The sequence below is a fragment of the Oscarella lobularis genome, chromosome 19, assembly GCF_947507565.1.
Source record: "Oscarella lobularis chromosome 19, ooOscLobu1.1, whole genome shotgun sequence".
Taxonomy (NCBI): Eukaryota; Metazoa; Porifera; class Homoscleromorpha; order Homosclerophorida; family Oscarellidae; genus Oscarella; species Oscarella lobularis.
The window spans coordinates 899,700-1,029,487 of record NC_089193.1 but is presented as its reverse complement, the minus strand read 5'-3'; the positions used below and the strand labels follow the sequence as shown (position 1 = coordinate 1,029,487).

At 45.9% G+C, this 129,788-nt stretch overlaps 19 protein-coding genes and 5 long non-coding RNA genes across 33 annotated transcripts in view; 13 read left to right on the top strand and 11 right to left on the bottom strand.

The window, feature by feature from the left end:
- The window catches only part of LOC136198476 (uncharacterized), a 16,026-nt gene extending 2,665 nt beyond the window's left edge, over positions 1-13,361 (bottom strand). Inside the window, exons 1-4 of the mRNA XM_065988419.1 lie at positions 13,274-13,361; positions 5,638-12,992; positions 5,426-5,584; positions 1-5,373 (exon numbers count right to left, since the gene is read on the bottom strand). The exon at positions 1-5,373 is cut by the window's left edge and continues 1,803 nt beyond it. Coding sequence (XP_065844491.1) covers positions 1-5,373; positions 5,426-5,584; positions 5,638-12,985 — 12,880 coding nt within the window. The 5' untranslated portion in view covers positions 12,986-12,992; positions 13,274-13,361. The remainder of the gene's footprint in view (positions 5,374-5,425; positions 5,585-5,637; positions 12,993-13,273) is intronic.
- On the top strand, positions 12,659-22,926 carry LOC136198477 (teneurin-3-like). Its single transcript, XM_065988420.1, has 28 exons — positions 12,659-12,730; positions 12,789-13,003; positions 13,117-13,158; positions 13,220-13,903; positions 13,959-14,132; positions 14,195-14,678; positions 14,732-14,850; positions 14,897-14,998; positions 15,051-15,146; positions 15,209-15,304; positions 15,359-15,463; positions 15,525-15,617; positions 15,677-15,769; positions 15,828-15,935; positions 15,988-16,231; positions 16,285-16,549; positions 16,596-16,748; positions 16,802-17,413; positions 17,472-17,790; positions 17,849-18,141; positions 18,188-18,260; positions 18,320-18,449; positions 18,500-18,657; positions 18,716-20,307; positions 20,368-20,447; positions 20,501-20,648; positions 20,723-20,803; positions 20,870-22,926. The coding sequence occupies exons 4-28, from the start codon at positions 13,636-13,638 to the stop codon at positions 22,775-22,777; spliced, it is 7,794 nt and encodes a 2,597-aa protein (XP_065844492.1). The 5' UTR covers positions 12,659-12,730; positions 12,789-13,003; positions 13,117-13,158; positions 13,220-13,635; the 3' UTR covers positions 22,778-22,926.
- A 3,342-nt stretch (positions 22,927-26,268) lies between these two features.
- Positions 26,269-26,556, top strand: LOC136198407 (uncharacterized). The gene is made up of 3 exons (XR_010672799.1): positions 26,269-26,332; positions 26,390-26,471; positions 26,529-26,556. It is a non-coding gene; the product is annotated as an uncharacterized lncRNA (long non-coding RNA).
- Positions 26,557-26,777: 221 nt separating this feature from the next.
- LOC136198321 (uncharacterized) lies at positions 26,778-57,419 on the bottom strand. The gene is made up of 13 exons (XM_065988233.1): positions 57,156-57,419; positions 31,396-54,091; positions 30,998-31,336; positions 30,716-30,946; positions 30,079-30,657; positions 29,895-30,023; positions 29,690-29,842; positions 29,456-29,639; positions 29,035-29,402; positions 28,843-28,986; positions 28,655-28,774; positions 28,431-28,600; positions 26,778-28,377 (listed from the first exon to the last, which is right to left on the bottom strand). The coding sequence occupies exons 1-13, from the start codon at positions 57,416-57,418 to the stop codon at positions 26,997-26,999; spliced, it is 26,757 nt and encodes an 8,918-aa protein (XP_065844305.1). The 5' UTR covers position 57,419; the 3' UTR covers positions 26,778-26,996.
- Positions 57,420-57,657: 238 nt separating this feature from the next.
- LOC136198659 (uncharacterized) lies at positions 57,658-60,078 on the bottom strand. The gene is made up of 3 exons (XM_065988662.1): positions 58,679-60,078; positions 58,189-58,513; positions 57,658-58,035 (listed from the first exon to the last, which is right to left on the bottom strand). Exons 1-3 carry the CDS (start codon positions 60,076-60,078, stop codon positions 57,658-57,660), a joined length of 2,103 nt encoding a protein of 700 aa, XP_065844734.1.
- Positions 60,079-62,797: 2,719 nt separating this feature from the next.
- On the bottom strand, positions 62,798-66,428 carry LOC136198671 (uncharacterized). The gene is made up of 4 exons (XM_065988677.1): positions 66,249-66,428; positions 65,887-66,198; positions 65,510-65,833; positions 62,798-65,457 (listed from the first exon to the last, which is right to left on the bottom strand). Exons 1-4 carry the CDS (start codon positions 66,283-66,285, stop codon positions 62,930-62,932), a joined length of 3,201 nt encoding a protein of 1,066 aa, XP_065844749.1. The 5' UTR covers positions 66,286-66,428; the 3' UTR covers positions 62,798-62,929.
- Positions 66,429-67,937: 1,509 nt separating this feature from the next.
- LOC136198672 (uncharacterized) lies at positions 67,938-72,496 on the bottom strand. Of its 2 annotated transcripts, XM_065988679.1 has the most exons (4): positions 71,377-72,495; positions 71,035-71,328; positions 70,650-70,985; positions 67,938-70,588 (listed from the first exon to the last, which is right to left on the bottom strand). In XM_065988679.1, the coding sequence occupies exons 1-4, from the start codon at positions 71,438-71,440 to the stop codon at positions 68,157-68,159; spliced, it is 3,126 nt and encodes a 1,041-aa protein (XP_065844751.1). In that variant the 5' UTR covers positions 71,441-72,495; the 3' UTR covers positions 67,938-68,156. The 2 variants fall into 2 exon arrangements, with proteins under 2 accessions (XP_065844751.1, XP_065844750.1); XM_065988678.1 differs by having other exon boundaries at positions 71,035-72,496.
- LOC136198675 (transient receptor potential-gamma protein-like) lies at positions 71,060-75,320 on the top strand. The gene is made up of 11 exons (XM_065988681.1): positions 71,060-71,670; positions 71,715-71,821; positions 71,900-72,040; positions 72,094-72,278; positions 72,338-72,574; positions 72,641-73,363; positions 73,447-74,315; positions 74,364-74,565; positions 74,619-74,768; positions 74,843-75,010; positions 75,081-75,320. The coding sequence occupies exons 3-11, from the start codon at positions 71,950-71,952 to the stop codon at positions 75,246-75,248; spliced, it is 2,793 nt and encodes a 930-aa protein (XP_065844753.1). The 5' UTR covers positions 71,060-71,670; positions 71,715-71,821; positions 71,900-71,949; the 3' UTR covers positions 75,249-75,320.
- A 31-nt stretch (positions 75,321-75,351) lies between these two features.
- LOC136198673 (transient receptor potential-gamma protein-like) lies at positions 75,352-79,072 on the top strand. Its single transcript, XM_065988680.1, has 10 exons — positions 75,352-75,451; positions 75,568-75,729; positions 75,790-75,977; positions 76,032-76,274; positions 76,322-77,038; positions 77,134-77,996; positions 78,049-78,250; positions 78,306-78,455; positions 78,505-78,672; positions 78,730-79,072. Exons 2-10 carry the CDS (start codon positions 75,639-75,641, stop codon positions 78,910-78,912), a joined length of 2,805 nt encoding a protein of 934 aa, XP_065844752.1. The 5' UTR covers positions 75,352-75,451; positions 75,568-75,638; the 3' UTR covers positions 78,913-79,072.
- A 179-nt stretch (positions 79,073-79,251) lies between these two features.
- Positions 79,252-82,181, top strand: LOC136198790 (ankyrin repeat domain-containing protein 54-like). Of its 2 annotated transcripts, none has more exons than XR_010672863.1 (7): positions 79,252-79,588; positions 79,649-79,871; positions 79,925-80,649; positions 80,718-80,932; positions 80,992-81,141; positions 81,192-81,377; positions 81,438-82,181. XR_010672863.1 is itself a non-coding variant. In XM_065988834.1 (7 exons), exons 1-4 carry the CDS (start codon positions 79,272-79,274, stop codon positions 79,945-79,947), a joined length of 504 nt encoding a protein of 167 aa, XP_065844906.1. In that variant the 5' UTR covers positions 79,260-79,271; the 3' UTR covers positions 79,948-80,649; positions 80,718-80,932; positions 80,992-81,377; positions 81,438-82,181. The 2 variants fall into 2 exon arrangements, 1 of the variants encoding a protein (XP_065844906.1); XM_065988834.1 differs by having other exon boundaries at positions 79,260-79,344; positions 79,404-79,588; positions 80,992-81,377.
- Positions 82,182-82,895: 714 nt separating this feature from the next.
- Positions 82,896-84,587, bottom strand: LOC136198341 (uncharacterized). The gene is made up of 3 exons (XM_065988254.1): positions 84,527-84,587; positions 84,323-84,466; positions 82,896-84,260 (listed from the first exon to the last, which is right to left on the bottom strand). Exon 3 carries the CDS (start codon positions 83,842-83,844, stop codon positions 83,011-83,013), a length of 834 nt encoding a protein of 277 aa, XP_065844326.1. The 5' UTR covers positions 83,845-84,260; positions 84,323-84,466; positions 84,527-84,587; the 3' UTR covers positions 82,896-83,010.
- A 5-nt stretch (positions 84,588-84,592) lies between these two features.
- LOC136198339 (ankyrin repeat, PH and SEC7 domain containing protein secG-like) lies at positions 84,593-88,218 on the top strand. Its single transcript, XM_065988252.1, has 18 exons — positions 84,593-84,677; positions 84,733-84,824; positions 85,632-85,721; positions 85,770-85,868; positions 85,923-86,021; positions 86,106-86,204; positions 86,260-86,358; positions 86,409-86,507; positions 86,623-86,721; positions 86,782-86,880; positions 86,926-87,027; positions 87,354-87,452; positions 87,508-87,606; positions 87,652-87,739; positions 87,788-87,859; positions 87,978-88,022; positions 88,076-88,108; positions 88,161-88,218. The coding sequence occupies exons 1-15, from the start codon at positions 84,653-84,655 to the stop codon at positions 87,856-87,858; spliced, it is 1,359 nt and encodes a 452-aa protein (XP_065844324.1). The 5' UTR covers positions 84,593-84,652; the 3' UTR covers position 87,859; positions 87,978-88,022; positions 88,076-88,108; positions 88,161-88,218.
- Positions 88,219-88,319: 101 nt separating this feature from the next.
- Positions 88,320-89,415, top strand: LOC136198340 (probable serine/threonine-protein kinase DDB_G0281745). The gene is made up of 2 exons (XM_065988253.1): positions 88,320-88,456; positions 88,525-89,415. The coding sequence occupies exons 1-2, from the start codon at positions 88,420-88,422 to the stop codon at positions 89,304-89,306; spliced, it is 819 nt and encodes a 272-aa protein (XP_065844325.1). The 5' UTR covers positions 88,320-88,419; the 3' UTR covers positions 89,307-89,415.
- Positions 89,416-92,105: 2,690 nt separating this feature from the next.
- On the top strand, positions 92,106-93,180 carry LOC136198309 (uncharacterized). Of its 3 annotated transcripts, XR_010672742.1 has the most exons (4): positions 92,122-92,173; positions 92,230-92,434; positions 92,503-92,683; positions 93,074-93,180. It is a non-coding gene; the product is annotated as an uncharacterized lncRNA (long non-coding RNA). The 3 variants fall into 3 exon arrangements; XR_010672743.1 differs by lacking the exon at positions 93,074-93,180 and having other exon boundaries at positions 92,106-92,173; positions 92,327-92,434; positions 92,503-93,032; XR_010672741.1 differs by lacking the exon at positions 93,074-93,180 and having other exon boundaries at positions 92,503-93,032.
- LOC136198307 (beta-galactosidase-like) lies at positions 92,695-95,631 on the bottom strand. Its single transcript, XM_065988224.1, has 17 exons — positions 95,407-95,631; positions 95,237-95,358; positions 95,155-95,183; positions 95,040-95,100; positions 94,895-94,989; positions 94,654-94,834; positions 94,534-94,592; positions 94,359-94,480; positions 94,254-94,294; positions 94,091-94,197; positions 93,965-94,039; positions 93,824-93,913; positions 93,614-93,742; positions 93,423-93,557; positions 93,255-93,361; positions 93,093-93,192; positions 92,695-93,037 (listed from the first exon to the last, which is right to left on the bottom strand). Exons 1-17 carry the CDS (start codon positions 95,616-95,618, stop codon positions 92,834-92,836), a joined length of 1,869 nt encoding a protein of 622 aa, XP_065844296.1. The 5' UTR covers positions 95,619-95,631; the 3' UTR covers positions 92,695-92,833.
- Positions 95,632-95,653: 22 nt separating this feature from the next.
- LOC136198310 (uncharacterized) lies at positions 95,654-96,091 on the top strand. Its single transcript, XR_010672744.1, has 2 exons — positions 95,654-95,761; positions 95,814-96,091. It is a non-coding gene; the product is annotated as an uncharacterized lncRNA (long non-coding RNA).
- A 240-nt stretch (positions 96,092-96,331) lies between these two features.
- On the bottom strand, positions 96,332-99,180 carry LOC136198308 (beta-galactosidase-like). Its single transcript, XM_065988225.1, has 17 exons — positions 98,961-99,180; positions 98,789-98,910; positions 98,706-98,734; positions 98,591-98,651; positions 98,442-98,536; positions 98,196-98,376; positions 98,084-98,142; positions 97,907-98,028; positions 97,817-97,857; positions 97,660-97,766; positions 97,533-97,607; positions 97,387-97,476; positions 97,208-97,333; positions 97,004-97,138; positions 96,842-96,948; positions 96,693-96,792; positions 96,332-96,640 (listed from the first exon to the last, which is right to left on the bottom strand). Exons 1-17 carry the CDS (start codon positions 99,170-99,172, stop codon positions 96,437-96,439), a joined length of 1,866 nt encoding a protein of 621 aa, XP_065844297.1. The 5' UTR covers positions 99,173-99,180; the 3' UTR covers positions 96,332-96,436.
- Positions 99,181-99,233: 53 nt separating this feature from the next.
- Positions 99,234-102,276, top strand: LOC136198793 (uncharacterized). The gene is made up of 3 exons (XM_065988836.1): positions 99,234-99,531; positions 99,653-99,940; positions 99,997-102,276. The coding sequence occupies exons 1-3, from the start codon at positions 99,271-99,273 to the stop codon at positions 102,040-102,042; spliced, it is 2,595 nt and encodes an 864-aa protein (XP_065844908.1). The 5' UTR covers positions 99,234-99,270; the 3' UTR covers positions 102,043-102,276.
- Positions 102,277-107,300: 5,024 nt separating this feature from the next.
- On the top strand, positions 107,301-110,319 carry LOC136198657 (uncharacterized). Its single transcript, XM_065988661.1, has 3 exons — positions 107,301-107,570; positions 107,686-107,967; positions 108,256-110,319. The coding sequence occupies exons 1-3, from the start codon at positions 107,301-107,303 to the stop codon at positions 110,065-110,067; spliced, it is 2,364 nt and encodes a 787-aa protein (XP_065844733.1). The 3' UTR covers positions 110,068-110,319.
- Positions 110,320-113,356: 3,037 nt separating this feature from the next.
- LOC136198297 (uncharacterized) lies at positions 113,357-114,383 on the top strand. The gene is made up of 5 exons (XM_065988215.1): positions 113,357-113,402; positions 113,461-113,616; positions 113,677-113,829; positions 113,887-113,964; positions 114,043-114,383. Exons 1-5 carry the CDS (start codon positions 113,361-113,363, stop codon positions 114,355-114,357), a joined length of 744 nt encoding a protein of 247 aa, XP_065844287.1. The 5' UTR covers positions 113,357-113,360; the 3' UTR covers positions 114,358-114,383.
- Positions 114,384-115,098: 715 nt separating this feature from the next.
- Positions 115,099-116,135, top strand: LOC136198291 (uncharacterized). The gene is made up of 3 exons (XR_010672732.1): positions 115,099-115,368; positions 115,426-115,488; positions 115,549-116,135. It is a non-coding gene; the product is annotated as an uncharacterized lncRNA (long non-coding RNA).
- Positions 115,997-117,034, bottom strand: LOC136198290 (uncharacterized). Its single transcript, XR_010672731.1, has 3 exons — positions 117,016-117,034; positions 116,604-116,954; positions 115,997-116,545 (listed from the first exon to the last, which is right to left on the bottom strand). It is a non-coding gene; the product is annotated as an uncharacterized lncRNA (long non-coding RNA).
- A 528-nt stretch (positions 117,035-117,562) lies between these two features.
- Positions 117,563-120,062, bottom strand: LOC136198272 (uncharacterized). 3 transcript variants are annotated; one of them, XM_065988192.1, is made up of 6 exons: positions 119,984-120,062; positions 119,658-119,934; positions 119,506-119,601; positions 118,541-119,445; positions 117,986-118,489; positions 117,563-117,929 (listed from the first exon to the last, which is right to left on the bottom strand). In XM_065988192.1, exons 4-6 carry the CDS (start codon positions 119,261-119,263, stop codon positions 117,696-117,698), a joined length of 1,461 nt encoding a protein of 486 aa, XP_065844264.1. In that variant the 5' UTR covers positions 119,264-119,445; positions 119,506-119,601; positions 119,658-119,934; positions 119,984-120,062; the 3' UTR covers positions 117,563-117,695. The 3 variants fall into 3 exon arrangements, with proteins under 3 accessions (XP_065844264.1, XP_065844262.1, XP_065844265.1); XM_065988190.1 differs by having other exon boundaries at positions 118,541-119,601; XM_065988193.1 differs by having other exon boundaries at positions 118,541-119,601; positions 119,658-119,906; positions 119,984-120,057.
- Positions 120,063-123,337: 3,275 nt separating this feature from the next.
- LOC136198271 (cholesterol transporter ABCA5-like) lies at positions 123,338-129,564 on the bottom strand. Of its 4 annotated transcripts, XM_065988188.1 has the most exons (18): positions 127,875-129,560; positions 127,552-127,820; positions 127,272-127,498; positions 127,081-127,219; positions 126,931-127,021; positions 126,731-126,870; positions 125,794-126,683; positions 125,317-125,736; positions 125,171-125,266; positions 125,041-125,123; positions 124,634-124,985; positions 124,407-124,585; positions 124,272-124,347; positions 124,125-124,219; positions 123,955-124,071; positions 123,631-123,890; positions 123,530-123,585; positions 123,338-123,465 (listed from the first exon to the last, which is right to left on the bottom strand). In XM_065988188.1, the coding sequence occupies exons 1-18, from the start codon at positions 129,344-129,346 to the stop codon at positions 123,421-123,423; spliced, it is 5,007 nt and encodes a 1,668-aa protein (XP_065844260.1). In that variant the 5' UTR covers positions 129,347-129,560; the 3' UTR covers positions 123,338-123,420. The 4 variants fall into 4 exon arrangements, with proteins under 4 accessions (XP_065844260.1, XP_065844258.1, XP_065844259.1 ...); XM_065988186.1 differs by having other exon boundaries at positions 126,731-127,021; positions 127,875-129,561; XM_065988187.1 differs by having other exon boundaries at positions 124,634-124,979; positions 126,731-127,021; positions 127,875-129,561.
- Positions 129,565-129,788: the final 224 nt, after the last annotated feature.

Genomic DNA, 129,788 nt, shown 5'->3' with positions numbered 1-129,788 from the left:
GAAGTATGCCTCCGTAAATGCGCATCGTTCCCTTGCCTTGGAAGGTCGAGGGACTGCAAGTGAACGTATTGGATCGTATCAGCATAAGGGCGTCGCTCTCGATGACTATAGCGCCGCTTCCGTTGCACGAACCGCCTCTATAGAAGCTCATCGATCGCGACGAAATGTTGACCATTCCGTCGACCATTACGAAGAAGGCACTCATACTGATGTCTTCAAACGAACCGACCGAAATGTAGCCGTAGTTAACGAGCGATCCGGCCGCTTGCGAAGACGAATAAAACGAACCGTACTTCATAATGAATCTTCCACTCGCTGCGTTGATGAGACGCGATCCTCCGTAGAGACTAAAACTGCTTCGGGAAAACGTGCTCGTCAGCGTTCCGTGATTGTAAATGTCGCACTGGGTAACAGAGTGAACATATTGTCGATACCACCAAGACGTCGAGGAATGATCGCCGACGAGAAACGAGCGTGTCACGTTGATGACGAAATATTTTCCGCTCGTCTCCCACGATTGGATGTACCCGTTCGTGTAGACAAAGTCTCGCACGTGGAGATAGCCGAGCTCTTGAGGCCTTCCTCCGCGAAGGTACGGCGTATTATCCATGAGCAAGGTATCGATTTCTAGATACGGTCCAATGGTCAAATAGCCGCCCCGCAAGTCGAATCGCGTCAATTTCGTTTCGCTCGAATTCATGTAAGCGTAGCCGCCTTGCATTGAGAATAAGTCAATAGCGATGCGAGACTGCTTGTGAAATCGCACCGTTCCTGTGAGAAGTAATTTAGAAAGTTGCATCGACGTCGAGTTCGCGTAGAACTCGACAGTCGAACTGATCTGAAAGGTTCCTCCATCTTCGACGTTGACCTGACTGTCGCCGTAGAATCTGTGGACTCTCGAACTGAAGTGAGCAATGGCGCCAGACGAGACAGCGACGACGCTCTTTCTAAAGTATTCGCCATTGTGACCGAAATAGACTCTTCCTCCTAGAATAGAAATTTTTCCGTAGTTCAAAATTGGCGCCCCAAGCGTCGCCGTGGACCCGTGAACATCGATCGTCAAGACTCCCAAGTTAATGAACCGGCTTTGGACATCGGAAGCTCTTATCAAAGTGCTCTGTTCACCGGACGTCGCGTTTCCCTCATTCCATAGTTTCGCTCCCGTCTGAAGATATAAACTACCCGCATTAATCACCATCGATCCCTTGGTCGTAACACTGCAGCCCTGAATGTAATTGTAACGGTAATATGGCTGTAGAATCGTAAAGAATTTCGATATTTCCACCCAGCTATCCGAGACTTTGGGCGGAGAAGAGGATATATAGCCCGTTGTCCATTCCAGTTCTTCGATTTCCGCCGTTGCATTCAAATTCGTTCTCACCAAATAACCGCTTTTGAAAAGAATTCGACGAGCCACGAGTCGAGAAGCGACTTCGATTCTTCCCGTGAGCGTGAGGTCTCCAACGACGTCGACGCCTTCCGGCGCGGCAATAACGAGCTTACCACTCACCCATAGAGCGCCAAACGTAAGGCCGGACGTATTAGCGTAAAGGTACGTCGTCGAGTATATATACACGTTGGTGTTCTGGAGCAGAAAATGAGCGTCGGGCTGTAGAGTCGTCGTTCCGCGCAGGTACAAGGAGGAACCTGGTTCTCCCCGCAAGTTTCCTCCTAGCGCTGTGCCAGCTTTGGTCTGGAGGTGCAGGACTCCGTCGTTGAGGTCAATAGTTCCACGATTGTCGATTTCTACGCTGATATAGACGGGCTGTCTGGAATTGGAAATAATTCGAATGCGACCGTAATTCGTCAGCGTTCCCGTGTAGGCACGGTAACCCAAAGTGCTAGTATAGACGTTGAGAACGCATCCCTGAGCGACAGTCAACTTCGACTTGTCGTAAAAGTAGAAATAGTTTCCGTACACCGACGTTTCGTTCGCATCGACAAAAAGTTCGGCATTGTCGCGGAGATAATGATACGACCCGTAGACGAAAAGACTTCCGCGGACGACGACTCGAACGTCGCTCTTCAACGAACCTCCGGAACCCCACGCAAACGATCGACGAACGGTGATCGTCTGATGCCCGGTGATCGTTCCAGAATGAGACAACGTGGCATCGCCTATGTCGATCTGGCCAGAATGAGTCGTATCGAGAATTCCGTATGTCTGACGAAGACGGTCGACGTAGCACCCAATGGGACTCGATATTCTGAGCGTCCCCGAGTTGATTTGGACAAACGGAATGACGATCTTTTGCGTTGCCGCTATTTCGACTATACCCGAAATAGCGTACAAACTGCCTCGAAACGAGCTGAAATCGGCGAGAACGAATAGGACGCCGGATTCGACGCGTATCGTGCCGATGCCAGTCAGCGAAGCGGCGCTCGTGATGTTCACGCTTCGGCCGCGGCCTCCTCCGGACACAGCGAACGTCCCGTGCGAAACGGGAAGATCGATCGTGCCGCTTATAATCGAACTCTTCAACGAAGAAACGTATATACGCAGAAAGCCTTCGACGGACGTTCGGCCGTATGCGTAGTAGGGCAAGGAATTGAATTGAAGAGTCGATCCGTAGTTGACGCGAAGGAGACCGCCGTCCCGTTGCGTGACACTTCCATTTCCCTGCACGTAGACCGTTTGCCTCGTCGACTCGATCTTGCCACCGTCTTCGATGATTAGATCGCCTCGAACATAGAAGTACGTCGAAACGTCCAAGTTCAATTCACCTTTGATTGATATCGTGCCTGGACCGAGATAGGCGTACCTTGAGATTCCTTTCGCGGTGCAATTCGGACCGACGATCACGGTGTCGTTACTCGTCATTCCTCGTACGACGCCAGAAACGAGGAACAGGCGACGAGCAATTGTGCAGCTACGTCGACATTGGAAAATGCTTCCGGATTGGTAAACAGTTACAGTATCAAGGGTCAGCAAGCTGGAATCGTACGTCACCGTTCCATAGTAGACGTAGATGTCCTTGAGGTAGCCCATTTGGGACTCGACTGTCAAATGGGATCGACTGTCGCCAAGGTACACGCGGCCTCTGACATCTAACGTCGAATTCGCAGTGAAATAGTGCCTGCTCGAATACATGTAAAAGACACTTTCGTCGGAAAGCATGACGAGTTTGCCGTGAATTGTTACACTCTTGTAAGCGCGAATGTTTTTCTTCAACATGTTTAGCTCCCCATTCACTTTCAATTCCGTCCTGATGTACAGATCATCGGTGTCCACGTTGAAAATCCCGTCAACAATCATTTGACCTGGGCCGGAAAATGTACGCGACGATTCCGCGGATAAATTGACGATCGCTTCTCGCGGTATAACGAGTTGCGCGCTCGCTCCAATGCTTAAGTAGTTAGGGCCGTAGTGCGGCAAAACCCATTCAATGTTTTTAAGAAGATTAATCTTCATTTGGGAAAAGCCAACGGTTTGGCCTCGTTCGAGCAATAGCGTCGTTATGTTGACAGTCGGAACGCGTTTTCTTCCAAGTCGTCCCAACAGGGACCCGAATCTCCACTGAAGCAAACCGATTACGGTGTCCTCGACAGACGATGTCTCAATGATTTCAAGGCTCCCGGAGTACAAGCCCACTCTTTCGATACGAAGACCGTCTCGCAGACGAAGCGTGCCCGACGTCCACGCGTAACCGACTTGAAGGGAGCCTTGTGATGTCGGCTCGAAATTGCATTCGGACGAACTGACGACGATTATGGCATTGATTTTATCCAGAACAGCAAATGACGTCACGTTGACAACCGCCGAGTGCACGTAGAGTCGATTGAAATTGGAAAGGTGTTTGCTATGGATGATGTGCGTTCCTCTGGTGCTGTAAAACCTCAACGTTCCTAGTATCGTAAGATTGCTATTTCTATGAAAAATCGACGGATTTGACGTGGAGACTGTGGCAAGACGAGCCGTTTCGCGAACGATGATCGTAGACCCATTCCACGCAGTAATTCGATTCCCAATTCTGAATTCGGATTGACGGATATCGAGAGTGCCGTATACGTCTACCGCAGCATTGATCTGCGTCTGCAAAGGCCCCGTTGCATACACCAGTGCGCCTCGGACGATGATAGCGGGATTAATGATCACCGAGCGCACGTTCTGTAGAGTCCAAACGGATCCGGAATCGATCGTTATTTTGCTGCTTTGACCTTGATACAGATAGATGTAGTCACTCGAGATGGCTTTGCCTTGCATTATAAGATTCCCGTTCGTAATGGTAATGCTGCTGGAGGAGAATATAACTTCTTTCTGCACTGTCAGAGATTGGGGTCCAATGATTTGCCCACTTCGTAAATTGGCCCTTCCAGTAACGGTCACAGGCGCAAGACAGGTAATAGTGCTTTGCAAGACAAAATTATTTATCTCCAATGCAGAATTTACCGTCGCCTTCCCCTGCACGTGAACCGATTCGACGTCAATTTTGCTTGCGTAAATATTAGTCGAGGATCCGACAAGTCTCAGACTGCCTTCGCCACTGGTCGTCGCCTTCGATTCAATACTGGTGCCTGTCATTTGAACAAAAGACGTCGATTTAATAGACATCGATCCTTCATGTTTCAACCCGTTTTGGAAATAGATTCGGTAATTGTCCATGACTTCGATCTCACCGGCGTTCGTCGTTGCCAATTGAACATAGAACTGTCGTAAGCTGCTTTGGTTTAAAAAGCGAACGACGCCGTTATTAATCAACTTAGCATTGGCGTACCCGTACAGGTAACCCTGCTTCGTCACTTCGAGTTCACCTGATGATGTCACGGTGAAACTCTTTCCCGACTGAACGCGCACGTAGTAGTTACTTCTCGGATACTCCAAGTGGTACTTTCCGTACAAATTGAAATTCGTGTTCATGTACATGTTGTACGATCTCACTCGCGTAAACATCGACCCGTAAACGTTGAGGGTCGTACCGGAGACGGTGCCGCTGTCCCAGACGAGAGTTCCTCGTATGTCAGCGTCGCCAGTCCACGAAAACGAGCCCGTCACTCTCAGCGTAGCGCCTTTCAGTACAACTACCGAGCCTTGCACCTTCATTGAAGAAGAAACGTAGAGCGTTGGTTGACGATCGCCTGTCGACGTTCCGACGGTCAGCGATTTGATCGTTTCACTGGACGGCGATGTTATGGTGACGGACTTTGCAATGCTAACGTAGACGTTGTCAGTGGACGTGGGTCTTCGATTCAAGTTCCAGCTTGACGTTGTACGCCAAGAACCATCGTCGTCGCTAGTCCAGTAGATGGCATTAGCGGCGCCAGCTCCATCGCAAGTTCCGCCGGACGAGAGGCAATTTCCGCTTGAAGTGCACCAGCTGCATTTCGCATCTGCAGCACATGACGCTTTTTCGTCGTAATTTGAGCAGTCGTTGTCTACAAAGATCCGTAACTTACGTCGAGATTTCAACCCGGGTTGACGACTTACTTGCGAGACAGTTTGCTGCCGATGCTATCCACGACTGGCACGACGAAGCGCTGTTACCGCTCATCGAGGAGCGCAGTCGGCAAGCGTTCATATCAGCAAACCACGCGCATCCGGCACGACCAACGCAGTTCGCGCAGGATACAGTAGGACACGACGAATCTGAAACAGAGATACAGGACAAAGTACGCGCAAAGTAAATTTTTTAGGGATACCTGGGCTATTGACTGACAGCGTTCCAGAAACAGTTTTCGAGCCGGAGCAGGTGGCTCCGTTGAAGTTGATCAATCCGGCACCCGATTTACTCATCGATCCACCAGTGAAGCAAGCGTGCCCGTTAGCAGAGAAAACAGCTGAAGCACTAAGACTGCCGCCACTCTGTTCAAACCGATTCACGGCAGTATTCGAGGAAACTTTCATCGTTCCACTCGTAATTTTCACGAACTCGAGACACGCGGTACTTAGTACGTCTACGGTGCCGCCCGAAACAACCAGACTGTCTACAGCCAACGATTTAAATCGAAGCGCCGAAGACCCGGACTGCTGCCTGAATCTTCCGAGAACGTTGATAGCAGCCGCCGAAGTGAACGTGTGCACGGAACTCTGAAAATTCGCTTCCGCCGTCTTATCGACTGTGAGCGAGCCAGACGTCGTCGAACTACCGCTGATCACTAATTTTCCATTAACGGCGTGGAGAAGGCCTTCGTTCGTGAGACTGCTGCTGATCGTTGCCGTAGTCGACGCATCGACGCTGGAAGAAAGGGTGCCTCGTACGACGCATTCACCTTGACCGGAGATGAGCGGCGAAGAGCCGGTCATCACGTTGTTCGATTTGCTGTCCAGAACGAGGCGACCCGACTGCGATATCTGCAAAGTTCCGTAGACAAACCGAGACGAATTAGTGACCGTCAAATCGGCAAAATAAATATTTGACAAACTCGAAGTCGAATCAACTACGAATTTTTTGACGGTGATTACGCTGCGCGGCTCTTTGCTGTCACCAACATTTCCGTAGGCGAGATGAAGTTCGTTTATCGTCGACGAGTTGCCCTGAACGCGACCGCCGTTCGAAACAATCACCAGGGGTAGTGACGTCACCGAATCTAATATGAGGGACCCCCTAGATACAAGAATCTTTTGAAGTACGACGTCTTTGTCTCCGGAGTTCGTCGCGAATTCTACCGTTCCACTGTTAACTTGAAGATAGGGAAAGTTCGTCTGACGCGAAGCGTCCGACTGCAGTTTCAATCTGCTCGCACCGCTAGTTGACAAATGAACGGTGCAAGTAGCACACGAACTCGAGCCTGCACCGACAACGTGATTACTTGATCCCTGCAGCCAGAGTTGAGAGTAAGCTCCGGTCAATTTGATTATTCCTGTTTTGGATGACGGATAGCTCGTGATGTACGCAAGACCGTTCGTTCCGATCATTTCAAAAGTCCCGCGGTTAATAACTATTGCCTGCTGAAAATTCGCATTCACATCGTTATCCGTCTGCAGCGTGCCGTAGTTGATTATTTTACCCATCCACTGCCCGCGATACCGAATGTACTGGCGGATGGACGTTCCACTGATCACCAAACGGCCTTGGGAAGAAATCATTATCGAACCGTTATTATCGAGGTAAAGGTACTGAGCCAAAAACGTGCCCGTTCCCTTGACGAGAAGCTGCCCGCCGTCAATCGTAACGTAACCGGTAGAATAGACGTTGAGACGTCCTTCTGACGTCAACGTCAAGTCTTTGATAGTACCGTAATTGGACTTGTATAAAGTTTTTACCGTCAACGTTGCATTCAAATGAGCGCCTTGGATCGTTCCGCCGTAGTGATAGAGGGTCCTCACGCTCGCGTAAGGCCCAGTAACGATCAACTTCCCACCGTACAACTCGATACGATTCAAATCGAGAGCTCTGTCCGGAAGAAAAACCGTGCCGGAATCGATTCTCATCACGTTGCCCGATACGCTGCAATCGGCCGTGCTCTCGCTCTCGCGAATTCGAAGAAAAGCGTACGGATCGACGGTTATATTCCCGTCGCACGACTGCAACGTGTCCACCATCACGGACGTATACCGGGCAATGCGAATTTCCCTGCTATTAATAATCGGAACGGATAAACGAAATGGACTGGGCGGAAGAACGTCTCCGCTGGGATAGTTCGAAAGCACCGTCAGACCGCGATTGATAAATTTCCCTTTTCCGGACATAACCGTTGCGGCGTTCTGATACGTTATGTTCAGCTGAGCGTCATCATCGACGACGACCTTCGCGTTTTCGTAAAACGTAAACCTACCGCTGTTACCCTCGTTCACTCGCCACGTCGACGACGTTCCTGTCAGTAGAAGAGTCTTCGAGTAGACGTATTTGCTATAACGAGCCGAGTCGACTATGTTAATCCGTTCGACGCTAATCGTACCAGCGCTCGTGCCCTTCACCGTACCGCCCCAGAACTCGTAATGACTTACGGCCAGTGGACTGTTCGCTTCCAGTGTGCCACCGTATTGTCTCAGCGTACCCGTTATATTTCCCTGAACGGAAAGCTTCAGCGTTCCACTTCCCAACAATACGTTCTTTAGCTGGAAGCCGTGCGACGAAGACTGAACTTCGAGACTCGAGCTGCTCGATCGGGTCAGCTGAAGTTGTTCGACGTGTTCCGCGGAATCGTCAGCAACCGTCATCAGAGTCTTGGAACCGCTGATTTCAAAGTGACGAATTCGTAACGACTTCGCGTGGAGATACGACTCCGACTGAATGACGAGTCGGCCTTGAACGTCGATCGTTGACCCTGAAAGACTCGCAAGTGCCTGACAATAAATCAAAGCGCCGTCGGCGCCGCGCAGAACGCCTTCGTTCGTCAACGAGTTCGAAAAGCGAATCGTATCGGAGAGAATCGAAATCAGTCCCGTGGCCGAATTCTCGAAAGTCGGATAAAAGTACGCTTGATTCTGTCGGTCGCCGGTGAACTGAAAAATGCCTCGGTTAACGACTTTTCCCGACCCGGAGAGCTTGTGTCCTTCGGTGAAAATCAATGCCCCGCCTACGTCGATGACAAGCGACGAAGTGCGGGCCATGTTGATAGAGAAGACTCGACCGACTAGACTCGTCGTTCCACTTATTTCCAATATAACGCTTCCGCTTAGATAGTGATAGTAGGAGAAGCTGGACGCGATCGTACCATCGTTTACCGTCACTCGGCCCGAGCCGTCAATCGTGCCGCCGTACCAGAGGAACTCGTCGATGAACGTATCGCCTTGAGACGTTAGCTGACTCTGCGTGAAGTTGACGAACGAGAAATTCGACTGTCCTCGCAAATCGACTATTCCGGCTTCGATAAAGAAATTGTCGCATGACAGTTGCCCGTACGACGTGAATCGAGCGCTAGACGATTTCATTTTTATCGTCGGAATGTATAACTGTCCGTTTCTTTCCGTAAACTGAAGCTGGCCACTGTAGACTTCGATGGCCTCTAAGGTGACTTCTCTTGAACTCTCAAACACAGTGACACCTCCGATCGTTTTGAAAACGCCGCTGCCCGTCAGTTTAGCGCTCTTACGATAAACCATTCGACCGGAGTCGATGCGAAACGTACTGTTCGCATTTCGGACGTCAACCGTCCCGTAGACGTGACAGTCGGCCGACACGAGACGCAGAGCCGTGAAGCCCAGAACGCGAAGCGTCCCGTAGTTGTACGCCGTTCCAGAAATGGCCGGAGTCGCGGGAATAGTCAGGGCGGGATAGAACTCCATTTCGCCGCGAACGACAAGCGAGGAGTACTGCGTGAACCGAAAATATTGATTGTCCTCGACTCGAAAGAGAGCACTCTCGCCGATAACAAACTGAGCTCCCTGTCGAAAATACATATAATATGAATTCGGACTTCCAGGCCATATTCCACTGTCCTCCAAGAAAAGAATACGTTTCTGCACGTACACGTGCGATCTCAGATCGATCGTCATCGTTTTCACGATCACCGACACCGGCGTCGTCGACGTCAGATACCCATAGCGAAAAACGAAATGCGAGACGTTGAACGAGCTCGCGCCTCTCACGTATCCCCCATCGAGTACGAGTTGCCCAACGAACATAGGCCGATTAACCTCTAAATACTGACTCGTGCTCACCGTGACGTTATCTATGATAAGTTCGTTTTTCGCGTGATCGACGTCGGGTGCGATCACCACGTAACCGCTCCCCGTGACGCTGAGAGATCCTATGCGACGTCGAGGGCCCGTGTCCTGAACGGTGAGTCCGCCCGTGACAAGAATCGTACCCGATCCCGGAAGGTGCGTGGCGACGAGACGACTCCGAACGGCGAGCGTCGTCGTGTTACCCATCTTGACGCTGCAACCGAGACCGATCGTGTGAGTGCCGCCCGAAACGGCAAACTGGGAGTAGTCATGAAATATCATGTCGCCATCCGAGCACAAACTCGATTGGGAGAGCGTCAACGTTGCGCCGTAGTTCACTTCGAGACGTCCGGTATTCTCGAACCCTTGGTTAATGGTGACGCTTCGGCCTCTCGCCACCGTCATCGTCCCTCTGTTTGTGATAGTGTTCTCCGAGTAGCACGAATCGGCGCTTCGAAATGTCGTCTGAGCGTCGACGAGAAGACGTCCGCTTAATCCAACCTCCACCTTAGCGCCCGCGTAAAAATAAAAGCTCGACGCCGTTTGATAGACGGCCTCGTCGTCCAAAACGAGAAGACACGATCGCAGCGTCTTCCGCGCGGTTCCCTTAAGCATCGCCGTCCCCGTCACGCCGACGGCGACGTTGCTGTACTCGTGACACGCCAACGTACCGGACGTCCAGAGAAAAGTCCCGTGCACGTAGCTGTCCTCGTTCGCTCGAAACGTACCGCCCAAAATTTCCAAACTATTGATGAGAAACGTGTCGAAGCTTTCGAGCGTTCCGCTTCTCAGAATGACTTTGTTGACTCGTCTTTGAATTCGTTGACCGGCGGAAATGCCGAATGCCTTTTGAACGGTCGCCGTTCCACCGACCACTTCGATCGTCTTAATTTCGTCGGCGCCTAGATAAACGGTGACGGATCCCGACGTGATTTTCAAAGAATTCAACGTCACTCCGTAAAGATTCGACGAGCTTCCGGTTATAGTCACCTGACCTTTTCCCGTTAGCTTCGCACTCGGACTCATGTCGAGTTTCTTGCTCAACGTCACGGTCGAGTTCTCGTTCACGGCTATTTCGCCGGAGCACGTGGAATCTTTTTGAAATGTTACAACGCTATTATTCGCCTGGATTTTGCCGTAGATGAGCCACGCGATGTCGAGCACCGTCTCGGCGTCGAGAAAGAGCACCGAACCGTAATTGACGATTTGCGACGTGTCGTCGCCCGATAGCGTAAAGGAAGAACCGCCGAATTCCGTCTCGACATTGTCTCCGATAACCACTTGACTTCCTTGCTGAACGTAGAACGTGAACGATCGACTCAAAACGAGAAATCGTTGCTGAATCGTCAGAAGAGATTTTTGCAAATAGACGCTGCCCCGACCCTCCAACTGCAACCGACTCGCCGATATCGCATTGAATCCCGTCCCGGTCACGGTCCCACTCGTCCAATAGTAAGTCTCTTTAACAGTCACGTCTCCTTCAGGATAAAGAGACCCGCCCGTCTGCCTAACCGTGCCCATAGTCACGGACGACTTAAAATACGCCTGTCCACTTCTCAATTCGAGATACTCCAAATAGAAGTCCTTCTCGTCGTACACGTCCACCGTGCATCGTCCACTGCGCACGGTTATGTTCGACATGACTGCTTGCCCGTCTCCGGTACTCGGATGCAAGTCCAAGTTACCGCCGTTAACAACGACCGCCTTTATGTCGCTACTTTGCAACGACACCGCGTAGCTCGACGACGTAATGAGTAAATCTCCTTCGCCGGAAACGCTTCCGTCGTCGCCTTCTTCGAGATTCCCGTATCGAGGATCGAAATTCAACGTCGATCCCGAATTCACTATAAATTTCCCGTCGACGATTCCCTTCGTTTGAACGTTGAGCTGCATCGACGCGTTTCGTGCACCGACGGTTACGGTGCCGTAATTATTGAAAGTTCTCGGGTTGATCGTCGCCGTTTCGCGATAGTCCGATCCGAAATCGATGGTGCCGTAATTCTCGAAGACGCTCTCCGTACTGCCGTAGATTTGAAAGCCGGCGGGCAACGTCGCAACGGCCGTCTCCGCGAGCGTGAACGTCTGATAGGACGATAGACGTAAACGTGACGAGGCTGTTGACAGGAAGACATCGCGGAAGTAGCTCTTAGTTACGTAGAGATAGAAATCGACGGCTCTCGTCGAGTTGAGGATGCAGGCGCCCGCTACGTCGAGCGTTCCCGTGCCGCTGATCGTTCCTGTTCGCCACTGAAGCTCTTCGGTCACCGTTAGGGTCCTTTTGATGGCGATTGTTGACGACGTCAAGTCGACTTTCCTTATATGGACAGCCGCGTTGATTTCAATGCGAGCGGAAGTGCAGCGCATGTGGTCGATCCACGTGTTCTCTGTCGAATTGCTACTTTGGAAATTTAGCGTGCCGCTTAGAGCTGTCACGTTCTCGACCGTGGTGTCCTCCGACGTTAGACTCATATATGCACTCGAGCGTTTGAGCAGAGTTCTTACGTATATTGACGATGAGGTGATTTCTGATCGACCTACGCCGTTTTCGTGTAGAGTTCCCGTAATGTTGACAATTGAATCCGGCGTAAAATAGTGTTGAAAAGAGCTAGAGAAGTAAACAGTAGCGTTCGTGTCGACTTTCAAGAGTCCGCTCGTGTATGACGTTTTTTCAAAGAAGAAGATCGCCTCGTCTTTTCCGTACATAGTACCATGATTTTCAAATTTGCTCACACTCATTCGGCACCAGTCGTCCGATCTTCCCTCGCAGGACACGTAGCCGTAATTGATGAGCGTTTGCCCGTACACAGAAGAACGACTGAATAGAAATAGATTTGCTTCTTCTTCTACGGTCATCAACGTATTGCTCGAAAGGGAGACTATAACGTTGGACGACCACGCTTTCGTCAGTGTCATGTTACCGGTAAGAGATATCTCGACATTTTGAAAGTAACTCCTCGAATTGTCGCCTCGAACGACGACGTTTCCTTCCACGTTGAACAGGGGGCGTGTACTAAGCGAAGACCAACCGAGGTATCCGGCTCTCATGACCACCGTCCCGCGCAAATAGCTTTCTCGCTTACACGACAACCTCCCGTATGTTGTCTCGATCGTAAGGTTTCCCCCGACGTCGCACGGACCGTTCACCTGAAGATGACCGCGTATCCAGAGCACGACGTCGTCGCCGTAAGCGTTCGTGACGGTCAGACTCGCGGCGTACGCAGAGTATCGGTCTCGCACGTAGACGGTGTAATTCCCGTACGAGTCGATGACGACGTCGTCGCTGGCCGTCGGCACCTGACCGGGAGACCATTTCGTCTTATCGTCCCAATTGTTGACCGCTCCTTGCGTCGGATTGAACGTCAGGACTTTTCCGTCGGCTCCGTCGAGACGAAGTAGAAGAAGCGCTATCGAGGAGCAGAATGCAAGAGCCAGCATCATCGTTTATCTGCGATAGAGGTATAAGTGGCAGTCAGATAAGATAAGGGAGGCCCCCCCCCCCCCCCCCCATATGTTGCATACTCCCCCTACCCGAGCCAATTTCTTGATATGATCGCTGGGTCGTTTTATAGAGGAATCATGCACTTGTGGATCGTTAATTAAAACTCTCCAAGGTGAGCAGTGCAATAGACTAGTACCTCTACTTCCTATTTCTGCTCGCGTTCGCTAACCTAGATTCTACTTCTTTTTCAAACTGAAACCGTTGGCACTCCTAGACCGTTTTGTTACCTTTTCGCGAGTGCTGCAGCAACGCAGCTCTTCTAACGTGGCCTCAAGGCGCTGGGACTGTTTTTAGTTTGATCCTTCCCGGATCCGGTGGTTTGTTGCGCAAATACCTTCTGGTATGCGGATCACGTGCACTGTTCAAATGCGAAAACGCAAATTAGAACGCGTCGCTCTCGCATGCGTCGTTTCTCTCACTCCCGACACGATTCTATGTTCGAGAGATGTGCTCGTTCGACGTTTTGGAGCCGAGAAACTATATTTTTGTTGTTCCGTTCTGCAAATTGATCACGTGACCTCCCGTCTGAACGAACAATCGGTCCGCCGTCTCATTATCATTCGTGTGCGCTCTATCGTCGGACGGCACGATGGAAGACGACGAACCCGTGGAGACGACGACGGGTTTCAGCAATCCGGGCTTCGGCGCGAAGGCGAGCAGTTATTCGCTGAGCCTGAAGCGTGTCGAAGAGAATCCGATTTACGCTTTCGAGCAATTGGACGAAAAGCCGTCGGCAAAGAAGAAGAAAACGCGCGATGGCATGTTTCCGAACAACGGCACGAAACCGTGGAAAATTCTCACTGCAATCATGGCTCTCGTTTCGTTGGGATGCATTGGAGCTCTCGTTTACGTTATCGGTATACGGATCACGTTACCTCTTGCATTTTGAATGCGATGTCGGTTTCTTTGTAGTTGCCAATGGCTCGGATTCCGCGGGAACTGGCGGCGCCGGTAACGCCAGCGTTGGCGGGCAAGTCGGCAGCGTCAACTGCCCAACGGCTTCTTCGGAGAGACCCACCAGAGCCGGGGCCACGGAGAAACCAAAACCAACGCGGGTTCCTACATCATCAATTCGTCCTAAGCCGCGTAAGCTCTACTTGTGGAGTTGGCTTTGAGACAGAGTCAATGCGAAGCTGTTTTCTCTGCAGAAACGACGATTCCGTCTGTGTCCGACGGACCAATTGCTACCGATGTTTCCACCCAACGACCGGGTGCTACCGATCTTGACACCCTGGAGCCTACAACTGCGAGTGCGAGCCATCAGAGTTCGAAGTCGACGACGACAACGTCGAAGCTTCCTGGTCCAACGATTGCAATGACGTCGAGTCCGTCGACGACGTCGTCGAGTCCGTTGACGGCGTCTAAGAAATCGAGTCCGACGCCTTCCAGCCCAATGCGTGTAACTGCTCTTCCTGTCGTCGCTGCGACGTTCGACGGTCCGCCCGTGACCGTCGACGTGCCCACGCAGTCGTACGCGAGATTGCATCTGCCCGTTTCGAACGCTGCGACGATGAACATGAAGCTGAAGGCTGCGGCTGTTGGGCCCGTGGATTTGGCGGTGTACGGTAGGCAGACGCAGCAGCCGACTCACACGAGGTACAACTTCACGAGCGCTTTTAACCACGACAAAAAGTAAGATTATTTGCTAATTGTATTTTTTGTTTTAATTTACTGATTGTACGCAGAGGTTCGGGGAATGCGGAGTTTGACGTCAGTCAAGCCGTCGATCCGGGCGATTGGTACATTTCCGTTTTTAACGGCGCCAAAGTGACGACGAAAATTGAAGCCAATTTTACAAAATCCGGTACCTATGTAATGTCAGTCTTGAACCTTGCTCATTGTCAAATTAGATCCTCCTCGATCCTGTCCTAATGACTGCAGCAATCACGGCATCTGCTTTAACGGCGTCTGTGCGTGCAATCCGAAGTTCAAGGGGCGAGATTGCTCTGAAGGCAAGACGGGCTTCGTTCAAAATATTCGTTCTGACGTTTCAGTGTGACGTAGCTAATTGCGCTGTCGCCGATTGCAACGGTCACGGAAAATGCGTCAATGGGATATGCCTTTGCGTGGCCGGATGGAAAGGAGTAGAATGCGAAGAAGGTGTGTTGAGTGTAGTCTAAATACTTTGAGTATAGTCACTTTAGTCTAATATTCTGGTATAGTCGACTGCATTCCCTCGGATTGCAATGGCAATGGACAATGCGTGTCTGGAAAGTGCATCTGCAACTTGGGATACAGAGGAGCGACGTGTGATATAGGTAGAAGACTTTCGTTATCTTTAATCGATTGATTAATTGGCAATTTTGCTTCAGCTCCCCGGAAATGTCCTTTGAACTGTGCTGGCCGCGGCAAATGTGATACGATAACGGGGTTGTGTAGCTGCATCGTGGGCTGGACGGGACTTGACTGCAACACGGGTAGACTCCGTTCGAGTGTCACTTCAGTGGCGCGACGTTCTAATCCATCTCTCTCTATAAGCTTTGTGTACCGACAATTGCAATCGTCGTGGACGATGCGACAACGGAACGTGCGTCTGCAACGCCGCGTGGACCGGAGCGACTTGCGACACCCGTAAGTTCAATTAGGACCTTTCTTTAATTAATAATCATCTCTCTAATTGATAAACGCAGTTGCTTGCCCTGCTGGTTGTGACGTACACGGTACGTGCATGAATGGAACTTGTTTGTGTGACAAAGGTTGGCGAGGAGACGACTGCCTCACAGGTAAGATTAGTTAACGTATCATGTGTACATGAAACGTCTAACGTATTTGCCTATTCAGACGCTTGCCCTAAGAACTGCAGCTTTCGAGGCTCTTGCGGACTCGGCCGAGACGGATTCTGGGAATGCCAGTGCATTAGCGGCTTTCGAGGCCTCTCTTGTCAAATAGGCGAGCAGAAAATTTTCGGTTTTTTCTCTGTGTAACTGTTTCTGATCTTTAGGCGTCGAGCTCCGCTGTAACGATGGCATAGACAATGACTTTGATTTGTTTACCGATTGCGACGATCCCGATTGCTGCAACGAGTCGGTTTGCGCTCAGGATCCCTCGTGCGTGTCCGCTCCTGATCCGGCCGATTTCGTCGGAAACGAAACGGCAAACGGAACCCTGTCCTTCTACGAAACAATCGAATTTTTATTCACAAGTGGAATCCAATCGGGCGTGGATCTAGACGCCTTAGACAAATCGTACGATTAACTTCAAAACATTTGAATTTGAAATATTTATTTACTTTATTTAGACGGGTTTCCGTTATCAAGGGAAACGTCACAACCAGAGACACGACTCCCTTAGTGGGGGTTACCGTGGGCGTTCTCGGCCAGCCGCAAATGGGCTACACTCTCACGCGAAGAGACGGATCCTACGACATCGCAGTCATAGGGGGAGGATCGGTTACCCTTCGCTACACTCGAGGCAATCTCATCGGCTCTCAGCGATCCGTATCGGTAGGCTGGAACGAGTACGCCTTACTCGACGACGTTGCTATGGTTCCAGTGGACACAAAAGTGAATTTTCTATTAATTAATTAATTAATTAATTAATTTTTTCCAGGTCACGGAACTGGATTTTTCTAGTAATGAAGACGAGGTCAAAGTCGCCGAGTCGACTCCTGTCGAAGACGACGAGGGATCTCGCAAGGGAGTCATCATGTTTCCGGCTGGAGTAAAGGCAGTCGTTGTCGGTCGCAACGGAAGTGGAAACTCCGTAAGCTGGGTCAGTTTAGTGTGAGACGTTCACTTTTGATTTCGTATGTGCAGAGCGTTGAAAAGCCGAGTATTCGTCTAACGGAATACACCGTCGGTAATCAAGGTCAACAGTCGATGCCCGCTGAACTGCCCGCGTTCACTGGATACACGTACGCTACTGAAATGAGCATGGATCAGGCCGCCGTGAACGGATCGACCGAAGTCGTCTTCTCCAAACCGCTGCACTATTACGTCAATAATTATCTCGGTTTTCCGGTCGGAAGTGCCGTTCCCATCGGCTTCTACAATCGCACGCTCGGCGAATGGGTCGCTTCTCCCAACGGTCGCGTCGTTCAATATATAGGAATTGGGTTGGCCAGCGACAACGTGACGAAGATAGCCCTGCTCGATCTCAACGGAGACGGGCAAGCGGCAACTCCAGCGGAGCTGGAAGAGAATCAAGTGACGGAGAAAGAGCTCGCGAATTTAGTGATCCAATATAACGTTAGCCAGACGTTGTGGCGCGTTCCCGTTGCCCACTTCACGCCGTGGGACTGCAATTGGCCGTACGGGCCGCCGCTCGACGGATGCACGCCGTTTCAGTGCAATCCGGAAAATCCCATAACGCCGCCGATCGTAGAGGCCGTCGATAGTCACGATATCGTCGCGTGGCCTCGACCCACGGTAAAATAGTCTCTTCGCTTTGTGTGCAATAGTCATTGTGTTATATATCCATATGTAGTTTTGGAGGAATCCTTTCTATATCATCGTTTTGACGGGCCCCATGTCGAGAAGCGTTTCGGCGCGCAAGATTATACAGAACTCGATTGTCGATCTGTTCTATCACAGCAATCGTCAGGCGGGAAGTCGCACGGTCATACAGATTCCCCTCACGGCAGCTCGCGTTCCTTCGTCCCTGAGAAAAGTCCATTTGAAAATAAACATCAAAGGAAAAGTGACTCGAGAGGTATTCGGCCCTCAGCCGGGCCAAATTTATCGATTTTTGTGGAACAAGAGAGACGCTTACAATCGCATCATAAAGGGATCCGTAACAGCTGAAAGTAACGAATATTGATTTGACGTCATAAAATCGTAATTATATTTTTCCTTTCCTTTTAGTTGAGATTGGTTACGAGTATCCATTGGTCTACTACTCCGTTCGTTCCCAGTGGCGTCAGAGTTTCAATCGACTTTCGGACGCATCCATTAGCCGGGCCGTTTATCGACGGGGTCGCTCGGCGACGTTCTGGGAAAAGAAGAGTTCCGACATTAAAGACGCCTCGTCGTTTAGTCCCGTAGGAGAAGCCGGTCTAGGCGGATGGTCGATCAGCGTTCATCACACCTACGATCCCGGCTCGGGGTCGTTGGTAATGGGAAATGGAGAGAGCATCAAATTCAGAGACAAGTCAAAAGTAAGGGCACTAACGTTTGTATGCATTATTATATATTGCGTTTCAGATTATTCGAAGTGCTGCTGGTACAGGTAGTCAAGCTCCGGAAAAGTGTCCTAGTTGCGCCGGCTCCAGAGCAGGTTGACACCCTTTGTAGATTTATAATAAAAATTTATATAATATCGTTTTGCCGTTCTAGCCGATAGGGCCTCGTTGCGTGCTCCGTGCACGCTTGCGACCGGCGACGACGGATCTGTTTACGTTGGCGACTACCCGTACATTTATCGCTTGGGACCGAATTCTAATATGACCGCAATTTTGGATTTGAGGTATCATGAAAGTAGCCAAACGTTTTCTTCTCCTAATCAACGTTGTCTAGTTCTCGCTTGCCTCAGTATGCCTACTACATGGCTGTCAGTCCCGTCGACGGGGACCTCTTCGTCAGCTACGCGCCTCTGTTCCAAGTCATACGCATCAAGAAAAGCCTACTCGAATCCGGACAACTTTACACGTTAACTGACATCGGAAAAGTCGACGGTAAATTATATATAAGACATTCTGTAGTTTAATTAATAACCTTACATTATTATTAAAGGACTCTCCGTTTTCGCCGGCAACGGCGAATCGTGTCGTCCGTGGGACCTGACCTGCGGCGACTCGGGTCCCGCCGCCGGGGCATCTCTCATCCATCCCAAGGGTCTCGCTATAGGACCGCGCGGTACTGTTTACCTCGCCGACGGAAAGCTGATTCGTCAAATCGGAAACGACGGCAACATCGCGACGTTCGCCGGCTCGCGTCTGCCGCGCGGCTGCGCGCCGCCCGGCTGCTGCAACGCCGACACGGGCAACGTTCCCTTGGACGAAGCCTACTTCACGTGGCCCACCGAACTTTTCGTCAAAACCGACGACGAGTCGCTCTACGTCGTCGACGGTCGTAATATTCTTCACGTGTCTCGCGAGGGACAGGTGCGAGTCGTCGCCGGTCGAGCCCCGCACATTCCGCCTAAGATTGACAAAACCGAAGGCGACGATCCCGCCGTAGCTCAATACGTTCCCAAGCCCGCTCTTCAGGTAAATCTCGAGTTGATACGCGGTATTTCGATCACGTCCTCCGGGAGCATTTTCTTCGGCGAAACCGATAATAATCGGGTGCACAGAATTCGCCTGCTCACGACGAAAGCGACGATTATTACTTACGCGGGCACGGTGTCCACGTGTAACTGCGCGTCGTGGAGGTGCAATTGTTACGCCGGCGACAATTTGGCCGTTCCGAAGGCTCGCTTCTTTACGCCGTCTTCCCTTACTCTTTCGGCTGACGGCTCGGAGGTTTATATTGCCGATCAACGAAACTATCGCGTGCGTCGAGCGTTTGCTAGTCTGCCTAAGAAATCGAGTGCCGGGTATTATACCATTCCTTCTCCCGACGGTAGCGAGCTTTTTTACTTTGATATTACTGGACGCCATTTGTCGACCGATTTGACTGCAACGGGAGCCGAGAGGCTGATATTCAACTATAAGGAATACAATTCTCGGCATCTGCTTTCGTCCATAACGACCAGTGGCAATAAAGACGTAGTCATTAATCGCGATCCCAACGGCGAGCCTTTGTCTTTGGTAACAGAAGCGGGAATGAAATATTCATTCGGCGTCGACTCGAAGGGGTACTTGAACGAAATAACCGAACCCGGTGGTCAGATATCTTCGCGATTCGATTACCTAAAAGACGTCGGTCTCCTAAAATCGATCACCGAATCGGATGGCAGTCAACACAGGTTTACGTACACTGGAGAAGGTCGACTTGAGAAATTGGTGAGTCCAACGGGTCGAACGAGTGCGTTCTATGCGCGACAGGAAAGAGGGGCATTTACCGCCGTCGTGTCTACGAGCGGGAATCGTAATCTGACCATCGAAGCGGGAGACGTTCTCACGGTCGCTTATCCTGACGGAAAGAGGACGGTGGAACAAGAGCTGTACGAAGGAAACGTGTCGGTGACGTTTCCCGATGGTGCCGTCAGTGTTGAACTGGACGGCGAGAGTCCCGTCTTTGGCGGTCAGCTTGGCTCTCCGTCTCATCTCAGCGTCAAACTTCCGAGTGGAAACCTAAAGGAAGTGTCGGCTCAACGAACGGCTGTCTTTCTCAAGCAAGATAATCCAGCGACTCTTCAGTCGACGAGTTATTCGTTTATGGTAGGTTTGTCTCCAGAGCGCTGTGCATTTCTTTGGCATACCTATTTTTTTTTTTAAAAGATTAACAAGGCCAACTGGTTTAGAGTCGATTACACGAAGTCGACGAGGACCAGAATAGCCAGGTCGATGCGATCTAACAAGTATTTTAACACGAGTCAATTCTTGCTGTTAATTTTAACAACGTGTTTTCCAGAGAGCTCAAAGTTGTTTTCAACAAAGCTGGTCTTCCGGTTAGTATTACCAGAATCAAGTTCGGACTGCTGCCCATTGTGCTGACCTACGATTCAAGCAATTTGCTGCTGTCTGTCTCTCAAGGCAACGTCAGCCGAAACTTTACATACATATCCTTTCTAAGCAATCACTGAGATCGCTAGCTGAAAATAGAGCATGTAATTTCCTTAATTCTTATTCTTACGATGCTTTTAGAAGGGTGACGGAAGAAGTACTGGGCGACGGTCAGAAAATTGTCTACGCTTACCAGAAAAATGAAGTACAGGTGTGTTCATTACTTTCTTCTACGAACGAACGAACGCTTAATTATATTGGTGTTTGTTTGTTTTAGCCGTTTCAAATAACGCTTCCTGGCAAACGTGCCTACAATTTGAGCTACGACATCTCTGGCAGCTTAGCCACTGTAACGACTCCAGGGAAATCTCAGTTCAAACTGATGCGTACCCGAGACAAACAGACGAAAACGTTAGCGTTTTCAATTCACCAAACTGGCGGCGCGTCTTCATTCAATTTCACTTTCGACATCGACTCCAATCCCTCGCTTTTGTCGTTCAAAACGCGCAGCGTCTCTTTTCACACCGACGCAAAGGCTCGCCTAGAGAAAATAAAATTCGGCGATCAGCAAATCAACTTCGAATACGACCCGGTTTCTGCGCAGACAACGAAGCTCTCCCGGAAAAAAGAAGCCCCGGGCTTGGGCGCGATTGCAATAGGCGCACCCGGCTTCGGCGGAGGAGACATCGTGGTCGATGGCCTGAGTTCCATGTCCGTGGGCTCTTCGTCTATTGAATACGGCTGGAACGGGCCGTACTTGTCTTCCATAACTCAAAGAGTCACTCCTGATACTGGAGAGATTGTGACCGCCGTCTTTTCCTTCGCGTACGATAATTATTTCCGTCTCATTCGAAGGTCTGTGAAGCTGAATCAGCAGTCACCGCAGTCGGAAGGCATTGCTTATGGCAGTAACGGAGACGTTACTACATTGGGAAAATATACACTGTCCTATCCGCAGGACAATTCTGCTAAGAAATCCTATAGCTCTTCGGCCGTTCAAGTCGAATGGGACGGCAACGGGCGTCTCAGCAAAAGAACCCTCACGATAAGCGGAAAAACGGTGTACAAACTCGAAGTTATGTACACGTCGACTTCGCTCGTCAGAAGAAAGGAAGTGACTCTAGGCCAAAGCAAAAAGGTCTACGAATACGAATACACCGACGATTGGCTCGTTCGACGCGTCCTCACCGATGGAAAAGAGACGGAAAAGTACGCCTATGACTCCAACGGTAATAGACTGACGACAAGTGGTACTCTTAAACACTCGGCAGCGTTCGACAAAAACGACAGAGTGACCAAAGTCGATTCGATCATTTATAAGCGAGACGCGGACGATTTCGTCACGAAACGAGGACGTCACATCGTTTCGTATTCGACTCGGGGCGAGCTAAAGGAAGTGATTGACGACACGTCTTTTACCACATTGAATAAATACGTTTACGACGCCTACGGTCGGAGATCGAGTCGGACGCAATACGACATGCAAACGTTTAGGGAAACCTCGACGATCTACTTATACGGTGACTTGTTCTCGCCTTATCGAGTCACTCACGTCGTCGAGAAGGAAGGAAGTCGACTTAGCATACTGAGATATGATCCTTTGGGGCACGTGTTTCAGAGTGAAGGTCCGGTGACGTACTACTACGCTGCGGACGTCGACGGCTCGCCTTTGGCTGTAATCGACGGAAGTGGGAAAATCGTTAAGGAAGTCGTATACAGTGCGTTTGGGGAAGTGGTGTCCGATACGAAACGTGATAAGGAAGTCTACTTGGGGTATCGAGGCTGTCTTGTGGACTCTGTACTTGGAACGGTTGCAACGAAAGACGGAGAATATGATCCACTGGCTGGACAACTGATTTCTCGTGACGTCATCAAGACCACGGACGTCGTGGCAGTCCCAGGGAGTCCCGTTGACGGGTTGATTGATAAAGCAGCTAGAATCAGCAAGAAACGCCTCGACTTGAGCTACTTCTTGCAGAATGCTGACGACGGGGAGAAAGTCAATTGGCTCGGCGGGGGAGGAACGCCTCAGTTGCCTTCTGCTATGTCTATTGATGCTGCGAACGTAGGCATCTCCTCGCCCTGGGAGACGATGATGAGAAGCATCGAGTCACTCGAGAGTACCGAAAACGCGGAGACGAGTCGATCTCTCGAGAGGTATTCTCGGTACAAGGCTCAACTTTGAATGTATGATTGACTTCGTTCTTTATGTGGTGCGCTGCTGTGTCTGTCTGTCTGTCTGTCTGTGTCTGTCTGTACGTATGATTGGGCCCTCGTCGCGTGCGGATCACGTAAAGGACGCGTCCTGTTTGGGCCTAAAGATGGCTCACCTGACGTCCTCTTTTTGCTTCTGCTGCACACGTCTAGACGCTCAAAATAACCAATCTCTTGCTTCAATGAATAATTGAACCTTTGCGAAGTCGTGCTTGTTTACTTTCGAAGCGACCGCGGCGCCCGCGGTTTGATTGAGTTGATTGGACAGGTTGAGGCAATTTAGAAAAACAGAGACCTACCTGGTGGCCTGTGATGAATCCTGCAGTCTTTTTGGCCGCCAGTACGAACAGTTTGTGCTAACTTGATGATCGACGTCAGCAGTCTTGCGTCGCCGTAGATCTATGCATAGCGGCGCGGCGGCCCCAACATCCGTCGTACATGCGTCCCATTTTGGAGACCCACGCGCGGTCTTGAGCCTCGATCGCCGCCGGCCGGATCTTAGATTCCCCACAGGGAGACGCGGTGACGAGGGGTGGTCCAGTGATTATTTTTTGCTGGAAACCAAACGACGTCACGGCGCCATATCACCAGATATCTCTGATATCACTATCTCTGACTGCATGCATGAGCTCGCGGTGATGTTGACGATACGTCAGGTCTAATCTGACGACCAGTTGATGACCGGTTGTCTCCCGTTCAGATTACTTAATTGCTAGCAAATGGACGGGAGTGGTTAAAAGGTTCGTCGATCCTTAGTATAGTCGAGGTTGAAGACGAACCATGGACGCTACTCCTATTCTAACGATTGAGAACAAGGTGCAGAGCAACGTGTTGGATCCGGTGTATTTTAGCGTCTACCAGCAAGGATCGGAAGGCGCTGTCGAGACTCTCGTGTGGAAGACGGCGTCCGCCCAGAGTAGCGGTAAAATTCTTTTGACGATTCCGACGGCCTTTCAATGCACTGCCTCCGTATTTCCGTCGAAAGGCGTTGAATTGACATCGAAAGAGATCGAACTGAAGGAAGGAGAGCAATTGATTGTCGAGAAGTGCGATGACCCGAGCGAAGCTCCCTTATTGAGGAAAGACGAAAGCGTTAGTCAGGGTAAGCAATCGATGTCGACGAAATGCACTCGCGCTTAAATTGATCATAACTCTCATAGCGATTGATAGCGACTGCGCAGTGATAGTGAACAAATACACGTCGTCGAGAGAAGTACTTGTTGCCGTGCGGAAAAACGACAGCGTTCTTCTACCAACAACAAGAACAACAAGTTTTTGTTTGGAAAAATGTCTCAGTTTGTCTTGCATAAAATTGCAGGTGTAACAGTAAATACAAAGCAGAGTGCAACGTGAAGGAAAAAAGAGAAGGGTACTTGATGGTGATGATGATGAATACTATCATCGATGATCAAGTATTCTTCTCTTCCTCAATCATACAGATTGATCACGCCTTTGCATTTCATTTTACTGTTACAAACGCAAGACCGTATGTAGTGGGTTTTTAGAGCAGGAGTTTTACAGTGTTCTGCCGAGAATATTTTTAGTTTGGGAAGAAGGTATGGAAGGATAGATAAAATAGGCAATTTTAAAAATTCCGTGGCAATTTTAAAAATCGTCAAAGACTATTTTAAAATGGTCCTAGGCAATTTTAAAATCTTGCCTTGGACGATGCTTAAAATTGCCTTGAAGAATTTTAAAAATTGTCTTGACGATTTTCGAAAAGGTCATGGACGATATTTAAAATTGCCTTGAATATTTTTAATATGTCTGAAAACGATTTTTAAAATTGTCTTGGACCATTTTAAAACATTTTTGACGAATTTTTCCAGCATTTCGGTTTTTATCACCGGCGAAGTCGATTTGTTCGTTTCGGCAGCAGTTCAGGGTAAACGCTAAGGAGAAGAGTAGTGTACAGCATTCTGAGCTGTGAATGAGGAGTGTCTTTTGGTGGTGAGAGGCGTGTTCTCAGTCTCACACGAGAAATGAGGCGGCGCGTGCCGTCTGCTTCTCGTAGACATTGTCCTCGCAGACGGCGATTACGATTACACCAGATCGGACGACCACTACCGCCGCCTAAACACCATACCAGTCTAATTAACAGCGCTTCCCCTGCCGCCCCCTACTGCCGCCAACCTTTTTACAACCCCGCCCTCCGGAAACAAATGGTTGGCCTACAGGGTTCTGCCCACATGGGTCGGCATGAGCTATCGCCGACCCATACTACACGTTATGACAGCCCGTAGCTTGCAATAATTACTGCCGGATACATCGTCCAAAACAAATTTGAAAAAGGTTCAGGACAATTTCAAAAACCGTCCAAGACAATTTTTAAAATGGCCAAAGACAATTTTAGAAATCGTCGAAGATTTTTAAAAATTGTCTAAGACAATTTCAAAAATCGTCCAAGACAATTTTAAAAATGGTCCAAGAGCGGCAGCAGGGGCGGCAGGGAGGCGCTGTTAATTAGTGTAATCGTAATCGCCGTCTGCGAAGCAGACGGCACGCGCCGTCTGGTCTGCGAAGCAGACGGCACGCGCCGCCTCATTTCTCGTGTGAGACTGAGAACACCCGGCCATGGTACCCGTCTATCACGCCTCCCTACCGCAGTCAAAAGACACTCCTCATTCGCTCAGCAAGAATGCTGTACACTACTCTTCTCCTTAGCGTTTAGCTTGAACTGTTGGCAAATCGACGTCGCCGGTGATAAAAACCGAAATGCTGGAAAAATTCGGGTCCAGGAGTGGTCACCTGCCCCTTAGCTACTCCTTTCAGGGTCCCGGGACCCCACTAAACTCCGTTTGTCAACCTGTCGCTAGCATAGCCCTAGCTCTTTCGCGTTTGGTCAGCTAGCTTTTGCGCTCGGGCTAACAGTTGCGAGCGACAGCTAGCTAGGGGAAGCCGTGCATGTGTGTCCTCGGTGATCGTTAGGGCAGGGCTCGCTCGATCTTTTCGAAAATGTCACAGAAGTTGGGAACTACTGTATACCTTTCAGTTCTTTTCTGTGCCGATCTATGCCCTTATCGTTTGCGGCATTGAGTTCTTCCTAGGGCATGGGCGAAGTGGCGAAAGAATGTATATGGCAGAGATATTTGTGTCTGTCGAGGGCTTGGTTAGGTACTTCAGGTAGCTCAAAAATTCTATCATGGGCGGCGATGCCGGCACGTTCATTTCTGCAGCAGCAGAGGCTATGATGAGCAGTGCAGCAAGCGTGACTAGCTGACTCTGAATGAGCGGCAAATGAGACGCGTGGTATTTTGACTACGGTAGAGAGGCGTTTCGCTTATTTTGACTGGTACCATGGTGAGCATTTAGGCGACTCACCACGCTTCCACGAGAAATGGAAAATTGATACCTTCACGCCTCCCTACCACGTCTAGACAAAACACCGCACGCACCTCATTCACATCGCTCATTTCAGCGAGTCACAATGCCGAGCTCCTTAGCGTGGCTTCAACTGCTGCAGCGACGGACACAACGCCATCTCCCAGGCCCCTCGCGCATAGAATTAAATAATGAAGAGCGATCAGTACCTAACCAAGCCCCACAGACACGGGCACATATCCCTTCATATTTCTTATGTCAGTTTTCATCACTTTGCCCAAGCTCCGGAACAACAAACCGAACGCCGCAAACGCACATCGGCACGTCCTTGAAAAAACCGAAAGGTAAACGCATTGTTACAACGGGTGTACCGAAAACATGACCAGGAGCCCGGTAATTAGATGCAAACGAGCATTCCAAACTTCTCTGGCAAGGCGGAAACGTATCCACCCTCCACATCAAGAAGCCTGGTAATTAGATGCAAACGAGCATTCCAAACTCTGTGACGTCACATCCTATTTTACGAAAGGACTCGAATTTCTCCGAAACTAAAAGACAAGGACCCTAACAAATACCCAGGTGCACAACTACAATGTATCGGACACCTGACGGACGCAGTCGCGACAGCGTACCACCGACCACTTTTCCGGTACGCAACAAACAAAATTTTTACATACCAAAAACTATGTCTCGGTACTCAGGTACCGAGACAAAAATATAAACCTATTACATCAGTGCACCATAAAATACGAAAAAAAGAACAGTTAAGTAATTGTAGCCCAGTGCAGCAGCAAAAATACCATAGCAGACGCAAAACAACACACATTCCACAGCAAACCGTACAAATGATAGCTCAATAGGAGTGACGTCTACAGAATTTCCGACAAAATGGATTCGAGTATGATCTTTTTGAATTCTGCTCCCGGTGATTGTATTTTAACGCCAGTGGTGGAACCACAGAAGTCAAGTTCCTGTAGCTCTAAGCCATCTTTCGCAGAATCGTAGTTCTCTTTGAAACCTTTGCCAAGACGTTCTCGCACTCCGGAAACAACAGTCGAGAAAATAAATTTCATCTTTCTGTCACGAATTGATCGAATCAAGCGCTTGTCTTTCTCAATCTTGTCCGCCGATACGTCGTCTTTAGTTGAGACCTTATTCCAGTAGGCACCGTGTGGACACTCGTCTCCCATTTCGATAAGGTATTGAACAGCATCGCTTCGCCATCCACTAAGGTTCAAAGCCCATTCAATCCCCCCCATTACGTCCGCGGCAGGGCCACATCCACCGCTACAGGTAACCGACTGAATTCTTTGACTTAGATTTTCAGCAAAGTCAAAATCAAATATATCTGCCCTATTTCGAGGAGAGGTTGAGCAACAGCTCGAGCGGTAAATAACACAAGCGACTTTTACATCACCTTGACGTCCGCATTCCTTTAGACTTTTGCAAAGATCTTTAGTTATTTCAACAATCCACGTTTTCGCTTCTCGTATGTAAGATGACATGCTTCCTGTGCCATCAATAACGTAACAAACATCTAGATTCATTGATGCACTAAAACCAGTCATACTCTCAAGGTAGACATGATGAGCAACGCTCAGTTTGTCACTTATATGATCGGCAAGACCTTCATATATTTTGCGATTCTTGTGCGTTTTCCACTCCTCCTTAACTTTACTCGAAATATGCTGCATAGCTGTTGACTCCTGTTTGTACCAGTCAGGGGTTTCTGTGGCGGAAGGCTGCGAAGAACAAAGTCCTCTCAATGCCTCTGGTAGATGTGCCACAGTTGCAGCTGTAACGTAAGAATAGTAGGCTTTGTCGACAGCAGTCTGTTCTAGCCCAAGTCCAACACCTACTACGTCCACACCAGCCAAAGTGGCTCTTTTTATTTCGTGTTGAAGGCGGTCACCAGATGATCCAAATCCGTCGGTAAACACAAACAGCTGCTTTGGATTTGAGCTTTCGTTGGCGATGAAGTAGTTGACCGCAATGTGAATGCCGTCAGCGTCAAGACTCTCAGGAAGGGTGCTGTTTGCGGCAGCAAGCAAACGGAGGACGCAAGCGTCTCCCCATTTTTCTGAAAAGCTTTTGATAAGGGTGACTTTTCCAGAATAGGAAAGAATGGAGAATGACTTAATTTCACAGTTGTCCAGCGCGGTAGCCATTGCAATTATAGCAAGGGCACCAGAACGCAGGCAAGATCCTTGAACTGAGTTGGAAACGTCCAAAAGAAAGCACACGTCATATCTAATCAAAGAGATCAGCAAACGTGTGAGAAAACGTTACAAAAATATTTTTACTTAGAAATTCCTCCTCCCGTTCTTTTGCGAAAGATGCGTTTGTATGTGTAGTTTGTTTGGATCAATTTCAGCAGCGATGGAACGTGCAAAGAGGAGCCAGAGAGTGAAGGTTGCCATTTGGTAAACTTGTTTTTGGGGTAGAGAAGTTCAAGAAAAATATTCGTAAGTTCCTGAAACCAAATTCTACCGTGAAAAATCTACCTGCAGTACAGTAAAACACCTACGTCGATTGTAGCGCTTATAGCTGCAGTTTTTTCTCTCCAAACCCTAGGCATCTGGCTAAAGTTTGCTGGCAACGTAGAAAAGCTGCCTTCTAGTAATGTCTGAAGTTCTTGTTTAAACTCCTAAACAGAAATGCGGATAACATATTCTGCGACTTCTTTCCAAACAGGAAAATCCTTCTAAAATGTACCTCGTTTTCAAAGTGGTCTTTGATATCGTTTACATCCGAAGTATCAGGAAGAATTCGTCGAAATGAGTGCAGTTCTCGAAGAAGAACTAATGGCTTTCCACTTCTCTCTAGCTCGAGATCTTTTACTGCTTTGGATAAAAAGGCCTAACAGAAGAAATATTACTGACTGAAGGCAAAAGTTACATTTCTCACTTCCGCTTTTTCAAAGGTGAAAAAAGAGGGAATTCCTTGCAAATGAAATTCTACCTTTTTGGTCCTTGTGTCCTCCAAACTACTTCTTCGACTATTCAAGTGTTCTGTCATCACTTTCATGATCATTTCGGCTAGTTTGGGTGCGACAGCAGCCAAATCATCGGGATTTACATGAACGCAGAAACTCGAAATTTGTTCGCAAGCATTATCAACTTTTCTCTGCTGCCTTGCTTCTGCCCCTGCATCGAGGTACAAATCTTCTGCTAACGAAATTGTTCTGAAGTTGACTATGATAAACTGAATGCCGCCAACTTTAGCATTCCTAAAAATTTCTCGGTACATATTACGGTCCATTTGTTCTGAAATGCCTAGACATTCAACGGTTATAACAATTGCTCCTGTGTGCTGAACCAAAACCTACCATCTGTGAGCAAGATGATAGTTCTTAGCATTGAGCCGTCAGAGCAACGGCGGAATCCGTCAGCGCTATTGAGCACCCAGTTGATAGCATCGGCAGGACGGGTTTTCTCTTTGTTGTCCATTGCTTCAAGAATAAACTCGCCTCTTTCCTCGTCAAAAGGATCAGAAAATTGTTTAAGCCAACACTAAGATATTTAGAGATATCCATCATCCAACGACAGCCTTGTATATATACCTGAGTTTTTTCGCCACCAAATCTCATTACTGCGAATCTGCTTTCCAACTTGTTTAGCGCTTCCATTGCCAGAACTAAAGCGGTCAAAGCGTTTTGACATTTTTCGCCTCCCATACTTCCACTGTTGTCCAGACAGAATATGAACTCCATTTCCTAAAGAACACGAGTAAAAACATAAGATTGTAAAGCACCGCGCTTTTGGTACTGTGTTTATGCTGCGTTTGTCGTCATCCTTCACAAGATTCAACTGTGCTTTACGCAGGTGGTAAAGAAACGCACTCTTTATCTCAGCTAAAATGTCTGAGAGACCCGTGTACGTCATGCGAACCTCTTCCTGCAAGGAACAGTATGCAGATAGAATGTGTGGAAGAGGACAAAGAACTACGTACTTGCATGGTTTTGAGTTCACAAAGTTTTTCTAGTACTCCTCTGCCGCTGTTTCCTTCCGATAAACCTTTTGACTTGGATTGTTGCATTTCCATTTGATCTTTGAGAGATGCTTCTCGCAGAAGTTTTTGCACGTACTCTGACGACAAATTTGAAGCAGGAACTTTGGCTTTTCTTTGTATATTTGTAGATTGAGCGCTTTCTTTTAGAAGAGAAGAAGGTAGTGCCGAAGCGTTAGCACAAACGATTCCTGGAAAAGACTTGCTGGCAACGCGTTTCAGCTCTTCTTCTAAAGAAGCTTGAGATGTCTCGGGCTTTCGCTTTGCCAACGACGGAACACGTTGACCCAATCTGTGAAAGCCGGAGCTATTGGTCGAGGAAACGCTAGTTTTTCTAGGTAACGATTTCAAATAAAAACCACTAAAAGAGTCTTCCAACGAATTGCTGTCATCCTCGTCAAGTACAAGTTTAGACGGCTGTGGATGAAAAGTGGACTTTTCTCCAGTTGCATCTTTTAAAGGCAATGATGAATCCTTTTTGGCCTCTGCCAGCAACAACTCAAGAAGATCAGGACTTAGCTCCTAAGAAAAGAAAGAGATATCGATTAAAATAAAATAATGTTTAATTATTTAAGTTTACCTCAATCTCTGACCCTTCTTCTGACTCGTTATAAGATATATCAAGAGAACTCAGGAATCTGGCCGCTGTTTCCCTGCTATTTATTTTGGCAAATGCTCGAAGAATACGACTAAGCTCAATTTCAGCTGGAGTTAGTGCATCATTTGCAGCTGGGCAAGTATACTCCAATGGAAGTTGAACAGAAAAGTCTTCCTTGGCTGATTGACAAAGACGATCTTTTATTTCACTTATCTAAGTTGTTGAACGTTTTTTTAGATATGAATTGATACAAAAACAACTTACCACGGGATTGTAAATTTTTTCGCAGAGATAGCGACGTAACACTTGGCAGCACCTCCACAATGTTACAGAAACTTTGCACAACTGTTCAAGTACGTCATCGGACATCGCGGATCCGATTTTCTTATGAAGAAGATAGCAAGACGTGTAGAAGACAGAGGATAGTTTAACTATCACCGGTTTTACAACACTGCCTTGCTCAATGCATTTCCAGAAGTTGGCAATTTCATCCTCTGCACAACGTGCTCGGCATTGTGCCAACGAAGGAATTTTCTGGTAAAGTGTAGACGCAGCCTTATCAACTTTGGCCAACTCAGTGCTATTGAACTTCTCCAGTTTTACCTACACAGGAAAACATTATTATACAGCGAAAGTAAGCTAAGAACACATAAAATCCTTACGAGGAAACTATTTTCCGCTTGATCGTCGCTGTCGCTTTCATCCGAACTTTCGCATTCGGACAAATCTTCAATACTTTTAGAAGTGCTTTTGCTTGAAACTTCTGATTCAGTAGAGAGACAACGCCTGTACGTAGGTTTGGGTAAGTTAAGACAGAATTCCTCGTCTTCTGAACTGCTCCATTTTAGATACCGCTGAGTTGTAACAACTGCTTGCATGGCTGCAGAAGACCTACAGTCGTCTTCTCGTATTTCTTTTTTTCTGCTCATAGGAGAATTTAGCAATGTCAATATTGCACCTATGCTGTACATAACGTAACTTTCCCAATTAGAATCAAAACTTTTTTCATCCTTAGACAACTTCCAACAACGGTGAAGGAACTCCAGCAAAAGGGCTACGTCGCTAGGTTCAATAAACGAAGTTGTTTCGACATTGACGGCAAGTGACACAACAGTGCGGCACAGAGAGATTACTTCGCCACTACCGCATTCCGATGATTGACTCAGGCGATATAACTTGCAGAATAGAACGTTGTAGTCCTTTTGACGTTTTGCATTCTTAATCAACCCCAAACTGTCAGCTAAGTCCGTAACCGCCTCAATTGATCTTTCGATATCAAATTCCTCTTCTTCAAAAAGTCGCTGTACGACTTGTTGCGTTTCTTCACAGGTTCGAAGTTGCCAATGACTTTCACAGAGAAGGAAAAAGTATTTCCTAATGTCGGAAAGAAGAAGCTGATCCTCAGACGAACATTCCACTTCCGCTGCGCACTTGATGACAGCGTCAAGTACCTCGAAGCTCTTCTTTTGAATATCGACTTCTTCCATGAAAACGGCTGAACAAACCTCTACTACAGAAGAAAGGACATTGGAAACTGGCAACGTCACACCAGACATCTTTGCAAACTTTCGCAAGAAGCAGTTAAAATGCTCCCAACTTCGTTCGGAACCGCCGACATTTATTGTTTCATAGCTCGATTGAAGCTGCAGTAGGAACTCTTTTTCAGTCTGATTAGACGTACGAGAACACAGATCACTTATTAAGGAAATGTCAAGTGATGAAGCCTCCCGAAAGACTGACAGAACAGATTCGGCAAAATCCCACTGTTTATTAGGAATGCTTAGATTTCCAATAGAGAGAAGACTTTTAGTAATAGAAAACGACACGTCAAATGACTGGGTTTTGCAGCTTGGCTTAGTAGTAAATAAAGCTATTTGGTCAAATATGAAAGCCACAGCTTTAAGGCAAAGATTGTCGCTTTCACTAGTTTGCAACAAAATTGAAACAAATTCAGAAATGAATGGAGCAAATTTGACAGGCCACCTTGGTGGAAGTAAAGAAAGAACGTTGTTGGAAGCTTGATTCAAATGCTTAGCCGCATTCTTAGAATCTGCTAGAAAAGAGGTATTGTCAAAAACTGAAGAATTGGCAATGAATGACAAATATCCACTGGTCGTAAAGTCGTAATAATCTATCTCGTCAAAAGATTCTCTAATCGTTACGGCGTCGAAATTCTTTGATAAAGAACCGGCGAACCTTAAAAGTTCGGAGACATTTTTGGTTTCTGTCACGACTTGCTTAAAAATTTTAATGCCGTCGAATAAGAATCTTTTAACATTTTCATCTCTCGCTTTGTCCACGCTAATAACAATCTTTGTCAGAAGCTGCTCTAAGTTAAGTTGATTTTCTAGGAGCTGAATTGCTCTTCTCGTGTAAGGCTCACACATGCTAATTATTTCGTCCGGAAGAAACAAAACAGCAACATTCATGAGAGCCGCAGGAAGGTCTAACAAGGTCGCCTTCATGGCTTTGGATAGCTCGTCAGAAAGCACGGCTCTATTCAAAAGACCTCTAATAGACGAAAACGACGTTTTGTCAACTTCTCCGCCTAAACTCTGACAGTAAATGATCGCAGAGGCAAGCTGAAACGATTCAAAAGCGATAGTCTGTCGTATGCTGCAATGAGGTTGAGAAGGGTCTTCAAACGACATTGCACGATTTAGAAGCCTCATTTTAGCTGCCACCCCACTTACAGCAGCATGAAATTGGTTGAAGTTAGACTTGCTAACGAGTGCTGCTAGCGCTTCAAACGCTGCAACACAGGGCTGAAAACCGATGCTGTCTTGCGCAAGTTCTTTAAGACTTTTACACAATATCGCAAAGCTTTCAGACTCGTTTTTCAAAAGAATTTCACCAATTTCTCTCAACAAATCCATACTTTTAAAAAGTGGCTGGTCTGTCTGAAACACTCTGCATAATTCCCGGCACTTCCCGGAAACAGAAGAAGCAGTTTTAGAGTCAAATTCGACAAAGAAACTTTTCCATTCCAAGCAGTAACAAGAATGATAAAGAGCTTCAGCAGTTACTTTGCTAATAGCATCGGCTAAGATATTTTTGCTGCGTAGGGTGAACCAAGAGACAAGGACATTTGAGTAACTTTCGATTTGACTTCTTACATCACTCTTTTCCAAATGGTGCAAAAATCCGGACACCGTTTCTACTGCTTGATGGCCTGAAAAAGCGCTGTTTACTAACGCAGCAAAAATTTTGCCTATAGTAGCGTATGTTTCTTTTACATCAGAGGATTTCAACGCTAAGGGAACTAGCATAAGAATGCGTTCCACTTTGTTTAGGTAATTCGAATCCGTTAAACATTGAATAACGTTGCAAAATAGCTTAAAAAGCGTGTCAATGGAAGGAAATGTAAGAGGATTCTGACTGAGAGCATCTCCTATTCGCTGAAGCACCAAACTAGCTGAGTTACCAATAGCGATGTTGCTTCGCGAGGAAACAAACTCAACGGCTTCTGCAATGTAGAAAGCAATGTCACATGCCTTGAGAGGAGAGCAAGCCAGTTTCACCGAGCACCTCAGCAGCCCAACTGAGCAGCTTCGGTTTCTGCTTGAAAGCGGCAGGCTACTAAACTCGGAAAGCCACTTCAAAAAATCCGTTGCATTTTGACACACACAGCCATATAATTTAGCTGCCAGAGCGCCAATACAGCTTTCTTCAATTGATTCTTTGACAGCCACCTCAGACAAAGCAAGAAGTGATGATCTCTTTGTAGGCTCTTGCGGCAATCGGTGGCTGACGTCGTCGAACTTTTTCAACAGTTGAACAAAATTCTGTAAACTTTCTCTTACGGATTTGTTTGCTACAACGCTGCTTTTCACATAGTCCAACAGTTGGATAGAGCATGTTAGAATCCAACGAGAGGGAGATAGATTTTGTGTCTTCGGAAAAATTAATGCCTCTGCCAACCACCCTATTGAAAAATCACTGCCTCTCTTCTCTTTAATGGCAAGCAGAACGCCGAATTCAGCTTCCTGGGAGTTCTGCGAATACTTTAAAAGTGACAGAATAATCGATTTTGCCATTGAATTTTGTTCTAAGCTTTCTAAGAATTTGAGAAATTGAGGTAAAGTTGCAGCCAGACGAAACTTTCTTTCCGTTTTATGAAGAAGCTGGCAAAAGGCATCTATAAGGTGTCGAATAACATCTCGAGAACTGTCTTCGCTAATTGCTTCAGCCAAATGCCGTCGAACGTTCTGCACATCGGAAGCGAGTGGCATAATCTCTTGCGCCTGCTGAAGCTTGGAAGAGAGGGGCCTAATCTCCTGAAGCTCTGAAGTAGACGATTTTCCTACCATATACAACTTGCGCCAAGCAAGAAAAGCTTTTCCGTTAAAGCCAACAAATTTGTTTTTTAGACCCACTCTTATCGAAAGTCCATACCATTCAGCGTCAGACTTGAGACTGCACTGGAGCTGCATTTCTTCTTCGCCTTTCACGGAAAACGAGAAAACTCTGCGACGCTTCACTTGACCCTTGCAAATTTCAAAAGATTCGGCGCCAACAGATGTAAAAGCGACGTCAGCCAACGCTTCACATCCAATCTTCACTCGAAACCGAGTCTGAACGATATTGCATTTCGCGTCTACTACAGCGCAGGTGTATTTTGGATTACTGATGAACATCAGGCCCACATTAGTGACTTGGTTTTTAAAATTGACTTGAATTGGCACAAGGATATCTCGGCCAGATTTTACTCGCCGGCAAATGACAATGTCGGGCTTTTCTGGCTTTTCTAAAAATGACCCGGCTGTCCAATGCAGCTGAACAATTTTTTTTTCATTTGGATTTAGTTTCACAACTTGATGTTCACCTACTTCAAGAGTATCACTGTAAACTTCAACTTCTTCTTTCACCGGAAAATGCCGACCATCAAGGGTCAAACTGAGGGCGACTCTGGGTATAAGGACATTTTCGCTTTTTCCACTGACGAACTTTATTTCACAGTCATACACTGGATCTGTTTCAGCTGGCAAGTAATCCGCTGCCACTCTGTTTCCATGCATGTAGTGCTTAGCGTGACGGCCGTCCTTCACATTCAAAACTGATGGCGAGTAGCTTTCCCTTCTCTTACAACTAAGGAACACTCTTTGAGATGTTCTGGGCAAAATAAAAAAACGGGTAGGAGCGGGTTCCAAATTAAAATCTGAATAATGTCCTTGCGCTGAGTCCAAGTTTAGAGAAAGATGACATGGAACAGTGAAGCGATTGTAAAAGGTTAAAGCTTTATCGGCTGTTTTAGAAACATAAAGAATATCAGAATCTTCTAGCTTGCTTCCAGTGTCATCGTCATAGCCAACAACAACAGGATGAACCACCTGACCCTGGGCACACACGCAAATTTCTTTTTCAGAAGAAAACTTAATGACAAACTGCTGAGAAAATCGCTTTGGTTTTTTAAGAATTCCAAGTTCGAGAGCAAAGGTGAGGTCAAAAGATGAAGCAGAAGGTAAGTCATGTTCAAATTTATGAGCCTCCATAGCGTTTTCACCCCGTTTTACTAGGCAAGTGATTGAAGGACAGTATTCCTCACTTGTACCGGGAATTATTCGAAATTTAATGAGAGTCGAAGATGTGTTCGTAATTGTTATCTGGCGTTCTACATAAGAGGACCTATCTCCAATGTCGATAACGCCAAAATCAATTACTTTGGGTGAGACCGAAATACAGTCATTTACACTTTCCAGTGTGCCCTCAACAGAGAATTCTACACGTCTTTCCATCATTTCAAGGTCTTTCCTATTAGGCCCAAATATTAAACAATAGGATCGGACCAAAGCGCGCCGGCGAGATGAAGAAACCTTTTCGCTAAAGGCAACAGCAATTTCAACTTTGCTCAAAGGATTGATGGTTCCGCTCCTTGGAATCATTTCAAAACCATCAAAACCTTCATCTGCGGCGTCAGCAGACTCAAATCTATACTTAGCGCAAACAGCAACAGATTCATTGAAGATGCAAAATCGAACCAGCATGCTCTCAGGGTGGGCATTAGAACATCTCATTATTATCACGAAATGCTTCAACGACGGTGCAAGAACGCTGTCTTTGTCATCAAGTAAATGAAGTGTCGGAACAACGCTTCTAAGCAGAGTTTCTTTGTGATCAAACGAAAGGAAGTCAAAATCTTCTTTTGCTGAGGCAAACGTCTGTGTCATCCCAGCGCTCTTTCGTTTCAGATCACAAAACTGCCGCGAAAGGGTTAACAGAAATTGCTGAAGGCTGGTGAAGTCATCGTGAAGATGTTGCAGAAGACTATCTTGGTTAGCCGAAAGCGCTTTTGACCTCTCTAGAGCTTCTGAAGAACTGCGCAACAAATCGTAACACTCTTCGAGTTCTCTATTACTGCTTGCTGTTAACGAGCACAGCAGCAGCAGCGACAGTTGCTTTGACTGGCTTCTGTGAAACGTATACATAGAAAAGCACTGTACAAATGATGCTGCCTTAACAAGATCTTTCTCTGCAGGCACCCCTGCTGAAGGTAAATTTCCATCCTTGAACAAAAACGTCCCCTTTGGCGCCGAACACCGCAATGCCGTGATAAATTTTTGGCCTATTTTGATATTCGTCAAGCAATCACTTAACGACATAGTGCGCGAGGCTTCCCTGCATCGCTTAAACTCGCTGTAAGAAACAGCAGCTAGAGGCGGCCCTGTTGTGTCTCCTACACATTCGGAACATTTTTGGAAGGTTTCGATGGCTTGGGAAAAAAAATCAAGTGTTTTGCTTTCAACATCTCTACTCCATGACGTCAGACTCTTTTTTTCTCTACAAAACGTTACCTTATCTTGGCACTCAGCGGTTTCTTCTTTCGGTGGAATCGGCCTTAAAGGAATTGGCTTCCATTTGCGCTTCTCCATTAACGACTTGGCGTCTTCTAAAAAGTTTCTAATCCCTTCACGTAAGGATTCAGCGTTATCCAATAAAGGCTTAAAAGAATCATGTACAGACAAATTGAAATTTGATGCGCAATCGAAGGTTATAGCAATTGTGCGGCCGCTTTTAGGTAAACGAAAGTCTACCACAAATTTTTCCGCTGCCACGGGAGTTGTACACATCGCCAACAAAGTGGATTGCTGAACTTTGTAGGAAAAATCATCGACGAAGAGCGTCAGTGTCTTCACTGCCTTTTCCGAAAGAGAAAAAGGCTTGCGAAGAAAAACCGGAATACTAACCTTTTTTTTGCCACTTTCAACAGCACGAAATTCCACTTGACTATACGATGGTAGAATGGGGTTAGTTGAAGCCGGTAACAAAGTAAGTTCAGAAAACTCGAAAGAGATACCGTCTTCTTTGATGCAAAACAGATCATCAATCCTGCATTTTGCTACTAGAAGAAGACCATTGAATTTCTGAATAAGCGATATGAGCGATCCCAAAAGTTCGTGATCGGGACCTTGAAGCTTAACGAGCGACGCATAAAAATGCACAGCCTGCACAAGGTGCAATTGTATAGCTTCTCTGCTCTCGTCGTGTTCCTTTTTCGCTTTAGTGTATTTAGCCAGAGCTTCGTCATACAAAGTTTTCGCTTTCTTGAACAAATCCAAAAATTTCATGAAATAATTTTTCTCCTTTATTTCACAAACGGCGCTCTGTGCTTCAATTTCATCATTAATTGCACAAGTCCAGCGCTGAATTGCGTCGTCGGTCAATTCCTTCAGTTTGCCAATGCAAGATCGGTACTTCTCAAACTCATCGGGAAGAGTAGGGCCAAAGGATGAGCTCTGGCAGTGGCCATAGTAAGCCATTAAACCCCTTTCAAAAACGCCTATCGGACCTTTGGCAAAAGCCTTAAATAATGAATTCGCTTCTTCAAATCCGACTTCTGCATTCCAGCGTCTAACTTCTGAGCACAGATTCCGCTTCAGCAAAGAGATGCACATGTTACAGTATAAGTCAAACTTCTTCAAAATGTCTTCAACAAAATGAACGTCTAGCCTAAACCACGGGAAGTCGGAAAGCATGTTTTGAATTGCATCTCCCAAAGTTTGACATCCTTCGTAAAGAAACGAACTCAACAGACGAAGAGACAAAAACGATTGTTTCTCTTCATTTTCAAGAAATGCTGCTAAATCACGGAGACTGTAATCGCTAAGAAGGTTTAGCTGCAAAGTATGCGCAAGCTCCAAGTCTTGCGCGATAATGTCCACCGGAGCAGGTCGGCATACAGCTTTTCGCAATCTTTCTTTTACCAAAGAAATGCCCGCATCAATGACTTTTAGAGAAATAAAACGCACAGTTACGCGCAGTTTCTCTGCAGGCTCCGTGTATTTTTGAGAAGAAATAAAATTTGAAAATTGTGTTGTCGAAAGCAAAAGACGGTCTGAAAAAGACGCAACACTTGAAATATTGTCTTTTATCCCTTGAGACAGTAATTTTCCAAGATCAACTAAAACTTCTTTGACCAAACCTGCACCCTCATTTTCTAGATGCACTTCCCGGCAGACCCATTCTAGTTTTGATACTAAATTAGTGCATGCCTCTCCTAATAACCCCCAGAAAACCATCAACTTCTTGCTAACATCAATCTCTTTCTCAAGCAAACTGTAAGGATTTCCCGAGTGACAAAACACAAAAGCTTCAAAAGGATTTTTCAATTGTCTCACTAGGCAAGCCAGTTCCCCTCTATTATGGGCTAAACAAGATTCGACGTTCAGCCTGGAGTAGTTTTCGAGGACAGTAGAATCATGCTGAACGATCTTCCTTTCAATAGCTTTCAAATACGAGTTGCCTTTATCTCGACGTTCCACGTACAAAAAAGTTAGGGCAGCAATATTCGTAGACACCTCACTAGCCCGATGCAGTAGAAACGAAGCAGTTGCCCAGGAACAAACTTCTTCTGCATACAAACTAAATTCTTGTGACAAACTAAGAAGTTTCAAAACGTTGGCCTCGATTTCCTCGTACTCTTTGCACGCCTTTCCACATGCTGTCACCAATGACTGAGTGACCTCTTCTAAACGATTACCTTTTAGTCTGGTTTTAGAAAAAATTGGCTCTAAATCGAATTCCGTCAAAAAGACAGAAGCTTTACGACTGACGTCAGTAAGCGCTCCTCGGAGCGAAGTCCAGCAGACGTTCAGTAACTTTAGTGGAGCTAAAACTGCTTCTAACCATTCCGTCTGAGAAAAAGTGCTCTGAAAATTTTCTATTGAACGAGTAAGATTCTCAGACGCTGTAGAACATTTCTCTACAAGCAACCTTTCCCAGCTTTCAGCAACCAACCTTGCGCTAGCCCGGTTGTCGGCTTCCCCACTTGTGAATGATAGCAGAGATTTGAACAGGTTTCTAATTTCAAGAACTTTTGATTCTGAAACAGGCGCTGCAGACTCAGCAAGCGATTGTCTGTCCTGAAAATTTGAAAAATCGAAGGAAGCGCCAAGTTCCTTCCAAAAATTGTCGACAGGCCCGCAAACGCTTGAAATTTCAAATGCTTCAAAAAGAAACGTTCTCACTCTATTTTGCGCATCTGTTGAAGCCAGAAACTTATTGCGACTTTTATTTTTTTCTTCCGTTTTGCTTGACGCAGCAAGTCCACAAATCAGACGGTGAAAACTTTTGCCTTTACCGGATAAGCTGGACAAGCCCAAAGACATGTAGTTACATAGCCACTCGCACAAAAATAGACCATATACTGCCGTGCAAACTTGAATTTCAGGAAAACTTTCACGACTCAAATAAGTGCAAAAAGTTGCCGCTTGGTTTGTAATGTGACCCTTAAGATCGGAAGAGAGTTCACGAATAAACCCACTAAAGTGAAAAAAAAACGTATCCGCTTTGTGCCCTCGTTCCGCTAAAAGCGTGTAAAGTCCAAATGTTTTCGATTCTTCAGCTGTTCCTCCCAACAGAAGACTATCTTCCTCAAAATTGCCTTCGAAATCATCTTCTTGCCAGTCGCCTTCAAAATCAGCAAGAGATTCTTCAACGTTGTTTAACTTGCAAAGAAAACGAGTACAGTCTGGAAACAATAGACAGTACATGTCTGACACTCCAAGGAAAAGCGGCCTAATTGACGTTGCGTCATTTTTGGTTAGGTGTTGCATAAACTTCTCTAAGGCTTTGCATCGTTCTCTGGTGCGGCAGTAAAGCACAGCGGCATTCGATACCGTTCTTTCGCTTTCCTTTACTACCTTTGGAACTGATTCACAAAGGTATGTAATGGCTGAATATGCGCAAAGATGCCGCCACTGCTTGCTAAAAATAATTGGTCTTCTGTTTGCAAAGTAAACAGCGCAAAGCTTTTCGAGAAATACATTCAAGTTCTGCAAGTTAAGTTCTCTATCAAACAGGCTGTCTGATAAACTCGAATATGCTTCAGCTCGGTCTCCTATTCCAGTCACGGCAACCAACTCCGCCAGAGCTATCCTGTCTTCAGCGGTGACGCTCATTAATTTGCTGCTTTCCGCTAGCCGCAACCCTTTTTTGACGTTGGAAAGTTTTCTTAAGACACAGGCGCGGCGACTCCGTTCAATAGAATATCCAGCTACAACATTCAAAAGCTCGGTCATCATTTTGACATTTTGAAACATTTTCCCAGTTTTTTGCTTGGCTAATTCATCAATAAGACCACGATTGGTAGAATTGGTAATTCGCTGACGAGGTTCCATCTCAATGTCTGGGCAGGCTTGCTTCACATCAGCTTCAAATGAAAAAGCGTCATGTCTCGCAGTTCTCTCACGTTTTCGCAGACTCTTCAGCTCCTCACTAAACGCTTTCCGTTTACCTTCTAGTGCCCCTAATATGTCTGCGGATCCTGGGCCAAGATCATGACTTAGCAATTTCACTTCGTGGATGCTACGTTTGAGACGAAGGAGAAATTGAAGAGGAGGCGATGCGAAAGATATGGCTTCGCGGTGAAAAGTGCAAAGATCGTCCACAAACTCAGAAATCTTTCGTTCTTGTGCTTCTCTTTGACGCTCTTTGGTGCCTGTAGTTAATTTAGCGTGCGCCGGTTTAAACTCCCCAGCGCAAACCGTTGCTGCGGCTGAAACTGACGCAAAGTCTATGGCTTCACAAAACGTAGGCATTAAACACAACATTGTCTCCAAATCTGACTCTAGACGTGCAGCTTCAAAAATCAGCTTTTCATGGCTAATTTCCACAGTATCTCTATGAACTCGAAAACTTGAAAACACTTTCGTGCAACTTTCCTTCATATCACGCAGAGCGGACAACAATTTTGGAAATCCATCATTAGATTGGGGAAGGGAGAAGCATTTTTCAAATGAGACTTGCCCATGGGCTTCGCTTACCCAACAGGGCGAGCAATCTTCTGTAAGATCACAAACTAACCTGACGCTACAATACAATATCTTCCGAACCAATCGAACGAATTTGTCTGCCGCCGATAAGCGCTTAGTCTCTAAAACACTTCCTACGTCATGAATCTTCTTCTCAAGTTTCAACAAAAGTCTCACGTCCCAAGGCAGATCATCGTCATTAGATGAATTCACTTCAGTGAGACGCCTGTCAAGTGTGCGGCCTATTCGCGACAAGAGCTGGTGTCGTTGCCTAATCGATCTTGGAACAGCCAATTCTTGACTTCTTCTGTAACTTTCACTAAACCTTTCAATCATTATCTGTACACGACGACTTTCTCTCTCACGCTCTTCTTCCCAGTTTTGCCCAAATTCAACACTTTCGTGAAGAACTAAAAAGCAGTGAATTGCGTCCACAGTTTCTTCAAGGCACTTCTGTCTGTCACTTGGATGACAATAAGGTTTCAGGATCTTAGCCGTAGACTTAACAGACTCTGACAATTCGAGAAGAACTTTCTTCTGCACCTTGAACATGTTCTTAGGGCTACCAGATATGACACTTCCCAACGAAGCCGTAAGCAGTAAGACTTGATAGTTTGTCAACCTTCGAATTTCTCTGTCGCTTTCACAGAAAACCGAAATTCGCTCAATTTTCATCTTTTGAGCTACATTAGATCGTATAAACTTTTCAAGTTCATTGCACAGAGAAAATCTAGTTAGAGAATTTGACACGTCGGCTTGACCTTCTTTGTAAGAAACAAAGGGCCCTTCCTCGTAAATAAATTCACTGCCAAAATCATCGTCTTCCGCGGCTTTGATGAAAAAAGCTTTCTTCTTGGCTTCATTCAAAGCAACAACACAAAACGAAAAAGTCTGATTCTCAGCGAAACCCATTTCGCTAACGAAAAATACTTTTCGCGAACATCTTGATCGCTCAAAAGCGTCGCTCATTTCGCTTACGTTTGATACCAAAAACGGTTCCCAAATTCCTTCCGAAGACAAAAAGATGTTTTTCGTTTGGCAGAAAAACGCGGCTAGCCATACCGAACCAAAAGGAGCGTCTATTTCGGTAGCAGGCATTTGCCTAATCAAGTTCCTCACCTGAGGAGGCATGGATGCATTTCTCAGCGGCATAAGATCTTTCTGCTTTTTCAAAAGGTTCGCTACAGCAATAAATATTCTTCTGTGGATTGACAAGGCGCTTTCGGCGTAGAGCTGCTGAACTCTTCGAATACTTTCTCCACTGGTGCCAATAAATAGCTGCTTCTTTGACAAGATGAGCTCCTGGCGCAACCTTTCCCTTTCCGCTGTTATTTTAGCTTCCTTTGCACTGTCCTTGCCTTCTTCGTTTTCGCTCTTGCGCGCCGCATCAATGCGCCGTATCGATGGCGCTAGAGAAGAAGAAAATCTTTTCATAGCGTCTTTCAGGCACTTGCAGGCAGCGATGGCGCTATCGTAGATCGAGACATTGTGCAGTGTTCCCACCTTTTCGTCCCGTCCATAAAAGCCATCATCAATCTGCCGTAGAGCAAAAGGAATTTTCATTTCAGCTTCAAACAATATTTGAGTTGCGGAAAGGAAGATTTCAAGCTTAACCAACAGTTGCGGAGGCAAAACGGCTTTCTCGACGATGAATTGAAGTAACCGCTTTCTCTCTGATGTGGCAACTATCTGCTGCTGCATTATTTGGTGAAAAAAGCTCAGAAGAAAAGGTTTGTCGGATTCCAAGGCATGCTCGTTAACGGCCGCTTCTAGTTCACTGTTTAGACTCGACACCTTATTCGCGTAAAAAGTCATCTCATGAAAAAGTGTAGCCTGTTGAGCGAGCAGTAGAAGGCCGTCTTGCAAGGCCGACAATGCGCTGTCAATCTTCATCGCGTCTGGAGCGTTTTTGCTTTTTTGAACAAACGTAAATTCAGTCAGCCATGATTCCGTGGAAATACCCCCACGTACCACCTGAAATTGAACAAGAATTTCGGTAACATATTCAAGTCTTTGCTGAAGGCAGTTAAAGGAGGACTGACATAAAAACCTTCTCACTTTAGCTCCGAAATCAAATAGCTCTGATGAAATTCGGTTGGCGTATTTCTCTAAACATTCTGCCACGGCCATGTCACCTGATCCTTGGGTAAACATTTGAATTGCAGCAATTAAGACTTCCATTCTTTTGCTAACATCCATCAGTTTCTTGCGAGAGTTATCCAGTTCCGCTGATGCACATGCATCCTGAACGCTATCAACATTATCAAGCAGATCTCGCTCAGACCCCAAATGAGGAATTAGCTGCATCATGGACTCCTGACAAAAAGCTGCTGCTTTAGTGACATCTCGGGTACCAGCCTTTTTGATTTGGAAATTTAGTGTTCCGAGAAAGACTAAAATGGAACCTACTAAACTCATTTTTGCCAGCTCTTTTATAGTTAGCGCTTCCTCCTCAAACTTGTCTGCATTGCTGCTAGAAGGCATGAGGTTGCGTCGAGTAAACTCAAAACTTGGATCGCAAGAAGCTTCTCTAAAGACTTCTAAAACTTCGTCTAAGGCTTTAGCTTGGTCTTTACCAACACAACACTTAACGTAGCAATTCTGTAGAACTTCATTGAAATGAGCCAAATGTTTCCTACTCCGTAAACGGCGTGACAACTCTCTCGCCGCTCTAAGGGCAGTGCGAAAAGTGAAAGAACATCCGCCAACTGTCAGAAGCTGCCGATTCAAAGATAATCGTTTAAGACGGCAGTGAACTGAAACAATGACTTTCGCGAGAATATGCGCTCCCGGCAAATCTCCTAGTATTCCCAGAACAAGAATAGAAAGTTCGGTTTCCCTTAGATCGTTTGAGACGGCACTCTTTGCCACCGCTTCTTCGTCAACTTCGGGCAACCACATGCGAATTACACGATTATAGAACGCACTTGACAACTTTCCTTGCGACTGACGACTTGAATTGACTGTTGCAAACAAGCAAAAGTTGGAATCCATACCGCCATTTTCTCTCGACAGAAGCGGACTCTCCGGGCTCTCATAAACACGCAGAGTGGGAACGGCCTCGATAAGCGACATAAGCCGTTCAACAACATCAGAGGGAGCAGCAGATATGTTGTCCAGGACTACCCACTCGCCTCTACGAATAGCTGCCACAAGAGCGCTTTCGACATATTCAAACGCAGTCATTTTACTGCGAAATGCTGTTACTTTTTCAACGAGGGAGCGTGATAACGTACTTAAATATCTTATATATTTTCTGAGAATTTTTCGTCTTAATTGGCCCGTTTTTTGAATGAGAAGTTGTTCCTCTAGCATGTCGGACAACTGAACAATGTCGTTCAAAGCATCAGCAACTTTTTCTGCTTCTATGATCATCTGCTGTGACACGTCCTTCTCATCTTGATTGCTCCAGGCTTTCTCGACACTTTTGGCAAGAAAAAGAATAATGTCCTTCAGAAAAGACTGGTCACCGCTTTGCAAAAAGTTATTTAAAATAAAACAAAGCATTTTCTCAAACTCCGCCAAACTTTCATGTACCAAATTTTGCAAAGCAGATATGGGCTTGAAAGGAACCCATCGTCCAATGAGCATATCGGTTTCCGTCTCAGTATTTAACGAAAATACGTGAAGTTTACGCTTGCACTGTCGAGCCAACTCATATATTAGTGACGTTTTACGGCTACACGTTCCACCCTCCAAGACGACAGCTCTTCCACTTGAAACTGCACATCCTAATAGTTGAAGCTGCTCTTTCAGTTGGTTGGTGTGAACTAAAGGCAAAAATGCTGAGTCCGTTTGACCTTTAGCCAAGTAGACAGAGCCGATTCGAGTGACATTCGGAAGATTGCTGTCGATTGAAATCTTACTTGCAGCCATATCTGACTCTTGCTGCAAAAGAGGGAAGAATTGGTTAATGCGCTGTTGCACTTTAAGTTGGTCTTCGCGTCCGTGAAAAAGACGACAATAGACCATGGATGCTGCGGTCCTAATTGACTTCACGTGAGCGTCGTTTCGTTCGTAGGCATAAGTTTCCGATATTTCCATATGATATAATTGGGTCTTCATGTTTGCAGCCAATACGTCTCCAACTTTCAGAAGATCACGAACATTAAGTTCGTAAGGTCCACCTCTTCGCCCAATTTCCCTCCGATTTATCATATTTTTCACTAAGAAATGAAAACTGAGCAAAGCATCAATGTCTTCTTTTTGCAGAAGTCCAGGAACCAAATTTTTAACGGAAAACTGGTGAATACATATTTGACTTTCTTCCCTTCTGTTATAATCCTGTAGAATGATTTTTAGAAAAGCGTTCTCAATTGAACGAGGAAGATTCGTTCTCCCCCCTCCTACCGATTCTGGATTCATTGTGGCAAAAAGTCTGAAGTCACTGTGTTTTTGAACCGGCTTCCCCAATCCTTTAACGAAGTAGGATTTCAACATTGGATTAATCATTGTTTTAATTTCATCAAGAACTTCCTGCGATGCCAAATTTATTTCGTCTAACAACAGGAAGTGTCCATTCTCTAGAGCGGTCAAAGCCTTTCCAGCTCGCCACTGAAAAACTAACTTCGCCCCGCTCCATGTTGGAACGTAAGAACCAATAAGATTCTCAAGAGATGTGTCCTTAGTAAAGTTTATTCTTTCTACCGTGTAACCAAAGAGGTCGCCGCACTGCTGTACCACAGCTGTTTTTCCAATGCCCGGAGGCCCTTGCAAAAGCAGAGGAAGATTTGACGAAAGACAAACTACGACGCGAACAAAATTATCGATGCAAGTAGGAGTTGCTGTGAATGTAAAATTTTCTTTAATATGTTCATCTGTGACGGGAGTTTGAACGTTCTCTGAGACTTTCGCAGCGACTGGTAGTGTTCTATGACAAATCGACTGTTGCATGGGTTCCAAAAAGTCAAGTGGTTCCCATATATCCTTTCCTTCACTCAAACCTTCGGCTCCTTCACATAACCAGGACACTATTTCTTTTGAAAGAGTACCAGATTCTTCTACTCCAACTTTCAGGCTTCCAAGAAGTAAGTCTATGGCTGCCTTCCGATCCTTGTCACATTGGTCAACGAGGATGATTTTTGATGCAACAGCTACTAAATCCAACAAATTAACATTACCGTGTTGTTCAGAAGATGAATCAACCTGAGAAGAGTACAGCGATTCAACAATGGTCAACAAGTTGGTCACAGTCTTGAGGCTAAAAAGTTTGCTCTCCTTCTGTAAGCCCTCCGCCAAATTTTCAACTACGTCTATTAGCTCTCGCCTGCGAGTCTTCGGTAAAGACGAATTTTCAAGACGCTTTTCTGTTACTGCAAGAATATCGGGGATATCGGTAGAGGAAAGGATAACTTCCGAGAAGCGCGATCTCAAAGCAGGACTTAAATTTACTCCATCACATCCTTCTGTATGTACAGTTGCAAGTATGGCTGAAGATCCCAGCATCTGGAGTCCTGGCATAACTTGACCAGCGAGAGCCACATCTACCTGTACGCCCACAGTAACATCTTCGGATAGAAAGAGCGTTCTGCTTGGCTCGAGCAAAGAATTCAATCGCTCTATAACAGCTTGAGATGGCAAGTCAACGTCTTCAAAAAATAGCGACTTCTCTTCTTTTAGTGCCAGTGCCACAGGACCATCCTTAAATAAAAAGACAGGCTTCCCTGTGTCCGAAGCCGACTTTTCTAACATATCAAAAATTGACAGAAACTCAATTATAAGGAAGCCAACTGTGGCACTTGTTTCTTTCAAAGCTGACACAGCCTCACGTAGCTTCTTGAAGCACGCTTTAAAAAGAAACTTCTCGGCTTCCACCGTCAGTACTAAACCAGCCGCTTCGGGATGTGGGACTGCATTAGTATTAGATTCTGTCGAAGAAGAGCCATCGTCATTGTCCTCTGAGTCTTCGGTAAGAAATTGGCTTGTGGGATCTACTGCGGTTATTTGTGTCAGAACGGCATCTTGGAAAGAAACATCTTCATCGCTGTAGCCGGTGCTCTCTTCCTCGTCATTTCCGTCCTCGTCGGTGCTAAGAAAGTGCTCTGACGAACGGCTATCACCGCCTACGCTTTTTTGCTCAGATGCCTCGTCGTCAAACTCGCTATCGTCATCAGCCTCGTCATTGCTGAGCTGCGGGGATGCATGCAATTGTTCTTCATAAGCTTCCTCTCTCTCCTTATCCATTTCATCTTCTCGCCACTCGTCGAAAGATCTTCTGCACTCTTCAATAATCTGGCGTATTGATGACGCTGAAGAGAGCGATCTCTTTCTCAAGCAATGATACAACTGCAAAGCTGTTTGAAGCAGTTCGTGCATTGCCGCATCGAACGAAAACGGGTGCATCTGCCCAAGCAAATCAGATACTTGCGTATCAGAAGAGAGTTGAACAACTGCAAATTCCAGATTTCGCGTCCTAAAATAATCTTCCACAATTGTTGTTTTAAACGTCGTTGGCCCAACAAGGAGAACCGGCTCTTTTGCTTCAACCGCCATGTGAATTCGAGCAAAAGTCAGCTTGTAATCTTTAGGAATAAGGCGAGACGATAAATTTTTGAAAATGTCGTTATTTCGAATACGGTTTTTAGCAAATCCGTCGCTAATAAGACAGCCAGACGCTTCCTTAACAACAGAGGAGAGTGCTTTATTGGAGAAGGACTGCAAAAGACCGCACGACATAAGAATTTCTTTGAGTTTCTCCACCGATTGCAAGTTTGACAAAGTGGAAGACGGTCGAAGGCGAGGAACAAGCAAAGAAAGACCTGCTCGTCCCAAAAGATTTTCTAACTTTCTGTTTTCGCTCACATCCGACAAAAGCACGAATCTTTCTATCCACTTTATCATTTCTCGCAGAGTTAGCAGCACGGACGCATTTCCACTCCCTAGATGAAGACGTCTTTCTTGGACAGCTTCATTGATTTTAATACACGCCTTCTCGAGCTTCTTGGCCAAAGAATCGCCCAAAGTAGGACCTCCTTTAGAGGAGGAGTATTTTCTGTTCTGGAGAATGTAGGCAAGTTCTCCTTTAGCGAAGTCCTTTACCTGCGCTTCAAGAAATCGGCTGCGAAGTCCGACCGACAAGGGTTTTCTATCCGCGTACGTCGCATTGTTCTGCGTTGCAAAAAAACGAAATTCTCTGTGAGCACGAATGGCTGTTCCAGAAACAGGGTCGTAGATCAGTCTCCGACCTTCAAGTAGAGGCAGAAGCATGTTAAGCACTGAAGGATCAGCTAAATTAAATTCGTCGGAAAGAAAATATCCTCCGTCTTCCATTGCTCTCCTAAGGGGGCCGTTTAAACGTTTGAATTTACCGTCTCCACAAGGAACATAGGTTCCCAAATAGTCTTGAACACTCGTTGAATCGGAGTTTATCACTCGGTGTAGGCATCCTTTGTGGCTCCAACGCCTTCTGATAGACTCAACAAGTGACGTTTTACCGGTGGCAGGCGGGCCTTCAAGAAGAACCGGTAATTTAACTAGAATGCCAAAAAGAACCACATTTCCGTATCGATAACGTGTCGGGGTAAACTCAGGATCCAAGATAAAGGAACTATCGTCATTGTCGTTGTTGTATTCGCTTAAGAAGTCAATGAAAGACGGCGGCGAAGAACCTTTAAGCTTTTGAAAATTCTTTATGAGATCCTCAAAAAGAGGATCCAGACGATCTTCGGCAGAGCGACCAAGTTGCTGAAAAATTGATAATTGGCAGCACGTGTACAAAGCATCTGTCACGTGAAAATCTGCAAGATCACACAGAACCCTTTTCGCACCTCCTATGACTCGAACTAAAGTTCTCATCGTAATGAGAGGACCACCTTGTGAGACTGGAAACTCCCGTTTGACGTTAAGCAGAAACGTAGAGGTCACTTGAACGGCCCTGCACTCTTCCGACGTATCACTTTTCGAATTTTCTGGGTCGCTGTTGTACAAATTCCATGCCAAAGTTGCCAAACTTGTCAAACCAACTTCTGAAAAAGCGCAATCATCAACGTGAATTATCGTCAATCGATTTGCAAACGCAGGAGACATCTTTCCTAAGCCTTTGTCTAGTTCACTTACGGTTGCCGTTGAGAAAAACCTAAATGATTCCGACGAGTCATCCAAGAATAAATTAGAGGTTTTTCCGTTTTCAGTTAAAACCCAAGAGGGATCTTTCTCCAGAAGAGGGTTAAGTCTTTCTAAAACAGTAGAATCAGCGTCTAGCAAATTGTCCAATAGCACCCACTGTCCTTTCCGAATAGATCTAGTGACAATGCCATCACTCCATTCAGCCGGTTCTTTCGGAACAATCTTTCCAACTAAGTCAGAAGACTCAGTTTCTGGCGTAATGCACCACGAATTTGTTTGTCTTCCCACTACTGAAGCCAGCTGCAAAATAATTTCTGACTTTCCACTGCCCGGAGCTCCAACAAGAAGCACCGGTTGGGAGTGCTTAACGGCGTGGAGGATGTAAAACCAAAGCTTCATAATGTAGGGAGTAACCACAAAATTTGTATACTGTGGATGTTGAACATTGGGAAACTTCAGCTTCTTATCAAACTGAGCCTTCATTAGGTTGCTCAAACGCTCGTGCAAAGAGACAGGCATATGCTTGGCGTATAGTTCATATCCGACAGTAGCGACTTCGTCCAGCGATTCACATCCCATTTCAGCCCACTCGGGTACTAAAAAAGGTAGGAATACGCAGTTGTAAGAAGAAAGAAGTTGGCTTGAAAGTAAACAATGAAACCGGATCATCTCCTCGTAATGGCAAAATTCTACTGCTTCATAATAGTCTGAAAAACTAATTTTTAGGCAAGGATGCATCTCAAAGGTACATTGTGGAATAAATTGCAACGCAAAAAGGCCGCTTTCTTCTGGCTTTTCATGAGGAAAATGTTCCATAACACGTTTGTGAACTGCCTGGCGGCAAAGAGACGAACTAAATCGAGTTTCATAAACGCAAAACGCTTCCACGGCAAACACCTCATTGACTTTAAACTTGTCGGTTTGTGAATTGGCTATGCTGAACCTTCGCTCTTCGCCCGAAACTGCAGAAATAACGCCACTAACCCATTTTAGAAGCTCCCTGACGGTGAAGATAGCATTTGGGCCCTCTGGCAGAAACTGTGGTGACATCGCTTCCTGTTTTATTCGTTCATGACAGTCAACCATTCGTTTTGCCCAAGATTTAATTATATCTTTCTGGCCCTTGCCAACAGATACTTGATTTTTAAATGTCTTCGCTAATATGTCTATCAGTTCTTCCCTCGCCGGAGGCTCAAGCGAGAGCGTTTGAAATCTCGAAACAAACGTCTCAGAAAGAGCCTCACGCATTCCCTTGAAATCGCCGGCGTTGGGGTTTTGCGTAGCAAACAGAAGGAAATTTTCGTGTTTTCTAATCTCGATTCTTCCTCGATCACTAGAGTAGTCGTCAACTACGAGGCAGCCAGTATCCAATGCCAACTCAATGCACTGCAAAACTTCGTCGGAAGCTAGATTCAGTTCGTCGAGCAATAACCATATTCCGTTTTCAAAGGCTGTTGTAAAGGGCCCAGGTTCAAAGTGAACAAGTTGGCCACTTTTTGCGCAAAGCGAAACATGCCCCACAATATCAGAGCATGTCACAGATCGTGACATGTTGAAGCGAATGATAGGCCGGCCTAGAAGGCGCGCCGCTTCAGTTACTGCCGCTGATTTACCTACGCCAGTATCACCTTCTAGCAAAATAGGATGCAGAGTTTGCTGACTTTTTAAAACTCGAAGAATGTTACGTTTTGTTGAGGAAACCCAAACGAGCCTTAGAGACTGCTGTGGTACGTGATCCTCAAAACCTTCTGGGGCAGAAACAAGATCAAACGTTTCTCCAAAAACACTGATGCGTTTGTTGTTTGCAAAATGAGAAACTCCTTTCGGCAATTTTGTTTCGAGCTCAACGCTCTTTGGCGACGGTCCAAGTTTATTTCGTATCTCCTCTAGACTACGAACTGCTTCTTCAAAATCTTCCTTGTTCAGCGTCTCAAAAGTCCGCGATGTGTCTTCGGACACGTCAACCGAAAACAACTGCCAAAACGCTGTTGCCTTTTGCATTTTTCTGTCTCGCAAGCGCTTCATTTTGAAGTAATCAACTTTTGGTAAAACAGTCCTTACAAGACGCTTTCTTTCATCACGAGAAAGCTTCAGAACGACTGACACTAAATCCAACGCAGCCGCTGCAGTTTTTGGCGGTTCTTTGATATTATCGCGCACGAACGTAAGCAAAACGTCACAGCGCTGTTTCAGCCAACTTCGAAGGCGCCAGGAGATCGAAACGCGAACTTCCGCTTGACCGTGGCTTATTTCCTCCTCTTCAATCAATCCTAGCACTGCTTGTAATTTTGGAAAAATCAATTTCGAGTCGTCGCCTAGCCGAAGAAGTAATTTATCAACAAACATTTGCCCAACGCAAACTCCATCGGGCAGCTCCAATTCACAACAGAGACGAAATATTTGAGCGGAAAGTGCTTGATTTACCGAGCAGGAAATAAACGTATCCAAATCAAACAACTTCCTTCCGTACGCCGTGCTAAAGTCAGCCTGACGGCTTTGTCGACCGTCGCTCAGACAATAAGCGAGGCAAGTTGTGCACCACAGACGGCACAATTGCAGAGGTGCATATCGGAAATATATCTCTACGGCCTCTTCAGACCTAAGAACATCGGGAACAGTCTTGGACGACGCAGAAATGCTAACAATCTGCCGCAAGACGAGGCAAGCTAAGTCTTCGTCTGTTTTTCGGTGATCGAGAATGTGAAGAAGACTGCTCGATAATTTCATCAACTCTGAACTGTTTTGCAACGCCAGGCATTTAATTGGACGGCTTTCAGAACAGCACCTGACAATTTTTGACAGAAATTCTACAATTCCGCTAGGAAGCTCTGAGTCGCGGTTGATAAGCAATTCAGACACAAATATGAAAAGATGAGAAAATAGCTCGGAACAAGAACGAACTTCGCTCTCGATCAAATCTGCCACGGAAGAAAAGCAGGAACTTACACCTCTCTCCAAGATGCTGCAAAGAATGCGAATATTGACAGCACCCCTCCTGTCGTGAGACTCTAAAAGAAGAAGGCGGAGAAGGTCTAAGTTCATTTTGAGCTTGATTTCATTGGCTTTTTCAGTATTTTGTCTGATGTATCCATGTAAGGAATCGACTGCGCTCCGAAAAGCGTCAGGTCTAAGACTCTTGAAAATTTGTCCATAGAGAAGGCGAGTGTTCTTTAGAGTCTCGGTAGATATACTCATATCAATTGCACAGTGTGAAGGAAATTTCTCAAAAGCACTCGTCAGTTTCTCCAGGAGCTGCGACAGCCAAAACCAATCCTGCTCTTCATTTTCCAAACACGATCTGCGCTTGAGTTGAAAAACTTTAACAAGAGACTGCAAAACGGGAACAGCAAGCGTCGTCTCCCTTAAACTCTCAGTAGAGAAAGACGTGGCATCAGGATGAATTTTCCAACAAAGCTTACTGATGAGCAAATACGTTTCCTCTATGGAAAATTCGGACAAGGAGTCGAGCCAGTCCGGAATCAACTTTGTCAGAAACACTTCGTTAAGATCTTCAGAGAGTGCATTCATGAAAGTAAGTACTAAAGACACGGCCGAATTCTTAGAAGGCGTCGTCCCACGTTCTTCAGTGATTTTGCCTTTTCTGCCTTCAGCGACAGAATCTTCGCTTCTATTCAAGGCTCTGGAAGGTGTACAGATCTTCAGAAACGAAGAAAAAAGTAGATCAAAAAATCCGCGTTCTTCCATTGCAGTTTCCTCTTCCTCTCTTACAGGTTTGAGAAGAATCTCTTTTACCTTTCTATCACAGGCGAGAAAACTCTCCAGAATAGATATAAAAAGATTTAACTGCTCAACACCCTTCAAGAATTCTGCAGTTCGAAGAAGAGTCAGCATTCGAAACGACGATGAGACGCATTCAAGTTCTTTAAAAATGTCATTCACATCTTTCTTGAGCATTTTCTTGTAGCCCTCCATGTCTGACACGCGACAGCCCCTGAGAAGTGGTGCAAGCACCAATCGGCCATCGCCAGTAGAGCTTCGACTGTAAAGTAGTTGCATCACGTTCAAAAGAAGAGATTTCGGACATCTGCAAAAAAAGGTCAGTAGTAACAAAGTCTTCCGAATTAGGGATGTGTCTCTAAGAGTGCTGTGATATACCCAAAAGCAGCTGATTATGTATATTTAAAACTCACACGTTTTCAAAAAAACGAAGACGAAAGACATAAAAGTAAAACTAACATGACAAGTTTACTTACGTACCCCTAATTTGCACTAAACGCTCTTGTTTGCACGACTGACTGTTCCTAATTCTATATAGAATTTCGCCAAGAATCGCTTCCTCAATCTTTACATCACGAGAGGTAAGTGCTTAATTGTGCGCTCATACAAGAATGCCGTCGGCATTTTGCCGTGATAACAGTGTAAAATGCGTCGCGAATCGCTACCTCGATACTCCAGACCTCGCGCGTTATGGGGTTAGCGAGAGGGTCAGAACGCACTCTGTAGAGATTGCGTGAGCCGAGAGAGGCTCCAGACAAATTAGGACACACGCAGACCTAAATTTCGCTACGAGTAATTTAGTTATAACGCACACTGCACCAGGTTCCTATGTAAATCGAAGGCTCGATGATTTCCGGCGTGCCTTTTCATTTAGATCTTCGCGTAAAAATTACATGTCGCTGGCTATCAGTACAGAGAACTTCAACGATTGAGCGAAACAGCTCGGGCAGACCCCTTTCAAGCGTTTCAACGCTCGCGCAACGATGTCGGTACACGCGTGAAATAGGCTAAGATATTTCATTCGTTTACTGACTTCCGCGACCGTATTGTCGAGTACTGTAGGACTGCCAATTAGGAGAAGTTACATTAGTTAATTAACGAAGTTAGGTCCGCGCTCAATCTGTGTGCGTGTGCACTAATTGGTCTGGAGTCTCCCACGGATCCAAAACGTCTGAAGTCTCCCCGTGGGCTCCAAAAATCACGTGATCTGCGTGATCTGCGTGATCTGTGTGGAGAGAGGAAAGATTGGGTGCGCAGGCGCCAAAAAAAACTTTTGCGACCACGCCCCTTGCAGCCCAATTTCAATTAATTTTGGCGCTTCCGGTTGCTCTTTATTTTTAATATTTAACATATCACTATAAGGAAGTTCCTAATCCGTCAGCTAAGCGTTCAGAATAAACAATCGACGTGCTAAAGTATCTCTATTCTAAAGTATCTCTATTTACGGATTAAAGGAAAATAAATTTTGAAATGTTCGTTTTTATTGGGTGCGCGTGCCCCTCTCGCCCCCCGTGGCTCACGCCACAGGCCCTCTCTAGCGCTAAAATGCGTGGGCGGGGCGGGCGCTGACAAATGCATACATACATGGTACGCGTGTTTTTCTCCAGATCGATCAATCACCGATCGAGCAACAGGAGCGGTTGCTCGATCGCTGATTCGCTAGTGCCCTAGGTGAGTCATGAGAAACCTACTCCGCCCCTCCGCTGAAAGAGGAGCTGAGGAATATTAGAGACGTGAATGACGGTTAAATATAGGTTATTACATGGGGGCGAGGGCAATATGGGATTTATCGGACCCGACACCCGAGGGAACCGCGATAATTGCCCGAGCGAAGCGAGGGTCAATTATCAAGGTTTCCGCGAGGGTGGAGGGTCCGATAAAGCCCATATTGCCCGAGTTTTCCCCCATGTAATAACCCACTTATACCCCGCTCAGCTAATAAAACTCCGGTGTTGGGGCGTTCTGGTGTGCTGGGTTGCGGTGGCTGGGTGGGTGGGGGTTGCGCTTGCATAGCTAGGTGTCTTGGGTTCGAATCTTCTTTTTGTTTCTTTTTTGTTTCTTTTTTTTTACGTGCCTACGACTCTAAAAGCGTTCAAAGCTTCAGTTTAGGCATTTAAGAAAAGTAAAGAAGCAAAAAGAAAAGGATTTTCTCCCTAAAACAACGGCGAAGAGCGAAAAAGAGCGGAGAATTCGCTCTTCGCGCTTGCCTACGACTTTATAAGCTCCCGAAATAGTAGTTTAGGCTAGCGCGAAGAAAGAATTCGCTCTGCTTTTTGGGAAAAGCGACAAAACATGCTCCAGGGCGTATATATATTCGCCCTAGGGCGTACATATATTCGCCCTAGGGCGTATATATATACGCCCGTCGTCAAGTAGCAACGGGCAATACGGGATTTATTGCCCTGGCGGCGCCTTAGATCCTCCCACGCATCGGGGTATAAGGAACACGCGACAACCCGTCTTCGGCGCGAAAAACAACGGAGAACAATCGCCACGCCGCTGATTCGGGCGCGGCCGTCGTTTATCGAAACGCAGATGTGCGTTACGACGTTAGGACGACTGTTGTACGTCCTTAGTGTTTCGCGCATGCGACGAGCGGCATCTTCGCGCGTAATCGTAAGTGGGGTTTTCCCTATAGCGTCCTAACTAACTCACTTACTAGGGGCAGTAGCGCGATCGAGAAACCGCTTCCGTTGCTCCGTCGGTGATTCGTGGAGAAAAATGCCCGTATATATGCACTCGGTTTTCTACCGTTTTGTACACAGTGAATCCAGGCCCTCTTCAGCGCCTAGCTGGAGACCGTCTGGAAATCGTGAATCCAGGCCCTCTCGCAAATTGTTAATCCCCCCCCCCCCCCCCCCCCAAATTAACGCTCGAGGGTCTGGAGTATTGAGGCTAATTTTCGCATACGCGCGACCTCAAACCTCTGACGGCGCTTCAAAACGCCGTCACACGGTCTTCGGCGCTCGAATGACAGTGAGAAAACGCCTATGGCGCCTATAGACGCGTAGGAGAGTGTACGGTACCTCCCACTGACTGCGCAGTTCAACCAAACAGAGCGGGGAACGTCACGGAAGTAAATTGAAAGCACGAGATCCCGTGCCAAAGCAGAGAATACGTTGTGAAAGCTGCATAAATTTAGCTAAACATGCTTTCAACATGCCCTTTGCACCGTAATGATTATACTCAAATATGCTAGCTTTGGCACGAATATACGTCGCGGTACGTGCGCACATACTTCCTACGATGCGAACGATGCATTGCAACAAGCCACCAACTGACCCACGCGTGATAAAGAGGACAACGGGATTTTTCCGCTTTCGACTTGCGGTAAGCGAAGCGGGAATCGCCCCTCTTAGCTTTCTGCTCACCTTTCGTCCGTCGTGCTCTTAGGCGAAGGTAACTTGAACGTCTTCCTTGCTCCAGGTATGATTAGCCACTTAACGATCTTTTTGACGTTCTTCGATGAAAACTGCCCGGTGGAAGTAGACAAAAGGTGGAGCAAGTCGTCGAGCATGTCGCAAAGCGACGAGCGCTCAATTCTCGGAGCTCCAAAAAGATCTAGCGGCTTTCTTTTTCTTGTCCATTCGCTGAGAAGAGCATCGAGAGAGTCAGAGACGCTTCTTTCGCCCATGACTCCGAGATCGCGCACATGCGCTGTGGTCGTCTACTCTTTGATCGCATGCGCGAGGGGAGAATTTTTGATTTCCCGGACATGAAAATCGAAATCCATGAGAAGGAGTCGAAAAAGAACTTAGCTGCTTTCCTACCGGCCGTTTGCATTTGAGGCAGAGTCGTGCAGCGGTTTTGGGACATGATCTCACATCATGCTTATGGTACAGCTGCCTAGCTGCGCGCTGTTTCACACTTCAATTAGTCATCGTCTTCTTTATAAAGGTCCAGAGCATTTTTTAGTAATTCTCCGAGTTCGCCAAGCGGCTCATCTGATTGCATCGCTAATTCTGTCATATTTTCTAAACTGTGACCGCTGCTGTTCTCCAGACCCTCACCTATGTAGTCCTCACGGAGCGTATCTTCGTGAAGTTCCTTGAGGATTTCCTTAACTTCTGGAAACGTATCACATTCGATGATTGCATAGTTGCGAATTGCTCTGTTCAAAGCCAGACGTTTGCATTCGTTAAATTGAGCAGCGTGATATCCTTTCCCAGCTAAGGTATTGCACACTTTTGCAATAATATCGGACGATTTTGCAACCTTTTGGTGTTGCTTTCCAAAAACTTTGATGTGGCTCTTTAGAGAGTCTAAGGCCAATCGAAAGGCTTTTGTAAGTGACGGAAGTACGCTTTCAGTTGAACAATGTTCAGAAAATCGATGTTCTAACCGAGCAATTTCGCGTTGAAAAAAAGCAACATATCGATGACTTGGACCGCGTGTAGATCTTACTTTCTCCATCGCTTCATAACACTCGTCTAAACGTCTCCGAAAAGCAGCACAGTCAGGCCGATGTTTAGCGGCTTCTGCCAACTGAACGTATGCATTGAATAATCCGTGCTTGTATTCATTTGTATCCTTTAATTGTTTAAGAGCCTTATTGAACCACTGTATTGTTTCAGTGTACTTTTTAAGACCGAAACAGGCTCTTCCCTTGCTTCCGTAATAGGTTCCGAAGTCAGTGACGTTTTCTAGCCTGATTTCCTCTAGCAATGTGTAGGCCTTCTGGAACTCGCTCACGTCCATTAGCACGTCCGCGTACGCCGTATCTGCTTCTCTAAGTTGAGAAGAAGAAGAAGAACTGCCTTCCCATACTCCACGGGCTTCGAGTAGGAGGCGTTCTGCATCAGAGAGTAGCCCCAACCGGCGGTAAACAGTGCCAAGGTTCAGCAATGTTTTACCTCTGAAGTCATTTTTTTCATTTTGACAGAGCTTCTCACACCTTTCTAAAAGATCTTTTGCTTCTTCAAAACGACCAAGCAGTGACGTCAATTTGCCGACGTTTAATAAAAGATGAGGGTTGACTAGGCGTTTTTGCTGATCCATATTCGCTATGAATTTGAATGTGTGAGGAACCAAAGCCTCGTACACTAGAGATTTATCTGTTCTTTCAGCTTCATACGTCGTTGTGAGCAGGCTCGATAGGATATTTAGTCCAAGACCTTCAGGCGCGCAGTCCTTCCATTCACTTTTAGCCAATTCTTGTATTTCTTCGCTTATTGCAGAGTGCATCCACGCAGAACGTTTAGTGTAGTTGTAGTAAATTAGGTGAGATTTTTGCAGTTCCAAGAGCAGCCTCGTATACATCATTGTGAGAATGGTAAAAGCGTCTTCGTTTGTTTCATTTTCGGGTACCGAATATTTCATTTTCTCCTTGCGGTATTCCTTTTTTAGAGCGCAATCAGGAAGGTTTCTACCGCCCATGGCAAATAAATCGACAGGAAGAGGCTCTGGATAATCAGATAAAGCAAACACGAGCAGTAATTCTTTAAGAGCCGGTGTATTGGCGTTTTCCGTAATTATTTGTCTGTAGAGTTGCCTTGTTTTCTTATAACCTTCTTCAGTTCTATCAAGCAGACGAACTTCTTTCTTTAGCTTCATATTATCCCAGTAAACGGAAAGAGGAACGCCTGTTCGTTTAATAATTGCGTTTGCTGTTAAATCAACAAGCAGGGGAATTCCCCCAACTCTAGTAGCTATGAGAGCGGCTGCTTCTCTTTCCTTTTGATCTTTATTGCTAGCTCCACATCTCTCAATAAGCATGTTCGCCACCTCTGCTTTGTTGAGCGGTTCTAAATGGTAAACCTGGTGAACACGTAGATTTTCTATTTTCTCCACTTCTTTTCGAGAGGTAAAGAGGCAAAACACTTGATCAGAAATGTCTGAAAGAAGGAGAGCTTCAATTTTTGTAGACACGTCTTTGGATTCCTGTTCAACGTCGTTCAAACCGTCGAAAATAAGCAACGTCTTTTCTTCCTGATGCGTCAGCCAGTACCTCATGTATTCAATCAACTCAGATTGACTAACAGACTTAAGCACCTTTTGTTGGTCCACGCTTCTACAAATTTTAGTCAGGGAATTGCCAAAAACGGAAGAGCTGGAGCAGTTTATAAACACAACAGCGCCGTACTCGCTGCAAACTTCATGAGCTAGTTTAGTCACCAAGGATGTTTTCCCTATTCCTGGCAAGCCGTGAACAAGAACGAGATGATTGTGCTCTAAATATTTTCTCAATTTTCTAACGTCTTCGTCTCTGCCAACTAGATGCTTGTCTTCTTTAGGAACTTCAATGAGCGTTCCGAACGAAAAGTATTTTGCCTTTCCTTCCTCACTTGCCCACATTGGTGATTGAGCACTTTTCGAAGCTATAAATCCGTCACGTACTGCATAGTAATGTAATGTGATGTATCACATGCACTATTTACCTTGATAAGCAAGATTTCGGATTTCACGGAAGTGTTTAGAAGTATCGAGGAGCTTCGTCCTTATCATTGCATTTTTGCTTTGAATCCCCTACGTTTTGAATTTCTCGTTAGATTTTTTGTAATTTTTGCAGCATACCGTTTGTATTCCCCTAAGATAGCTTATTCTGTTCCGCAGTGTCTCAGCTTTGTCTGCGAGTAAAGGGTCGTATCTTTCACATTGCTCCCGACCATTGACTACATAAACAGTCAGAACGTAGCTGATTAACTATTATTTTGAAAAACTAAAGTACTTCTTTCAGTAGACTTCATCACTTTGAGTTTCTTTCGTGCGAAAGCTAAGTCACCATCAGCGATATCAAGAGCAGCAGCAACTGAGTTTGATGAACGAAAGGGAAATCTTTTCTATGTGTAAAAGCCTATTACAGAGTTACCCTAATCTGTAGCTCGTTGTACCTCTTGAAGGACGGACAATGCTTTACAAACTGGCTGCGGTTGTCCATTGCGAAGTAAAACAGACAGCTCGACTGGTGGAAGAGAGCCGATTTGAATTTGTGCGTGAGAATCAAAGGTAATTAGATGAACAAAATTATTAGGAGCGTGTAAGCCGCAGATGAAATTAATAAATCCTTTTCCGGTAAGAGTCAGATGAACAAAACAGCTTCCTTGAAAGATGTCAATTTTTCTTATTTCAATCTTGAAAAGATTTGACATTCTCCCAAGGAGATCATCTCTACATTTTCTAAAAATCTCTTCCGTGGTCTTTGGCAGTGAAATTCGAAGCAGGCACTTGTCTCGGTCAATAGGAATGCGAAAACGCGCGGCGAGACGAAAACAGGAGCTACGACTCGTCGATTCTTTTCCAGTAACGGTAGTCATACTTGACACATACGCTGGCTCAATTTTGATATCTCGTCCAGGTAACGCTGATCTAGTGCACGTCTTAATTATGTGAGTTGCAGACTCGCGATTGGGTTCCCACACGTTTCGAAGATCCGTGTGAACGTCAACAATTACATATGCAATCTTCAGCATTGTCGTGAAATTTTCCGAAGGATGGTCAGAAGTTTCCTCGTTCAGAGGGACAGATTCATCGCTTCCCCTGTTAGAGTCGTGACTTAGACTACTAATTCTGGTGTACAAATCTCCTCCGCCTCGCAACGTTCGCAGAACAGCGCAGAAGGAATTGTACGGCTTTGAACCATGACGTGACCTCATTACACTGAACAATTCCCGAGCTACATTTTCTAGTGAACGAGTCTGGTTGACTAAAAACAGGCGAAGTCCTTCGTACTGGAGAAATACAATGCAGTCGCTTGAGAGGAGATCATCGAGAAGCGATGCTCCACGATCATTGAGAGCGCTATATAGCGAGAAGGGGCACAAGTTCGTTTGCGACACAATCGAAACGAGTCCATCTGGAATCCGCCATGAGAAGTACTCAATTCGTGGTAGATGGAAGAGGACACGTGACATTTGTCTGTCCGGGTCCTGAGTGGTAAACCAGTACGTAAACCACACTTTCTTCTGCTTGTTTTAGTCATCTCTTCCTGATTTCCCAAACCGTCCTGCACTCTCTACAACACCTTCGAGATTAAAATTAAGTTTAATTAAATCGGAGTCGGACAAAATGACGTCAGCTGCACGTAGCGCGCGCGCGGCTGACGAACGTATGGAAAACGAGGACGATCTCTTTATTCTCGCCATCCGCTCGCCTCTAAGCGATCCCTCAAAGCAAGCTTTCGCGCGCTATCACAATCGCTGTGCTTTGCTCTATCCTAGAAAACCTACGAAGGAGGAAGAGCCCAGGACTACGGCCGGAAACTCCACCAGTAGACTAGTGTCCCTCCGCCTCCCTCTCCCTCTCATCGTCGTTGTCATCCTCAGCACTTTTAAAGGACACCACTTCATTTCGAAAGCCAGTATCGCCGCCTTCTTTCGATTTCATGGGCCAGAGGATGCCCTTCTCGATTCTTCTTCTCTTCTGCATCAGTGTACTATAGCCCTTATTAGATAGGCTCTAATCCTTTCCAGAATCAGCAGCTTCGTATCTGTCTCCACTGTCAGCCGTGGGATCAAAATTATTAAATGTTCTACCAATTCTGCTAGATATTTTTCAAGAGCATCTGTGCACAATCTGCTCAAAATTTGTTAAATCATCCAGTTCGTCAGCCCAACGGCGCATCACGACATCACACTTAGAATCTGATACCTAAATGAACATAGATAAAGCTTTGTTACGTACCTATATATTTTCATATACTTCTAAGAGACATTAGAGTTTTCAGACCCTGTGCAGCAGTCTGTCGGAGGAAGGCGTCACTCCGTTTCTTCAAACCTGCAACGGGAGAGAATCCTCCCATGACTTTATGTTCGTGGATCGTTTTTCACTGCGTTTTGATTGCAATGAAGCTCTTCTCGATAGTTTGCTAAAACGCGAACGCTCTTCTTGGTATAGAATGTGTGGCGTTTCCAGGCCCTTTTCTATCTAACAATTTCATCGGCCGGACTTCTCGACCCTTCTCCGTCTTTTTCTCTTTTGAATCAGTGTAGCCCTTATTAGATAGGCTTCAATCTACGTAAAAATCAGCCGCTTCTGATCTGTCTTCACTAGCAGACAGCCGTGGGATCAAGTGTAAAATAATTTATTAGTTTTATTAAGATAATTTTCAAGTGCTAAAATTCGTTAGATCATCCAGTTCATTAGCCCAAGAGCGTATCATGCCACCACACTTAGACATTCATTTACAAGTGCAATTTAGTAGTGCAGTTTATGTTCTAACGTTTTCACTTAACGTTATATCGTCTTGCTTTGAAAGGAATTTCGTTGCTTTCTTCACTAATGCTTTCAGAGAAGAATCTAAGTCCAAGTAATCTTCTCGGGGTCGACGCTCAGCTGGGGCGCTACGTTGGGGCTCAGCTAGGGCACCACGTCTTCGCGAAAAATCCTCAATCATTTTCTCAACAGCTGGAAATTTGTCGCATCCTATCTTCTTACAGTTGAAAATGGCTCTTTCCAAAGCCAGCGTCTGGCACTTCTCCAATTTAGGAATGTCATATCCCCTTAAAGAATAGCACACTTGTGCGATAATATCACATGATTTTGCAACCTTATGGTGTTGCTTTCCCAAGATTTTGATTTCGCTTTCTAAAGAATCTAAGGCCAGTCGAAAGGCCTTAGTAAGAGAAGAAACTGGGATGCTGTCAAAGGTAGGAAAAAACTGAGAAAGTTGAAGATAAAGGCGAGAAATCGCACGTTGTAAAAATGCGACGTATCGGTGACTAGGACCGCGTTTAGCTCGTACATTCGTTTCTGCTTCGTAACATTCTTGTAGATAGCTTTCAAATTCGTCCACTATTACATCACTTCGCGTCGAAAATTCGTACGTTTTAAGAAAGTCGGCGGCTTTTGCCAAACGTTGATATGCAATGAATAAGCCATGTCTATATTCATTTCTATGTCCTGACTTTTCGAGAGCTGTAGCAAACCGTTCTATAGCCTTTCTGTACTTTTGAAGATCGTAGCAAGCCCATCCCATGTTTCCGTAATAATTTCCAAGGTCACTAACGTTCTCTTCTTTTATTTCCTTCAGCAAAGTGTACGCTTTTCGAAACTCGCTAGCATCCATTAACACTTCGGCATACGCCATTTTCGCTTCTCCAAGTTTAACAGGAGAATCGCCTTTCTGTTTCCACATTTCACACGCTTCACGTAGAAGGCGCTCCGCCTTGGGCAGATATCCCAGCCGTCGATAAACAGTTCCAAGATGAAGCAAAGTTTTGCCTCTAAAGTCATCATTTTCGCCTTCACATAGATCTTTGCACTTTTCTAAAAGATCCTTTGCTTCCTTAAAGCGGCCTAACAGAGACGTCATTTTCCCCACGTTCAATTGAAGACGGGAGCTAACAGAAAGTTGGCGCCGTTTCATGTTCGCTATGAATCTGAAAGTGTGAGGTACTAAAGCCTCGTACACAGGGGTTTTGTCTGTTCTGTCAGCTTCAAATGTCGTTGTTAGTAGGCTGGATAGTATATCCAGTCCACGTTTAGGCTTGCAATTCTCCCATTCGCTTTCAGTTTCAGCCAGTTCCAGTACTTCTTCGCTTATTGCTGAATGCATCCAAGCGGTACCTGTTTTTGAATCGTAGGAAATCAGGTGGGATTTTTGCAGCTCCAAGAGCAGCCCTGTAAACACCATCGTGCAAATGGTATTTGCCTCGTCGGCTGTTTCATCTCGGCTCAAACGGTACGACCTCTTTTCCTCTTCATACTCATCTCTAAGGGCGCAATCAGGAAGTTTATTACCGCCGATTGCAAACAAATCTACAGGTACAAGTTCTGGGCAATCGGTAAGAGCAAAGACCACTAACAATTCTCGAAGAGCCTTGGTACTTGCGTTTTCAGAAATGATGTCCTTATAAACTTGTTTTGCTTCGAGGTCTTCTTCAGTGTCATTAAAGACACGAAATCCTCCCTTCAGCTTCATATACTTCCAATATGTCGAAATTAAAACGCCTTTTTTCTTTATAGCGTTTGCCGTTAGATCAACAAGGTGAGGAATTTTTACTAGTTTAGCTATTTCGGTAGCAGCTCTTACTTCCTCTTCGTCGTCTCTGCTGGCTTCACATCTTTCAATCAGCATGTCTACAACGTTCTCTTCCGTTAGCTTTTTTAGATCGTACACCTCCTCGATTCTCAAATTTCCGATTTTTCTGACTTCTTTTCGGGCGGCGAAGAGGCAACTAGGCCTGTTTGAACTTTCTGTAGCAAGGAGGGCTTCTATTTTGTCAGATACGTCTTTGACGTCGGGCGCAACGTCTCTCAATCCGTCAAAAATAAGCAGTTTCCTCTTTTCGTCGTGTGTCAGCCAATGCTTCATGTATTCAAGCAACTCCGATTGACAGAGAGATTCAGGTACGTTGGACTTGTCAATGCTCCTGCAGATTGCGGTCAGGGAGCTCTCAAACGCAGACGAACTAGAGCACTTAATGAACGCAATGCCATTGTACTCATTGCGGACGGCATGAGCAAGGTTAATAGCCAAAGACGTTTTTCCTATTCCGGGCAAGCCGTGTACGACAACGAGACGCGATTTTTCTAGCAGTTGTGATAAAATTTTGACGTCATCCTCTCTGCCAACTAGATGCCTATTCTCATTGGGAACTTGAATGAGTGTTCCAGCCGAGACACATGGCAAGTGTTTCGCAGGTGATAGCATTTTCTGGGATTTCTTCTCCTTGCTGGTAGCTAGGCTTGGTTCACTGGGCTGAATACGGCCAACGGCCTTTTTACCACTTGGAACTGCAAAAGATTGCGCTGACTTCTTAGAAAATGACGAATCGTGTAGACTTACCGCGAACCAGTTCCCTGACTGCACCAAAGTGACCAACTCTGCACAGAGCATCACACAGTAAGCGCATTTTGACAAGAGGGTTGCGGTCATCGGTTTGGTTCCAGTTATAAAGTTCTCGACACACATTGTGTGGATTACAGGGATTCGGCTTTGCTTTGACTCCAAGGATCTGAAAAACCGTTTTCCATCGGCGTCGTCGACGCCCACTCCCATAAGAAGGCATTCCTCCAATAACAATTCGAAGCAACGTTTCCCCAGGAAGGTCGGCGAGGTTTCCAACCACACTAAATCTTTCCTTGATAAGCGCCTCTAGAGTTTGGTCATCTATACTAAAAGTCGTCACGTGAGATAAACCATACGTGTAGGTGTGGTCTCACCGCCTTCCCGTTCCATTCGAAGTAACCCGTACGCGACCGCTTTAGAGCCAGTCAAGTAGGCGCACTCTGCGGCGTCAGATATCTTTGTTTCGTGCATTTGCATCCATTGGGCCAGCCGTTTCGACAAGATTTCGCCGCGTTTCCGAGGATCTTTCTCAGCGGCAGAATCCTCTTCGATTTTGAGCTCTTCTCCTAACGAAATGCCTAATCTCGACGCGAATATGTGCCAGTGGACAAATAGATCAGCTCCGACGCCTTGAGAGTGTTTGCACAGATCGACGATGGCATCAGCGACATTTTCGACGTCAAGTTCTGTTTAGAGAAAGGATGGTTTGGCGTCGACTGAAACGGAAGAAACGTACCAGAAACTGCTCGAGGAGGCGGTTGAGTAACAGCCATTAGATCATAGCTGAGCTCAATCACAAGGTCGTCACGAGGGAGGGTGACCTCACACCCAGAACCCGGACAAATGCTTTCGATCGACTAACAACGAGCACTGGGAGCAAGTACCCTAGCTGATTTGCTTGAGTAACGCCAGAATCACTCTTAGGTTGACGGAGATCGCGTTTTTGAAGTGTCTACGCCGCGTTCGCGACTAGGCGGAGCACATCATCATCCTCGACTAGCTTTCTCGCATTCGGAATCGACTCGGATGTAATTTACAACGTCTAGATCAGCCAGTCCTGTCAGAATCTGGTCCTGCCTGCCTGCCAGCAGAGCTTGCCATCCTGTAACGTCATTATCCTGTGTTTCTCGACCTTCGCTTCTCATCATCTGTCCGATGGAAGTCGTAATTTGCCTGCGCGATCCCACGGCTAGTGCCACTCTCATATTCTTGGACTGTATGGAAATGCCTCTGCTAGCTGCTGGAAACAGGCCTCCAATTAGATCAACCAATCACACACAACAACGTGCCGTACAAAGGCAATACTAGGACAGAATCCCTACAATTCCTACACACCGATGGTAAACATGTCTAAAGGAACAGGTTCTGAGAAATCAGAATAAGCAAAACCAGCAACAATTCTCGAAGAGACGGGGAAGTGACGTTTTCAGTAATTATTTTTCTGTAGCTTTGCTTTCCTTCCTCGAAGTCTTCCTTGGCGTCGTCAAGTGCACGGAGGTCCCCTTTCAGCGCCATTCTTTTACAGTAAATAGCAAGAGAAACGCCGGTTTGTTTAATAGCGTTTGCCTTTAAATCGACAAGATGGGGAATTCCTCCTAATTTGCTGGCTATAACGTCAGCAGCAGATACTTCGTTGTCGTCCTCCCCGTCAGCTCCACATCTTTCGATGAGCATGTTTCTGACGTCGTCTGCCTTAAGCGGTTCAAGTTCATAAACTTTCCTAATTTTCAGCTTTTTTATGTTCTCGACTTTTCGGGCAGTAAAGAGGCAGTGAAGTTTTTCAGAGTCATATGAGCCAAGCAGGGCTGCAATTTTTTCAGATACGACTTCAAAGTCGACGTCACTCAATCCGTCAAAAATAAGCAAAATTTTATCATTCGGATCCCTCAGCCAGTAGCGTGACATCATGTATTTTAACAATTCCAAAGGACTAAATTCGGGCTGCTCACACGCCTAAAATATTCCATTAGAACACGAATTTGGATGAACAGCACGAACAATTCGCTCAATCGGTAGGATATACGCGATATATTCACTAATGCTACAATTAATTAATTAATTAAAGCACAGTTTCCTATATGGAAGCATGACTGCTTGAGTTGTACCAGCCTGATGATCGTCAGTTCTTTATAACCGTCCAGTGCATTTTTCACCTAGGGCGGTGCAGCTGATTGATTCCACCCACCGCTATGTCTGTCGTATTTTCTAAACCGTGGCCGCTGTTGTCCTCTGATATGTTGAGTCTATAAATTCCTCACGGACCTTTGCTTCACGAAGTCAGATCCCTAAGGATTCTCGTAACGGTTCGTTAATTGTCTTTTCCACGAAACAATTGACCGGATTGCGCTACACAATCCTACCCATGTCAAACCGTCGCTGCTCGCGCCCTCTTTCATCAACTAACTACTTCAATATAACTTAGCTGTTCTCTTGCCTATAATATATTTCAAGAAACAGTCCATTAATCTCGAAAGGCAAAAAAAAAAACGACTCGGCGGGAAGGGTGTCCTGGTTAATTAACTGCCCTGAATGCGCGTCGTTCTCTCGTCAGGAACACTCCGCGACGCCGCTTTATACCAAGCGACGATGTTCATTATACCGGTACCTGATTTGTGACAATAACCGTAAGTGACAGTGGTGGTAATTAGTCATCGTCTTCTTTATAAAGGTCCAGTGCATTTTTCAGTAATTCTCCGAGTTCGCCGAGCGGCTCATCTGATTGCATCGCTAATTCTGTCATATTTTCTGAACTGTGACCGCTGCTGTTCTCCAGACCCTCACCTATGAAGTCCTCACGGAGCGTATCTTCGTGAAGTTCCCTAAGGATTTCCTTAACTTCTGGAAACGTATCACATTCGATGATTGCATAGTTGCGAATCGCTCTGTTCAAAGCCAGACGTTTGCATTCGTTAAATTGAGCAGCGTGATATCCTTTGCCACCAGCTAAGGTATTGCACACTTTTGCAATAATATCGGACGATTTTGCAACCTTTTGGTGTTGCTTTCCAAAAACTTTGATGTGGCTCTTTAGAGAGTCTAAGGCCAATCGAAAGGCTTTTGTAAGTGACGGAAGTACGCTTTCAGTTGAACAATGTTCAGAAAATCGATGTTCTAACCGAGCAATTTCGCGTTGAAAAAAAGCAACATATCGATGACTTGGACCGCGTGTAGATCTTACTTTCTCCATCGCTTCATAACACTCGTCTAAACGATTCCGAAAAGCAGCACAGTCAGGCCGATGTTTAGCGGCTTCTGCCAACTGAACGTATGCATTGAATAATCCGTGCTTGTATTCATTTGTATCCTTTAATTGTTTAAGAGCCTTATTGAACCACTGTATTGTTTCAGTGTACTTTTTAAGACCGAAACAGGCTCTTCCCTTGCTTCCGTAATAGGTTCCGAAGTCAGTGACGTTTTCTAGCCTGATTTCCTCTAGCAATGTGTAGGCCTTCTGGAACTCGCTCACGTCCATTAGCACGTCCGCGTACGCCGTATCTGCTTCTCTAAGAGAAGAAGAAGAAGAACTGCCTTCCCATACTCCACGGGCTTCGAGTAGGAGGCGTTCTGCATCAGAGAGTAGCCCCAACCGGCGGTAAACAGTGCCAAGGTTCAGCAATGTTTTACCTCTGAAGTCATTCTTTTCATTTTGACAGAGCTTCTCACACCTTTCTAAAAGATCTTTTGCTTCTTCAAAACGACCAAGCAGTGACGTCATTTTGCCGACGTTTAATAAAAGATGAGGGTTGACTGGGCGTTTTTGCTGATCCATATTCGCTATGAATTTGAATGTGTGAGGAACCAAAGCCTCGTACACTAGAGCTTTGTCTGTTCTTTCAGCTTCATACGTCGTTGTGAGCAGACTCGATAGGATATTTAGTCCATGACCTTCAGGCGCGCAATCCTTCCATTCACTTTTAGCCAATTCTTGTATTTCTTCGCTTATTGCAGAGTGCATCCACGCAGAACGTTTAGTGTAGTTGTAGTAAATTAGGTGAGACTTTTGCAGTTCCAAGAGCAGCCTCGTATACATCATTGTGAGAATGGTAAAAGCGTCTTCGTTTGTTTCATTTTCGGGTACCGAATATTTCATTTTCTCCTTGCGGTATTCCTCTTTTAGAGCGCAATCAGGAAGGTTTCTACCGCCCATGGCAAATAAATCGACAGGAAGAGGCTCTGGATAATCAGATAAAGCAAACACGAGCAGTAATTCTTTAAGAGCCGGTGTATTGGCGTTTTCCGTAATTATTTGTCTGTAGAGCTGCCTTGTGTTCTTATAACCTTCTTCAGTTCTATCAAGCAGACCAACTTCTTTCTTTAGCTTCATATTATCCCTGTAAACGGAAAGAGGAACGCCTGTTCGTTTAATTGCGTTTGCTGTTAAATCAACAAGCTGGGGAATTCCCTCAACTCTAGCAGCTATGAGAGCGGCTGCATCTCTTTCCTTTTGATCTTCTTTGCTAGCTCCACATCTCTCAATAAGCATGTTCGCCACCTCTGCTTCGCTGAGCGGTTCTAAAGGGTAAACCTTGTGAACACGTAGATTTTCCATTTTCTCCACTTCTTTTCGAGAGGTAAAGAGGCAAAACACTTGATCAGAAATGCCTGAAAGAAGGAGAGCTTCAATTTTGGTAGACACGTCTTTGGATTCCTGTTCAAGGTCGTTCAAACCGTCGAAAATAAGCAACGTCTTTTCTTCCTGATGCGTCAGCCAGTATCTCATGTATTCAATCAACTCAGATTGACTAACAGACCGAAGCACTTTTTGTTGGTCTAAGCTTCTGCAAATTTTAGTCAGGGAATTGCCAAAAGCGGAAGAGCTGGAGCATTTTATAAACACAACAGCGCCGTACTCGCTGCAAACTTCATGAGCTAGTTTAGTCACCAAGGATGTTTTCCCTATTCCTGGAAAGCCGTGAACAAGAACGAGATGATTGTCTTCTAAATATTTTCTCAATTTTCTAACGTCTTCGTCTCTGCCAACTAGATGCTTGTCTTCGTTAGGAACTTGAATCAGATTCAAAACAGAATCAGATAGTGGCAAGGCTGATCTCTGTTGCTCGGCACTTCTTGGCGCACCTGTTTATATACAGTAGAGTGAATCAGCAAGAATCAAACAAGTTCAGCCAGGTTTTGTTACCTTGCAAAACAAGTTCCCTGATTGCACTGAAGTGGCCAACTTTGCAAAGAGCATCGCACAACTCGCGCACTCTGTCTGCAGGATCGCGGCCGGTTTTGCTCCAGTTGCAAAGGGCTTGACATACATTGCTTGGAGTATGAGGGCTTGGATTCACCTTTGCTCCAAGAGACTGTAGAATTGTTTTCCATCTGCGATGCCTTGACCGTTGTTGACCACTGATGAAAGACTGCGGAATTCCTCCAACAACCATTCGGAGCAATTGCTCTTTAGGAAGGGCGGCCAGATTATCAGGAAGATGAAATCTTTTTCTAATGAGCTTCACTATGGCCTCGTTATCTATTAAGAATCATCACGTGATGACGAAAGTAATTAGTCACCGTCTCACCCAAAGACGTATGATGGACTCGAATTAGGTTACAAGCGACGTCTTTGAAGCCGGCTAAGAAGGCGCTCTCTGCAGCGTCCGCTATCTGAACTTGGTGCGTGTGCATCCATTCGGCCAGCCGCTTCGACAACTTTTCTCCGCCGCGCTTCCTCGCCGTCCCGACTCCACTAGCAAAAATCTCTTCAGCTTTTTCCGACGGCATGCCTAATCGCGACGCAAAAATCTCCCCGGGCCAGGGATCTTCTCCGACGCACAGTGGTCTAATGACGGCCGCGACCTTTGTGATGTCACTTTCTGCCAGAATAGAAGTGTCGATTAGGCTAGGAACAAGAGAAAACGCACCAGAAATGGCTCTAGACTCTTTCGCCATGGAGTTTTCCCCGAGGATTCCCCAGGAGTGACTCATCTTGCACGTGACTCACGTGCAGTCCCCGTTGATTCTTTCTTTCTTTTTGAGATGGCAATAAAATACAAAATTGTCAATCGTAAAACAATGAACAGGGATACTGCTCCCTGGAAAGAGGGGCGGAAAATATATGAATCTACTGTTGCTCCGTAGCGCACGCGAAAAAAGATGGCCGCGCATCTTCGTCTTAGTCAATTGTCAATTCGGCGGTATTACCAAGCAGCAGACAGGTGCGATATAGCTGGGATGAGTTTATTTGACACTCTTTTGCCAGTTATGTGTCTGTCATGGTTGCAAAATGACCCCGTTCTCTGTCTCGAAGCTCCTGCCTAGGATACCTGTAGGGAAAATGAAGGCTGTCGCTGTTCATTTTCTTAGCAGGTATTAGAAAGAGAATTGAACCGTCTTGCAGCTCTAGTTCGCAACCGAGGCAGAGATCCGGAACAATTACTTCTTTAGGTGTTACCCAGCTATATTTGGCTCATTGTTGCCCCAATAAGGCTCGGACTATGTCGCAGGATTCTCCTACTCTCCATACGTCTCATCCACTTCAGCGCATATTGAAGCAAAAAGGGTTCGCCTTAGTGGATTTGATCAACGGTACAACGCAGACAACATCGTCTCAGAAAGCGACGAACTTCTTGATTTTACAGCCGTTCGATGTCTTCTCGAATCCGGCCACGATCCGAGCAAAGTCGACGAAAACGGCCAGACAGCAGTTCACGTGTGCGCCGCAGTCGGCGGTCCTATCGAAGTACTTCAACTTCTCGTCGAGAAAACCAACGTAGAGACGCTGAACGCGACTGATAACTCATCCATGACTCCTCTTCATTGTCTCGTGAGGAGATGAGAGTGGGGGGCGCGATCGAACTTTTCCTCTATCAATTTATTTCACAGCTTGACGAAGATCGCGTCGTCGATCCGGCCTCCTTGAAGTGTCTCGTCGACGCCGGAGCGTCTCTGACGATCGTCAGCGAAACGAAAGGCACTCCACTCGACTGCCTTTGTCGTCACTCAGACGGCGTCAATGATCTATTCAATTGTCTTCTTCGCATCGCATTGGGCGTTCTACGTCGAAAAAAGGAGTACCTTTTAAAGAGAACACTTCAAACGGGCTCAGCGACCTTTTTAGAAGTAGGATTTTTAATTAATTAAATAATGATGTACTAACCATATCTCTATGATTTCTTCATGTCTTAGCTATTGCTTTCCCATTGGCATAGTCTCAGCGACGACTTGTGGACGACTTCGCTCGCGCGGCCCGTGTTCGACGCCCTCTCGTCGTCTCGCGACGCCGAAGCGAAAACTCGACTCGTCCTGGATAACGGCGCCAATCCCGCCGTCGAGGTGTGGCCCCACCGACAAACACTCGTCCATCGCGCCGTCGCTCTCGGATCGATGACGCTTCTTCAAGCGGCTTTAGTGAACGGCGTCGATTTGTCGTCGAAAGACGACAGCGGGCAAACGCCGCTTCACGTTGCCGTCAAAGGAGGTCGAGACAAGCAAGCCATTGTCGATTTTTTAATTGAAAATTTTGCGTCTCTGAACGACGAGAACGACGACGGCGACACGGCGTTGGATATCGCCGTCGGCGCGCCGACGCGAAATCTCGACGCGGCGGCGAGTCTCATTCGCGCCGGAAGTAAGTTACCGAGGGCAGATGTCCCGTACGACGTCGTCATCGCTCTATCGGATCCCAACGTCATCATGCGATCGGTGAATCCGATTCTGACGGCGTTGGAAGTGGGCGCGTTCGTAAAGCGTACGTGTCAATACGTCACTTCGGACGAGGAGGAGAAGTCGTTGTTGGAATTGAGCGATAATTTGGTGAGTTTCGCCAGTGACCTATCAACGGTGGGCGGAAGTAACGACGACGTCATGACGACGGCGATTTCGGTCGCCTTAAAAAATCGCCAAGCAAAGGTATCCTCTTTAATCAAAATATTAAATTAATTAATTAATTCAAAAGAAACTAAAAATTAATTAATTAATTAATTCTTTTTTAGTTTCTTTTGAGTTCGAAAGTTGGCTTGTGTCTCGACAATCTCTTCTTTCGTCCGCCCGTTCGTCGTCGTCGTCGTCTCGGGCAGTCGTCGATTGGCTTCGTCAATATCGCTCGTTTTCTCGCCGCCTTTTTCATGCTTCACATTCGACTCGTCTTCTTTCCCTGTGTCCTCTTCTTCTACATCTTACCTCGCTACGGGAAGCGCTACGAGACGATCGCGCACGATTTCGTCAAAGCCGAAGCGCGATACGGAAGCGTCATCTATTACGTTCTACAAGGACTAAGTCACCTCTATCTATGCTTTTTGCTTTTCTTCGGAGCCGGAGCCCAAGTCGCTCCCAGTCACTATCGAGACTCGCAACTATCGTCGTTCGAGCAAGTAACTATTGTCTTCCTCGTTGGAAAAATTGCTTACGAACTAGGTCAGTTGCGACGGCAAGGTGCGCGTGTCTACATCACGCAGGTTTCCAATGCCACTGACGTAGCGATTGTTTTGTTGCTGATCATCGGGTTCGGTATGCGTTTCAGTTTGATGTCTTCTGCTCATGCATCTGTCAGGACCGAAAGTTCTTTGGCTGTTCTCTACGCGCTTCTTTTTCTCGCTGCCTGCTTTCGATTTCTTTTCTACTTGATGCTCTTTCCCTACTTTGGTCCTATGATTCTATCGGCTCGACGATTGATCTTTCCGATGATCAGCTTTCTGTTTTTGTACACCATTATCTTACTCTCGTTCGGCGTCTCGTATAAGAACATTTTTGCAATTCGGTTATTTAATTCCTGGTGTCAGCCTTCCGTCAATGCGACGTCGAATATTTCGTGCTTCTCAACGTTTCAGGGGGCGCTGAATTCAATTCCTTTAAACATGCAAAGGTGAGCAGAAGAAAGCGACGTAAACGACATTAATAGTACTTTTTACAGGTTGGATATTATACTTCAAAGTCTCTTTTTGACCACAGTTAACATGGGCTCCGCCGGACAATTGGGAATCACTGCTAGCACCTCTTACACTACCGAAGAAATCCTGGCAATGACTTGGGGCGTTTTTTGGCTAATCTTGTCGGCAATCGTGCTTCTTAATATGCTCATCGCTTTGGTTTCTAATGCTTATCAGAATTCTGAAGTTTGTGAAAGTTTTGTAATAGACAAACATAATTTACAAACGTTTCAATTTAGGACAACGCAGAGACCGAATGGGTGTACATGAAAGCGGATATAATCACGGAAATTAATAATTCGCCAGTCGTTACGTCACCTCTTAATTTGTTCTATTACTTTGGCATGGCAATTGCTCGCATAATTTCATTGCTGTGCAGGTGGAAAGAGGTCAGTCGTCACCCCCCCCCCCCCCCCCCCCCAAAATTACTTCCTGTGAACTCTAATATCATTTCTTTCTGCAGACGGAGAGCTACGAGAACAAAGTGGCGCTTTGGAGAGATCGACGTCGTTCTGACATATTGATTAGAGACAATATTCTGGCCAACTTCAAAGCGGTGGCAGAGATAAAGGATAAAGAAGAGCCAGTCACAAAGGGTGACATCGATGCACTTAGAGCAGAAGTCATGGAGGTTTGCACTACACTTACTTTTTTGAATCTCTCTCAATTCTTAATCTTGCCGTTGCTGTTGTTTTTTGCAGGCTCTCGCCTCGAATCGAAGATCTAACTTTTGTTGTCGCGATCATGTCATCGTAGAGAATGAGAAAGAGAATGTCGCCCATTGGGTCTGTGATCATCTGCGCAGACGGCTCTCTTCTGTGAGGCGGAAAATCGAGATAAGCGGCGACCTTCTTGAGAATCACGATTGAGTAGAAATCTGCACAAAATGTTGTAGTACGCTGTACTGAAAATTAGAAGTAGCTGTGATGTTTTTGGTACAAGTTGTTATTTTGCACGTGCCTACTTTGTACGGGAGCTTCGAAAATGGCTCTCCTCTCTCTGTGCTGGACTGTCATTTCTCTCTCTTCTGTTTGACTTACTCTCGTCGCAGCTGCTCTAGAGCCAAGAGAAGGTACACGAAACGGGTAGAATACAGTATGAACCGAAGGAGGAGCAATCCAAGGGCTTTCATATGAAGATCGAAGATCGTAGAGACATTGATAGGCCGTAAATGTCTATTATCGACAGGGAGGAGAACCATGGCTGATTTTATGTCCCGGAGGCCGTTGTTGTGATCCGGAACTTCATACGTTAGGACGATGTCGCAGGAGTCCCATTCTCTTCAATCATCCTACCCACTTCACGAGATATTGCTCGAAAAAGAGCTTGCTACCGTGGATCTAATACATGGTGCACCCTATCATGTATAAACATCGTTATTTTCGAGGGATGATCCTTTTGAATTTAAAGGCGTTCAACGGCTGCTCGAGTCCGGTCACAATCCGAGCAAAGTCGACGAAAAGGGCCAGACGGCCGTTCACGTGTGCGCGACAGTCGGCGGTCCCGTCGAAGTGCTTCGGCTTCTCGTCGATCGAACGCCGGACGCCGACGCGCTGGACAAACCCGATTGCGCGTCAATGACTCCTCTCCATTGCCTAGTAATAATAATTGAACTGCATGCACGGTGACCATGCAAAAATCTCGCTTCTTAGCTCGATGAAGATCGAGTCGTCGATCCGGCCTGCTTGAAGTGTCTCGTCAAGGCGGGAGCGTCTCTTACGTCGTGGAACACAATCAGAGGTACGCCTCTCGATTGTCTTTCTCGCCACTCGGACTCGAACGGAGTCGGCGATCTTTTCGATTGTCTGCGTTCCGTCGCATTGGGCGTTCTACGACGAGAAAAAGAGTCGCTTCTGACGAATACTCTTCGTCAGGGATCGGCAGCCTTCTTGGAAGTAAGTCGATGGATTACGTAACTAATTAACTATTGATCCTTTTTTAGGTATTGCTTTCCAAGTGGAATAGCCTTAGTGACGAACTCTGGATGAATTCGTTTACCAGGCCCGTGTTCGACGCCCTCTCGTCGTCTCGCGACGCCGAAGCGAAGACGAAACTCGTTATCGACTACGGTGCTAATCCGGTTGTCGAGTCGTGGCCGGAGAAGGAGACGCTCGCCCATCGCGCGGCGGCTCTCGGTTCGATTCCGCTACTCGACGCCGCCGAAGCCCACGGCGTCGATTTGTCGTCGAAAGACGAGCGGGGTCGAACGCCGCTTCACATTGCCGTCAAGGGCGGCTCTCAGAGAAAAACCGTCGTCGATTCGCTTATTGAATATTGCGTTGATTTGAACGAAGTCGACGCCGACGGTTTCACGGCCCTCGATTTGGTCATGAGCGAATCGACGCGAAATCTCGACGTCGCAGCGAGTCTCGTTCGAGCCGGCGGCAAGTTGCCGACGACAGAGATTTCGTACGACGTCGCCGTCGCCGTGTCGACTCCCGACGTCATCGCACGATCGGCGAATCCAATTCTGACGGCGTTGGAAGTGAGCGCGTTTTTTGAGCGAAGCTCTCAATACGTCGCACCGTCGGAGAAGCGATTGTGGGTGGAATTAAGCGATAAGTTGGTAAACTTTGCCAGAGAGTTGGCAGCGGTTGGCAGCAGCGACACCGTCCTCATGAGAGCGATACCCGCAGCCTTGGACAATAACCAAAAAGAGGTAAATACGCACTTAATAATTATTAATTAATATGTTAATTAATTTAATTAATTTAATTAATTGATAATTAACATGTGATTCTCGCTTATATATAGTTTCTTTTGAATTCGGAAGTCCAGCTATGTCTCGACAGGATGTTCTTTTCTTCGTCCGTTCGTCGTCGCGGGCTGTTGGGTAGTCGCTTGGCGACGGTCGCTCGCTTTTTCTTTGACCTTCTCATGCTCTTCGTTCGTTTCGTCGCGTTTCCGTTCGTCCTCCTCTTCTACATCTTGCCTCGTTATCGAAGCGAGTACGAAATTGTCGCCAAGGAATTTCTCTTGGGCAAGCGCCGCGCGGGAGTCGTCTACTACGCCGCGCAGGGAATTGATCACTTCATCTTTTGCATTCTGCTCTTCGTCGGATCCGGAGACACGGGCGCACCTAGCCACTATCGAGACCCTCATCTATCGTCCGTCGAGTGGCTACTCCTTATTGAACTCGTCAGCAAAGTTCTTTACGAAATTGGTCAGTTGCGAATGCAGAGTGCGCGCGTATACTTCGCGCAAATTGCGAACAGTTGGGACATATGCATGATTCTGTCGCTGATCGTCGTCTTCGCTCTACGTTTCGCTCTCATGTCGTCGTCGCTTGCATCATCTATTGGAGCTGAAAGTGCGTTGTCGATTCTGTTCGCTTTTCTTTTTCTTGCCGCCAGCTTTCGCGTTCTATTTTTCATGGTGCTCTTTCCTTACTTCGGTCCCATGGTCATCTCGTTTCGGCGAATGTTTTATCCGCTCGTCAGCTTTCTGCTTTTCTTCGTCGTCGTCCTACTCGCTTTCGGCGTCGCCTTTAAGAATATAAACGGAATTGTGGGGTTCGAGGGTCGGTGTTCGAAAATTTTGCCCGCCAACGCGTCGAATTTGTCGTGCCTAACGATTGCAGAGGCCTTATATCAGAAACTACCCATGGGATGGCAAACGTGAGAGTGTCATGAATATTTTGCTTTGACCCACGCTTCTTTGCTTTTTCAGATTTGGAGGTGTCCTTCAAATTCTTTTCTTGAGCATGGTTAACTTGGCTTCCCCGGAACAATTGGGAATCGCTATTAGGCCGGTTTACTCTGCAGCGAATGTTCTTACAATGATCTGGGCTGTTGTATGGCTGGTCTTGTCGTCAATCATTCTTCTAAATATGCTCATTGCTGTGATTTCGAATGCCTATCAAAATTCTGAGGTGTGACGTTTGCAATTGACTGCTTAATTAATATAGACTACGTGTTTTCCTTTAGGATCAGGCGGAGTCGCAATGGGTGTTCTTGAAAGCGGAAATAATTACGGAATTGCATCATTCTCCGCTTGCTCCTTCGTTTCTCAGTCTCTTATATGTTTTTGGCGTCTCGGTCGCCTACGTCATTTCCGTCGTGTGTGGCTGGAGAAAGGCTAGATCTATCGTCGAAAATGTATTTATTGATTTTAAATTATTTTCAGGAAGAGAGCAGTGAGACGAAGATGAAGATTAGAAGAGAATTGCGTCGTTCTGACTTGATGGTTAGAGAAAGTCTTCTGGCCAATTATAAAGCCGCTGTCGAAGAGAAGGAGCTCGACGAACCAATCACAAAGAGGGACATCGATACTCTTAAAGCGGAAATGGAAAAGGTGTGTGACGTTATACCGCTTGCTTAAATTATTTGATTTCCAACCTCGTTTTCAAAGACGTTTCTTTCTCGTCAAAAGAGAATCCTTCGTGAAAGTTGCCACACGGAGTCGCGTCATTTGAGTGAGGAAGAACTGGTTATCGAGTGGGTCTCTGAGCAACTCGGCAGGCAACTGTCTTCTGTTTGTCGGAGAATGAAAAGTAATGACAGTCGGCTTAATGTGGAAGGTATGCGTCTTTGACGATAGAATTCCGGATAAGACACCCGTCACAAATGTAGCAATGATCTCACGAGATTTTTGGCGAAAGTCTTTTTTTCTTTTGATCACCTGACGAACTGTTTATTGTGATCCCTCGTGTATCCCGTTTGCTCAAATTAACATCAACGATGTGTATAAGTTAGATAGTCAGGGTATAAAGTAACATGTCCCTCCCTCCCTCCCTCCCTAATTTCCGATAGAGACCTAATTGCCGGTCTCCCAAGAGACATGCTCTACTTAATTACAGGCAGGGCCCCTTTCACGATCCGGAACTAATAGGTATTCGTGAACATCGAGGTGTTATTTAGTTACAGTCTTCGACTATGGCGCAGGAGTCTTCTATGCACCGCATGTTCCGGCCATTTCACAGCCTATTGAGACGAAAAGAAGTCGTCGCCGTCGATCTGACGCTTGGTACAACGACACGTACCGTCGTCTCTATTTATTATCAAAAAAAGAAATCACACTTGCAGAAGTTCGAAATCTGATCGAACGTGGTCACGATCCGGGCGAAGTCGACGAAAAAGGCCAATCGGCCATTCACGTTTGCGCAACCGTTGACGGTCCCGTCGAAGTACTTCGACTCCTAGTCGAGCAAGCCGACGCTCTTGTCCCTAACAAACGGGATGACTCATCAATGACTCCTCTTCATTGCCTCGTAAACAAAGAAAATTTTTTAGATTACGACGCAGGATCGCGAGGCGTTTTCTTTTTCTAGCTCGACAAAAATCGCGTCGTCGATCCGGCGTGCTTGAAGTGTCTCGCTGACGTCGGTCAGCAAATCAAAGGGCACCCCACTCGAGTGTCTACATTGTCGTCACTCAAACGGCGTCGGGGATCTTTTCCAGTGTCTTCCTCGCATCGCATTAAGTGTTCTGCGACGAGAAAGAGAGTCTCTTTTGAAGTCCACTTTTCGGGATGGCTCAGCAGCCTTCTTGGAGGTAAGTGGGCGAATATTAGTCTAGTTTTTCACTATATGCTGACTCTTAATTAGGTATTGCTTTCCCATTGGCATAGTCTTACCGGCGAGCTGTGGATGAATTCGTTTGCGAGGCCCGTGTACAACGTGGGCCGCGTTGAGAAGGGGGATCGATGCGAGAGCGGCAGCGCGATGGGCGAGAGTTTCTTTCATCGGCCACGCTTCGATTGACGGGTCAGCGCCGTAGCTGATAGCGATGTTCGCCTTCGCTTCGGCGTCGCGAGACGACGAGAGGGCGTACGAGAGACAGTCGTTCCATCTCATTTTGAAATCACTCATCTATCGAACGTGGAGTGGCTAATCATTGTGCTAGTTGTCGGGAAAGTTGCGTACGGACTGGGCCAGTTGCGACGGCAGAGTGTGCGTGGCTACTTCAAAGAAATTGGCAATCGCTGGGACGTAGCTGTCATTCTGGTTATCATCGTCGGGCTGTGTATTAGCCTCCACATAATGACGTCAGGTGCAACTCATTTCGCTGCAAGTTTCCTATCAGTTCTTTACGCATTACTTTTCCTCACCGCTTCGTTTCGAGTTCTATTCTACTTGATTCTATTTCCTCATTTCGGTCCCATGCTCATCTCGTTTCGAAAACTTTTCTACCAGCTGATCAGCTTCGTGTTTTTCTTCGTCGTCGTCCTTAAGAACATCTACGGAATTAAGGCATTCAAGAGTCTAAGTTCATGTTCTGCGACTGAGCCATCCAGTACTTCGCCGTGCAAGAGTGATCTTCCTGCAACCAAGTGAGAAAACGATGCATTGTATAGTACTATAAGAGTTGCTTTGTAACTTCAAGACCCCCTTTCTTTAGCTTGAGTCTTAGCTTGAGCAATATTCTCAGGGTTCTCTTTTTGAGCACGGTTAACTTATATATAGCATCTGCAATCAGATTTGGGACTTGGTTCTGCGAACGATGCCGAAGATGTTTTTCGCATGATTTGGGCAGTTTTTTGGCTAGTCGCGTCTTCGATTATTCTTCTCAACATCCTCATTGCTTTAATTTCAAATGCATATCAAAATGCGGAGGTGAATGATGGGGCAATTACAATTAACTAAATATTGAATAAGTGCATCTCTGCGTTTAGGGTATTGTAGGGACGGATTGGGGGTTCTTGAAAGCTGAAATAATCACAAGTTTGTACGTTTCTCCAATCGTTCCACCACCCTTCAATCTACTCGCTTATTTTGGCCTATCTGTTGCTTATATAGTTTCTTTTCTGTGTAGATAGAAAAAGGTTAGCGTCCTTTACTGAAAAATCATTTGCTTGTGTATCAGTTTAATTAGGAAAAGACAGGCAAAGCGAAAGTGGAAGTACGAGGAGAATTGCGTCTTTCTGACTTGACGATGAGGGAAAATCTTCTAACTGCTTATAAAGCTTCTGTAGAAGAAAAGGAGCTTGATGATCCCGTCACAAAGAGAGACTTAGATGCAATTAATTTGCAGATTAAGGAAATGCGTCAATCGATCCAAGTGAAAATTGATATATCTCGCTTTGTCCTATCAGTTTATTATTTCTTATCGCGTTTTTAGATTCTCGTTGGTATTACAGTAGGGCGTCCAGTGGCGTAGCCAGGATTAAGCGGAGGTAGGTGCTGAAGTTCGCGCGCGAAGCGCGCGAAAATTTTTGGACCACGCCCCTTTTCTATTTGGCTATTTAAGGCCTCTAACGAAAAACAGTGCGTAGGCCCAAAGTAACACAACAGAGATAGTAACTTCGGATTGTGTACAAAGCTTTCTGGAACGAGTACATATGTAGGCATATTACATAGCATAACTGGCACATAACATTTGAGCTTAATTATTAACGCTCATCGAAGGAACGCAGTAAATGAGCACGTTGGGTTTGTCTTCGCTCGCAGCACGCAAACCCAACTGCGAGCTGAAAACGTGTCACTTGATCATGCACCCGAGGGGGCCATGCAGGGAAGGGTAACTCTGTGCCACCTTTACTCGACAGGTGAATCGCTCTTTTGATATATACATGTAATCAGAACACCTAAAATCTGTGGTGTAAAGGCATAGCCACCAGGTGCCCTATTCCCATTTTTACAGAAAGGACATATTTCCGGGCAGATTAAGGTGTGGTTAGGCAATGTGATTCCCATAATGCACATGCTGTAGACACTAACAGAGATCGGACACCGTGCAAAGGGTGTTCGGGGATCACATGATGGCTAACAACGGGCCATCATTATCTAGTTTAATTATTTTCAGCAAACTTGAGGGGGGTGCTCGAGCACCCAAAGCACCCCCCCTGGCTACGCCACTGGCGTCAGCCCAACTGAGCGTCGTGTCAATTCAGAGGAAAAATGCTACGGAGTGGGTCGCTGACCGACTGCTGTCTTCTTTGCGTCGGAATATCAGTAGAAAAGAGGAATAGCATGGTTGCTTATTTTGAACGGCCTTCTGTTCGTAGTCGTTATACTGCAAAAATCCTATGAATCCTTTTAGGTTATAGAAACAATTCAAAAGTCATGTCAAGAAAACATGTTCTTCACTGAGAGTTGAGACAGTCAAAAATTTTTGTTTAATTAATACCCACGCTAGGACCGTTCAGACGTCCCGGATAAGGAAAAAGAGTGACTGCTACTGCGATCTATGCTGCGATTACGGATGCGATTTGGCTTTGCTGGCGACCTCTATTGGTTCACCTGGAGGCGAATGGTGCTGCCTCTTGGGTGCTCTGAAGTTCTCTACAACGGGACCCGCCGGGGAAGTCGTACAGCTGTACGTCGCACTGCTGGGACAGCGCCTGGCGTTTCAAACTCGATTCTGTCAGCGGGAATGCTAACCTGGATTTTTTACGACGGGTAAGCGTTGCTGAGTTTAGGTTTGGGGGCCTCAGCGCGTGCATGGAAGGTCGACTTGGTGTTTATTTAAACTGTTTCTACGTAAATCCCCGATGGTTCCATTAATTAATTAATTAAGTCAAACAGCATCCAATTACGTAAAGGAAGTGCGTGGAGCAGCCTATATAGGGCTCTGGCGTGGAGTAATTGACTTCACTGTATTTGACTAACGACAAAAAAATGACATCATACAATAGATCTACACCAAACGGACTGTCACTCATTTCAGACAAAGGCGGACGTTTCCTGTTCACCTAACGCACCTGTTTCGGATGAAATGCCGACACGACCTTGCCCGGCTTTCTCGCCACCACGTGGACAAGACGCGCTCGAACCGGAATGGGCTCGTTTCTTTTCAAATCATGCTTCTTCATAAGAGATTCCGATGTCGGTCGAGCGGCGCTGAAGTGGCCTACGCACGTCGCTTCCCACCAGTCGAGCACGGCTCTTTCGTTCGGATAAACGCCGCAAAGTCGTTCCCCTTCGAAACCGTAGGCAATCTCGAAACCCGTCTTCAATAGAAGGGATTTCCAGTAGGAAAGCGGCGCAAAAGTCCACCCAACTGCCGCCAGAAACGAATCGTACGAATTATCGTACTGACTTGCCGACAGATCGCGCACGAAGCCCAGGAGACTTTGTACCGTCGTGAAACCGAATCGTCCACCCGGCCTAATCGAATCGAAAATTCGTCGCAGATACTCTTCGTGTTCGTCGCGGGGAATCCAGTGGATGACGTGATTCGCGTTGACGACGTCATAGGGCGCGAACGCCGCCGCTTCCTCGATCGAACCGGAAACGATTCTAACGTTTTCGTAAGATCGGAGACGATCTCGCGCAATTTCTATTCGATCCCCGTCCGGATCGACGCCGACGAGAAAGCCGGCGGAGCCGACTGTGCTCGCCAAGTGGAGCGTTACGTTTCCCGTGCCGCAGCCGAAGTCGAGCACGCGATCGCCGTGTCGAGGAAGAAGAATGTCGTCGACGAATCTCACGGCGTCCGATTCTTGTATGTTCTTCGACAGGTGGCCGTAGTTGGCGGCGTACGTTCGGTTGCTGCTTGTGTGTGCCGCCGTCGGTGTCGACTCCATGGTCTGCGCGTGCGAAAGTGTTTGTGAAGGAACCGAGTCTCTTCCGCGGCTTTTATACTCGCTTTGCGGACGACAGTACGACAGTGACGCTTTCGAGTTAACTAATTGGAGAATCAACTTAACTGTTATAGCCTATCACCAGACCTTCTCCCTTGACCCCGGGATCAAGGGAGAAGGTCTGTTGGCAGGCTGCTTAACTGTCGCTTCCGAATTCCTGAGTGTATAAGATCCTTCACGTATCCTGAAAGTGTGTTCGGCCTTAGGCCCTAGAGAGGTCACAGGAAGCACGGAGGCGTGTAAGGAAGGCGGTTATATATACTGCCCCGTCGTCTGCGTAGACCCCTTCCACGAATAGACGTGCGCCGTTCAAAGGGCACCCATAAATAGTATGTAAAGGAAGCAGCTTAGCCGAAACACTATAAAACAAATAAGACCCAGACTGCCGATATTGATTCAATGAAGGAAGCTAATGGATCACTTCCAACTGGCTTCTGATAAACTTCCTCAGTTGAGTCAGCCGCTACCGCAGCTTTTACTTAATCTAAGGAGAACACACGTCTTCATTTTAGTTGTCTATATATGCTCCAGAAATTGACTCAAATCGTGGCAGAATGACGTCTACCTAAGTTTATGAAATGAAGTCTCTTGTAAAAAAACAAAGATGGTGAGCAAAGCAGCCTACCCTTTGGCCAAAGCGCGTCACTAGATAGATATAGTCGTTTTCAACTTTTAGTCATTTCCTGATATACGGGAATGCACTACACTTCGTATCGATCCATCTCGCTAAAGTTTTTGATCGATTCTGAACATGGCAGATGCCGTTTCTGTGCAGAGTTAGTCTAATTGTTCTTGAACTCTTAAAACAACTGTTCCTGTACGGCTTCGTAGGCTTTCTAATGGCGATCGCAGCAGGAAATAAGGCTGTCGTCTTCTCGTACGTTAGGCGTTCTCCGGAAACGTGGAAAAAAGATGCTGATGAAGTACAGTGGACTAGTAACTGCATCCAGTTTGTGGAAGGCTAAGTGCAGACCGTTTATGGAATACTGTAGAAAGTAGTGACGTCACTCACCTAATTAACCAGAGGGGGCTTTTCCTCGAGTTATTGACGATGTCAGCAGGCAGCGCTCGATCTATCACAATGCTCTAAGTTAGGAGTGTCCTTACTACGTATATTCATACATACCTCATGTTGCTATACTGCCCATAGGTTAGAGTCGACTTACTTTCTGCTATAAATTTTCAGAGGTTCCACGTGGCCACAGAGTGTACTGAAAAGTGGAAAGAGTAGTACTCGTCCGTACAAAGTCTGACGTGTGGATTTTTAGCTCCATGTGTCAGTGTATAGATCAACAGCATGCAGCATGCACTCATCTGTCAGTCCTACTTAATTAAACTAAAAGATAGGCACATTGTGCGGATCTGCGGAGTCGTTAGCAGGCTCATCGTTATTTGACATGATTGAATTTAAACGACAATCGCTTTCGACTGAAGAAACGTCTCATTATTTATGTTTCTAATAAGATTAGTGGCGTCACTGATTTACACTGTGTGGCCTACTTAAGTGCTAGGCATGGTCTTGGAGAGCCTTGGCAAACATTCTAAATTTAATTAAATGAAGTCAAGAACAAGTGCAGTTTGAACTTTTGAGAGAGAAAAGTGCCAAAGAAAGTTTAGTTTGGAGTATATAATGCCTTTTGCTGTGGTTAGATTTCTAGAGCCTAGAGCTTTAATTAGGTTTAATTTTTTGCTTCTGTTAGAAAATCTCTGCTTTTTGTATATTCATTTAGTACGGGAATTCTCCTCTTCATTTTGCACGTGACGCTGAAATGGCGGAATGTCTAATTTTAGCAGGTGCACATGTGGAAGCAGTCAATTCGGTATGGATTCTGTCGACGTAGAGGACAAAAAGTATAAAATTCTTTTAGCTTAATGTCACGCCTTTCCTCCAAGCCGTTTATGAAGGAAATGAAAGAGTACTTTCTGTCCTTATTGAAAAGGGCTGCAACATTTACGCCAAAAACAGCGTATGCCAAGCTGAATGTGACGTCGGTACAGAACAGCTAGTGAGAAAGTTTTAGAATGGAGACGGAGCACTTGCAATTGCGAGTGCAGAAGGTCATTTTAACGTCGGTGTACGACTGGTTCGTTTGGGGCTAGGAGTCAACGAACGTCATCAAGTAATGATAAATTAATTACTTAGCTTTTAGTATTCCTATGTGAAGAAATGCCGTACCGCTGTTACTTGCACTGCGTTCCTATAGAATGGCTTTACCTCCCTCCATTGTGCGTGTTGGGGAGATCGTGTTGAAATTACAGCGTATTTGATTGCAGCCGGGGCACACATTGAAGCTCTGAATAGGGTAATTGAATTCTGTAATAGTAATTAGTTTGCATGAATATTTTATGTCTTGTTAGTGGGGAAGAACACCGTTCCTCGAAGCTGTTTTCAATGGAAGAAAAAAAGTCATTAATGTTCTAATTGGAAAGGGATGCAACCTTCACGCAAAGGACATGGTTAGTCAAATGGGTATTCAACGTTTTTGTTTATGAAAAGTGTTTTGTAGAATGGCAATGGAGCCTTGGCAATTGCACTGCAGAAGGGTCATTTGGCAATTGGCAGGCAACTTATTCAATTGTCTCTACAAATAAACGAAGCTAATAAAGTAACGACCGCTATATTTTACGCGTTTCACTACATTTACTGCACATGTACTTATTTCAAACATTTAACTTTACCGCTCATATAAGAGCAGTGGCCCGTTTCTCATTTATACATAGGACGGCGTCACGCCCCTTCATTGGGCATGTCTGGGTGAGCACGTGGAAATGGCTTGTCATTTGGTTTCATCTGGAGCAAACATTGAAGCTGTCAATAAAGTATTATTAGTCCTGTAGAACTTCAAATTCTTTACTATATTTTATGGTTTCTCTACGTAGTGGGGAAGAACGTCTTTCCTAGAAGCTGTATTTGGAGGAAAAGAGGAAGTGATTGATGCCTTAATTCGAATGCAATGCAATGTTTATGCAAAAGACGGCGTAGGTGAAATTTAGCGGATGGTTTGATTAATAAGACATTTTTAGATTGGAAACGGAGCATTGGCACTTGCCAGTTACAAGGGTCGCTTGCAGATTGCTAAGCGACTTGTTGTACTGGGAGGAATGAATGTCAAAGATAGCGACCAGGTTTGGGAATGGTACCTACCAATGCGAGGCAGTATAAAGTGGCGGTGACCACATGCACTTCCTTTACAAGCTTAAATCAACTTAGAACGCATTAGTCTACTTGATTGCCTTTTCCAAAACGTGGGATAGAATCAAGCAACGATGAGTTTTGTTTCTCGCTTTTGAGAACCTTAGATAGAAACTGCAAGCAGAAGCTAATTCAGCACTTTCCAAAAAGCTAAAACAGCGCTTTTCAACGTTATGAAATGCCTTTGTAGTTGAAAAGCGTTGATTGTGGAAGTATTTGAGAAAGGTAGGTGTCTACAATGTTCCTTTTTTGTTTATAGAATGGCTTGACCTCCCTTCATTGGGCGTGCGTTGGAGGGCATGCAGAAATGGCGGAATACTTGGTTACGGCTGGCGCAGACATCGAGGCTCGAAATAAAGTATAAATTCTAGTTACTTTGCTTTTAGAAAGCGTTATATTCTTTATGCTTTTAGTGGGGAAGAACGCCTTTTCTAGAAGCCGTGCACTACGGCAAGAATGGCGTTTTGAGGCTTTTGATAGAAAAAAGATGCAATATTGATGCAAAAGACAACGTAAGATTTTTTCAGAAGTTCTAGTTAGAAAAATGGACTCTGCAGGCTTCTAATGGAGCGTTGGAAATTGCCAATCTCAGAAAACATTTTAAGCTGAAAGACGAGCTTCAGGATATGTTTTCTAACCGAAAGGAAAGCTGCTAAGGATTTTTTCTATTAGGTAATTTTACTGTTCTTTAGGTTGAACATTGTTTTTCTGGAAAATCTGATCTAAACGAGGACATTTTAAAAGACAAAGATTTCACTTCTTGAAGTAGGTTGTATCCCGGAGCCAGTCTTGACTTAATTAATAGCGAGATTTACGCGCAAAGCAGAAAGGAGACTTTATCGTTTATACATTTTCTATGCTCTCTGATTGGATCTTTTTTCAGGCTGAGAAGGACACTCTGGAAAAAAAGCTGAGTTCTACTGAACAGGTTTGGATGGGCATTTTGCTGAACTCTCTTTTCTGATTTCTCTTCATGCACAGCTAGTTGGTGCGCTCGAAAGTCGCCTCAAAGAGGAAAAGAATTGGCAAACGAGAATGTACCTCTATTCATTCTTCCTCTTTTTAGAACGAAGAAAGAGCTATCCAATATCGTGAACAAATTGCGCGAGCAGAACTCGATCTAAGTACGCCAAAGAACTATCCTGTAGAGGCTTGATTATTTCTGATAAATGTTAGAAAAAGAGAAGAAGAGAACAGCTGAGTTGCTGGCCACGAATAGGAGACTCGTGGAAGAATGTGACGTAGCAAACCGTTTAGCAGACGAAACGGAGAATCGTATTCGCAAAAATGAAAATAGTTTCAGAGTTTTGCCCGCTGAAGTAGAAATGACCGACGTGAAACTTGGCGGCGGATCTTACGGAGGTGCGGTAGAGCATATATTGGCATGAAAGTATTTCACAAATATTTTTTATAAATTGCTTATCTTGCAGAAGTGCGTGTGGCTTATTGGCGCGGTTGCCTGGTAGCCGTCAAAACGTTCTTCGATTTTCTTCGCGTGGATCAATATCTACCTCGATTGCAGCAAGAGATATTGATCTGCCGTCACGTTCATCATCCAAACGTCGTCTCTCTCCTTGGCTTCATCTCTGAGAACGACGTTCCTCTAAGCATCATGTCAGAATTACTTGAAGGGTCTCTTAGTGATGTAATCGAGGCTGCCGATGGGGACCTTTCCTTGAGGGAACAAGTTGACATAGCCACCGGCTGTTCGGCAGGAATTGGCTACTTGCACAAACTCGACATTCTCCACGGTGACATTCGATCGACGAATGTCGTTGTGACGTCTCTGATGGAGGCAAAAATTTGCGATTTGGGAGCTGCTCGATTTGCTGACTCCAATCTATCAGCTGGGCCAATGAGCCCTGAGTATCTCGCTCCCGAAAGATTACGAAGTGTTCAGCACAACACTAGAATGGCCGATGTTTATAGCCTCGGCGTCACGTTTATTGAATTGATGACAGGGCAGGAACCAGCAAAAACAAGGAGAATTTTTCAGGCACGAACTGTTAGCCAGCCTGCAATGAAGCGGCTTGTACTAGGGATGGTGAAAGAAGACCCTCACGAGAGGCCGTCCATAGAAGAATGCCTTGAACAAATCATCTCCATTAGGAAGTTTGACAAAGAATACGAAATCTGCTCAGCGAAAAGAATGGTAAAAGGCAAGGTGTATGGAGGAGACAAACTGCATCTGGTAAAAGAGCCGTGGGTTTGAAATATTTTCTTTCATTTCCTTTTTGTGTTTTACACTTTACTGTTTCGTGGCCAAACGTTTGCGCAGTTTTAGCATATATGGTTAAAATTAATGCGACTGTTTTACCTTCGCCACGGTCGATGCACGGCGGATCGAGCAGCGTAGATTTGTATTTGTAGATTTGTCTATAGCTCTGGTGTCCCTTTGCTGGTGGGCTGTATTCGGGCTTTCGCCACGTGACCGTTGGCTCCCGACCTCCCGTTTCACTCGTTTCACTCACAACGGATCCTTGCTTCACAGTGCTCGTACAGTCTCAGTGAAATGTCAAAAATAGCGTCACGGTAAGTACGATGGTCTACATAAATGAAGCGATCTCTCAATCCACTGCGACCCCACAGAATTAGTCTGATTCTTGGCTTAGTTCAAAGCCGTCTCTCTATTTTTGAAGCGTTGTAGTAGAACACGACGCCTCAAAAAGAAGAGACGGCTTGAACTTGAAGTACAACTACACGCGGTCGGGACGCCATCTTGGATAGCTTCACGCGGTAAATTTTTTCCCAAAAGTGGCATGATCAAGCAAGGGGAGGGGCTGGCCGCGCGAGACTAATTTTAGTTCAGAGCACTACCTATCTAAGTAGTAGCGTTCATGAACAACAGCCGGAAACTGCATGCTACGCTCAAACGCCAGCTTTTTCCTTTTTCATGCGCCTCGAAAGTCGGAGTCGAAACTAAGCGTGAACGGCGACTTGTCGGGTCTCATGGATTGGGGCTTATATATCTTGCTGTAAACTGGGAAATTTTTCCCTGAATGAATTGGGCAGCAGGTAAATGATAGAGAGTATATAACGTTCGCGAAAACAGAGAAAACTGAAATTAGGACGTAACTTTTGTAAGTCACGTGGAGATATTGATAACAGATCAGGATAACGTTACTTGGGAAGTGTTCGCAACTGCCTATGATCTATTACGTTGTTTTTCTATAGCGAATCTGAGTACTCTTCCGAGCGATATCCTTCAGCGGAGGTTTCACATGCAACCAACGAAAATGGAGATCCAATCAGCATCATTACTCTGTCCACCTCAGACACCTTTGTATATGAAGGCAAAGGCATAATAATGACAGAGAATTGGCTCAATTACTTGGCACAATTTCAATCTGGTCGTTCACCTCTAATCATTAATGGACTCATTAAGACCGGTTAGCGTCAGTCAGTGACATCCATTAGCACATGTTGGAGTGATTTTCTTATTCTCTGCAGGTAAAACTACATGGCTGAGGGACGTTATCCCAGCTTTAATTCGAAAGAATTCATCATTTGGAGATAGCGGCAAAGAAGGGGCAAATATTATCTTCATAGACTGCAAACTCCACTTGACTCTTTCGTCACCGTATGATTTCCTTCTCTCCTTGATTAGACTCATTCAATCGGCGTGTGAAGAAGAGTTGGGTATGTCGTTTCCGGACTCGTGCAAAGCGTTTCCAAGGAGAGATGAAGGTCCATGGCAATTCAAAGCACTCCTAAGTAGGACGATGAGGAAAATCTCGCGTCTTCTTTCTTCTGGATGAAATCCAGGAGTGGTTCTTTTGGAAAACGCCTGACGGGTTTTCTTTGGATAAGCGCATGATTATCTTTATGCGTGATGTCTTTCATGCGTTTTTTGTCAACCCTTCGACTCCTCGTTGCCATTTTGCCGCAACAGGATCATGCATGGCTCTGGCTTGGCTGAACCTCGTCAGGTGTCCTACAAACGGCCACACTGTGATATCTCTCGTCCTGAATCTTCCATCGCAGGTTGAATACATTGTATAAAATTAAGGTTCATGTTTACTTTCTTCACTTCTCTAGGTATCAGACACGGCTTTTGAAAAAGCAAAGGAATTTGTTCAGAAAAAGCATCCTAATGTTTCAATAACTGATGTCGACACGTGCGCGGATGCTTCAGACGCGAACCCCGCTCTTCTATGTCATCTCGTTTTGATGGTGTCGATAGAGAACCCAAAAGCCACGTTAAAATTCTGTGAAGAGGAAATTTCGTCGAAGATAGGATCTGACATTTGGAAGTATCTTTCACTTCCGCTCAATGAGATGAAGTCTGAGGAGAGGAAGCATCTCCTTGAGTTAACTGTTTGTGGGCTCAAATGGGAGATTTTCCAAAATCTCAGCGGTTGTGCTTGGTATAGGTATCTGCAAGAATATGTGGTGTCCATAGATATCGCCCAATCTTCAGAAAAAACCGTCTTTCTCTCATCCAATCCGTTTGCTGCCTTCATTGGAAAGGTTATAGATGGTAGCACTGGTAATTTGATTACTGAGCTCGATCCAGTCGGACGTGTCTCCCTCGAATGAGTATACGGAATATATGTACCGTATATTATACTGTATGGTATAGTAACAGTCGGTAGACTCCTCTTCAACCATACGTATAGCTTAAATTTAGTCGATGAGATTGATAGAGTGTTTTTTTTTGTCTGAACTAGCACATGTGTTTGCATTTGGGATCATTGAAAAGGCCCACTAAAATCAGATTTGTTTTTCAACGCAACACGTACTTGCTGCACTTTCAGACGACGTCGTCAAACTGAAGGAAATGAGCGCTCGCGTACAGTCGTTCGACGTCGGGGACCTTTCCCGTGTACACGTAGTCGATCAACATCTTCACCGACCTGGCGTCGACGTTGTCTCCGCCAATTTTTATTTCGATCTACATTGCAGGGCTAAATGTCGTACGAGTCTACAGTAGCCGGCCACGGCACTCTAGCCAGAGTTACTGTATCTCTGCTGTATATAGCCAGGGTTCCCTGATGTCATTCATTCGTGACGAAACGCCCGGATAATGTCCCTTCACTTTTTGTGACTGCAGGCGGTTAGAAACGTGCTACGATGCAGGTAGGCTGCTCGTTAGATTACCTTTAGTGCTAATCGCCTTATGCGGCCCCCTGAAGGGCCGTCGATTATCGAAAAAGAAGCTGGATCCCCTAACCTCGATCATAGCTCAGCGCCGCGATCGACGCGCTGAGCGCTCAACTACTTTGCGTCTAGACGAGTGCTGCGTGAGTGTTCGTGGACGTTTGCATGCTGGTGGCAGGAGGTAGAACGTCGAGAAGCATTGCTGTTATTTGCGTGGATTTGGCCGCACTCAGCCATTAGGTAAAGATGGAGTTTCAAGAACAGTGATTGTTTAGAATAACTCTGTAACTGATGCATTATTTTGCTAGGCTTTCTGGGCGGCAGACTGCCAGTTGCAAAACTTTCGGGCTAGGTGATCTGATTAGAATTTCAGAATTCAACAGTCTGTCAGAGCCTTCTCAAATGTATATATACTGCGTAACTGGTTGCCTTTGCCTCAGTTGAGTGAACAGTGAAAACGACTCGGAGGCAGTTGCACCGTGCGTACTAGTAAGCAGTACTGTAAGCAGTGAGATCATTGTAAAAGTTTATCAGCGGTTTCAACTCGAAAAATTGACGGGTAATAACGAAGCTAGGAGCGCGAATTGCGCTGAGCTTGGGCATACAAAACAAAGCACACGTTTTCACACATACACGCAATCAGCCAAGAATAGGCTTATCAACAAAACTGATCTTGCAAGAAGTCAAGTCACTAGCGCATGGAGACTTAATCAATTCGAAGAGGATAAGCTTGTTTTGCTGAGGATGAGGTAGAAAATGAATTCCCGGTACGTACAGTGTCACTTGTGGTCCCATCACCGGCCAGTACCTTCCCAAGTTGAAACCGTTGATGAACGCTTGACCCTGCGCTCACATAATGGATTATTTTTCTTATGCTAGGTAAAGCGAAACAATTCACCTTATTCCAACCGTCCAATTTCAGATACGTATCGGTGGGAGACATATTTGCGGGAAGTTGAAAGGTGGCACAGAAAAACGACGGCACCTCCATCGTAGGTCTGAATAGAAAGAAGACATGTAAAACCAGTCAAGCCGTGCTGCCTGCGTAGATGAGACGTACGCCGTGAGATTTTTCAACGGTACGCCATTGACGTCATCCAATGGCAATGACCACATTTGCCAGTTCGTCATCGTCTTCATTTTGTACGTGACGTTACCGACGATACCCTGCAATATCCGGTAAAATTCGCTATAAATAAATAAATAAATAAATTAGAACGTGTCTTGCCTTAGGATCGCCGATATTAGCCCCATAGTTAATCCTGCCCGTATTTTCGACCAAGAAGTCCAGCGTCTTGTGACCGGACGACACATTGAACGAAGCTGGCTTTCCACTCGAACCTTGAACGGTAACAATATTATTCTACGAACAGAGAAACGTGTCAGCTTTTTGTTCAAATAGAGAAGATGCAATCTCACTCTGTCCAGCAAGACCGTGGCTCGGTCTTTCAGGTACGTAATTTGAACGGCAATCTCGTCGACGTCAACTTTGTCGTCGTGCAGAGGCGATTCGTTAGTCCCACCGCGATACAAGACAAAGCCGTAGTTCTAACATTAGAGATGATACTGCCGTAGTTTTGACGCGTACACTGATGGGGAGGGGGGTGGGGGAAGGGAGCACCCATGTACCTGATTGAGCTGTTCCATTCGAAGTGGATATGTCGAATTCGTGGGACCGGATGGCGCAAGAGCCGGCAAGGCATCCAAAACATAAGCAGACTGTATATCAATTAGAAACACCTACACAGACATGTTATATGCAGCAATTACCTGAGTCAACATTATTTCAATAGGATCATAGCCGATAGCGGAAGAGGGAATCGGTGGAGGAAGTGGCCCATTATACTACGACAGTCAGAAGTAAAGTAATGTTTTCTATATAAAAGTTGCCTTTACCTTCCCCACGACATCCCGAATCTGTTGATACTTTGGCGTCATATCGCCAGCCTCAGTAAGAGGAGCATTGTAATCGTAGCTAGTTACTTCGGGACTCCCTAGAGCTCCTATTCACAAGCAGAGCACAATAGACGGTGCGAATGAAATTTCAAGCAATTAAAACCGTTCATAAATCCGAAGTTCGTCCCACCTTCAAACATATACCTATTTAATTAAACAAAAAGAAAATGAGCGCCTATAAAAGATCGATTCAGCTTATCAGACGTACATATTTACAGACGCGTTGAGCTTCAGAATTTTGTCGAGAGACTGCGCTACAGTAGCGCCATCCGTGTGGGCGTGATGACCGCCCCACTGATCAAGCCATCCCGTGTAAAACTCAGAATTAACCTAGACAGAATACGTCCAACAAATAATTATATCAATCTTTGTCTAATCCTCACAAGAGGTCCGTGAGGCTGATAGTCTCTCATGGCGCGAAAAGAAGACATGGGATCACCGCCTAGATACGAGGAGGAATCGAATCAGTTCCGCATCTCATTTTGCTACGTAGATTTACGAACCGGGTCCAAAGTCGACCGTAGTATACAGTGACGGAAATGCACCGCATTTCAAATAGGAATCGGCAGCGCCGTCCGTTGTAAACAAAATGACGTTCGGTCCAAGGTATTTTCGAAAGAGATCTTCGAGATGCTGCACGTAATTTTTGTCGCAGGCCGGAAAACTCCCATACTCGTTTTCAACCTACGAACACGGGGGTCAGCGTCACTGTAGAACAAGGTTTGGCTGTCTCTTCCTAGAGACCTGAACGCTAATAACAGGACCACCATTTTCATAAAGAAGCGGTTTGACTACAGGGAGTAGCTTTGCCATGTAGGAGTCGACTGGACCGAGATATCCTAATGAAAGAGATAGGTATTAGCAGTCAAGACAGTTCGTATGAAGAGACTTGGATCTGACGATCTCAATCGTATTGTAGGGTCCTTTGACAACCAGCCTGGAAATCCACCCTGCACGTTACGACAACAAAGGTATTTCGAGATATATATTTCAGCTGCGCTTACCGATTCCCATTCGGCGCATATGTATGGGCCTAATAAGCTCATCTCAATTAATCTTATCACGTGATCTCGATGTACAACAAACCGGCTCTGAGAATGACTAGAAGATCGGCATCCTGAGCAGCTTTTATGAAGGCTGCTAAATCAGCGTTTCCTTTAAAGTTGAATTGGCCTTGAACCGGTTCGTGGACGTTCCACGCCACGTATCTGCATGTAAAGCCTACTCAAAGTTGAGATTTCTCTATAAGCACTCACGTTTGAACAGCATTCAAGCCTGCAGCTCGAATCTTCTTCAATCTGTCTTGCCAGTAGGGTTGCGGGACGCGAAAGTAATGCATGCCTCCCGATATGTAGCGAAACGGCTTTCCGTCCTTTAGAAAGCAATCGTTTGTGTAGTCAATCGTGAATGAACGATTGGCGGCGGCGGCGAGAGCGACGAACGCCGATAGAAGAGCGAATCGAAACATTGACGATCTGAAGACTCGCGCACGCTAAAACACGAGAATGAATTCCGCAAGTTTTCACGTCACACGGTCACCGCTTCTTTCGCGCAACTTTCCGCGTACGATTAGTGACTCTGGACATAATTATTCGATCTCGACGCAAACTGGTTTGCACCTGCTCGTCCTGCAAGTCTTTTTCTGTTTATCTCCCTTTTGTAGGAAAGTGAGAACGTCTTCTTTGCACCATCATGCACTGTGATTCTAAAGCAGTGGATTACGAACGTTTTATGTGACGTTGACAACGATAATCAAATCAATTATTGATTCCCTTATGCCAAAGAAGAGATCAGAAAGAGACTGTATTTATTTTATAACTGTTATTTTTCGAAAAGATACATTCAGAGCGAAAAGGCATTAGTGTTTTCTAATGAATTTTCTCGCAGTCTGAATGACGTCAAGTCAAGAATTCCTTATAAATAAGTACGTCGTCGTTTGATGAGATGCCATACTGCATAAAATCACCTAACTGTACCCAGTTGGAGTTTCAGAATTCAAGCGGAGCGTTTCTTGCTCGTGTGTGAATGGAGAAGCCAAGGGAGCCCCAATTGAAGGTGCATCTGGAGGTATGTCAAGTGTGGAGCTTAACCACCCTAGAAAGCCCTCTCTCCACTGCCTTGTATATACAGTATAAGACGTACTTACCAAACCCTAAGCAATAGTCAGCGGTTTTAATTAGATTATCTTGGCAATCATTTTTATTGAGGCTATAAACTACAGAGTTGCAGACTGAAAATTTACGCGCCTAGCTAGTGGATTTGGAACGCGTTCACACTCACACCCAATCAACCAAGAATAGGCTGATCAACGAAACTGACTTTGCACGAATTCAAGTCACTACCGCATGGAGACTTAATCAATTCGAAAAGGATAAGCTCGTTTTGCTGAGGATGAGGTAAAAGATGAATTCCCGGTACGTACAGTGTCACCTGGGGTCCCATTACCGGCCAGTACCTTCCCAAGTTGAAACCGTTGATGAAAGCTTGACCCTGCACTCACATAATCAGAATCAATTTTTTTGTGTGCCGCAAAACAATTCACCTTATTCCAACCGTCCAATTTCAGGTACGTATCGGGAGGAGGCACGTTTGCAGGTAGTTGAAACGTGCCGCGAAAGAACGACGGCACTTCCATTGTAGGACTAAAGGAGAACGAGAATACGACGATGCCATCAAGTCATGAAGACGTACGCCGTGAGATTTTGAAACGGTATTCCAGTGACGTTATTTAATGGTATTGACCACATTTGCCAGTTCGTCATCGTCCTCATTTCGTACGTGACGTTGCCAACTATACCCTGCATTAGGTGAAACGTCAAAATTGCACCATAGATTGAATAGCAGGTGTCCTGCCTTGGGATCGCCGACACGAGACCCATAATTGATCCTGCCCGTATTTTCAACCAGGAAGTCGAGCGTCTTGTGACCAAAGTACACATCAAACGAAACAGTTTTGTCAATCGAGCCTTGAACGGTAACAATATTTTCCTAAGACAATAATAATAAGGAAAAAGAAAGGTTCGAAACATAGTCGACATCAAGAAGATTCAATCTCACTCTGTGCAACAAGACCGTGGCTCGGTCTTTCAGGTACGTCAACTGAACGACGATCTCGTCACCGACTTTTTTGTCTCGCAGTAGCGATTCGTGGGTCACACCTCGATACAACACGAAGCCATAGCTCTGGGATTAGAGACGATGTCAGTGCTACGTAGATGTACAATTGGTTCACTGACCTGATTCAGCTGTTCCATTCGAAGCGGATACGTCGAATTAGTGGGACCGGATGGTGCAAGAACAGACAGGGCATCCAAAATGTAAGCAGACTTCAAAAAAGAATAGATCAAGAACGTGTTCTAAAGGCATAGTACTAATTATTTACCTGTGTGAGCATAATATCGAAAGGATCATATACAGGAGCGGAAGAAGGAATCAGTGGAGACAGTGGCCCATTATACTACATTGTAAGAGAGATGAACCAGTGAGTAGCAGAAGAAAAACTGCCACACCTTTCCCACAACTTCCCGAATCTGTTGATATTTTGGTGTTATGTTGCCTGCCTCAGTCAAAGGAGCATCGTAATCGTAACTAGTTACGTCAGAACTTGCTGTAGCGCCTAGAAAACAAAGCTCTCTAGGGCCCCAACTGATTTGCCCAAAAGCATACCGTTCATGAACCCGAAGTTGGTCCCCCCTTCGAACATGTACCTTTTTCAATTTCAAAAGAACGCCGACTTGTGAGTAAATTGTTGCTTACATGTTCACAGATGCGTTGAGCTTGAGAATTTCGTCGAGATACTGCGCTACAGTAGAGGCATCTACGTGGGCGTGGTGACCACCCCAATGATCCAGCCATCCCGCGTAATACTCAGAATTAACCTAGAAAGAAAATTTATTGAGAGTATTTACATAAATAGATTCGGCTAATTCTCACGAGTGGCCCGTGAGGTTCATAGGCCCTCATGGAGAGAAAATGAGACATGGGATCACCACCTAGATACAAGGAGAAATAGGATCACTAACCGCATCCTTTCGCTAATACGAACCGGGTCCGAAGTCAACAGTGGAGTACAATGACGGCAATGTTCCGCATTTCAATAAGGAAATCGAGTCGCCGTCCGTTGTAAACAAAACGACGCTTGGTCCGAGATATTTTCGAAAGAGATCTTCAAGATGCTGCAGGTACTCTTTGTCACAGGCTGGAAAACTCCCATACTCGTTTTCAACCTACAGATATGTACATAAGTATTGGAGCTGTAGAATCCCTGTGCCGGGTCCAGCTTTCTCTCTACCTGAACGCTAATAACAGGACCGCCGTTTTCGTAAAGAAGTGGTTTGACTATGGGTAGCAGCTTAGCCATGTAGGAGTCAACTGGACCGAGATATTCTAAGGAGAAAGAACGTTTATCAGCCAATCACTAAACGACCTCGCGTTAGAGACTTGGATCGGACGATCGGAATCGAATGGAAGGATCCTTCGACAACCAGCCAGGAAATCCACCCTGAATGTACGATAACGCTGACTGAAAAATTAGGAATCGTCGATTTGCACTCACAGACTCCCATTCAGCGCAAATGTACGGACCTAGGCATATCTCCTATCGACCACGTGATCAAACTATAGTATTTATCTAAATACCGGCTCTAAGAATGACTAAAAGATCGGCGTCTTGAGCAGCTTTTAAGAATGCTGCCAAGTCGGCGTCTCCTTCGAAGTTGAATTGGCCTTGGACCGGTTCGTGGACATTCCACGCTACGTACCTGAAAGGTTCGGGGTTTTTTCGCATACCAAGGCCTTTGCTGGCACGCACGTTTGAACTGCATTCAAGCCGGCAGCTCGAATCTTCTTCAATCGGTCTTGCCAGTACGGTCGAGGGACGCGAAAGTAATGTATGCCTCCCGATATGTAGCGAAACGGTTTCCCGTCCTTGAGAAAGCAATCGTTCTTGTAATCGATCGTGAACGAACGGTCGGCGGCCGCGGCGAGGCCAACGAGCGCCAACAGAAGAGCGATTTGGAACATTCGAAACGGGCGAGCGCACGCTAGCCTAACGTCGGCCGTCCCTGTCGTGTCCTTTAATTGTCCCTCAAGCCGACACAAGCCCAAGGCAACGCAATCAGATGACTGCTTTTCCATGGCTTCTTCTCGTTTTTCTTTTGGCACGACGATCGCCCGTCATCGCTTCGTATCCAACTTGCCTCGATCTTCCTTTTGAAGAGTATCCTTTGTCGTCATCTTTTCCCGGAAGCGGTTGCCCGTGGGTCACGCAGTGCCCGCTACGTGCTGTCGGCAATCGTACAACTGGAATCTTATCGCCGCGTTGCAATTGCGATAACCAGTGCTCCTTCTTCGGAGATTGTTGTAGCCGATCGACGAGTCAGGTGAGCTGCAGGCTATCTTAATTAAATAAATAAATAAACAACGCTGCGATTGATTAATCAAAAGTTAGAGGCTCTTAATTCAATTTTCACTCTATTTTATTTCCTATAATTCTTCCGGCAGAGACTACCGGAAGCCTTTCCTGGTCAAATGTGCGTCAACCCGTCTCCGACGAAATTTGGGCAAAGCGCTTGGTACATGTTTACTCGCTGTTCGTCTCGTTGGCCCAATGACGACACTCGTCAGAAGTGCGAGAACTCGTCCATTATTGCCTCTGATCTTCGAGAATCCCTGAAACTTCAGCTCCCAGTCAGCTCGTCATCCTACACCTACGCGAACATCTATTGCGCCAAATGCAATTATCACGAAGAAAGCCGCGTCACATATTGGGAACCGGCCTTTTTCTGCAAGGTACGCTAAATCCACTGTGATGTGACGCAATGTTAATTATCTGCGTACGTGTATAGGAAGAGAGGTTTGGATACATATCGCCTTCCAAGGCAAACGCAACGTGCACCACTCCAGCCATTTCAAAACTGAACTGCAGTCTAGCTACGATTCAACCAAGCCTTTCAGAAGGAGCTTTTCTAAGGCGGTGCTTTCAGTCGATCAGCACATGTCTAAGTCTCTCTGAACTGAGCTCCAAACTTGGTTATCCTCTGACAACTTCAAACTACACCTGCCTTCGAGACAGGTGTCTTTCTTACACCGATTACGTTTGGTCTACTTCTGGTACGTATTTTCGAAATCGCCATTGTGCGTTCTGCAACGGAATTTCTTTGTCGTCCCTTTTCTGTTACGAGGAACCGAAACTGGCGTTTGGACCCACTGTTAGATTTGACGATTTGCTATACTATCTCAACAACAGATCGGCCGACTCTCGCTTAGACTCATTGACATTTGTACCAGTACGTTGTGTGTCACCGCCCGTTCTACTCCCTCCTTCATTATTATTCAATCAAGACAAGCCTTTCACCGAAATCGACGTCAATGAGCTGAAATACTGCTCCTATGGATACGTCTATGATCCACAGCGGCTCACCTGTGTTCCGTTGACGTGCCGCAGTGGACATGTGCTAGTGGATGGTTACCGCTGTAGAAGAGCTTTCGCCGTTTATCTTTTAACTTTCAAAACCAACGCTACACTTAAAGATGAATCGAACAATGTCTCTCTCGAGATTAAAGAATTGCTGGAAAATTATTATCCCAATACTACTGTCGAAATTAGCTCTCTTTACGTCATCGAAAAGGAAGTTTTCGTTTTGGCAAACTTCTCTTCCTCGTCTTTTACGGACTTGGAATGGAGCGAATTAAATTCAACCCTTACCTTACTTAATGTGACTTTTGTTTACAAAGGTATTATCTTCACAACTAGGAATTCAACGTTTGCTACCTTGACATCAGACAACAACCAACTTCGTTGTCCACAAATAGAATATAATTCGAACGAGTTTAACGTCTCTTCTGATGGTTTGGTCACTGTCCTATCAAGTGGCAAAAGCTACAACAGGTCTCAGTATACTCTTTCAAAAAACACTAGCTCAATTTTCGTCTGTTCGACGTTTCAACGAGAATTTAACGAAACAACGACAATCAGAGTATGGGATTATTCTCAACCTTATGCGATTTTCAGTGCATCTGTAAGCATCGTCACAGCTGTTGTATGCTTCATTTTGTTCGTCACCTACGTTGCGTTCAAAGACCTACGAACCTATCCTGGTCTTTGCATGGCAGGTTACGCGCTTTCCCTTGGATTTTCCTTCACATTTATGGTGATAGGACTTGGTTGGGTTGAAAACAAAGCCGCCTGCACGTTGATGGGATTCCTTCTTCATTTCTTCCAGCTTTCGCACTTCGCGTGGTCGTCGTTAATTGCTCTCAATCTCGTGAAAACGTTTGTAAAGGTGGATATGCGAAATGTAGAAGAGGTACGCAAGACCGCGTTGAAGCATTTTTCCAAAGCCGCGATGTTCGCTTGGGGCGTTTCAGCAGTTGTTTGCGTCGTTTGCTTGGCTTTGCAGTACGGCACGACTGTGAATATAACATACTCGTCTGAGCGTTTATGCTGGATTCAGCCTGACCTAGCCATTCTTGTCGCTTTCGGAATTCCCGTCGCCGTTGTTCTTGTTTTTAATTTTTCTTGCTTTGTCGTTCTATCATTTGTTGTTCGAAAGCAACTAAAGCGAGCAGCTCGACTAACGGAGCTCTTGGAAAAGGCGTCGGCATTGAAGAAAATTCAAAAGCAAATTCGCATCTTTTTGGGAACTTTTGCTTTGCTCGGATTGACCTTTATTCTGGCTTACGTCGCAGTTCTGACAGACGATGAATGGTTGTGGTATTGCTTTACGGTGGCCAATTTGTTTCAAGCCATCACGCTACTTGTAGTTTTTGTACTAAATCGAAAAGTGCGAAAACTATTTGGAAAAGCGCTTCGGCCAAAGCACCGAGATGATCCAACGAGTGAATCGTACTCGAAGAAGAAATCAAACGAGACGGCGATAACAGCGTTGTAAATCCTTGCAAGGTCACATTTGGAGTCTAGATTTATGATGTCAGCTTAATGGAATTTCTTGAGCGTGTCTCCACAGGCTGCATAGGTAAAGCTATAGGTAATGTGACCGTACCTTAATATACAACAAATTGGCATACTTAGCAATGACGTACATCGTAGAGTGCATGTGGGTTTCTATGTATGTTTTCGCGCCAAGTGACGCATTGTACACCGTTTAGTTTTTCCTCCGCGCCCACATGTGCATGCATATAGCGCGCGCTTGGGACCTCCGAAACGAGAGCTCAGGCGTCACCTCGCGTTCGTTCGTCGTTGCCCGCGCCGTCAGGCCTATGGAAGGAGCTTGTTAGCGCTCTCCTATCCGGTCTTCGCTCCGTCCTAGACCGCGGAAGAGCACCTCAGGCGCCGGACGTTGACGAATGGATTAGAGCTGTGCGTCGCGAACAAGAGCGCGATCCCTGCTTAGCGAATCAATACGAAGAGCGCGACGGAGTGACAGCTCTTCTTCGCCTTTCTCAAGGTGGATGTCCTGTTTCACTGTCAGTTTACTTTTGAAGTAACTGGTAACAGCATGCAAACTCCGGTCAGCGATATCGACTTACGACATCACTAGAGAGCTATGCCACACTGACTGTCGATCGGACCAGGTCTTGATATCCGAATCGGGCCAAAACTATGGTTACTCCCACTTTCCGTTCCGCGCTAGTGGAAACTCATCAGCCAATTAGACACTTGGATTGGACGATCGGAATCGAATGGAAGGATCCTTGGACAACCAGCCCGGAAATCAAATCCACCCTGAATGCAGGATAACGCTGACTGAAAAATTAGAAATCGTCAATTTGGACTCAAAGATTCCCATTCAGCGCAGATGTACGGACCTAGGCATAATTTTATATATACCACGGGATTACGAACTACAGTACTCTGAGAATGACTAAAAGATCAGCGTCCTGAGCAGCTTTTAGGAATGCTACCAAGTCGGCGTCTCCTTCGAAGTTGAATTGGCCTTGGACCGGTTTGTGGACAATCCACGCCACGTACCTAAAAGTTTCTTCTTTTCGCATAGGTAGATCTACTAAGGTCTTTGCTGGCACGCACGTTTGAATTGTTCAAGCCGGCAGCCAAGTACGGTCGAGGTACAATGTATGCCTCCCGATATGTAGCGAAACGGTTTCCCGTCCTTGAGAAAGCAGTCGTTCTTGTAAACGAACGGTCGGCGGCCACGCGGCGAGGCCGACAGAACATTCGGAAAGGGCGAGCGCACGCTAGCCTAACGTCGGTCCCTTTGTCCCTCAAGGCGCCCAACGCAATCAGATGACTGCTTTTCCATGGCTTCTTCTCGTTCTTCTTCTGGCACGACGATCACCGGTCATCGCTTCGTATCCATCTTGCCTCGATCTTCCTTTTGAAGAGTATCCTTCTCTTTTGTCGTCATCTTTTCCCGGAAGCGGTTGCCCGTGGGTCACGCAGTGCCCGCTACGTGCTGTCGGCAATCGTACAACTGGAATCTTATCGCCGCGTTGCAATTGCGATAACCAGTGCTCCTTCTTCGGAGATTGTTGTAGCCGATCGTCGAGTCAGGTGAGCCGCAGGCTATCTTAATTAATTAAATAATTACTTAACGCTGCGTTTGATTAATCAAAGTTAGAGGCGCTATATTCAATTTTCAGTGCATATTTTATTTCCTATAATTGCACTCTTCCGGTAGAGACTACCGGAAGCCTTTCCTGGTCAAATGTGCGTCAACCCGTCTCCGACGAAATTTGGGCAGAGCGCTTGGTACATGTTTACTCGCTGTTCGTCTCGTTGGCCCAATGACGACACTCGTCAGAGGTGCGAGAACTCGTCCATTATTGCCTCTGATCTTCGAGAATCCCTGAAACTTCAGCTCCCAGTCAGCTCGTCGTTCTACACCTACGCGAACATCTATTGCGCCAAATGCAATTATCACGAAGAAAGCCGCGTCAGATATTGGGAACCGGCCTTTTTCTGCAAGGTACGCTAAATCCACCGTGATGTGACACAATGTTATTTGCGTACGTCTATAGGGAGTGGAGTCTGGAAACATATCGCCTTCCAAGGCAAACGCAACGTGCATTACTCCAGCCATTTCAAAACTGAACTGTAGTCTAGCTACGATTCAACCAAATCATTTAGAACAACCTTCTCTAAGGCGGTGCTTTCAGTCGATCAGCACTTGTCTAAGTCTCTCTGAACTGAGCTCCAAACTTGGTTATCTTCTAACGACGTCAAACTACACCTGTCTGCGAGACAAGTGTCTTTCTTACACCGATTACGTTTGGTCTACTTCTGGCACTTACTTTCGAAATCGTCATTGTGCATTCTGCAATGGAATTTCGTTGTCGTCCCTTTTCTGTTACAAAGAACCGAAATTGTTATTTGGACCCATGGTCAGATTTGACGATTTGCTATACTATCTCAACAACACATCGGCCGATTCTCGCTTAGACTCGTTGACATTTTTACCGATCTTTTGTGTGTTTCCGCCAGTTCTACTCCCTCCTTCTTTATTATTCAATCAAGATAAGCCATTCACCGAAATCGACGTCAATGAGCTAAAATACTGCTCCTATGGATACGTCTACGATCCACAGCGGCTCACCTGTGTTCCGGTGCGGTGCCGCACTGGACATGTGCTAATAGATGGTTACCGTTGTAGAAGAGCTTTCGCCGTTTATCTTTTAACTTTCATAACCAACGCTACACTTAGAGATGAATATTCAAACAATGTCTCTGTCGAGATTCGAGAATTGCTGGAAAATTATTCTCCCAACACCACTAACGTCGAAATCAGCTCTCTTTACATCATCGAAAGGGAAGTGTTTGTCTTGGCAAACTTTTCTTCGTCGTCCTTTACAGACTTGGAATGGAACGAATTAAATTCATCTCTCTCTGTACTTAACGTGACTTTTGTTTACAAAGGTATTATCTTCACAACTAGGAATTCAACGTTCGCTACCTTGATATCAGACAACAAAGAACTTCGTTGTCCGCAAATAGAATATAATTCAAACGAGTATAACGTCTCTTCTGACGGTTTGGTCACTGTCCTATCAAGTGGCGAAAGCTACAACAGGTCTCAGTATACTCTTTCAAAAAACGAAAGTTCAATTTTCGTCTGTTCGACATTTCGACGAGAGTTTAACGAAACAACGACAATCAAAGTGTGGGATTATTCTCAACCTTATGCGATTTTCAGTGCATCTGTAAGCATCGCCACAGCTATTGTATGCTTCATTTTGTTCGTCACCTACGTCGGGTTCAAAGACCTACGAACCTATCCTGGTCTTTGCATAGCTGGATACGCGCTTTCCCTTGGATTTTCCTTCACATTTATGGTGATAGGACTTGGTTGGGTTGAAAACAAAGCCGCCTGCACGTCGATGGGATTCCTTCTTCATTTCTTCCAGCTGTCACACTTCGCGTGGTCGTCGGTAATTGCCATCAATCTCGTGAAAACGTTTGTAACAGTAGATATGCGAAACGTGGAAGAAATTCGCAAAACCGCGCTAAAGCGTTTTGCCAAAGCGTCGTTCTTTGCTTGGGGAATTTCAGCAGTTGTTTGCGTCGTTTGCTTGGCTTTGCAGTACGTTACGACTGTGAATATAACATATTCGTCTGATCGTTTATGCTGGATTCAGCCTGACCTAGCCGTTCTTGTCGCCTTCGGAATTCCCGTCGCCGTTGTTCTGCATGGTTTTTAATTTTTCTTGCTTTGTGGTTCTATCGTTTGTTGTTCGAAAGCAACTAAAGCAAGCAGCTTGTCTAACGGAGCTCGTTGCAAAGTCGTCGGCGTTGGCAAAAATTCAAAAACAAATTCGCATATTTTTGGGAACTTTCGCTTTGCTTGGATTGACCTTTATTCTGGCTTACGTTGCAGTTCTGACAGATGAAGAATGGCTGTGGTATTGCTTTACGGTGGCCAATTTGTTTCAAGCCGTCACGCTTCTTGTGGTTTTTGCATTAAATCGAAAAGTGCGAAAGCTATTTGGAAAAGCGCTTCAGCTAACAAAGCACCGAGAGTATCAAACGAGTAACTCGTACTCGAGGAAGAAATCGAACGAGACGGCGATGACTGCGTTGTAACTCCATACAAGGCCACATTTGGAATCTGAATTAATCAAGGTGTCAACCTAATGGAATTTATTTAGCCTTAGCTACAATTGTATGTGTAATGTAAGGAACGCACGGTACATTTTAATAAACAACGAGATGGCATACTTAGCAATGACGCCAGACTTACAACGTTTTAATTAGTGTAGGTTTTTCGCGCCAAGTGACGCATTTCCGTTTTTCCTTTCGCCCCATATGTAGCGCGCTTGAGACCTCCAAAGATGTCGTCGCTAACGAGAGCTCAGGCGTTCGTTCGTCGTTGCCTACGCCGACAGGCCTATAAAAGGAGCTTCTTAGCGCTCCGCTCGCCGGTCTTCGCTCCGTCCTAGACGGCGGGAGAGGACCTCAGGCGTCGGACGTTGACGACTGGATTTGAGCTCTTCGTCGCGAACAAGAGCGCTTTTCTTACGACGGAATGACGGCTTTTCAGCTTTTCTTTGCTCTCTTTCTCAAGAAGCTTCATTTCACCAACGGGTGCATTATGGACGAAAAGGACAGTTCTGTCATTCGAAAAGGTTTGTACGGTTTTATAACATTAGACAGTGACCGAGAAACAGACTGAGAACGATCTGTAGACTCAGACCCCCACCCGGCCGGCTTTTTCCCGGAACCCTGATGTCCGGAAACCCTGATGTCCCGTCTAATTCACTGTCAGTTTACTTTACTCCGGTCTGTGATATCATCGACTTTTGACATCACCAACTTTCCGTTCTGCAGAGTGTAAGTATTTATATACCTATCTGCACGAGGGGACTAGACTATAGCTTGACTCATATATAGCATTGCACGGGGTTTTGCGTCACCACCTGGAACTTTCTATTTCACTGAAGTTGTTTCACTGCTTCTAATGCACAAGTGAGTTTGATCGCTCTAAGGCATATGCAGTGAACCGTATTTTACTATCTTGCGTGAGCCAACGTTTAGCCGGATCTGCGAGGCCAACGTTCGAACTCTGAAGAGCGAACCGGAACTCCCTCGAGATCGCGGGAAAACAGGCGAGCGCACGCTAACATATCACGTCATCGCATTGTCCTTCAACAACAAGGCGCCGCCGCAGCAGACATCTTACAAGCCCAACGAAAGCTACGAAGTTTATACAGCTGTTACGCTTTCGAATAGCATCGGATGGCTGCTTTTCTACCGCTTCTTCTCGTCCTTCTTCTGGCACCACGATCGTCGATTATTATCGCTTCGTATCCAACGTGTCTCAATCTTCCATTTGAAGAGTATCCTTCCTCTGCGTCGTCGTCGTTTCCAGGAAGCGGTTGCCCGTGGGTCACGCAATGCCCGCTACCTGATATCAGCAATCGTACGGCTGGAATCCTATCCCCGCGTTGCAGTTGCGATAGCGAATGTCCGTTCTTCGGAGATTGCTGCAGCGAATCGTCGATTCAGGTGAGATCACTTACCAAACGATGCATAATCATTGATTATTCAAACGTCAGAGGCGCTCATTTAATTGTCAGTGCATTTTAGCAATAATGTGTCGCTAATTACACTCTTCCGGCAGAAAGCCTTCCCCAGTCTAGCGTGCGTCAATCCGTCTCCGACGAAATTTGGGCTCAGCGCTTGGTACATGTTTAGTCGCTGTTCGTTTCGCTGGCCCAATGATGACACTCGTCAGAGGTGCGAGAACACGTCCAATATAACTGCCTCTGGTCTTCGAGAATCCCTGAAACTTCAGCTCCCAGTCAGCTCGCCGTTCTACACCTACGCAAACATCTATTGCGCCAAATGCAATTATCTCGAAGAAAGTCAGATTACATATTGGCGACCGTACTTTTTCTGCAAGGTACGTAAAATCCAGTGTGATGTGACATGATAACGTTATAATTGTGTTCGTGTATAGGGAGGAGTGTTAGCAAACGCATCCCCTTCCAAGCTGTGCATCACTCCAGCCATTTCAAAACTGAACTGCAGTCTTGCTAAAATAGAACCAAGCCTTTCGAGCGGCGCTTTTCTAAGGCGGTGTATTCAGTCGATCAGCACTTGTCTAAGTCTCTCTGAACTTAGCTCCAAACTTGGTTACTCTCTACCAGCGTCAAACTACACCTGTCTGCAAGACAAGTGTCTGTCTTAGACCGATTACGTCTGGTCTACTTCTGGTACGTATTTTCGAAATCGCCATTGTGCGTTCTGCAACGGAATATCTTTGTCGTCCCTTTTCTGTTACGAGGAACCGAAACTGGCGTTTGGACCCATTGTCAGATTTGAAGATTTGCTGTACTATCTCAACAATAGTTCGGCTGACTCTCGCTTAGACTCTCTGGAAGTTCCACCAGTGAGTTGTTTGGAACAACCGAATCTGTTCCCGCCTTCTTTATTATTCAATCAAGCAAAACAAATTTCCGAAATTGACGTCAATGAGCTAAAGTACTGTTCTTATGGATACGTCTATGATCCACAGCGTCTCACCTGCGTTCCGGCAGTGTGCAGCAGTGGTTATGTACTATTAGACGGCTACCGCTGTAAAAGAGCTTTCGCCGTTTATCTTCTAACTTTCAGAACCAATGCTACACTTAGAGATGAGTATTCAAACATCGTCTCAGTAGAAATTCAAAAACTGCTGAAACATTATTCTCCAAACAATGCTAGTGTCGAAATTACCTCTCTTTACATCTACAAAAAGACAGTTGTTGTCTCGGCCAACTTTTCTTCGTTTTTTCCAGAGTTGGAATGGAATGAACTAAATTCAACTCTTGCTCTACTTAACGTGTCGTTTGTTTACAAAGGTATTATATTTACTACTGGAAATGTAACGTTTGCTACCTTGATATCAGACAACAACCAAATTCGTTGCCCTCAAATCGAATATAAATCGAACGAGTATAACGTCTCTTCTGACGGGTTGGTTACCGTGTTATCAAGTAGCAAAAGCTACAACAGGTCTCAGTATACTCTGTCCGAAAACGGTAGCTCAATTTTCGTCTGTTCAACATTTCAACGAGAGTATAACGAAACAAAGACAATCAAAGTGTGGGATTATTCTAGACTGTATGCAATTTTCAGCTCATCTGTCAGCATCGCCACAGCTATTATATGCTTTATTTTGTTTATCACCCACGTCGTGTTCAAGGACTTAAGAACGTATCCTGGGCTTTGCATAGCTGGTTACGCGCTTTCTCTTGGATCATCCTTCATATTTATGGTGATAGGACTTGGTTGGGTTGAAAGCAAAGCCGTCTGCACGTCGATGGGTTTCTTTCTTCATTTCTTTCAGCTGTCACACTTTTTGTGGTCGTTAGTAATTGCCATCGATCTCGTGAAAACTTTTGTAAAGGTGGATATGCGAAATATAGAAGAAATTCGCAAAACCACTTTTAAACGTTTTGCCAAAGCTTCGTTCTTTGCTTGGGGAGTGTCAGCAGTTGTTTGCGTCGTTTGCTTGGCTTTGCAGTACGGCACAACTGTGAACATAACATATTCGTCTGACCGTTTATGCTGGATTCAGCCTGACCTAGCCGTTCTTGCCGCTTTCGGAATTCCAGTCGCCGTTGTTCTTGTTTTTAATTTTTCTTGCTTTGTAGTTCTATCATTTGTTGTTCGAAAGCAACTAAAGCAAGCAGCTCGTCTAACGGAGCTCGTTGCAAAGTCGTCGGCGTTGGAAAAAATTCAAAAACAAATTCGCATATTTTTGGGAACTTTTGCTCTGCTTGGATTGACCTTTATTCTGGCTTACGTTGCAGTTTTGACAGATGAAGAATGGTTGTGGTATTGCTTTACGGTGGCCAATTTGTTTCAAGCCATCACGCTTCTTCTAGTTTTTGTATTAAATCAAAAAGTGCGAAAGCTATTTGGAAAAGCGCTTCGGCTAAAAAAGCGTCGAGGTGATCCAACGAGTGACTCGCATTCAAAGAAGAGATCAAACGCGACGGCGATAACAGCGTTTTAACTCCATGCAAGGTCACATTTGGAGTCTAGATTGATCACTGATGTCAACTGAATGAATCCACTTTATTTCTTGATCGTCTGTCTCCACAAGATGCTGTGCTATAGGTGACACGTAGAATTGTATGTATAAAGGAACGCATGGTACATGACGTTAACAAGTTGGCATACGTCGTATAGTCACTATAGTGCATGTGCGTTTCAGAGAAAAATACTTCCAAATTTGCATGTTATTTCAATTTCCAATTTCCCTCATTCAGAGATGACGATATACGGCATCTGCCTATTAGGTTATTCGCGCCAAGTGACGTAATTTAATTATCCTCGTTCTAAAGTCAACGTAGCGCGCTTGAGACCTCAGAAACACCGAACGCCGGGCGAAAGATGTCTTTGCTAACGAGAGCTCAAGCGTCTCCTCACGTTCGTTTGTCGTCGCCGACGCCGACAGGCCTGTGGAAGGAGCTCGTTAGCGCTCCGCTCTCCGGTCTTCGCTCTGTCCTAGACCGCGAGAAAGTACCTCAGGCGTCGGACGTTGACGAGTGGATTAGGGCTCTGCGTCGCGAACAGGAGCGCGATCCCTGCTTAGCTAATCAATACGAAGAGCGAGACGGAATGACAGCTTTGCAGCTCTTCTTTGACTTTCTCAAAGAGCGTCATTTCACCAACGATTACATCATGGACGAAAAAGACAGCTCTGTCATCCGGAAAGGTACGCGTCGTTTCTAACGTTAGTCGGTGATCGAGAAACAGACTGAAAACGACCTGTGGAATCGAAATCCCCTCAGAGCCCCCACCCGGCTTTTTACCGGAACCCTGCTGTCCTCTTTCACTGTCAGTTTACTTTTGATATCGACTTACGATATCATGCATGCACTGCGTGAGCTATGTAGCACTGACTGAGAATTACGCGAACCAGGTCTTGATCCGACTCGGGTACAGCATAGATGTAATAGGGTATTACATTTTACATATTACATCTATGGGTACAGTCTAAACTATGGCTACACCCACTTTCCATTCCGCGCAAATGTAAATATTTGTATGTATAATCTGAGGGACATCGCCTGCCTTCCTGACTCAGCATCGCATGCATGGCACTTTCTATTTCAAATGAAGTTGTTTGCTTAGGTTTGCTCTCTCTGATGCACGAATGCTCTAGCGAGTTCGTTCGCTCAAAGGACAATTTTCAGCGAACCGTCTTTCACTATCTTGCGTGGGCTAACGTTTATCCGGATCTGCTCCAATTCTTTCTTCAGGAGGTGCATCACATTTTGGCAGTCGACGAAGGATACGACTCGGACGCTCTGCAAAATGTCATTCAAATGAAAGACTGCAAGAGTAAGACCGCTTTGGATTACGCATTAGAATCGAAAGCCAAAGCAATTCCGGAGAACATTTTGCTTCTTCTGAAATACGGAGCTCGTTTCGATGATGAAAAGTTGATGACGTCAGACGTCAATGATCTCGACTCGTTGCTATATGAAGTGGCGCAGACGATTGCTTATCGCGATAATCCGGAGGACCTGTGCATCAAACTCGTTGCGCACTTGAGAGAGCAGGGCGAGACGCATAAGTACGACGGTACAAAGGATCGCTTTATGACCGTTTCCCAAGAGCTGGAAGATCTCACTGTGGCAATGCTGGGGGATACGAACAGCGACAGAGAAGCGTTTCATTTAGTGAGCAGAGATCATATCAATTTGGCAAAAAAGAGAGGTCTTAAAAAGGCAAGTAAAAAACATTGATTTTAGTAGGTGCAATCAGTCGACGCACTTAATTAATAGCTTGCTTTTAATTATAAGTGCTGGCCAAAATATTTGGTACAGATTCAGCACTTTTTGCTGTACAGACCCAAGTTACTTACATAAAATCGATTATAATATAATCAAGTGGCGTCAGACTGTTTGTGTTGAGTCGAAATAAATTTTGTTTTGTAGTATCTAGCTTCTGGAGGTGCTCAACAGTACGTAAATTGCAAGTGGTACGGTCTTGATCCGTCGGAAGAATCATCAAAGGAAGCGATTCCTTTCACACGTGATTTACTTCTTGGAGAACGAGGCGGAAAATTTCTCCATTCTCGACTAACTCGAGCTGTCGTGACAGGTCTTCGCTGGTATCACTACGCCTGGCTCGTTGTTCTCTTCTACGTTGAGAATCTTCTCTACTTGCTCTCTCTGTCCTTGCTCAGTAACCGTCTACGTCTTCTTCATATTTCCGCAATTGCCTATGGAGCCCAAACGTTCATGTTCTTTCTCTTCGTTATCTTGCTTCTCTTTCGCGTCGACATGCACCACAACATTGCAACGGAGTTTTCAGGGAAGAGTATGATTATTGAAGGCCTCGTTCTTTGCTTCTGTTTCGGGTACATTCTTGAAAAGTTCATTGATGTAGCTCTTTGGATTAAACGTCAACGCCACCAAAACCAGACGGTGGGTGACGCTAAAGGTAAAACGTCAATAGTACTGAAATGGGAGAACATTCCTCTTGTAACCGGTTACATCATTGAAGCGCTTTTGGCACTGAGTCTTCTGGGCTTTGTGGTTGCTGATAGTATTGTTTTAGAACAGCAGTCAAGACATAATAGTACCTGTTCAAGCGAAGCGCTTCAAGCGAATTCTGTAAGTTGCTTTCAGAATTTTGTACTTAAGAGTGATCACTTTGAAGCAAACCCACTAACCCTAATGAGATAGAACCTTCGTATGTTAAAATTTCAATTTTGTCTTCTCTTTTTAGAGTTTCTTTTGCAACGTTCTCATCGCTTCCCTAATCCTGATAGGATTTGCTGCCACGTTTGCCTGTCTCAATCTTCTAATAATTTTTCGACTTCACCGCTCCCTGGGCCCATTGCAAGTTGCCTTTTGGTCCTTGGGCAAAGACGTCATTTATTTCTTGGTTATGCTACTGACGTTTGGACTTGCCTTTGCAGCCGTCATGACGAGCACGTTCCAAGCAGCTCTGATCCAAGAACCATCACTTAAAAACGGTCATCTGGCAAGGTACGTTACTACTGTGAATCAAACGTACAGTAATGGATAAAAACTAAATAAAGACTAGAACCCATAGAGTGACCTTTGGTAACCTGGTCATCCCAAGTAAATTGCTCTGGGGCTTTCTGAAATCTTTCCTAACATGCAATTGTTTGTCTCTAGTTTATTCAGTTCGGTTGTAAGCCTTTTTTGGGCTCTTTTTGGGCTCATCGAGTTGAATGATTTTCAAACAAGTGCAGGCGAAGAGATGACTCTTCTACTCGTATTTGTCGCTGTTTGGCTACTTTTGGCGGCCGTTATACTGCTAAATATGCTTATTGGTCTTGTAACAATAATCTTTGAGAATATTTACGTGAGATGGATGACAAGGCTGTAAATCGTATTTAGTTAATTAACGAAGCTGTTTATAGGAAAACGCCGAGAGGGAATGGAAGTATACCAGGGCCATTGTTATAATGGACTTGGAGCCTGGGAGAGTCTTTCCACTGCCGTTTGGTTGGTTCTGTGTATTGATGGGAGTTCTGCTCAATGGACTGTCTAGTCGAATGTTTAGAGATAAGGATTCGGTGCGAAAAGAAAAGACAATCATCTGTTTTAGTTTCTTAGAGATTACGTATTTGCTTTAGGTTGCAGCTGAGACTTTTCTCGGTGTGGAGCTTGATCAGAAAGAAGAAATAGATGGAACGGCCGTGGAAAATATTCAACATCGAGTGAAACAGCGCATTCGAGAAGCCAAAGGCAAATCTCCCTGCATAAGAACTGACATAGACGAAGTAGTGGTAAGTGCCAGAGTTCCATCCTTTGATTTCGTAACTTCTCGTGCATATTTTTATTAGGATAGAATAGAAGGTTTGGAAAGAAGATTGGAGTCGATGCAGTCAAATCTTCGGGAGGCTTTCGAAGAGATGTTTAGCGTAAGGAATATTGCTCTTACTGTCTTGTCAATATTTTGTTCGTGATCAGATATGCCTATAACTGCTTTTTTTCTGTAGATGCTAAACCAGTCTCTTTCCAAGTCCAGCCAAGAGACGTCTAAAGATGCTCAGTCTAATTCTCCGCTATTAAACGCCGAAGCTTCACTGCATCGTCTTCCTACGTTTTCTTACAAAAGGCCTACGAACGAGACATCGTCTCTTGCTCTCGTGAAACGAATTGTTCCCAGTCTTCAAGTTTACCCGTCTGACCATCGTCGAAAGTCGACGAAGAGGCCGAAACAGAAAGTTAGTGTTCCGACTATAGCGCGGCGCTTGCCCACTGATCAGGGCCCCGAGTGCTACCGAAATCGATCAGTCACAACGAATACGTAAGAACAACTAAATTTTTAAGGCATTCAGTGAGCTAGGCGCTGCGCAATTGTTTGTCAACGTTAGGTAGACAGTAGCTTACTAACTTTAGACCGTACGATGGTCTCTTGGGGTTTAGTTAATGTCTAGTAACCGCGCAGTATTTAGACGTGTGAGAAGTCGTTTTTGAATTTTTCCAAACGCAGTATCTGCCGCCAGTATTGCATGAATTGTTTGTTCTTTGCATGCAGACTATTTGACGCAAAGACGCTCACTTCGTTTACATCTGTCAAGTCTGTATGTATGTTATTGCTGTATGTTATTGCTGATTGACCTGGTAATCTCATGCTGAAGCTAAATAGTCACTGTCAGCGCAGATATAGTCATGAGGCGAAACTTATACAACTCAGGCTGTCGACAGAGGAATGAATCCTTTGCTGTTTTACATGGTTTTCCTCATACTGGGTACAGTAAGGTCTCGTACGTGTGCAGAGGATCAAATGAGAGCACGTTTAATTGAGGCACAGAGGGAGGATTTTATCTGTTTTTGTTTAGAGCGTACGTACTATGATTAGTTTGGCAGAGGAAACTGAACAAACTACACGAAAATGGCAAAAATCGTCAAGACGATTTTTAAAAAATGTCAAGGCAAAAATCGTCAAGACGATTTTTTTAAAATCGTAAAATAGGGAAACATCGTGTACGGGAATCTCGAAGACATGTGATCACGATTCACGGAGGCACGCAGTGGACTGAATTGAGGCCGCTCGGCCGCGAGAAAAGCACGAGAAGTGCAAAAGAACGTCAGAAGAACGTGCCGAGCAGGTCTAATCGGCGCAAAGAGACGAAATGAGTGAAAGAACGTCGCGCAACTCTTCGAAACGTTCGACGTCACCACCGCGCAACTCTCTCGCTCTTCTCCGGCGCTTGCGGGCGTTCCCATATACCTTCGTAAATCAGAGCGAGGATGCATCTTAGCACAATCGCGTGGAGAGGGTCTCCCTAAAAGGATCATGCAAACAACGAAAGTTACAGGCACGTAAACGATTGTTATGCTCCTTTACGTTTTAAATTCTCTCACATTTTGAATAGGTTTAGTTCTGGAGCTGCACGGACAAGTATCGCTGGACTTGCAGTCATATGTGGGTGCATGGGGTGAGTTTGTTAGAAGAGCTCTCTATTATACTATACTGCTGACTTCTTTCTCTACTCTAGTTGCACGGGGAAAGCCTTCGCATTTCAACTCTGAGCCAGGAGTATGAAGGGGCTCCGCCACAGATGGAGCTTGTCTCGATGCCGTGCTAAAATCCCTTGGAATCACGGTGGCGACCCTGGATGGTCGACAATCCACTCCCAAGGGCCTCCGAGGCCAAGGAGGCTAAAGAGGCCGTACCTCTAAAGCAGGGGCCGATAGAGTTGGCTTCCCCACTATGGTGAGACGCGGTGGGTTACAATGGCGGTCCCCTTGGATCACATGGGTGGCGGACTCACATCCGAGGACGCTTCACTCCCAAGGCTATTCTCCGAGGCCAATCGAGGATAAAGAGGCCGCACCCCGTGTCTCGTGGGTCAACCGAGACTCCGGGCTCCGTGGTCCACCAGGGGGCGTGGGTGAATCGCCCCCCAACCTAGAAATGCCGAGAGGATGTTATTTTAGTTTTGCACAACTTCCGGTTTATTTCCGGGTTTATTCAATAAAATTTATTATCTCTGCCTACTGTTCGTTTTGTCCGCGGCTCTGGCTAACGACACACAGGACTCCCATACGCGCGCGTGCGTGGGTGCGTGCGTGCGTGCGCGCCCTTTCCATGCAGTACAAAGGAAACCCGTGCAAAGCTCAACCACTGCAACTAGTCATCTCTTTCTTGAGCCTGAGAGCGCCGACCAAGCCTTCTACTTTTCTTTCACTTTGGGCAACCAGACGTGGTGTCTTTATTTCTCGACGTCCAGGTGTGCAAGGACTTTTCCACACAAAATGTGTCAAAGTCTCTCATGATCTTTGGCGTTGACACTGAAAATCAGTAAAACGATATCGTGATCACGGCACCATTACGCCACATCCAAGTCTCCCTTCGCTAGGTGTATGACTGAGCGCCAATTCTGGAAAACCTACCAGCGCTTTTGTGATGTCACATGCTATAAAGCTCAACTCTGCTTCTCCAGCCTAAAGAATGGCTCCAAAATCTGTTCTTCTCTTACACAGGAAACAAAGCTAAAAATGCACAATCCAAAGTGTACTGGCACTCGTAGTCCACCGTTTCTCCTTTTACCTTTCTGAACAGGAAAGACAATAGCGCATTGAATTTTTATCTTCGAAAAGGGGAGATCGCGAGATCGACGTTAGGTCGGAAATGAAGCCAAAGTTGAGCCGCTTCACACGCATAGTAAACGCGTACAAAAGTGATACGGGTCAGCTCAGCTTGGGCGATGACTAGATCCTCGGAAGGGGCCTCATCCGTCAAGCTGAATCGCTCAAACGGCTCCGCAAGACCCGCTCCTTCGTGAAAGAAAGACGCTTCGCGTCGTGTTGTCTCCCAATCTTCAAGAAAGACGAAACACGAAAATGACGGGTAAAGGCGATCGACGTTAACGGCAACACGACGTCTTCCGCATGCAAACGCCTGCCGGTCATACGAAAAGAGAATTTCGCATCATATTGAAGAGCATTAATGATTTGCCTACGAAAGAAGATGAGTCTTGGTGTCGCAGGCCCGGATAATCCGTCGATGACGCACTTGCTTAGAAGCGCTTGATTTATCATCAGAAGCACGTTGATAAAATCTTACTCATTCTAGAGAAGCAGAACTGATACTGAAATTAATTTCCATCGGATTGCACCAGATTTCAAGCCCAAATTGAAATAAACAGGAGGTGTAAGTGCATGCACTAAATGAGCTCTGCTGTGGCCCATTCCGTATTTATTGCCCGCGATTTATTAATGACTTACCTGGCATAAGATGTCAATCCAAGACATCTTATGAATGGAAAGAATTATTGAAGACTCCATAATCAAGGGTCTACAACTCTGAGAGAGGGAGATACCCGCACCGAAAGGATCCATCTTCTTAGGGAAGACACTTCGTTCGCTTCTTGATTCATAAGTAGATATCTAACTTGGATCACCAACCGGACTCATGAGAAAACGCAACTAATGAAAACAATCATTACGTAGAGAAATATTTAAACAGGAGAAACTTCACTGGCCTTTCTCCCGTTTTCCTCCCCTAGAGAGTAGCTTCGCTCTGATTCGTGCATGTATATTAAAGTATTGATTCATTGATTGAGAATTGGCGAATTTTTCAAGGGAAAAGACTGGTGAATGAACAACAACGAGATGATAATGAGATAAATGGCTATTTCGACTAGCACGCTGGACCCGTAACGCAAGGACCACAATCTCCACTGTTCTTGCAATCAGGCGTCCCGCCTTCGCCCGGAACGATTGCCCACTTGAGCAGCGGCTGGACGACATTCATCCCATTCTCCTCACTATTTCTCTTCGGATTGTCGTTCTTCCATCCGGACGGGCACATCAGAGTGCCCGTGCTTCCGCCATTCACGTCGCCAGGATGCCGCAATCCCATGACGAGACCCAACTAGAAAATAAATTTAAACCTAATAAATAAAAAATCGCAAGAAGAAAAGGCAGAACCTGGTGAGCCAAATGAGTCAAATCGACACCATCTTCATCCGGACTACAATTGACCTGCTCATCGGAAATTATAACCTTTGCCCCTTCGACGCCGACAAGCCACGTCGCGCCTCCGCCGTGCAAATTCGACGGAGAAAATTCCGGAACGAAAAAAACTTCAACGCAATCGGCGTCGTCGACTTTTTTCCGCAGTATAAACTCCTCCCTCGCGCTGACGACAGCGAACGCTTCATCTGTCACCGTTTTCCACTCTCGAAATTCGAATTCGATATTGACTTTGTCCCACTGGGCAATTGCGCCCGGTTGACCGAATGGCAAGCCAGCGCCGCTTTGCTTCTTCTCGCACAGCGTGCATCGCCTCTTCCCGTTCCACCACCATCCCCGTCTGGGCGACTTGAAACATTTGCGTGTGCTGTAATCAATTCGAACAGGTTGGATGCAAAGACGGCGTCTTAAAACGAACGGAAAAGCAAAAAGATCATTTGGAGTGGGCACGACGAGAATCTAAATAATATTCAATTTTTTCGCAAACAGACAAAGCGAGATAATGCGAACCTTGACCCATATCATTTTCCAGACGACGATTTTCAAAGGTAGAATTCCGAAGTTTCGTTGCGCCGACGACGGGCTGATTGAGAGAACAATTTTAATGTGAAATTTTATGCGAAATGTTTCGTTTGTCGGTTCCGTCATGCTTAAGTTATAGAGCTGATCGAGAAGTACGTTTCCGTCGCCCTCTTCGCTATCCACGCTCACCAACGCCGTCGCATCGACAAGCTGATAGGGAGCGTAATAGCTTTCGTTATTGGGAGAATTGATAAAGAATCGGTATAAGTCGAGCGCTTCGTAGACGCTCGAATGAGCCGATCCCTCGATTCGGGCCTTGAGACCACGGCAGTCGCTCGTCGCGTTGACGGAACCGAGTCGAGCAGCGGCAAATCCCAACGACCGGCTCGAGGAAAAGCCGTCATCGTTCGTTAGCAGATCCGTGGGAACGGACGAAAAGTGAAGATTGAAATCGTCGAAAGCGAAGGCGCCGTCGTTCTCGCCGTCGAACGTCGCCTTCGCCGACAGTGCCGCACCGCCAGCGTAATTCGACTCGAGGTCGTCGCCCTTTTCGGTGACGAAGATGAGCACGACTTTGCGTTTCTCGCCAACTTCGGCGGCTGTAGTTGGGGGATCCGTGAAGACGCGGGTCCGAGTTGGAGGAGCTGTAAAGCCGTGCGCGGAAAACGCGATGAAGGCAAGGCAAGCGACAAAAAACCAAGACGACACCATGGAGGGGGATGTTGGAAATTGAACCCTTCAATAATGCCAAAAAGAATGAGTCGATCACCCTTCATCGACTGCGCCACTTTTGCCTAAACATAGATATGCAGTAAAATAACAGGACCTGGGCTAAGGTTGGCTTCCATTTTCCAAGTTGCCACTGTTGCCTAAGCATCTAACAGGACCTGGGGCTAAAGTTGGCTTCCATTGTCCAAGTTCGAAGAACAGAGGGTAATCTCCATTCCCCTTACTTGTACTCTTTGAAACAGCTTGGTTGAAGCTCACAAGCTCAATCAAGCTGTTATTTGGCTCAGCCAAGTCGGCAACGGATACCGTACAGTACCTCTCTGACAAATGAACTCAGCTGAATCTGCAGATGCAGAAAAATTCGTCTCGGTCGCACCTGCGTTTTGAGATGAAAGCGCCTGAGTCCCCAGACTCTTTGAGTCTAAAAACCGCAGCGTTTCCTTATCCCATCCGGATTCCTAACCTTTTTTACATAATCAATTAATTAATTAAGTCTGGAAAAAAAAGAGTATCGGACCAAAGCAAACGTCTTTGAAGCGATCCGCATTACCGGCCTTTTCGACTATTGCTTCTTGCATGATGTCTCTTTCTCAGCTTTGTTCCGCGTCACGCCAAAGAACTAGGCCTAGTTCAGACTTTCGTACTCCTTTATCCTCGAAAAAGGCCTCAACCCCCAAGCAAACCGCTCAAACGGCTCTTCACCTGCTCTAGCTGTTGCGCAAGATTGTTATGCAGTCTTCCAATCTCAGAATTTCTGAAGAGGCTGGCTATCTTCGATCGGTTCCGGATAATCACCCGGATTAGAAAGGACGCTAATTTGGCGCGCAACGACACGAAGACACCGTCCATTTTATGCGTTACACTTCGAAAGGCTTGTATCATCTTCAGAAGCGTTAAAAGAGATTTCTCAGTCTAAGGAAAAACTGAAATGACTAATAAATCAATTCCCGAGCTCATCCTTCCTGTATTGCACTGGTAGAGGTTATAGGATCTGCTAGAAAGACAAATGAACATCTCAAAACTGAATTTTCTACGAAAACCTTTTGTTTCTGATATTTTAGCTCATTATTCATGATCTTTGAGCTGCTGTCTAAGAGGATTTTTTTCACTTGAAGTTTCTGTCACATCGCTCTGATCAAAACGCAACAAGGTGGGGGCACAAGAAGTACACATACATAACACAAAATTAGAATTCCGGTTTTTCTCTGCAATCAGATCTCTAACGGTAATCTGCATCGCAATGTGATTGCTGTTTTCACAGCTTGGCTGTGAAGACAGTACGTATAGGCACTAACAAGGCAAATTACGTCAGCTTTCAATAATTGCGAGAAAATTGCTTGCACGTCATCGGATGGCAGGAAATATTCTTCTAGTAGCTCCCAGAGACACTGGCTTTCCGAAACTTTGACAAGCTTTCGAAGGATATACCACATGAATGCCACCTTCTTTTCATCGTGGGGAGAAGGTGGTCGATTCAAACCAGCGGCATGCAGTGGCGCAAAACCTTTCTCGCAAAGAAATGCTTCGATGACCTCCTCCTGAGACCAATAGTGACCCTGTAAATTCTGATTCAGCGCAAGTTTGGTAAGATGTAATATTAGTTCGAGACGAGATCCGGTCAGGTGGCGGAACGCATATTCGGGATTTATCATTGTTCCTTTGAGGCATTTTATTAGGAAATTTTGCGCATTCCATACATCTTCAACAATAACCAATTCCATTCTGGATTCATCTCTCTCGCTTAGCATCAACTCAAGCGCAGGCCCACTCGAGTCAACGAAGACCATCTTAACTGCTCGGTTGTCAGCCAAACTTTTTGCCATTAGCTGCAGTTGAAAAAGCTCTTCTGCATCAGAATATGACGGCTTCTTTCCCACCGGAAGTAGCATGCTAACTTCATCAATTACGATCGTCAGCAGTCTTCGTTCCATTCCGTATAATGACACGTTTCTGCGAAGCGCTTTTTCAAGATAGCTCAATGCTTCAGAACGACTCTTCGGCCACTGAAAGATACCGCTAAGGTTCCCTCCAAAATTCTCTGCAGCGTAGATACGTCTGGACAGAGAATGAAATCACTGTTCATTCCCAGGGCATCAGCTATCGTCTTTGCAACAGGTTCCCCGGGATCAGCTTCCAGAAATACGACGCCCGGAAGTCCTTCTGCGGCGATTTCCTCTACGGCTTCGTGCATCAGTTGCGTTTTACCAGCGGCTTTGGGACCAGTGTAGATAATGTACTTTCCAAACATTGATATTGTCAGAAGCTTTTCTTTTAGCATCTTTCTTTCCCCCTCTCGGTCAACGTTCACGTGAGGAAGATGGGCCGGGTGCACAAGCGAAAAGCTCATGCTAAGCTTTCTTCTCATTGCCCTGTACGCCCACCAGGAGCAAGCTTTGACGTAGGCAAGCAGAAAAATGACGAAAAACGCCGCTACCGCCAGAATCCGGATAATCGACAACAATTCTACGCTTGAATCAGCGCCGTCATTCTGAGGTGACGATGAACAAATCAGGGCACTATTCAAAAATTGCGTTGACATTAATTATACCAGAGAATGCAAACATAAAGCTAACAGGAAAAGAAGATTCATTTGCTGAAGATTTTGAAGTTTCCTATCACTGCCAGAGAGAGTCTGAGAGAAAAGCAATAAAGACCTTGAATTGCTTGCAATTCAGCCGGTGTAGTTTGCGAAACCTAGCTGCTACAGTAGGTACACCCACGCCCACACGCCCGTTGAGCTTATCGCGTAACCCCTATCGGCAGGTATCACTTCTAATTCTCCAAACTGCCGACTGGCTAACTCAAATGCTAAAACCGACGTATAGCGCGTCCGTGCCACTGTGAAAAAAACGCTCTAATATTTTTTAGTTAAAGAATTAACGGCCTATACGTGTGGTACTGCGGATTTTACTTCCCCACATCGACCGCAAAGAAACAGGGTGGTTTTCGGCGTAAAAACGCGCAAGAAACATCGGCGTTTTCGATTTGGTCTACCACGTGTGCACCCATGTGCTCGGCAGCGTGTGCACGCATAACCCTCTTTCGTGACGTTCATACCTTTTGTCGTTCGCTGATCTTTGTCAAGACGCTGACTTGAAATTAACTTTTTTGCCGCTGTTCGCCGAGATCGATTGTAGAACGTAGAACCCAGCGAGCCTATGCAGGAACGAACAAGAACCTAGCAGCGTGCGTTAGCTGGTCTCGCGCGCTTGCCCCTGGCGCTTGTCCTTGTCCATTGCAGTGGTCCATTGCTCAATAAGCCCTTTCTGCAAACTAGCATTTAAAAGACCTATAGCATGACAACGTATATAATACCGTGTTCTGATTGAGCGGCAAAGTGTTAAAGCCTTCCAGGACATTTTGACTGAAGATCGCTATAGGCGTTCTGAAATGATTTTACGTAGTCAAGTTTTCGTGAAAGAAAACCTTTAGAAAGAAGACGCGTTGATGCGCTAAGGTATGTATCTGTGAGCTAAATTTAGCTAAAGAGAGCACTTCTGCCTTTCTGAAAGTCTCTCCATTCAGGAGAGCATCTTGCATCAAGCACTTCAGTCGATCGTCCTTGATGCAGACTAGATTAACACGCGTGTTATCACACAAGAAAAGGCGGCTTTTCGGAACATTCTGATGATGTCTGTTTCTCCGCTTCTTTCCTTCCTTGTCGAAGTTTCACCGACCCAATTAGTTAGAGTAGCTTTGTATACACGTACGTCGCGAAGAAAAAATTAAGAACAGACGAAGTACAAAGTCGAAAAGAATTAGCTTATTGGAATGCTCGCCAAAGTGCTATTTACAAGATTGACGCTTCGCGTCATAGCTTCCTGTCCCGGAAATCACGCGACGACGCGAGTCCGTGCTAGCTAGGAAAGGCTTGTTTTATCATCCGACATTCGATCTAGAAAGAAACAGAACTAAATCTTTAGTTTAGTTATTTTTCCCTGTATAACAGCCCATCCTCGCAGTACATGATCTGCTAAAGCTCTGCTCATTGGATATCAGTTGTCATGGCTTACCATACAAGACAATGATCTTTGCGTGGCAAATCACAGCATGGCCTCCAAACGACAAAAAGACAAGAATCTCAATATTAACTAAATGTCCCGCGAAAACCTTCATTCATGCCTGCTAATTTCGTCTCATCAGTCATTGTCTTCGAGCTGCTGCTTGGCAAAACTGAGGAAGACCTATATAGGCATCCATACACGTATACATAAGCCACGCTGTAAAGCATGCAGTGCCATAACATACCTGCTCGAGCGTGCTCTGACTCAAACTGTACTCCTCCACGCTTAACTCACTCTTAACTACAAAGAAATTACGCCAAAGCGAGTCGAAATCGCTTCGCTTACTCTTCTCCAATTCGCCAAACGCTCGCGCGAGAGACGGCACCGAGTCGCGCGGTACGCTGTACGTTCCTCGATCCCCAAAAGACTCGATCTGCCAAGCACCCGGAAAGAGCCGCTTCACGCGATCCGTCACGACAGCGAGAGCCTCCGCCCCAGCTTCCTGTCGCAATCGATCGTCGTCTTGCAGAGAGGGCCGCACCTTCACTTCCAACTGATAGCCCATTCCGTATTTATTCTTGAGGTGCTGAGTTGATCCAAGACATCTATCGACAGATGGGAGAGGAAGGAACTTGGGAGCGTACAACTTTAAGATAGAGAATCTCTCACCGAAGGGATCCGGCGACCATTATTCCGACGCGCGAGCAAAGCGCGTCTGCTTCTTCCATCGAGTGAGTTGTTAAAATCGTCGCCTTACGGTCGACGACGACTTCTTTGATAATTTTCCTAAGATAACTAGCTATTTCGTTGGCTTCTCAATGACTACCATGTGATCTTACCAGAAAAAACGCTTTGATGAAGGATCCATTCCGGTCGACGGTTCGTCCATGAGAAGGGAACTCGGATCGCCAACAAGACTCATGAGAAAACTCAGCTAATGAAAACGATCGTTACGCAGAGAAATGAACAGGAGACACTTCACTGGCCTTTCGCCGTGTTCCTCCTGAGAGTATCTTTGCTTTCTTTTGTGAATGCTCAACAACTCTCATCATTCCACACAGCCTATATGGAATTTAAAACGTCAAAGTCAAATTTATAACACAAATTGAAACGAAACGTACTCTTTAATCGTCATACTAACAGATCGAGGATCGACTCCTTTAATTAGCGAATAAATTTTCAGATGCTCTTCGAAAGTAATTGTCGGCCAAAGAGCGTCAATCTGAGGGCAATAGCCAAGCGAGAACGCTGCTCTCCCCGCGTCCAGACCGTCTCCCAATTCCTCCCCGTCCAAATAAACCTAAGTCGATCGTACAAAGTATTTGAATGCGTGAACTAAGCTCCTTGCCTTTCCTCGAGTCGGAATCAAACGTCCCGTGAACACGCTCAACGTCGTCGTCTTTCCAGCGCCGTTCGGACCCAATAATCCCAATATCTCGCCCTTCTCCACCTTCACCGAAAGACTTTTCACAGCCACTTTGACGTTCGCTTGTCGCCGTTGCCACGGTGAACGACACGAGGAATTCTTTGCGAAATCTTTTCCGAGTCCGTTCACCAGGATCGGCACTCCTTTCGATCCAGTATTTTCTCTTGCGCGCCCCTCTTCTCTTTCGACGTCATCGTCGCCGTCGGAACGTACGTTTTCTGGTGCGGCTAGAAGAGGAGACGACTCTTTCACGGCCTCTTCCAAAATGCTGAAACTCCAGAAAATTAATAAATTAATTATTTAATTAATTATCCACAATCTCTGTTTACCAGGAGCAAAAGCTCTTGTCATCTATGCTTCGCTTATCCAGCCAGGCGACGAGAAAGGAGAACAGAGCCGCGTGAAACAGAATCTAAAAAACTCTCACAAGATCTATACAAAAAGGGACGTATCTCATACTATAAGAATGCCCGGAGATATGTTGGATGAGAAGGAAAAGTAGGTAGCTGCGGACAGGTCATTGACGGACGGATCCAGCTTATGCTTCTGATAAACCTAAACAGAGAAATAAATCGCTAGTGCACTATCGTCCTCTGCGTACTTACAACTGTCAAAAACCACATACAACCTAGTGGGAGATACGGCGGTAAAAGAAACATGAAAACGTAATGAAGAGCAATCATCAATGTGGGAAATTTATGATACAAAAGTGCGACGACGATATAGGGTAAGATTCCCAGCGCGGGCACGACGCTTGGCATTATGCCCAGAACCGTCTCCGCCTTGTTAAACAAATACGACACCGCGTAGACGAAGAGAGCCTGAACGGGAAGCGAGAGGAGAAAGACGAGGGCAAGGAGGCCAAGAGACGGCGGAGGACAAAAAACAACAATATTCATCGCCGGAATGAGAATGAGCAAAATTAGAACGGGGACGACGTAGGCGATCAAGTGAATCGATAACGTGGAGAGCCAATAAATGATGCGACGTAAACCGGAAACGTGCAGCTGATGACGCGCCCGAACCTAAATTATTCGCAATTAATTAATTTAGTTACACATGATGATGTTATTTCATCTCACCTCTCTGTCTTGCACAATTTCAAGTCCGAAGCTGGACGGAGTGAGGAGAAAAGCAATGCCCACTATGAGCACGAACACGTACGAATCCCCGTCGAACGGGATGGGCGGATTTTCGTACGGAAAAGGATAATTCGTAACGGCAATTCCTTCCGACGACTGCGTCAAATTCCGATAGTACACATTGCTCATCACGTTTATGCCAATAGGAAGCGAATGAACGAGAGTATCGTTGTAGAAGAGCGAGAAATCGAAGGGCGCGACAGCGGACACGTCCACGGCGAGCGCCTCATACGACGAATTCAATAGATAGCGATCGAGCCCATCGCGACTGAAGTCGACGCCGGGAAAACAAAAGCCAGTCGACTGACGTCGGAGTTCTTCGATCAAGCGAGGATATCGATTCGAAGCGTTATTTAACATCAGAGCCGGCTTGACGTCGACTCCGGGGAGACGACAAGCGTCTCCTAGTGCTCGACTCTGATTCGTCAAGTAGATGGACGCGTTGAGTGGAAGACTCTGAGGCTGTCCGATCTTCACAGCGATGTGTCGTCCGACGACGACGGCGACTATGACCATGATCGGACCGACGAAGCCGCGAAAGAAGAGGCCTCCTCCGTTTCGTAGAGTGACGAGAAGTCGAAGCCATAGCATTGCTTTGAATTGTTGCCACAGGAGCGAGGAGCCTAGGATCGAGGATCGATAGTCGTCAGGTCGGACTTCGGTTTGGATCGCATCTTCCTTCTCTTTCTCCTCCTCCTCTTCCTCTTTCTCGTTTTCTTTCGCCGCTTCGAGCTCTTCCAAATGGAGAAATACCTCCTCGAGCGACGTCATCGATACGCCAAAATCTCGAATTCCCAATTGGGGTGCCGCTTCGAGAGAAGCAAATAATTCTAAAAAGTATTGTTGAAATCTTTGCTTCTAGCATTCGATCTCATACGCGGAAAGAGAGGTACGTCTTTGAGAGGAAGCGTATAGGATAAATCCCCGGCACGAGAACGAGTCATTTGAGCATCGGGAACGTTTCGTTTAACCACGTCGGTGACTGCGTCGACATCTCCATTCGATTCCAATACCACACTATATATACATATATATAGGTATAATAAGTAGACTGCTACGTCAAAGCTGATCACTTGCCCCAGATGATAGCCGATTCCAAAGCGCGACTTGAGGAAGAGAGACGATCCGACGCATTGCAATTTTCCTCTGCTCAGCACAGCCTTCCGATCTAAGTGGACACTTCAATTCCTATTCTTCCCTATATCTACAATCATGCAAACGCGGAACCTGCTAGGATATCCGCCTCGTCCATAAATTGAGTCGTCAGGAATATGACCCGTCCTTCTTTCTTGCTCTTGAGAAGAGACCAGAGCTGTCGACGAGAATACGGATCCATCCCACTCGTCGGTTCGTCCAAAAACAAAATCTAATATTAATTAATTGAGGGTTAATCCGCATATAATGTCAACAAGCCCTACTTTGGGATTTCCTATGAGAGCGATGGCAACGGACAACTTTCTCTTCTGTCCCCCGCTCAATTTCGTTGCGTACGCATCCCTCTCCTTTTCGAGACCGACTTCTTCGAGAGCCATTCGCACTTTTTCCCCTATCTCTTCCTTTGGGATCCCTTTGATTCCGGAGAATACAATCAAGTGTTCTCTCACAGTCAGATTTTCAAAGAGTAGATCATGCTGCAAGCAAACGCCTACGAGAAAAGTTAATTAAGGTGAAAATTAGCCCCCCAAGTCAAATTCGAACCTGTCCTTTGTCGAATCTCGTCTATTTCGATTGGATTATTGATATCCAAATTATACACAGTTGCGCCTCCGCTCGTGCATTTAGTCAAACCGGTCAGACAGGCTATAAGAGTCGATTTTCCCGCTCCGTTGTGCCCGAGCAGAGCGGTGATTTGTCCCTCGTAGACGGTCAGCGAAAGTCCAGCGAGTGCCGTCACTGTAGCATCATATTGCTTTGAACAATTTTTCTGCTTTTCCTTATCGACGAATTCTTTTCGCAGAGACGAAATTCTACGGCGAAAAATAATTCAAAAAAATTTCCTTTCGTGGACTATTTTCCTCTACCTGATAGCGACACTCGACTTCAACGCTGAGGAAACATTCTCCACGGCCACATTGTCTTGCAAATTGTCACCGTCGTCCAACGAAATGTCTCTATCACTTGGAACCCTCCATCGTAAGCTCGACTGGGTCTTCCAAAAGGCCGACTCGAAACAGAAGAGCGGCGATTTGGCTCGACCGTACTTCGTGGGAACGATGTTGTCGAAATAAAAGGCGAGAAACCAATAGAGAATTGCATCGAGAAAGAGCATGAGAACGGACGACCCCACGGAGTACGAACCGAGGGAAGTCGAGACGAAATTGCCGAACGTGAGACCCCCAAATCGATTGTCGAGAATGATGAGCTCGTTGAGTCCTAACGCAAAAGCGGCCGGCGATATGAGAGAGAGCGCCCACCGAAGGGAAGCTGACAGATCGGAAAATATAGCCGGAATGACGAGTACTCCAAAGACGATTGTCATGAGAGAGCCGAGGCCTCCAGCTGCAATTGCTCTATCAAAAAAAGGCGTCAGCATGAAAGAAAAGGAGATGATGGAAAGGCCGTATGCGAGGAAGAGAAGAAGAAGAAGGAAGAAGTTGGAATTGGGGAACAGGGCAAACGTCGATATGACGACGACAATGAGAATCGTGACGGCGGTGACGATTGCGTAAGTGAGGAACCACGAGAGCCAGAAGGCGGCATCTGAAAGGCCCATCATTTGCATGCCAACTTTGAGTTTCTTCTCCTTTTCGGTGACGAGATTGATGAGAAGGAAATTGACCAACGGCGAGAAGGCCGCCACCATGTAAAGAGATATCATTATCTGAAGTGTTACGATAGATGGATAGTACTTCCGCTTCGGAAACAGACATGACCGCGACCGGAAAACTGTTTCCCCTTCATTTCCGGTCGCTCTTCGAATTATTTCCGAATCGAGAGCTGATTGAAGGACTGCAAAGCCTGACGTCACGTAAGAGAAGGCTGGGCAATCTGTCGCCACATTTGAACCGGAATAATTTCCAATGTATTGATCATGGTCGCGACATTGCGAAAGGCTTGTTTCCATGTCGTTCGTATTGGCGATGACGTCAGCAGCAAAACGTAACACGTACGACGTCATAGAAGCGTTGAATTCGATCCCGATCGTGATTTGTCTTTTTCGATAAAATGACTCCAATTCGGATCCGTTTTCCGCGGCGACAATTTGCGGAAGAGGCGGTAGAAAGCGACGGGTGGCGTTTCGGACAAGCTCGAGCGACCCGGATACTCCAATGACGTCATTACTGAAATTGTGCGACAACGGGGGAGCGACGCCTTGGCACGGAAAGTCTCGCAAAGGTTTGAGGGGACTCGTTTCAACGAAGGCTCGTATGAGAGCAAGGATCGCGACGAGATAGACGGGGTAGAGAAGCTCTTGGACGCTCTGCCTCTTGTTTCGCGTCTTGATCCAGTAGTTCCGCTTCAGGAGGTAGACTGTCTGTGTCCAGGTTCCCATCGCGTACCACCAAGGCGTCACTGATCCGTAGAAAAGAGGCGAGAGCTTCTTCCGAACATGCCACTCGCCATCCAGCCACTTAGATCACGTGAGCGCAAATTGGGCGCTAATAATGGACCTCACCTGCTCTCTTATATCATGAGCCGTATTAAACTTACAATAGTTAGACGTCATTTTCGTCGAAGGGACTAAGTTACTCAGGATCGAATCTAAAGTTAGTGCACGCTTTGAGAGATAGATGCATCACGTGACAGATATAACCTCCGCAACCAGTTCTACTCCAAAAACTTTTTCGGCGGTGTCTCTTCTTTTTGCTTTCACTAAAGCTTCAATTAATCTGTGCACCGTTGCCTTACTAGCTTCTCTCTCAATCCACTCGTCTAACATCGAACTGCATTGATCCGCCACATCGTAAGGATCGTTTTTCTGAAAGCGTTTGATG

What these genes read in the sequence shown, in the direction of transcription:
- LOC136198673 (XM_065988680.1), top strand. Translation starts at nt 75,639, where the DNA reads ATGTCGCAGGAGTCCCATTCTCTTCAATCATCCTACCCACTTCACGAG. An exon ending in GATCGGCAGCCTTCTTGGAA is followed by an intron (nt 76,275 to 76,321) that starts GTAAGTCGATGG and finishes ATCCTTTTTTAG; the next exon opens with GTATTGCTTTCCAAGTGGAA. An exon ending in ATGCCTATCAAAATTCTGAG is followed by an intron (nt 78,251 to 78,305) that starts GTGTGACGTTTG and finishes GTTTTCCTTTAG; the next exon opens with GATCAGGCGGAGTCGCAATG.
- LOC136198272 (XM_065988190.1), bottom strand. Translation starts at nt 119,263, where the DNA reads ATGGTGTCGTCTTGGTTTTTTGTCGCTTGCCTTGCCTTCATCGCGTTT. An exon ending in GGAAAATGATATGGGTCAAG is followed by an intron (nt 118,490 to 118,540) that starts GTTCGCATTATC and finishes AATATTATTTAG; the next exon opens with ATTCTCGTCGTGCCCACTCC. An exon ending in TGACTCATTTGGCTCACCAG is followed by an intron (nt 117,930 to 117,985) that starts GTTCTGCCTTTT and finishes TTTATTTTCTAG; the next exon opens with TTGGGTCTCGTCATGGGATT.
- LOC136198659 (XM_065988662.1), bottom strand. Translation starts at nt 60,078, where the DNA reads ATGTGGGCAAGTGAGGAAGGAAAGGCAAAATACTTTTCGTTCGGAACG. An exon ending in GCAAAAGATCTTTTAGAAAG is followed by an intron (nt 58,514 to 58,678) that starts GTGTGAGAAGCT and finishes TTCTCAACTTAG; the next exon opens with AGAAGCAGATACGGCGTACG. An exon ending in GTTATGAAGCGATGGAGAAA is followed by an intron (nt 58,036 to 58,188) that starts GTAAGATCTACA and finishes GACTCTCTAAAG; the next exon opens with AGCCACATCAAAGTTTTTGG.
- LOC136198307 (XM_065988224.1), bottom strand. Translation starts at nt 95,618, where the DNA reads ATGTTTCGATTCGCTCTTCTATCGGCGTTCGTCGCTCTCGCCGCCGCC. An exon ending in GTCCTGTTATTAGCGTTCAG is followed by an intron (nt 94,835 to 94,894) that starts GTCTCTAGGAAG and finishes CCGTGTTCGTAG; the next exon opens with GTTGAAAACGAGTATGGGAG. An exon ending in TACGGTCGACTTTGGACCCG is followed by an intron (nt 94,593 to 94,653) that starts GTTCGTAAATCT and finishes CCTCGTATCTAG; the next exon opens with GCGGTGATCCCATGTCTTCT.
- LOC136198271 (XM_065988186.1), bottom strand. Translation starts at nt 129,346, where the DNA reads ATGGGAACCTGGACACAGACAGTCTACCTCCTGAAGCGGAACTACTGG. An exon ending in CTCTCATAGGAAATCCCAAA is followed by an intron (nt 127,220 to 127,271) that starts GTAGGGCTTGTT and finishes AATTAATATTAG; the next exon opens with ATTTTGTTTTTGGACGAACC. An exon ending in AGACGTACCTCTCTTTCCGC is followed by an intron (nt 126,684 to 126,730) that starts GTATGAGATCGA and finishes AATACTTTTTAG; the next exon opens with AATTATTTGCTTCTCTCGAA.
- LOC136198477 (XM_065988420.1), top strand. Translation starts at nt 13,636, where the DNA reads ATGGAAGACGACGAACCCGTGGAGACGACGACGGGTTTCAGCAATCCG. An exon ending in TTGCGCCGGCTCCAGAGCAG is followed by an intron (nt 18,261 to 18,319) that starts GTTGACACCCTT and finishes TTGCCGTTCTAG; the next exon opens with CCGATAGGGCCTCGTTGCGT. An exon ending in TGACATCGGAAAAGTCGACG is followed by an intron (nt 18,658 to 18,715) that starts GTAAATTATATA and finishes TTATTATTAAAG; the next exon opens with GACTCTCCGTTTTCGCCGGC.
- LOC136198297 (XM_065988215.1), top strand. Translation starts at nt 113,361, where the DNA reads ATGCTTATTGGTCTTGTAACAATAATCTTTGAGAATATTTAC. An exon ending in TGTTTAGAGATAAGGATTCG is followed by an intron (nt 113,617 to 113,676) that starts GTGCGAAAAGAA and finishes TATTTGCTTTAG; the next exon opens with GTTGCAGCTGAGACTTTTCT. An exon ending in CTTTCGAAGAGATGTTTAGC is followed by an intron (nt 113,965 to 114,042) that starts GTAAGGAATATT and finishes TTTTTTCTGTAG; the next exon opens with ATGCTAAACCAGTCTCTTTC.
- LOC136198671 (XM_065988677.1), bottom strand. Translation starts at nt 66,285, where the DNA reads ATGGCTGTTACTCAACCGCCTCCTCGAGCAGTTTCTG. An exon ending in GCCTCCTCGAGCAGTTTCTG is followed by an intron (nt 66,199 to 66,248) that starts GTACGTTTCTTC and finishes TTCTCTAAACAG; the next exon opens with AACTTGACGTCGAAAATGTC. An exon ending in TCGAATGGAACGGGAAGGCG is followed by an intron (nt 65,834 to 65,886) that starts GTGAGACCACAC and finishes CTTTTAGTATAG; the next exon opens with ATGACCAAACTCTAGAGGCG.
- LOC136198341 (XM_065988254.1), bottom strand. Translation starts at nt 83,844, where the DNA reads ATGGAGTCGACACCGACGGCGGCACACACAAGCAGCAACCGAACGTAC.
- LOC136198657 (XM_065988661.1), top strand. Translation starts at nt 107,301, where the DNA reads ATGGCTGCTTTTCTACCGCTTCTTCTCGTCCTTCTTCTGGCACCACGA. An exon ending in GCAGCGAATCGTCGATTCAG is followed by an intron (nt 107,571 to 107,685) that starts GTGAGATCACTT and finishes CTCTTCCGGCAG; the next exon opens with AAAGCCTTCCCCAGTCTAGC. An exon ending in GACCGTACTTTTTCTGCAAG is followed by an intron (nt 107,968 to 108,255) that starts GTACGTAAAATC and finishes TGTCTGTCTTAG; the next exon opens with ACCGATTACGTCTGGTCTAC.
- LOC136198339 (XM_065988252.1), top strand. Translation starts at nt 84,653, where the DNA reads ATGGCAGATGCCGTTTCTGTGCAGA. An exon ending in ACCTTCACGCAAAGGACATG is followed by an intron (nt 86,359 to 86,408) that starts GTTAGTCAAATG and finishes AGTGTTTTGTAG; the next exon opens with AATGGCAATGGAGCCTTGGC. An exon ending in ACATTGAAGCTGTCAATAAA is followed by an intron (nt 86,722 to 86,781) that starts GTATTATTAGTC and finishes TTCTCTACGTAG; the next exon opens with TGGGGAAGAACGTCTTTCCT.
- LOC136198321 (XM_065988233.1), bottom strand. Translation starts at nt 57,418, where the DNA reads ATGGGCGAAAGAAGCGTCTCTGACTCTCTCGATGCTCTTCTCAGCGAA. An exon ending in GTGAACTCAAAACCATGCAA is followed by an intron (nt 30,024 to 30,078) that starts GTACGTAGTTCT and finishes TGTTCCTTGCAG; the next exon opens with GAAGAGGTTCGCATGACGTA. An exon ending in ACGGGAGGAGGAATTTCTAA is followed by an intron (nt 28,378 to 28,430) that starts GTAAAAATATTT and finishes CTCTTTGATTAG; the next exon opens with ATATGACGTGTGCTTTCTTT.
- LOC136198308 (XM_065988225.1), bottom strand. Translation starts at nt 99,172, where the DNA reads ATGTTCCAAATCGCTCTTCTGTTGGCGCTCGTTGGCCTCGCCGCGGCC. An exon ending in TTTAGTCATTCTTAGAGCCG is followed by an intron (nt 98,735 to 98,788) that starts GTATTTAGATAA and finishes AGATATGCCTAG; the next exon opens with GTCCGTACATTTGCGCTGAA. An exon ending in CCACGGTCTTGTTGCACAGA is followed by an intron (nt 97,139 to 97,207) that starts GTGAGATTGAAT and finishes TTATTGTCTTAG; the next exon opens with GAAAATATTGTTACCGTTCA.
- LOC136198675 (XM_065988681.1), top strand. Translation starts at nt 71,950, where the DNA reads ATGTCGCAGGATTCTCCTACTCTCCATACGTCTCATCCACTTCAGCGC. An exon ending in CTTAGTGGATTTGATCAACG is followed by an intron (nt 72,041 to 72,093) that starts GTACAACGCAGA and finishes TTGATTTTACAG; the next exon opens with CCGTTCGATGTCTTCTCGAA. An exon ending in TAAAAAATCGCCAAGCAAAG is followed by an intron (nt 73,364 to 73,446) that starts GTATCCTCTTTA and finishes ATTCTTTTTTAG; the next exon opens with TTTCTTTTGAGTTCGAAAGT.
- LOC136198790 (XM_065988834.1), top strand. Translation starts at nt 79,272, where the DNA reads ATGCACCGCATGTTCCGGCCATTTCACAGCCTATTGAGACGAAAAGAA. An exon ending in CGCCGTCGATCTGACGCTTG is followed by an intron (nt 79,345 to 79,403) that starts GTACAACGACAC and finishes TCACACTTGCAG; the next exon opens with AAGTTCGAAATCTGATCGAA. An exon ending in TGACTCCTCTTCATTGCCTC is followed by an intron (nt 79,589 to 79,648) that starts GTAAACAAAGAA and finishes TTCTTTTTCTAG; the next exon opens with CTCGACAAAAATCGCGTCGT.
- LOC136198340 (XM_065988253.1), top strand. Translation starts at nt 88,420, where the DNA reads ATGACCGACGTGAAACTTGGCGGCGGATCTTACGGAG. An exon ending in TGGCGGCGGATCTTACGGAG is followed by an intron (nt 88,457 to 88,524) that starts GTGCGGTAGAGC and finishes CTTATCTTGCAG; the next exon opens with AAGTGCGTGTGGCTTATTGG.
- LOC136198793 (XM_065988836.1), top strand. Translation starts at nt 99,271, where the DNA reads ATGACTGCTTTTCCATGGCTTCTTCTCGTTTTTCTTTTGGCACGACGA. An exon ending in GTAGCCGATCGACGAGTCAG is followed by an intron (nt 99,532 to 99,652) that starts GTGAGCTGCAGG and finishes TTCTTCCGGCAG; the next exon opens with AGACTACCGGAAGCCTTTCC. An exon ending in AACCGGCCTTTTTCTGCAAG is followed by an intron (nt 99,941 to 99,996) that starts GTACGCTAAATC and finishes GTACGTGTATAG; the next exon opens with GAAGAGAGGTTTGGATACAT.
- LOC136198672 (XM_065988678.1), bottom strand. Translation starts at nt 71,440, where the DNA reads ATGAGTCACTCCTGGGGAATCCTCGGGGAAAACTCCATGGCGAAAGAG. An exon ending in AGTCCATCATACGTCTTTGG is followed by an intron (nt 70,986 to 71,034) that starts GTGAGACGGTGA and finishes GATTCTTAATAG; the next exon opens with ATAACGAGGCCATAGTGAAG. An exon ending in CAGGGAACTTGTTTTGCAAG is followed by an intron (nt 70,589 to 70,649) that starts GTAACAAAACCT and finishes GTATATAAACAG; the next exon opens with GTGCGCCAAGAAGTGCCGAG.